This window comes from Aulonocara stuartgranti, assembly GCF_965226115.1.
Source record: "Aulonocara stuartgranti genome assembly, chromosome: 8".
Taxonomy (NCBI): Eukaryota; Metazoa; Chordata; class Actinopteri; order Cichliformes; family Cichlidae; genus Aulonocara; species Aulonocara stuartgranti.
In genome coordinates this window covers 18,658,115-18,794,301 of record NC_138959.1, presented here as the reverse complement: position 1 = coordinate 18,794,301, position 136,187 = coordinate 18,658,115, and the positions used below count along the sequence as shown (strand labels likewise).

Genomic DNA, 136,187 nt, shown 5'->3' with positions numbered 1-136,187 from the left:
ACAAACATTTATTATAGCTCTATTATGTAGGTAATGTAGGAGACGTGGACACAAATACACAGAGGGTTAACGAGGGAAGTGGGAGCACACGGGGAACACAGGCGACACTGATAATCATAACGAGACACGGCAGGAGTAACACAACACTGACGGGAGACTATCAAAGTAAAACAGGAAGCACACAGAGACGCAGACCAGATTGGAAGAGAACACAGACATAGCGGGCTGGGAAAACATGGAATAAAACACAAGGAGGAGAAACGAGGCATGGGGGCTGGCAGATACACAGAGGGGGCACACAGGGGGTAAAGTCACGAGGGGAAATCAAATAAGCAACATCTTAACAGAACAACCGAGGGACCCTAAAGCTGACATCAAACAACAACAATACAAGACACACAAAAAACCAGGTAGAAGTCCCAGGACCATGACATGCAGGTGGTTACATATGGTTAAAATGATTCAAATGCACTAAGTATGCATGTTTTTCATATCAATACAGTCCATAACTTGATTACTGTCTGTAGCCCACATGATTAAACACTTTAGTTACATAAAACATGTGAGGTTAGATTTTATCTACTGTATAGCCTGTATAGTAAATTAATATGTAGCCCAATAAGTATAAAATCCAGAAAGCTACACAACATGGGACGGTTCATTTACAAACACAGTTCTAACTTGAGTTTCACACAGTTTTTATTAGAAAACAATCAAATTGTTAAATGCTTCAAGTACACAAAATGTCAGAAATCTGCACCGTCATGAACAGAAATTTAAACCTAATTTTTCGTGATTTGTTGATTAACCCTCCGAGGTCTAAATCCCACGTTGTGCACATCAACATCACAGATTTGTACAAATAAAATTTATAACAAAGACATGTTAAATATTAAGCACTGGAAACAGCTTGTTGTTTTGTTGCCATAGCGTTTTGTTTTGTCTCCATTTAAAAGATATCAAAATCTGAGCAAACAACTTGATGTCAAAAGAATCTCTGCACATTCCGCAGTCTTTGCTGCTAAAGTGACATCACAGCATTTAAGCATGTTTGAATGAAAACATCAGCATATGAACACAAAACTGAAGAGACACTGCAACCGAATGAAAGCAGACCACTATTTAGTGACATTTGGACGTTTCCCTGAGGATTAACTGCTGTGTAATCTACCAAGAACTAAAGTAAGCTCAAATTTCAGTTTATAAACTCAAGATCATTTACTTAAATATATAAAGCCTGATTTCCCTGCTTGCCAGGACAGTATTTATGTACTTTACATTGTGCAAGACTAGACTATATTTTCCATCATAGAGAGGATGATGTGGATCTATTATTCAGGAAAACAAATGAAGACTTAACTATTTGTCAGCTGATGTAATATTTGACAAATGATACATAAATTAGAAAATGTTCTTAATCATATCTTAGAGTGACAGAAGCTCTTTTTAACACGATTATTTCTCAGATTATTTTGTTCATTTAGGAAAATAGAGAAGACGTAAGTTTTGTTCTCAAACAAACTATTAGAATTTCTGAGAAACTGAGCCTACGTGCACATGTACACGGCTATTTTTGAAAGCGCAGCTTTGTCTCTGCATTTGGGCCTTTCGTCCACACCTAAACAGCAGATTGAGTCACTGAAAGGTGAGATTTTTAAAAAGCACGTTTTTGTGTTCAGGTGTGGACGAGGAAAACGGACATTTACTCAGGCAATGTCAAAAGTGTGCGCCGCTGTTGAAGTCACGCTGTGGCCACGTTATTGTTTACATGAGATCAATTTCTACAATGGCAGATGTAGACAACATACTGTGTCTGTTAATCTTAGTATCTGCAGTTTTTACACGCTTACATCAGACGTGGATTCTACATTCAACACAGACGCTCTCCCAACCCAAATCCTGACGTCGGTTTGGAAGAAATGTAATTTAAAAAAATGACATTTATGTATGCTGTATGCATTTAGTCCATTCCAAAGTTGTGAGTCTGTCTTTAGTTATTAACATTTGAAACGATGAAGGCACGTGAAAGTAACACAAAATTAGCTGCTTTTCCAGAAAAAGACAAAAACTTCTCAGAAGTACGTAAGGTTTTATGAGGTTTTCCCACCCAGGCTTCTAGACTTCTGATTGGCCAACATTTCTACACGGTTAAGATTTGGCGTGTTCTTGACAGCGTTTCACTTTGTTTTTAGTGTTTAGATGTGGAAGGAGATATTTTTTCAAAACTGCACATGTGGACTGGATTTTTTTTTTTTTTAAACGAAAAAGGAAAATTGTCCGTTTTCAAACATAGCCGTGTACGTTTGGACGCAGCCTAAAGTCATCACAAAAAAAGCAAATTCTCTGAACATTCTGGGTTGAGGTTTAGTGATCATTGTTGTTTTGTGTTCCTTGTAGTCAAAATGAGTGCAAGTGGAGACGGACCACAAAATAACCAAAACGGTAAGCACATGTACTCAGTCTTGAAATTGATGAAAAACAGATTTTCAGCAGATAGTTATGGATGTTAATTAAAAGATTTAATGATCTTGCAGGCCAACAGGTTAACCCACGAATGTTGGCAAATGGAGATCAGGAACCTGCTAATGGCTTCCTGAACGATCTGTATCTCGCTCTCTGTGATTGTTGTTGCTTTCTACATGAGCTAATAGCTTCAGTACTGGCACAATATGACAATTACCTTTATGGGGACGAAGACGATGACGACGACGACGACGACGATGACGATGACGACGACGACGACGACGATGACGATGACGACGACAACGACGATGACGGCGACGACGATGACGGCGACAACGATGACGACGACGACGATGACGGCGGCGACGGCGACGGCAACGATGACGATGACGACGACGACGACGACGATGTTCAAAATATTCATGTGAGGGACAATAATGCCAATGGTGACAACGATGAACAGCACGGGGATGCTGTGGTTGTGATCATTTTCAATGTTGGTGGCATTGAAAATGAGGAGGCATTTGAAGGCCGCATGGATGGTCGCCAGTACATCCCAGAAGAGGACCCTCAGCCAGGTGTTTCCAGGAAGAGGTCTAGAGAGAGGGATGAAGAAGATTTAGGAGCAAACAAAAGAATGAGATGGAGCGATGATGACTCTGAAGTATTTGAAGATGCGCACGAAGAGCTTGAACACGAAACTGGAGGCTCGAGGAAGCGTTCCCGAGAGGATTTTGAGCAAGAAGAGGAATACTTGCCTGTGTGCAAACTTCAGAGGTGTTCAATTGAGTCGACCAGCAGCAATGAAGACTAAGACTACTTCGACGGGTTTTTTCAGTATCCTTTCAGTAATCTGATGGCCTACTCAGGTGATCCTGAATCCTCTATGCTGCAATAAGCTGGGCATACACTGTGCTGCGATTTTTCAGTCGCGTTATTCGGCTCCTGATCAAACTGTAGGATTGACTCGCAGGGGTGAGAAGTTTGATCAAGGCCAAACTCGGGACGATCCCCAAAACGATCGCACGACTGAAAAATCGGCTCAAAATGGGCCAAAAATCGCACAGTGTATGCCCAGCATTAGGCTGCCGGGGGATTCCCATGATGCACTGGGTGTTTCTTCTTCACCCACTATGTTTAATAGACCTCTGCACTGAATGGTACTTGTTATTAACCTCTGTCTCTGTTCCATGTCTTTATACTATTTTCCTTGCCCCTCCCCAACCGGTCGCAGCAGATGGCCGCCCCTCCCTGAGCCTGGTTCTGCTGGAGGTTTCTTCCTGTTAAAAGGGAGTTTTTCCTTCCCACTGTCGCCAAAGTGCTTGCTCATAGGGGGTCATATGATTGTTGGGGTTTTCTTTGTAAGTATATCTTACAATATAAAGCGCCTTCAGGTGACTGTTGCTGTCATTTGGCGCTCTTTAAATAAAATTGAATTGAAAATTAAATAGATGTCACTGTGATGATTTCTTCCCTGCGTAGAAAGCTTAGACCCAAATGCAGATTCAATGCACATGGTTAAACTATTTATGAGACTTTAGAGAGGGAATGGAGAACGTGGCTCGAGCTAGGAGTGTCAGCAGACAGCAGGAACCAGAGGAAAAGCTATCGAGAGACTGAACACCTGGCTCCTGATGGGAACAATCCAACGGGAATTCTGCAACAGAGGGAGAAGAAGTTGCTGGACGGGTAAGGGAGTTTGAGGGTAGGATGAGTACGTTGGCAGAGGAGACCTAAACACAGGGAAAACAAGGTTAAACACAGGGAAGGAGCACGCCAGAACTGGAGCAGAGGGGAAGCCTAGTTACCACTGGAGATGGCAGAACAAACTGGCGAGGAGTAGCAGGCAGCGCTGGTTTAAGAAGCCCTCCTGCTGATTGTTTGCAGATGAGGCCCAGGTGAGATGCTGGAAACTCCACCTCTGAAGTGTGGACACAGTATCCCCATTCCAAGTGGAAAAGCCCCTCAGACACTTCCATGGTGCATGACAAGAAGGATGAGAAAGCATTCATGGTCCATCCATCCCTCCGTCAGCGTAATGCCTAAAAGTTTATTCAGATGTAAATGTATTACATTTTTAAATAAAGATCATCAGTGTTTTTAATGACGCTGCAGTTCATTCATGTGTCTCTATTGGACAGTGTTGTAGAAGTTACAGAAGACAGGAATCAGTTCCAGCTTGGCCTGACATTTGATCACTAGTGATGTGTGATACCACTGATTTCCTTTCCGATCCCATACCACGTAAAATTCAGGGTGGTATCGACGATACTGCTCCGATACTTTGTACAAAAACTTTACTCTTTTATTGTATCTCAAATTATAGCGTCATAATCATTACAGGACATCAGATTACTTGTTCTTATCACTTAATAATGCAGAATTCATCATATAGAAATCAAAAACCTGAAGTTGTGCACTATGTGAACACCTTGCCTGCCTGCAGCACTAAAGGACTCCCTGAGAGACGTCTGTCTCACCCTAGCAGCACCCGTCCTTCTCCTCCTCTTCAGTTTGCCTCAACATAAGCTCGTCATATTCTGTGATATGATTTACTTTGAGGTGTTTGACAAGGTTAGTGGTGTTGCCACAACACCTCACTTTCTTGCCACATGTATCGCAAACCACGTCTGGGCTGTTTGTGGATGTAAAATACGTGCGCACATGACTCCAGTTACGCTCAGCCATTGTTGTGAGTGCGCACGCCACAGGCTGCCACACATTTATACAGCCGTATTTCACACATGACTATAAAAGGCGGAAGAGGGAGTAGTTCTTTCCAATGTAGACAATCTGAATGATAGTTTCTTTCCACTGTGTTCCTGTTAATGAAAAACTACAATTTACCCCAAAATGATTCAAATATCGATATTTTAATGTGGAAACCTTCTGTTTCCACATCTGGACTTTCTGTTGCTGCCCACGCGGGTGAAACTTTCTTTGAAGTGGCTCATTGAAGTTGTAATTGATAATCAATTCCCACACAATGAGAGAATCCAATCAATTTGTTTATCAGGGGAAAGGTGTGATTTCTTAGGACACTGGAGCCTAACATTAACTGGTTTAAAATTAGCTTATTTCCATAAGAAGAAAAACATACTGAGAAAGAGATCACCAAAATATACATGTACAAATGTGAAATAGTCATATGTAGTGTGAAAGAGCTATTTGACATCTTTAAATTCAAAGTAATGTATAAATCCACTTACATAAAACATGAAAAGGCGGCGCAGCGATGCCCATCTCAGCCAGTGTATGATGGTGGGGCAAGATGGCAGCTTCCACAACATGACGCCAGCTCCTATGTATTTTTAGTAGATAAATGATACGTTTATGTATCAATTTGTTGGAAGATGTAATTACACCTTAATTATGTAATTAGAAGCAAAAATGATTTTTTTTAATCAAATCACCTCAAAAAATTACTGTACTTACTTTCTAAATCATTCTTTACCTCTGAAAGGGGTGGCTGTGGCTCAGGAGGTGGAGCAGGTCATCTACTAATCAGATGGTTTTTGGGTCGATCCCTGGCTGCTCCAGACTGCATGCTAACTGTCCTTGGGCAAGACATTAACCCCAAGTCACTCTCTGATGCATTCATCAGAGTATGAATGTGTGTGAATGTTAGGTAGAAAGCACAGAAAAAGGGCTTCTATGAACAGGTGTGAATGAGGCAACCTGTATAGAGCGCTTTGAATGTTCAGGTAGAGTAGAAAAGCACTGTAAAAATTTCTCTGTGTTGATTTCTTTTGGACCTCAAACATTACTCACCTTGTTGCAGGTTTCTTTATTAATGCTGAAAACCCAGAATGGAAACTGACCTTACTGCTTCCTTCCTTTCCAAACTATTGCGGCTCCTCCAACCAACGGCCGCGGCAGGCTAAACATGAGGACACAGATGACGTGCAACAGTAAACACATGAGATACACCTCTGTACTATTTGCTACTTTTATTCCACATACAACTGTCCACTGTACAAATCGGCACACGGCCTCAAACCATTAAACAAATGCACAGACTGCACAAATAACTGCACCATTTACTATGCCAAATTTCAACATTGGCCTATTGCATAACTTAGTGCAGAAGTATACATAAACCAAAAGATGCATCAAAATGATTCAAGCTGCGCTCAAGCTGCAGTCAACAGAAGGTTTCGCCTCATGCTCACCCTACCTTTCTGCTCATTAACATCAGGTGCCGTGAACAGGTGAGTGCAACCACATTTATCACACCCATTAAATCCTTTTATCTCATTGTGTTTGAATAATTGTAATTCCTTCTACTGGGATCTCAGCCAGAAGTCCATCTTTCACCTCCAGCTCATTTAAATCTCAGCTGCCAGACTTATAACAAATTCAAAGAAATAAATCATCATTCTCCTCCTCACAACCTTTTGGGTATACGATACATGGGTACAAGCCTTGTTACAGATTTGGTCACTTTTTATGAACCAAGTCACTGCCTGCATTCTGCACATCAGACACTCTTAGCTGTCTGTGCAGCCTGGCTCAATGCAAAAAGAAAACAAACCGTTTCGTGTTTTAACTCTTTGAACTTTTCTTTTGTGTTTTTAACTAAGATTTTATTGTGTTCTTTAACACACTTTGTAACTGTTTTGAAAGTGCTAGGCAAATTAACTGTTAACTATTACTGTTATTATTGTTATTGACAGTCTGGAGCTTTGGCAGTATGGAAGGTGGATGCGAGAGGGAGACTTCATGGAAACCACCTTGTAAAACATGAATACAAGAAACCTTTAACTTGCTGCATCTTCAGACCGTCCACACCTGGAGAGTAAGCAGCCTTCGAAGTCCCATATCAAGTGGAAGAGTATGACATTTTTTTAATCAAATACTATTTTTTGTATTTTATTATAGTGATGTGGCAATGCTAGCTCGAGCATCTGTGAGAGGAGATGAGCGTGCGCTGGACAAGTTTAGCTGGAAGGGGGCACCTCTGAAGATGGGGCCACAGGAGGGACTTGGATTCTTTATCTGCACTGCAGATGGTAGGAGTTTGTGATTCCTGTTGGAGTTTGGAAAATTAAATAATTTGTTATTTTCAATGCATTTGACCATACTTTCTTTAAGACACAATTTGTTTTTTCATTGCCTTGTATAATTTTGTCTGAGGCCAGCAGTCTTCTGCAGTCACAGCCCTCAATGTATAAAGGCTGTTTATTTTATTTGTTTGTTCTGTAAATTGCATTGATGATACTTTGCTTTATTTTTGAACAGTTACGAAGAACAGTATGAGAAAAGTATTCATGGTTTTAGAAAGTCTGATTAATCCAGCAGACTTGTTGAAAATTATATCAAAAGTGTATTTTGCCTCTGTGAAGCAGTAATCCTGTGGGAGTCTCCAGAAAGGGGAAAATACAACAAGCTATAATGCTATTGATCCAGAATCCAGTCTGATCTTTAATAAATATGAACACTTTGTGGTTTGAGCTGTCAGATATTCCACTTATTTCATCTTTAATCCCATGTCTTATGCATATAGGTAAAGTCCATAGTGTGGATGAGTATTGTAAGACGAGTGTCCTTCTCAGTGTGGAGGGCTCCATCAAGAAACTTCTCTACATGCTACGTGCTACATAACTATGTTTTGTCTCTTGATGAGACTCTGGGATATGAGAGGGGAGAGATGATCAACTGTGTTTCATACTGTGCAGGCAAAGGCAAAAGTTTGCACAGAATTGTAAATGAAAAGAAGCTTTTTCTTTCCCATCACCATATTCCTGAATGTTTCCAAATGCATAGGTTAAAAAAAAAAAACTCGTTGCTTTTTTAAAAATTCTGCAACACTCAGAAATCCTAGCAGCTGGCACCACCAATGGACGCATAGCAATGTGGAGGATGGTGGTGCAGTCGGGTAGCAGTAGAGGTGACACTAAGCCCCAGTGGAAACTGCAGACACCAACAGAAATTGGAGGAAATGTCACTCAGCTACAGGTAATGTCTTGACCAGCATTAGTACATTACTTTCGTTTGGTTTAATTACACTTTTATTTTAACTGGAGATTGACAGTAACAACACTGTTTTTCTTTGAGCCAAAATTTCATTGAAGGAAATTTCAATGCAGCTTTGATGCTGGATGGAGACAGCAACGCATTTTAAAACCCTGACTTGGACTGTGGGAATCAAGTCTTTACAATACGCACACAAACACACACACACACACACACACACACACACACACACACACACACACACACACACACCAGCCTGACCAATAAGAGCCAAGAGTTGCAGTGATAGGCAGGCTGAACCAGCAAATAGCCAGAAACAACTGGTCAGTGCAGCACCGCCTCAGGTACCACATACAGATTTTAACTGGCTTCTGACTTTGTGTGGTGTGGAGTATGCTAGATTTTATATAAATATGGATGAGATTAGCTGGGGATGAACAAAATCTCCTTCAGCAACTATTAAATAGCCAGAAGGGGCCAGACAGTCAATATATTAATTCAGCGTTCCTACAGAACAGACCGTAAAGCATTCCCAAAAAGTCAAAACAATTATTTTAGCAGCTGATTTCTGTACTTAAAAAAACCCCAAACAAACATTTATTATAGCTCTATTATGTAGGTAATGTAGGAGACGTGGAGACAAATACACAGAGGGTTAACGAGGGAAGTGGGAGCACACGGGGAACACAGGCGACACTGATAATCATAACGAGACACGGCAGGAGTAACACAACACTGACGGGAGACTATCAAAGTAAAACAGGAAGCACACAGAGACGCAGACCAGATTGGAAGAGAACACAGACATAGCGGGCTGGGAAAACATGGAATAAAACACAAGGAGGAGAAACGAGGCATGGGGGCTGGCAGGTACACAGAGGGGGCACACAGGGGGTAAAGTCACGAGGGGAAATCAAATAAGCAACATCTTAACAGAACAACCGAGGGACCCTAAAGCTGACATCAAACAACAACAATACAAGACACACAAAAAACCAGGTAGAAGTCCCAGGACCATGACATGCAGGTGGTTACATATGGTTAAAATGATTCAAATGCACTAAGTATGCATGTTTTTCATATCAATATAGTCCATAACTTGATTACTGTCTGTAGCCCACATGATTAAACACTTTAGTTACATAAAACATGTGAGGTTAGATTTTATCTACTGTATAGCCTGTATAGTAAATTAATATGTAGCCCAATAAGTATAAAATCCAGAAAGCTACACAACATGGGGCGGTTCATTTACAAACACAGTTCTAACTTGAGTTTCACACAGTTTTTATTAGAAAACAATCAAATTGTTAAATGCTTCAAGTACACAAAATGTCAGAAATCTGCACCGTCATGAACAGAAATTTAAACCTAATTTTTCGTGATTTGTTGATTAACCCTCCGAGGTCTAAATCCCACGTTGTGCACATCAACATCACAGATTTGTACAAATAAAATTTATAACAAAGACATGTTAAATATTAAGCACTGGAAACAGCTTGTTGTTTTGTTGCCATAGCGTTTTGTTTTGTCTCCATTTAAAAGATATCAAAATCTGAGCAAACAACTTGATGTCAAAAGAATCTCTGCACATTCCGCAGTCTTTGCTGCTAAAGTGACATCACAGCATTTAAGCATGTTTGAATGAAAACATCAGCATATGAACACAAAACTGAAGAGACACTGCAACCGAATGAAAGCAGACCACTATTTAGTGACATTTGGACGTTTCCCTGAGGATTAACTGCTGTGTAATCTACCAAGAACTAAAGTAAGCTCAAATTTCAGTTTATAAACTCAAGATCATTTACTTAAATATATAAAGCCTGATTTCCCTGCTTGCCAGGACAGTATTTATGTACTTTACATTGTGCAAGACTAGACTATATTTTCCATCATAGAGAGGATGATGTGGATCTATTATTCAGGAAAACAAATGAAGACTTAACTATTTGTCAGCTGATGTAATATTTGACAAATGATACATAAATTAGAAAATGTTCTTAATCATATCTTAGAGTGACAGAAGCTCTTTTTAACACGATTATTTCTCAGATTATTTTGTTCATTTAGGAAAATAGAGAAGACGTAAGTTTTGTTCTCAAACAAACTATTAGAATTTCTGAGAAACTGAGCCTACGTGCACATGTACACGGCTATTTTTGAAAGCGCAGCTTTGTCTCTGCATTTGGGCCTTTCGTCCACACCTAAACAGCAGATTGAGTCACTGAAAGGTGAGATTTTTAAAAAGCACGTTTTTGTGTTTAGGTGTGGACGAGGAAAACGGACATTTACTCAGGCAATGTCAAAAGTGTGCGCCGCTGTTGAAGTCACGCTGTGGCCACGTTATTGTTTACATGAGATCAATTTCTACAATGGCAGATGTAGACAACATACTGTGTCTGTTAATCTTAGTATCTGCAGTTTTTACACGCTTACATCAGACGTGGATTCTACATTCAACACAGACGCTCTCCCAACCCAAATCCTGACGTCGGTTTGGAAGAAATGTAATTTAAAAAAATGACATTTATGTATGCTGTATGCATTTAGTCCATTCCAAAGTTGTGAGTCTGTCTTTAGTTATTAACATTTGAAACGATGAAGGCACGTGAAAGTGACACAAAATTAGCTGCTTTTCCAGAAAAAGACAAAAACTTCTCAGAAGTACGTAAGGTTTTATGAGGTTTTCCCACCCAGGCTTCTAGACTTCTGATTGGCCAACATTTCTACACGGTTAAGATTTGGCGTGTTCTTGACAGCGTTTCACTTTGTTTTTAGTGTTTAGATGTGGAAGGAGATATTTTTTCAAAACTGCACATGTGGACTGGATTTTTTTTTTTTTAAACGAAAAAGGAAAATTGTCCGTTTTCAAACATAGCCGTGTACGTTTGGACGCAGCCTAAAGTCATCACAAAAAAAGCAAATTCTCTGAACATTCTGGGTTGAGGTTTAGTGATCATTGTTGTTTTGTGTTCCTTGTAGTCAAAATGAGTGCAAGTGGAGACGGACCACAAAATAACCAAAACGGTAAGCACATGTACTCAGTCTTGAAACTGATGAAAAACAGATTTTCAGCAGATAGTTATGGATGTTAATTAAAAGATTTAATGATCTTGCAGGCCAACAGGTTAACCCACGAATGTTGGCAAATGGAGATCAGGAACCTGCTAATGGCTTCCTGAACAATCTGTATCGCGCTCTCCATGAATATTGTTGCTATCTAGATGAGCTAATAGCTTCAGTACTGGCACAATATGACAATTACCTTTACGGGGACGAAGACGATGACGATGACGATGACGACGATGACGACGACGACGATGACGACGACGACGACGACAACGACGATGACGACGACGACGACAACGACAACGACGATGACGACAACGATGACGACGACGACGATGACGACGACGACGATGACGACGACAACGACGATGACGGCGACGACGATGACGGCGACAACGATGACGACGACGACGATGACGGCGGCGACGGCGACGGCAACGATGACGATGACGACGACGACGACGACGACGACGATGTTCAAAATATTCATGTGAGGGACAATAATGCCAATGGTGACAACGATGAACAGCACGGGGATGCTGTGGTTGTGATCATTTTCAATGTTGGTGGCATTGAAAATGAGGAGGCATTTGAAGGCCGCATGGATGGTCGCCAGTACATCCCAGAAGAGGACCCTCAGCCAGGTGTTTCCAGGAAGAGGTCTAGAGAGAGGGATGAAGAAGATTTAGGAGCAAACAAAAGAATGAGATGGAGCGATGATGACTCTGAAGTATTTGAAGATGCGCACGAAGAGCTTGAACATGAAACTGGAGGCTCGAGGAAGCGTTCCCGAGAGGATTTTGAGCAAGAAGAGGAATACTTGCCTGTGTGCAAACTTCAGAGGTGTTCAATTGAGTCGACCAGCAGCAATGAAGACTAAGACTACTTCGACGGGTTTTTTCAGTATCCTTTCAGTAATCTGATGGCCTACTCAGGTGATCCTGAATCCTCTATGCTGCAATAAGCTGGGCATACACTGTGCTGCGATTTTTCAGTCGCGTTATTCGGCTCCTGATCAAACTGTAGGATTGACTCGCAGGGGTGAGAAGTTTGATCAAGGCCAAACTCGGGACGATCCCCAAAACGATCGCACGACTGAAAAATCGGCTCAAAATGGGCCAAAAATCGCACAGTGTATGCCCAGCATTAGGCTGCCGGGGGATTCCCATGATGCACTGGGTGTTTCTTCTTCACCCACTATGTTTAATAGACCTCTCTGCACTGAATGGTACTTGTTATTAACCTCTGTCTCTGTTCCATGTCTTTATACTATTTTCCTTGCCCCTCCCCAACCGGTCGCAGCAGATGGCCGCCCCTCCCTGAGCCTGGTTCTGCTGGAGGTTTCTTCCTGTTAAAAGGGAGTTTTTCCTTCCCACTGTCGCCAAAGTGCTTGCTCATAGGGGGTCATATGATTGTTGGGGTTTTCTTTGTAAGTATATCTTACAATATAAAGCGCCTTCAGGTGACTGTTGCTGTCATTTGGCGCTCTTTAAATAAAATTGAATTGAAAATTAAATAGATGTCACTGTGATGATTTCTTCCCTGCATAGAAAGCTTAGACCCAAATGCAGATTCAATGCACATGGTTAAACTATTTATGAGACTTTAGAGAGGGAATGGAGAACGTGGCTCGAGCTAGGAGTGTCAGCAGACAGCAGGAACCAGAGGAAAAGCTATCGAGAGACTGAACACCTGGCTCCTGATGGGAACAATCCAACGGGAATTCTGCAACAGAGGGAGAAGAAGTTGCTGGACGGGTAAGGGAGTTTGAGGGTAGGATGAGTATGTTGGCAGAGGAGACCTAAACACAGGGAAAACAAGGTTAAACACAGGGAAGGAGCACGCCAGAACTGGAGCAGAGGGGAAGCCTAGTTACCACTGGAGATGGCAGAACAAACTGGCGAGGAGTAGCAGGCAGCGCTGGTTTAAGAAGCCCTCCTGCTGATTGTTTGCAGATGAGGCCCAGGTGAGATGCTGGAAACTCCACCTCTGAAGTGTGGACACAGTATCCCCATTCCAAGTGGAAAAGCCCCTCAGACACTTCCATGGTGCATGACAAGAAGGATGAGAAAGCATTCATGGTCCATCCATCCCTCCGTCAGCGTAATGCCTAAAAGTTTATTCAGATGTAAATGTATTACATTTTTAAATAAAGATCATCAGTGTTTTTAATGACGCTGCAGTTCATTCATGTGTCTCTATTGGACAGTGTTGTAGAAGTTACAGAAGACAGGAATCAGTTCCAGCTTGGCCTGACATTTGATCACTAGTGATGTGTGATACCACTGATTTCCTTTCCGATCCCATACCAAGTAAAATTCAGGGTGGTATCGACGATACTGCTCCGATACTTTGTACAAAAACTTTACTCTTTTATTGTATCTCAAATTATAGCGTCATAATCATTACAGGACATCAGATTACTTGTTCTTATCACTTAATAATGCAGAATTCATCATATAGAAATCAAAAACCTGAAGTTGTGCACTATGTGAACACCTTGCCTGCCTGCAGCACTAAAGGACTCCCTGAGAGACGTCTGTCTCACCCTAGCAGCACCCGTCCTTCTCCTCCTCTTCAGTTTGCCTCAACATAAGCTCGTCATATTCTGTGATATGATTTACTTTGAGGTGTTTGACAAGGTTAGTGGTGTTGCCACAACACCTCACTTTCTTGCCACATGTATCGCAAACCACGTCAGGGCTGTTTGTGGATGTAAAATACGTGCGCACATGACTCCAGTTACGCTCAGCCATTGTTGTGAGTGCGCACGCCACAGGCTGCCACACATTTATACAGCCGTATTTCACACATGACTATAAAAGGCGGAAGAGGGAGTAGTTCTTTCCAATGTAGACAATCTGAATGATAGTTTCTTTCCACTGTGTTCCTGTTAATGAAAAACTACAATTTACCCCAAAATGATTCAAATATCGATATTTTAATGTGGAAACCTTCTGTTTCCACATCTGGACTTTCTGTTGCTGCCCACGCGGGTGAAACTTTCTTTGAAGTGGCTCATTGAAGTTGTAATTGATAATCAATTCCCACACAATGTGAGAATCCAATCAATTTGTTTATCAGGGGAAAGGTGTGATTTCTTAGGACACTGGAGCCTAACATTAACTGGTTTAAAATTAGCTTATTTCCATAAGAAGAAAAACATACTGAGAAAGAGATCACCAAAATATACATGTACAAATGTGAAATAGTCATATGTAGTGTGAAAGAGCTATTTGACATCTTTAAATTCAAAGTAATGTATAAATCCACTTACATAAAACATGAAAAGGCGGCGCAGCGATGCCCATCTCAGCCAGTGTATGATGGTGGGGCAAGATGGCAGCTTCCACAACATGACGCCAGCTCCTATGTATTTTTAGTAGATAAATGATACGTTTATGTATCAATTTGTTGGAAGATGTAATTACACCTTAATTATGTAATTAGAAGCAAAAATGATTTTTTTAAAAATCAAATCACCTCAAAAAATTACTGTACTTACTTTCTAAATCATTCTTTACCTCTGAAAGGGGTGGCTGTGGCTCAGGAGGTGGAGCAGGTCATCTACTAATCAGATGGTTTTTGGGTCGATCCCTGGCTGCTCCAGACTGCATGCTAACTGTCCTTGGGCAAGACATTAACCCCAAGTCACTCTCTGATGCATTCATCAGAGTATGAATGTGTGTGAATGTTAGGTAGAAAGCACAGAAAAAGGGCTTCTATGAACAGGTGTGAATGAGGCAACCTGTATAGAGCGCTTTGAATGTTCAGGTAGAGTAGAAAAGCACTGTAAAAATTTCTCTGTGTTGATTTCTTTTGGACCTCAAACATTACTCACCTTGTTGCAGGTTTCTTTATTAATGCTGAAAACCCAGAATGGAAACTGACCTTACTGCTTCCTTCCTTTCCAAACTATTGCGGCTCCTCCAACCAACGGCCGCGGCAGGCTAAACATGAGGACACAGATGACGTGCAACAGTAAACACATGAGATACACCTCTGTACTATTTGCTACTTTTATTCCACATACAACTGTCCACTGTACAAATCGGCACACGGCCTCAAACCATTAAACAAATGCACAGACTGCACAAATAACTGCACCATTTACTATGCCAAATTTCAACATTGGCCTATTGCATAACTTAGTGCAGAAGTATACATAAACCAAAAGATGCATCAAAATGATTCAAGCTGCGCTCAAGCTGCAGTCAACAGAAGGTTTCGCCTCATGCTCACCCTACCTTTCTGCTCATTAACATCAGGTGCCGTGAACAGGTGAGTGCAACCACATTTATCACACCCATTAAATCCTTTTATCTCATTGTGTTTGAATAATTGTAATTCCTTCTACTGGGATCTCAGCCAGAAGTCCATCTTTCACCTCCAGCTCATTTAAATCTCAGCTGCCAGACTTATAACAAATTCAAAGAAATAAATCATCATTCTCCTCCTCACAACCTTTTGGGTATACGATACATGGGTACAAGCCTTGTTACAGATTTGGTCACTTTTTATGAACCAAGTCACTGCCTGCATTCTGCACATCAGACACTCTTAGCTGTCCGTGCAGCCTGGCTCAATGCAAAAAGAAAACAAACCGTTTCATGTTTTAACTCTTTGAACTTTTCTTTTGAGTTTTTAACTAAGATTTTATTGTGTTCTTTAACACACTTTGTAACTGTTTTGAAAGTGCTAGGCAAATTAACTGTTAACTATTACTGTTATTATTGTTATTGACAGTCTGGAGCTTTGGCAGTATGGAAGGTGGATGCGAGAGGGAGACTTCATGGAAACCACCTTGTAAAACATGAATACAAGAAACCTTTAACTTGCTGCATCTTCAGACCGTCCACACCTGGAGAGTAAGCAGCCTTCGAAGTCCCATATCAAGTGGAAGAGTATGACATTTTTTTAATCAAATACTATTTTTTGTATTTTATTATAGTGATGTGGCAATGCTAGCTCGAGCATCTGTGAGAGGAGATGAGCGTGCGCTGGACAAGTTTAGCTGGAAGGGGGCACCTCTGAAGATGGGGCCACAGGAGGGACTTGGATTCTTTATCTGCACTGCAGATGGTAGGAGTTTGTGATTCCTGTTGGAGTTTGGAAAATTAAATCATTTGTTATTTTCAATGCATTTGACCATACTTTCTTTAAGACACAATTTGTTTTTTCATTGCCTTGTATAATTTTGTCTGAGGCCAGCAGTCTTCTGCAGTCACAGCCCTCAATGTATAAAGGCTGTTTATTTTATTTGTTTGTTCTGTAAATTGCATTGATGATACTTTGCTTTATTTTTGAACAGTTACGAAGAACAGTATGAGAAAAGTATTCATGGTTTTAGAAAGTCTGATTAATCCAGCAGACTTGTTGAAAATTATATCAAAAGTGTATTTTGCCTCTGTGAAGCAGTAATCCTGTGGGAGTCTCCAGAAAGGGGAAAATACAACAAGCTATAATGCTATTGATCCAGAATCCAGTCTGATCTTTAATAAATATGAACACTTTGTGGTTTGAGCTGTCAGATATTCCACTTATTTCATCTTTAATCCCATGTCTTATGCATATAGGTAAAGTCCATAGTGTGGATGAGTATTGTAAGACGAGTGTCCTTCTCAGTGTGGAGGGCTCCATCAAGAAACTTCTCTACATGCTACGTGCTACATAACTATGTTTTGTCTCTTGATGAGACTCTGGGATATGAGAGGGGAGAGATGATCAACTGTGTTTCATACTGTGCAGGCAAAGGCAAAAGTTTGCACAGAATTGTAAATGAAAAGAAGCTTTTTCTTTCCCATCACCATATTCCTGAATGTTTGCAAATGCATAGGTTAAAAAAAAAAACTCGTTGCTTTTTTAAAAATTCTGCAACACTCAGAAATCCTAGCAGCTGGCACCACCAATGGACGCATAGCAATGTGGAGGATGGTGGTGCAGTCGGGTAGCAGTAGAGGTGACACTAAGCCCCAGTGGAAACTGCAGACACCAACAGAAATTGGAGGAAATGTCACTCAGCTACAGGTAATGTCTTGACCAGCATTAGTGCATTACTTTCGTTTGGTTTAATTACACTTTTATTTTAACTGGAGATTGACAGTAACAACACTGTTTTTCTTTGAGCCAAAATTTCATTGAAGGAAATTTCAATGCAGCTTTGATGCTGGATGGAGACAGCAACGCATTTTAAAACCCTGACTTGGACTGTGGGAATCAAGTCTTTACAATACGCACACACACACACACACACACACACACACACACACACACACACACACACACACACACACACACACACACACACACACCAGCCTGACCAATAAGAGCCAAGAGTTGCAGTGATAGGCAGGCTGAACCAGCAAATAGCCAGAAACAACTGGTCAGTGCAGCACCGCCTCAGGTACCACATACAGATTTTAACTGGCTTCTGACTTTGTGTGGTGTGGAGTATGCTAGATTTTATATAAATATGGATGAGATTAGCTGGGGATGAACAAAATCTCCTTCAGCAACTATTAAATAGCCAGAAGGGGCCAGACAGTCAATATATTAATTCAGCGTTCCTACAGAACAGACCGTAAAGCATTCCCAAAAAGTCAAAACAATTATTTTAGCAGCTGATTTCTGTACTTAAAAAAACCCCAAACAAACATTTATTATAGCTCTATTATGTAGGTAATGTAGGAGACGTGGAGACAAATACACAGAGGGTTAACGAGGGAAGTGGGAGCACACGGGGAACACAGGCGACACTGATAATCATAACGAGACACGGCAGGAGTAACACAACACTGACGGGAGACTATCAAAGTAAAACAGGAAGCACACAGAGACGCAGACCAGATTGGAAGAGAACACAGACATAGCGGGCTGGGAAAACATGGAATAAAACACAAGGAGGAGAAACGAGGCATGGGGGCTGGCAGATACACAGAGGGGGCACACAGGGGGTAAAGTCACGAGGGGAAATCAAATAAGCAACATCTTAACAGAACAACCGAGGGACCCTAAAGCTGACATCAAACAACAACAATACAAGACACACAAAAAACCAGGTAGAAGTCCCAGGACCATGACATGCAGGTGGTTACATATGGTTAAAATGATTCAAATGCACTAAGTATGCATGTTTTTCATATCAATATAGTCCATAACTTGATTACTGTCTGTAGCTCACATGATTAAACACTTTAGTTACATAAAACATGTGAGTTTAGATTTTATCTACTGTATAGCCTGTATAGTAAATTAATATGTAGCCCAATAAGTATAAAATCCAGAAAGCTACACAACATGGGGCGGTTCATTTACAAACACAGTTCTAACTTGAGTTTCACACAGTTTTTATTAGAAAACAATCAAATTGTTAAATGCTTCAAGTACACAAAATGTCAGAAATCTGCACCGTCATGAACAGAAATTTAAACCTAATTTTTCGTGATTTGTTGATTAACCCTCCGAGGTCTAAATCCCACGTTGTGCACATCAACATCACAGATTTGTACAAATAAAATTTATAACAAAGACATGTTAAATATTAAGCACTGGAAACAGCTTGTTGTTTTGTTGCCATAGCGTTTTGTTTTGTCTCCATTTAAAAGATATCAAAATCTGAGCAAACAACTTGATGTCAAAAGAATCTCTGCACATTCCGCAGTCTTTGCTGCTAAAGTGACATCACAGCATTTAAACATGTTTGAATGAAAACATCAGCATATGAACACAAAACGGAAGAGACACTGCAACCGAATGAAAGCAGACCACTATTTAGTGACATTTGGACGTTTCCCTGAGGATTAACTGCTGTGTAATCTACCAAGAACTAAAGTAAGCTCAAATTTCAGTTTATAAACTCAAGATCATTTACTTAAATATATAAAGCCTGATTTCCCTGCTTGCCAGGACAGTATTTATGTACTTTACATTGTGCAAGACTAGACTATATTTTCCATCATAGAGAGGATGATGTGGATCTATTATTCAGGAAAACAAATGAAGACTTAACTATTTGTCAGCTGATGTAATATTTGACAAATGATACATAAATTAGAAAATGTTCTTAATCATATCTTAGAGTGACAGAAGCTCTTTTTAACACGATTATTTCTCAGATTATTTTGTTCATTTAGGAAAATAGAGAAGACGTAAGTTTTGTTCTCAAACAAACTATTAGAATTTCTGAGAAACTGAGCCTACGTGCACATGTACACGGCTATTTTTGAAAGCGCAGCTTTGTCTCTGCATTTGGGCCTTTCGTCCACACCTAAACAGCAGATTGAGTCACTGAAAGGTGAGATTTTTAAAAAGGACGTTTTTGTGTTTAGGTGTGGACGAGGAAAACGGACATTTACTCAGGCAATGTCAAAAGTGTGCGCCGCTGTTGAAGTCATGCTGTGGCCACGTTATTGTTTACATGAGATCAATTTCTACAATGGCAGATGTAGACAACATACTGTGTCTGTTAATCTTAGTATCTGCAGTTTTTACACGCTTACATCAGACGTGGATTCTACATTCAACACAGACGCTCTCCCAACCCAAATCCTGACGTCGGTTTGGAATAAATGTAATTTTAAAAAATGACATTTATGTATGCTGTATGCATTTAGTCCATTCCAAAGTTGTGAGTCTGTCTTTAGTTATTAACATTTGAAACGATGAAGGCACGTGAAAGTAACACAAAATTAGCTGCTTTTCCAGAAAAAGACAAAAACTTCTCAGAAGTACGTAAGGTTTTATGAGGTTTTCCCACCCAGGCTTCTAGACTTCTGATTGGCCAACATTTCTACACGGTTAAGATTTGGCGTGTTCTTGACAGCGTTTCACTTTGTTTTTAGTGTTTAGATGTGGAAGGAGATATTTTTTCAAAACTGCACATGTGGACTGGATTTTTTTTTTTTTTAAACGAAAAAGGAAAATTGTCCGTTTTCAAACATAGCCGTGTACGTTTGGACGCAGCCTAAAGTCATCACAAAAAAAGCAAATTCTCTGAACATTCTGGGTTGAGGTTTAGTGATCATTGTTGTTTTGTGTTCCTTGTAGTCAAAATGAGTGCAAGTGGAGACGGACCACAAAATAACCAAAACGGTAAGCACATGTACTCAGTCTTGAAACTGATGAAAAACAGATTTTCAGCAGATAGTTATGGATGTTAATTAAAAGATTTAATGATCTTGCAGGCCAACAGGTTAACCCACGAATGTTGGCAAATGGAGATCAGGAACCTGCTAATGGCTTCCTGAACGATCTGTATCTCGCTCTCTGTGATTGTTGTTGCTTTCTACATGAGCTAATAGCTTCAGTACTGGCACAATATGACAATTACCTTTATGGGGACGAAGACGATGACGACGACGACGACGACGATGACGACGACGACGACGACGATGACGACGACAACGACGATGACGGCGACGACGATGACGGCGACAACGATGACGACGACGACGATGACGGCGGCGACGGCGACGGCAACGATGACGATGACGACGACGACGACGACGACGACGACAACGATGTTCAAAATATTCATGTGAGGGACAATAATGCCAATGGTGACAACGATGAACAGCACGGGGATCACAATGATGTGGTTGTGATCATTTTCAATGTTGGTGGCATTGAAAATGAGGAGGCATTTGAAGGCCGCATGGATGGTCGCCAGTACATCCCAGAAGAGGACCCTCAGCCAGGTGTTTCCAGGAAGAGGTCTAGAGAGAGGGATGAAGAAGATTTAGGAGCAAACAAAAGAATGAGATGGAGCGATGATGACTCTGAAGTATTTGAAGATGCGCACGAAGAGCTTGAACACGAAACTGGAGGCTCGAGGAAGCGTTCCCGAGAGGATTTTGAGCAAGAAGAGGAATACTTGCCTGTGTGCAAACTTCAGAGGTGTTCAATTGAGTCGACCAGCAGCAATGAAGACTAAGACTACTTCGACGGGTTTTTTCAGTATCCTTTCAGTAATCTGATGGCCTACTCAGGTGATCCTGAATCCTCTATGCTGCAATAAGCTGGGCATACACTGTGCTGCGATTTTTCAGTCGCGTTATTCGGCTCCTGATCAAACTGTAGGATTGACTCGCAGGGGTGAGAAGTTTGATCAAGGCCAAACTCGGGACGATCCCCAAAACGATCGCACGACTGAAAAATCGGCTCAAAATGGGCCAAAAATCGCACAGTGTATGCCCAGCATTAGGCTGCCGGGGGATTCCCATGATGCACTGGGTGTTTCTTCTTCACCCACTATGTTTAATAGACCTCTGCACTGAATGGTACTTGTTATTAACCTCTGTCTCTGTTCCATGTCTTTATACTATTTTCCTTGCCCCTCCCCAACCGGTCGCAGCAGATGGCCGCCCCTCCCTGAGCCTGGTTCTGCTGGAGGTTTCTTCCTGTTAAAAGGGAGTTTTTCCTTCCCACTGTCGCCAAAGTGCTTGCTCATAGGGGGTCATATGATTGTTGGGGTTTTCTTTGTAAGTATATCTTACAATATAAAGCGCCTTCAGGTGACTGTTGCTGTCATTTGGCGCTCTTTAAATAAAATTGAATTGAAAATTAAATAGATGTCACTGTGATGATTTCTTCCCTGCGTAGAAAGCTTAGACCCAAATGCAGATTCAATGCACATGGTTAAACTATTTATAAGACTTTGTTTAAAGAGAGGGAATGGAGAACGTGGCTCGAGCTAGGAGTGTCAGCAGACAGCAGGAACCAGAGGAAAAGCTATCGAGAGACTGAACACCTGGCTCCTGATGGGAACAATCCAACGGGAATTCTGCAACAGAGGGAGAAGAAGTTGCTGGACGGGTAAGGGAGTTTGAGGGTAGGATGAGTATGTTGGCAGAGGAGACCTAAACACAGGGAAAACAAGGTTAAACACAGGGAAGGAGCACGCCAGAACTGGAGCAGAGGGGAAGCCTAGTTACCACTGGAGATGGCAGAACAAACTGGCGAGGAGTAGCAGGCAGCGCTGGTTTAAGAAGCCCTCCTGCTGATTGTTTGCAGATGAGGCCCAGGTGAGATGCTGGAAACTCCACCTCTGAAGTGTGGACACAGTATCCCCATTCCAAGTGGAAAAGCCCCTCAGACACTTCCATGGTGCATGACAAGGATGAGAAAGCATTCATGGTCCATCCATCCCTCCGTCAGCGTAATGCCTAAAAGTTTATTCAGATGTAAATGTATTACATTTTTAAATAAAGATCATCAGTGTTTTTAATGACGCTGCAGTTCATTCATGTGTCTCTATTGGACAGTGTTGTAGAAGTTACAGAAGACAGGAATCAGTTCCAGCTTGGCCTGACATTTGATCACTAGTGATGTGTGATACCACTGATTTCCTTTCCGATCCCATACCAAGTAAAATTCAGGGTGGTATCGACGATACTGCTCCGATACTTTGTACAAAAACTTTACTCTTTTATTGTATCTCAAATTATAGCGTCATAATCATTACAGGACATCAGATTACTTGTTCTTATCACTTAATAATGCAGAATTCATCATATAGAAATCAAAAACCTGAAGTTGTGCACTATGTGAACACCTTGCCTGCCTGCAGCACTAAAGGACTCCCTGAGAGACGTCTGTCTCACCCTAGCAGCACCCGTCCTTCTCCTCCTCTTCAGTTTGCCTCAACATAAGCTCGTCATATTCTGTGATATGATTTACTTTGAGGTGTTTGACAAGGTTAGTGGTGTTGCCACAACACCTCACTTTCTTGCCACATGTATCGCAAACCACGTCAGGGCTGTTTGTGGATGTAAAATACGTGCGCACATGACTCCAGTTACGCTCAGCCATTGTTGTGAGTGCGCACGCCACAGGCTGCCACACATTTATACAGCCGTATTTCACACATGACTATAAAAGGCGGAAGAGGGAGTAGTTCTTTCCAATGTAGACAATCTGAATGATAGTTTCTTTCCACTGTGTTCCTGTTAATGAAAAACTACAATTTACCCCAAAATGATTCAAATATCGATATTTTAATGTGGAAACCTTCTGTTTCCACATCTGGACTTTCTGTTGCTGCCCACGCGGGTGAAACTTTCTTTGAAGTGGCTCATTGAAGTTGTAATTGATAATCAATTCCCACACAATGAGAGAATCCAATCAATTTGTTTATCAGGGGAAAGGTGTGATTTCTTAGGACACTGGAGCCTAACATTAACTGGTTTAAAATTAGCTTATTTCCATAAGAAGAAAAACATACTGAGAAAGAGATCACCAAAATATACATGTACAAATGTGAAATAGTCATATGTAGTGTGAAAGAGCTATTTGACATCTTTAAATTCAAAGTAATGTATAAATCCACTTACATAAAACATGAAAAGGCGGCGCAGCGATGCCCATCTCAGCCAGTGTATGATGGTGGGGCAAGATGGCAGCTTCCACAACATGACGCCAGCTCCTATGTATTTTTAGTAGATAAATGATACGTTTATGTATCAATTTGTTGGAAGATGTAATTACACCTTAATTATGTAATTAGAAGCAAAAATGATTTTTTTTAATCAAATCACCTCAAAAAATTACTGTACTTACTTTCTAAATCATTCTTTACCTCTGAAAGGGGTGGCTGTGGCTCAGGAGGTGGAGCAGGTCATCTACTAATCAGATGGTTTTTGGATCGATCCCTGGCTGCTCCAGACTGCATGCTAACTGTCCTTGGGCAAGACATTAACCCCAAGTCACTCTCTGATGCATTCATCAGAGTATGAATGTGTGTGAATGTTAGGTAGAAAGCACAGAAAAAGGGCTTCTATGAACAGGTGTGAATGAGGCAACCTGTATAGAGCGCTTTGAATGTTCAGGTAGAGTAGAAAAGCACTGTAAAAATTTCTCTGTGTTGATTTCTTTTGGACCTCAAACATTACTCACCTTGTTGCAGGTTTCTTTATTAATGCTGAAAACCCAGAATGGAAACTGACCTTACTGCTTCCTTCCTTTCCAAACTATTGCGACTCCTCCAACCAACGGCCGCGGCAGGCTAAACATGAGGACACAGATGACGTGCAACAGTAAACACATGAGATACACCTCTGTACTATTTGCTACTTTTATTCCACATACAACTGTCCACTGTACAAATCGGCACACGGCCTCAAACCATTAAACAAATGCACAGACTGCACAAATAACTGCACCATTTACTATGCCAAATTTCAACATTGGCCTATTGCATAACTTAGTGCAGAAGTATACATAAACCAAAAGATGCATCAAAATGATTCAAGCTGCGCTCAAGCTGCAGTCAACAGAAGGTTTCGCCTCATGCTCACCCTACCTTTCTGCTCATTAACATCAGGTGCCGTGAACAGGTGAGTGCAACCACATTTATCACACCCATTAAATCCTTTTATCTCATTGTGTTTGAATAATTGTAATTCCTTCTACTGGGATCTCAGCCAGAAGTCCATCTTTCACCTCCAGCTCATTTAAATCTCAGCTGCCAGACTTATAACAAATTCAAAGAAATAAATCATCATTCTCCTCCTCACAACCTTTTGGGTATACGATACATGGGTACAAGCCTTGTTACAGATTTGGTCACTTTTTATGAACCAAGTCACTGCCTGCATTCTGCACATCAGACACTCTTAGCTGTCTGTGCAGCCTGGCTCAATGCAAAAAGAAAACAAACCGTTTCGTGTTTTAACTCTTTGAACTTTTCTTTTGTGTTTTTAACTAAGATTTTATTGTGTTCTTTAACACACTTTGTAACTGTTTTGAAAGTGCTAGGCAAATTAACTGTTAACTATTACTGTTATTATTGTTATTGACAGTCTGGAGCTTTGGCAGTATGGAAGGTGGATGCGAGAGGGAGACTTCATGGAAACCACCTTGTAAAACATGAATACAAGAAACCTTTAACTTGCTGCATCTTCAGACCGTCCACACCTGGAGAGTAAGCAGCCTTCGAAGTCCCATATCAAGTGGAAGAGTATGACATTTTTTTAATCAAATACTATTTTTTGTATTTTATTATAGTGATGTGGCAATGCTAGCTCGAGCATCTGTGAGAGGAGATGAGCGTGCGCTGGACAAGTTTAGCTGGAAGGGGGCACCTCTGAAGATGGGGCCACAGGAGGGACTTGGATTCTTTATCTGCACTGCAGATGGTAGGAGTTTGTGATTCCTGTTGGAGTTTGGAAAATTAAATCATTTGTTATTTTCAATGCATTTGACCATACTTTCTTTAAGACACAATTTGTTTTTTCATTGCCTTGTATAATTTTGTCTGAGGCCAGCAGTCTTCTGCAGTCACAGCCCTCAATGTATAAAGGCTGTTTATTTTATTTGTTTGTTCTGTAAATTGCATTGATGATACTTTGCTTTATTTTTGAACAGTTACGAAGAACAGTATGAGAAAAGTGTTCATGGTTTTAGAAAGTCTGATTAATCCAGCAGACTTGTTGAAAATTATATCAAAAGTGTATTTTGCCTCTGTGAAGCAGTAATGCTGTGGGAGTCTCCAGAAAGGGGAAAATACAACAAGCTATAATGCTATTGATCCAGAATCCAGTCTGATCTTTAATAAATATGAACACTTTGTGGTTTGAGCTGTCAGATATTCCACTTATTTCATCTTTAATCCCATGTCTTATGCATATAGGTAAAGTCCATAGTGTGGATGAGTATTGTAAGACGAGTGTCCTTCTCAGTGTGGAGGGCTCCATCAAGAAACTTCTCTACATGCTACGTGCTACATAACTATGTTTTGTCTCTTGATGAGACTCTGGGATATGAGAGGGGAGAGATGATCAACTGTGTTTCATACTGTGCAGGCAAAGGCAAAAGTTTGCACAGAATTGTAAATGAAAAGAAGCTTTTTCTTTCCCATCACCATATTCCTGAATGTTTGCAAATGCATAGGTTAAAAAAAAAAAAACTCATTGCTTTTTTAAAAATTCTGCAACACTCAGAAATCCTAGCAGCTGGCACCACCAATGGACGCATAGCAATGTGGAGGATGGTGGTGCAGTCGGGTAGCAGTAGAGGTGACACTAAGCCCCAGTGGAAACTGCAGACACCAACAGAAATTGGAGGAAATGTCACTCAGCTACAGGTAATGTCTTGACCAGCATTAGTACATTACTTTCGTTTGGTTTAATTACACTTTTATTTTAACTGGAGATTGACAGTAACAACACTGTTTTTCTTTGAGCCAAAATTTCATTGAAGGAAATTTCAATGCAGCTTTGATGCTGGATGGAGACAGCAACGCATTTTAAAACCCTGACTTGGACTGTGGGAATCAAGTCTTTACAATACGCACACACACACACACACACACACACACACACACACACACACACACACACACACACCAGCCTGACCAATAAGAGCCAAGAGTTGCAGTGATAGGCAGGCTGAACCAGCAAATAGCCAGAAACAACTGGTCAGTGCAGCACCGCCTCAGGTACCACATACAGATTTTAACTGGCTTCTGACTTTGTGTGGTGTGGAGTATGCTAGATTTTATATAAATATGGATGAGATTAGCTGGGGATGAACAAAATCTCCTTCAGCAACTATTAAATAGCCAGAAGGGGCCAGACAGTCAATATATTAATTCAGCGTTCCTACAGAACAGACCGTAAAGCATTCCCAAAAAGTCAAAACAATTATTTTAGCAGCTGATTTCTGTACTTAAAAAAACCCCAAACAAACATTTATTATAGCTCTATTATGTAGGTAATGTAGGAGACGTGGACACAAATACACAGAGGGTTAACGAGGGAAGTGGGAGCACACGGGGAACACAGGCGACACTGATAATCATAACGAGACACGGCAGGAGTAACACAACACTGACGGGAGACTATCAAAGTAAAACAGGAAGCACACAGAGACGCAGACCAGATTGGAAGAGAACACAGACATAGCGGGCTGGGAAAACATGGAATAAAACACAAGGAGGAGAAACGAGGCATGGGGGCTGGCAGATACACAGAGGGGGCACACAGGGGGTAAAGTCACGAGGGGAAATCAAATAAGCAACATCTTAACAGAACAACCGAGGGACCCTAAAGCTGACATCAAACAACAACAATACAAGACACACAAAAAACCAGGTAGAAGTCCCAGGACCATGACATGCAGGTGGTTACATATGGTTAAAATGATTCAAATGCACTAAGTATGCATGTTTTTCATATCAATATAGTCCATAACTTGATTACTGTCTGTAGCCCACATGATTAAACACTTTAGTTACATAAAACATGTGAGTTTAGATTTTATCTACTGTATAGCCTGTATAGTAAATTAATATGTAGCCCAATAAGTATAAAATCCAGAAAGCTACACAACATGGGACGGTTCATTTACAAACACAGTTCTAACTTGAGTTTCACACAGTTTTTATTAGAAAACAATCAAATTGTTAAATGCTTCAAGTACACAAAATGTCAGAAATCTGCACCGTCATGAACAGAAATTTAAACCTAATTTTTCGTGATTTGTTGATTAACCCTCCGAGGTCTAAATCCCACGTTGTGCACATCAACATCACAGATTTGTACAAATAAAATTTATAACAAAGACATGTTAAATATTAAGCACTGGAAACAGCTTGTTGTTTTGTTGCCATAGCGTTTTGTTTTGTCTCCATTTAAAAGATATCAAAATCTGAGCAAACAACTTGATGTCAAAAGAATCTCTGCACATTCCGCAGTCTTTGCTGCTAAAGTGACATCACAGCATTTAAGCATGTTTGAATGAAAACATCAGCATATGAACACAAAACTGAAGAGACACTGCAACCGAATGAAAGCAGACCACTATTTAGTGACATTTGGACGTTTCCCTGAGGATTAACTGCTGTGTAATCTACCAAGAACTAAAGTAAGCTCAAATTTCAGTTTATAAACTCAAGATCATTTACTTAAATATATAAAGCCTGATTTCCCTGCTTGCCAGGACAGTATTTATGTACTTTACATTGTGCAAGACTAGACTATATTTTCCATCATAGAGAGGATGATGTGGATCTATTATTCAGGAAAACAAATGAAGACTTAACTATTTGTCAGCTGATGTAATATTTGACAAATGATACATAAATTAGAAAATGTTCTTAATCATATCTTAGAGTGACAGAAGCTCTTTTTAACACGATTATTTCTCAGATTATTTTGTTCATTTAGGAAAATAGAGAAGACGTAAGTTTTGTTCTCAAACAAACTATTAGAATTTCTGAGAAACTGAGCCTACGTGCACATGTACACGGCTATTTTTGAAAGCGCAGCTTTGTCTCTGCATTTGGGCCTTTCGTCCACACCTAAACAGCAGATTGAGTCACTGAAAGGTGAGATTTTTAAAAAGGACGTTTTTGTGTTTAGGTGTGGACGAGGAAAACGGACATTTACTCAGGCAATGTCAAAAGTGTGCGCCGCTGTTGAAGTCATGCTGTGGCCACGTTATTGTTTACATGAGATCAATTTCTACAATGGCAGATGTAGACAACATACTGTGTCTGTTAATCTTAGTATCTGCAGTTTTTACACGCTTACATCAGACGTGGATTCTACATTCAACACAGACGCTCTCCCAACCCAAATCCTGACGTCGGTTTGGAATAAATGTAATTTTAAAAAATGACATTTATGTATGCTGTATGCATTTAGTCCATTCCAAAGTTGTGAGTCTGTCTTTAGTTATTAACATTTGAAACGATGAAGGCACGTGAAAGTAACACAAAATTAGCTGCTTTTCCAGAAAAAGACAAAAACTTCTCAGAAGTACGTAAGGTTTTATGAGGTTTTCCCACCCAGGCTTCTAGACTTCTGATTGGCCAACATTTCTACACGGTTAAGATTTGGCGTGTTCTTGACAGCGTTTCACTTTGTTTTTAGTGTTTAGATGTGGAAGGAGATATTTTTTCAAAACTGCACATGTGGACTGGATTTTTTTTTTTTTTAAACGAAAAAGGAAAATTGTCCGTTTTCAAACATAGCCGTGTACGTTTGGACGCAGCCTAAAGTCATCACAAAAAAAGCAAATTCTCTGAACATTCTGGGTTGAGGTTTAGTGATCATTGTTGTTTTGTGTTCCTTGTAGTCAAAATGAGTGCAAGTGGAGACGGACCACAAAATAACCAAAACGGTAAGCACATGTACTCAGTCTTGAAACTGATGAAAAACAGATTTTCAGCAGATAGTTATGGATGTTAATTAAAAGATTTAATGATCTTGCAGGCCAACAGGTTAACCCACGAATGTTGGCAAATGGAGATCAGGAACCTGCTAATGGCTTCCTGAACGATCTGTATCTCGCTCTCTGTGATTGTTGTTGCTTTCTACATGAGCTAATAGCTTCAGTACTGGCACAATATGACAATTACCTTTATGGGGACGAAGACGATGACGACGACGACGACGACGATGACGACGACGACGACGACGATGACGACGACAACGACGATGACGGCGACGACGATGACGGCGACAACGATGACGACGACGACGATGACGGCGGCGACGGCGACGGCAACGATGACGATGACGACGACGACGACGACGACGACGACAACGATGTTCAAAATATTCATGTGAGGGACAATAATGCCAATGGTGACAACGATGAACAGCACGGGGATCACAATGATGTGGTTGTGATCATTTTCAATGTTGGTGGCATTGAAAATGAGGAGGCATTTGAAGGCCGCATGGATGGTCGCCAGTACATCCCAGAAGAGGACCCTCAGCCAGGTGTTTCCAGGAAGAGGTCTAGAGAGAGGGATGAAGAAGATTTAGGAGCAAACAAAAGAATGAGATGGAGCGATGATGACTCTGAAGTATTTGAAGATGCGCACGAAGAGCTTGAACACGAAACTGGAGGCTCGAGGAAGCGTTCCCGAGAGGATTTTGAGCAAGAAGAGGAATACTTGCCTGTGTGCAAACTTCAGAGGTGTTCAATTGAGTCGACCAGCAGCAATGAAGACTAAGACTACTTCGACGGGTTTTTTCAGTATCCTTTCAGTAATCTGATGGCCTACTCAGGTGATCCTGAATCCTCTATGCTGCAATAAGCTGGGCATACACTGTGCTGCGATTTTTCAGTCGCGTTATTCGGCTCCTGATCAAACTGTAGGATTGACTCGCAGGGGTGAGAAGTTTGATCAAGGCCAAACTCGGGACGATCCCCAAAACGATCGCACGACTGAAAAATCGGCTCAAAATGGGCCAAAAATCGCACAGTGTATGCCCAGCATTAGGCTGCCGGGGGATTCCCATGATGCACTGGGTGTTTCTTCTTCACCCACTATGTTTAATAGACCTCTGCACTGAATGGTACTTGTTATTAACCTCTGTCTCTGTTCCATGTCTTTATACTATTTTCCTTGCCCCTCCCCAACCGGTCGCAGCAGATGGCCGCCCCTCCCTGAGCCTGGTTCTGCTGGAGGTTTCTTCCTGTTAAAAGGGAGTTTTTCCTTCCCACTGTCGCCAAAGTGCTTGCTCATAGGGGGTCATATGATTGTTGGGGTTTTCTTTGTAAGTATATCTTACAATATAAAGCGCCTTCAGGTGACTGTTGCTGTCATTTGGCGCTCTTTAAATAAAATTGAATTGAAAATTAAATAGATGTCACTGTGATGATTTCTTCCCTGCGTAGAAAGCTTAGACCCAAATGCAGATTCAATGCACATGGTTAAACTATTTATAAGACTTTGTTTAAAGAGAGGGAATGGAGAACGTGGCTCGAGCTAGGAGTGTCAGCAGACAGCAGGAACCAGAGGAAAAGCTATCGAGAGACTGAACACCTGGCTCCTGATGGGAACAATCCAACGGGAATTCTGCAACAGAGGGAGAAGAAGTTGCTGGACGGGTAAGGGAGTTTGAGGGTAGGATGAGTATGTTGGCAGAGGAGACCTAAACACAGGGAAAACAAGGTTAAACACAGGGAAGGAGCACGCCAGAACTGGAGCAGAGGGGAAGCCTAGTTACCACTGGAGATGGCAGAACAAACTGGCGAGGAGTAGCAGGCAGCGCTGGTTTAAGAAGCCCTCCTGCTGATTGTTTGCAGATGAGGCCCAGGTGAGATGCTGGAAACTCCACCTCTGAAGTGTGGACACAGTATCCCCATTCCAAGTGGAAAAGCCCCTCAGACACTTCCATGGTGCATGACAAGGATGAGAAAGCATTCATGGTCCATCCATCCCTCCGTCAGCGTAATGCCTAAAAGTTTATTCAGATGTAAATGTATTACATTTTTAAATAAAGATCATCAGTGTTTTTAATGACGCTGCAGTTCATTCATGTGTCTCTATTGGACAGTGTTGTAGAAGTTACAGAAGACAGGAATCAGTTCCAGCTTGGCCTGACATTTGATCACTAGTGATGTGTGATACCACTGATTTCCTTTCCGATCCCATACCAAGTAAAATTCAGGGTGGTATCGACGATACTGCTCCGATACTTTGTACAAAAACTTTACTCTTTTATTGTATCTCAAATTATAGCGTCATAATCATTACAGGACATCAGATTACTTGTTCTTATCACTTAATAATGCAGAATTCATCATATAGAAATCAAAAACCTGAAGTTGTGCACTATGTGAACACCTTGCCTGCCTGCAGCACTAAAGGACTCCCTGAGAGACGTCTGTCTCACCCTAGCAGCACCCGTCCTTCTCCTCCTCTTCAGTTTGCCTCAACATAAGCTCGTCATATTCTGTGATATGATTTACTTTGAGGTGTTTGACAAGGTTAGTGGTGTTGCCACAACACCTCACTTTCTTGCCACATGTATCGCAAACCACGTCAGGGCTGTTTGTGGATGTAAAATACGTGCGCACATGACTCCAGTTACGCTCAGCCATTGTTGTGAGTGCGCACGCCACAGGCTGCCACACATTTATACAGCCGTATTTCACACATGACTATAAAAGGCGGAAGAGGGAGTAGTTCTTTCCAATGTAGACAATCTGAATGATAGTTTCTTTCCACTGTGTTCCTGTTAATGAAAAACTACAATTTACCCCAAAATGATTCAAATATCGATATTTTAATGTGGAAACCTTCTGTTTCCACATCTGGACTTTCTGTTGCTGCCCACGCGGGTGAAACTTTCTTTGAAGTGGCTCATTGAAGTTGTAATTGATAATCAATTCCCACACAATGAGAGAATCCAATCAATTTGTTTATCAGGGGAAAGGTGTGATTTCTTAGGACACTGGAGCCTAACATTAACTGGTTTAAAATTAGCTTATTTCCATAAGAAGAAAAACATACTGAGAAAGAGATCACCAAAATATACATGTACAAATGTGAAATAGTCATATGTAGTGTGAAAGAGCTATTTGACATCTTTAAATTCAAAGTAATGTATAAATCCACTTACATAAAACATGAAAAGGCGGCGCAGCGATGCCCATCTCAGCCAGTGTATGATGGTGGGGCAAGATGGCAGCTTCCACAACATGACGCCAGCTCCTATGTATTTTTAGTAGATAAATGATACGTTTATGTATCAATTTGTTGGAAGATGTAATTACACCTTAATTATGTAATTAGAAGCAAAAATGATTTTTTTTAATCAAATCACCTCAAAAAATTACTGTACTTACTTTCTAAATCATTCTTTACCTCTGAAAGGGGTGGCTGTGGCTCAGGAGGTGGAGCAGGTCATCTACTAATCAGATGGTTTTTGGATCGATCCCTGGCTGCTCCAGACTGCATGCTAACTGTCCTTGGGCAAGACATTAACCCCAAGTCACTCTCTGATGCATTCATCAGAGTATGAATGTGTGTGAATGTTAGGTAGAAAGCACAGAAAAAGGGCTTCTATGAACAGGTGTGAATGAGGCAACCTGTATAGAGCGCTTTGAATGTTCAGGTAGAGTAGAAAAGCACTGTAAAAATTTCTCTGTGTTGATTTCTTTTGGACCTCAAACATTACTCACCTTGTTGCAGGTTTCTTTATTAATGCTGAAAACCCAGAATGGAAACTGACCTTACTGCTTCCTTCCTTTCCAAACTATTGCGACTCCTCCAACCAACGGCCGCGGCAGGCTAAACATGAGGACACAGATGACGTGCAACAGTAAACACATGAGATACACCTCTGTACTATTTGCTACTTTTATTCCACATACAACTGTCCACTGTACAAATCGGCACACGGCCTCAAACCATTAAACAAATGCACAGACTGCACAAATAACTGCACCATTTACTATGCCAAATTTCAACATTGGCCTATTGCATAACTTAGTGCAGAAGTATACATAAACCAAAAGATGCATCAAAATGATTCAAGCTGCGCTCAAGCTGCAGTCAACAGAAGGTTTCGCCTCATGCTCACCCTACCTTTCTGCTCATTAACATCAGGTGCCGTGAACAGGTGAGTGCAACCACATTTATCACACCCATTAAATCCTTTTATCTCATTGTGTTTGAATAATTGTAATTCCTTCTACTGGGATCTCAGCCAGAAGTCCATCTTTCACCTCCAGCTCATTTAAATCTCAGCTGCCAGACTTATAACAAATTCAAAGAAATAAATCATCATTCTCCTCCTCACAACCTTTTGGGTATACGATACATGGGTACAAGCCTTGTTACAGATTTGGTCACTTTTTATGAACCAAGTCACTGCCTGCATTCTGCACATCAGACACTCTTAGCTGTCTGTGCAGCCTGGCTCAATGCAAAAAGAAAACAAACCGTTTCGTGTTTTAACTCTTTGAACTTTTCTTTTGTGTTTTTAACTAAGATTTTATTGTGTTCTTTAACACACTTTGTAACTGTTTTGAAAGTGCTAGGCAAATTAACTGTTAACTATTACTGTTATTATTGTTATTGACAGTCTGGAGCTTTGGCAGTATGGAAGGTGGATGCGAGAGGGAGACTTCATGGAAACCACCTTGTAAAACATGAATACAAGAAACCTTTAACTTGCTGCATCTTCAGACCGTCCACACCTGGAGAGTAAGCAGCCTTCGAAGTCCCATATCAAGTGGAAGAGTATGACATTTTTTTAATCAAATACTATTTTTTGTATTTTATTATAGTGATGTGGCAATGCTAGCTCGAGCATCTGTGAGAGGAGATGAGCGTGCGCTGGACAAGTTTAGCTGGAAGGGGGCACCTCTGAAGATGGGGCCACAGGAGGGACTTGGATTCTTTATCTGCACTGCAGATGGTAGGAGTTTGTGATTCCTGTTGGAGTTTGGAAAATTAAATCATTTGTTATTTTCAATGCATTTGACCATACTTTCTTTAAGACACAATTTGTTTTTTCATTGCCTTGTATAATTTTGTCTGAGGCCAGCAGTCTTCTGCAGTCACAGCCCTCAATGTATAAAGGCTGTTTATTTTATTTGTTTGTTCTGTAAATTGCATTGATGATACTTTGCTTTATTTTTGAACAGTTACGAAGAACAGTATGAGAAAAGTGTTCATGGTTTTAGAAAGTCTGATTAATCCAGCAGACTTGTTGAAAATTATATCAAAAGTGTATTTTGCCTCTGTGAAGCAGTAATGCTGTGGGAGTCTCCAGAAAGGGGAAAATACAACAAGCTATAATGCTATTGATCCAGAATCCAGTCTGATCTTTAATAAATATGAACACTTTGTGGTTTGAGCTGTCAGATATTCCACTTATTTCATCTTTAATCCCATGTCTTATGCATATAGGTAAAGTCCATAGTGTGGATGAGTATTGTAAGACGAGTGTCCTTCTCAGTGTGGAGGGCTCCATCAAGAAACTTCTCTACATGCTACGTGCTACATAACTATGTTTTGTCTCTTGATGAGACTCTGGGATATGAGAGGGGAGAGATGATCAACTGTGTTTCATACTGTGCAGGCAAAGGCAAAAGTTTGCACAGAATTGTAAATGAAAAGAAGCTTTTTCTTTCCCATCACCATATTCCTGAATGTTTGCAAATGCATAGGTTAAAAAAAAAAAAACTCATTGCTTTTTTAAAAATTCTGCAACACTCAGAAATCCTAGCAGCTGGCACCACCAATGGACGCATAGCAATGTGGAGGATGGTGGTGCAGTCGGGTAGCAGTAGAGGTGACACTAAGCCCCAGTGGAAACTGCAGACACCAACAGAAATTGGAGGAAATGTCACTCAGCTACAGGTAATGTCTTGACCAGCATTAGTACATTACTTTCGTTTGGTTTAATTACACTTTTATTTTAACTGGAGATTGACAGTAACAACACTGTTTTTCTTTGAGCCAAAATTTCATTGAAGGAAATTTCAATGCAGCTTTGATGCTGGATGGAGACAGCAACGCATTTTAAAACCCTGACTTGGACTGTGGGAATCAAGTCTTTACAATACGCACACACACACACACACACACACACACACACACACACACACACACACACACACACCAGCCTGACCAATAAGAGCCAAGAGTTGCAGTGATAGGCAGGCTGAACCAGCAAATAGCCAGAAACAACTGGTCAGTGCAGCACCGCCTCAGGTACCACATACAGATTTTAACTGGCTTCTGACTTTGTGTGGTGTGGAGTATGCTAGATTTTATATAAATATGGATGAGATTAGCTGGGGATGAACAAAATCTCCTTCAGCAACTATTAAATAGCCAGAAGGGGCCAGACAGTCAATATATTAATTCAGCGTTCCTACAGAACAGACCGTAAAGCATTCCCAAAAAGTCAAAACAATTATTTTAGCAGCTGATTTCTGTACTTAAAAAAACCCCAAACAAACATTTATTATAGCTCTATTATGTAGGTAATGTAGGAGACGTGGACACAAATACACAGAGGGTTAACGAGGGAAGTGGGAGCACACGGGGAACACAGGCGACACTGATAATCATAACGAGACACGGCAGGAGTAACACAACACTGACGGGAGACTATCAAAGTAAAACAGGAAGCACACAGAGACGCAGACCAGATTGGAAGAGAACACAGACATAGCGGGCTGGGAAAACATGGAATAAAACACAAGGAGGAGAAACGAGGCATGGGGGCTGGCAGATACACAGAGGGGGCACACAGGGGGTAAAGTCACGAGGGGAAATCAAATAAGCAACATCTTAACAGAACAACCGAGGGACCCTAAAGCTGACATCAAACAACAACAATACAAGACACACAAAAAACCAGGTAGAAGTCCCAGGACCATGACATGCAGGTGGTTACATATGGTTAAAATGATTCAAATGCACTAAGTATGCATGTTTTTCATATCAATATAGTCCATAACTTGATTACTGTCTGTAGCCCACATGATTAAACACTTTAGTTACATAAAACATGTGAGTTTAGATTTTATCTACTGTATAGCCTGTATAGTAAATTAATATGTAGCCCAATAAGTATAAAATCCAGAAAGCTACACAACATGGGACGGTTCATTTACAAACACAGTTCTAACTTGAGTTTCACACAGTTTTTATTAGAAAACAATCAAATTGTTAAATGCTTCAAGTACACAAAATGTCAGAAATCTGCACCGTCATGAACAGAAATTTAAACCTAATTTTTCGTGATTTGTTGATTAACCCTCCGAGGTCTAAATCCCACGTTGTGCACATCAACATCACAGATTTGTACAAATAAAATTTATAACAAAGACATGTTAAATATTAAGCACTGGAAACAGCTTGTTGTTTTGTTGCCATAGCGTTTTGTTTTGTCTCCATTTAAAAGATATCAAAATCTGAGCAAACAACTTGATGTCAAAAGAATCTCTGCACATTCCGCAGTCTTTGCTGCTAAAGTGACATCACAGCATTTAAGCATGTTTGAATGAAAACATCAGCATATGAACACAAAACTGAAGAGACACTGCAACCGAATGAAAGCAGACCACTATTTAGTGACATTTGGACGTTTCCCTGAGGATTAACTGCTGTGTAATCTACCAAGAACTAAAGTAAGCTCAAATTTCAGTTTATAAACTCAAGATCATTTACTTAAATATATAAAGCCTGATTTCCCTGCTTGCCAGGACAGTATTTATGTACTTTACATTGTGCAAGACTAGACTATATTTTCCATCATAGAGAGGATGATGTGGATCTATTATTCAGGAAAACAAATGAAGACTTAACTATTTGTCAGCTGATGTAATATTTGACAAATGATACATAAATTAGAAAATGTTCTTAATCATATCTTAGAGTGACAGAAGCTCTTTTTAACACGATTATTTCTCAGATTATTTTGTTCATTTAGGAAAATAGAGAAGACGTAAGTTTTGTTCTCAAACAAACTATTAGAATTTCTGAGAAACTGAGCCTACGTGCACATGTACACGGCTATTTTTGAAAGCGCAGCTTTGTCTCTGCATTTGGGCCTTTCGTCCACACCTAAACAGCAGATTGAGTCACTGAAAGGTGAGATTTTTAAAAAGCACGTTTTTGTGTTCAGGTGTGGACGAGGAAAACGGACATTTACTCAGGCAATGTCAAAAGTGTGCGCCGCTGTTGAAGTCACGCTGTGGCCACGTTATTGTTTACATGAGATCAATTTCTACAATGGCAGATGTAGACAACATACTGTGTCTGTTAATCTTAGTATCTGCAGTTTTTACACGCTTACATCAGACGTGGATTCTACATTCAACACAGACGCTCTCCCAACCCAAATCCTGACGTCGGTTTGGAAGAAATGTAATTTAAAAAAATGACATTTATGTATGCTGTATGCATTTAGTCCATTCCAAAGTTGTGAGTCTGTCTTTAGTTATTAACATTTGAAACGATGAAGGCACGTGAAAGTGACACAAAATTAGCTGCTTTTCCAGAAAAAGACAAAAACTTCTCAGAAGTACGTAAGGTTTTATGAGGTTTTCCCACCCAGGCTTCTAGACTTCTGATTGGCCAACATTTCTACACGGTTAAGATTTGGCGTGTTCTTGACAGCGTTTCACTTTGTTTTTAGTGTTTAGATGTGGAAGGAGATATTTTTTCAAAACTGCACATGTGGACTGGATTTTTTTTTTTTTTAAACGAAAAAGGAAAATTGTCCGTTTTCAAACATAGCCGTGTACGTTTGGACGCAGCCTAAAGTCATCACAAAAAAAGCAAATTCTCTGAACATTCTGGGTTGAGGTTTAGTGATCATTGTTGTTTTGTGTTCCTTGTAGTCAAAATGAGTGCAAGTGGAGACGGACCACAAAATAACCAAAACGGTAAGCACATGTACTCAGTCTTGAAATTGATGAAAAACAGATTTTCAGCAGATAGTTATGGATGTTAATTAAAAGATTTAATGATCTTGCAGGCCAACAGGTTAACCCACGAATGTTGGCAAATGGAGATCAGGAACCTGCTAATGGCTTCCTGAACGATCTGTATCTCGCTCTCTGTGATTGTTGTTGCTTTCTACATGAGCTAATAGCTTCAGTACTGGCACAATATGACAATTACCTTTATGGGGACGAAGACGATGACGACGACGACGACGACGATGACGACGACGACGACGACGATGACGACGACAACGACGATGACGGCGACGACGATGACGGCGACAACGATGACGGCGACAACGATGACGACGACGACGATGACGGCGGCGACGGCGACGGCAACGATGACGATGACGACGACGACGACGACGACGACAACGATGTTCAAAATATTCATGTGAGGGACAATAATGCCAATGGTGACAACGATGAACAGCACGGGGATCACAATGATGTGGTTGTGATCATTTTCAATGTTGGTGGCATTGAAAATGAGGAGGCATTTGAAGGCCGCATGGATGGTCGCCAGTACATCCCAGAAGAGGACCCTCAGCCAGGTGTTTCCAGGAAGAGGTCTAGAGAGAGGGATGAAGAAGATTTAGGAGCAAACAAAAGAATGAGATGGAGCGATGATGACTCTGAAGTATTTGAAGATGCGCACGAAGAGCTTGAACACGAAACTGGAGGCTCGAGGAAGCGTTCCCGAGAGGATTTTGAGCAAGAAGAGGAATACTTGCCTGTGTGCAAACTTCAGAGGTGTTCAATTGAGTCGACCAGCAGCAATGAAGACTAAGACTACTTCGACGGGTTTTTTCAGTATCCTTTCAGTAATCTGATGGCCTACTCAGGTGATCCTGAATCCTCTATGCTGCAATAAGCTGGGCATACACTGTGCTGCGATTTTTCAGTCGCGTTATTCGGCTCCTGATCAAACTGTAGGATTGACTCGCAGGGGTGAGAAGTTTGATCAAGGCCAAACTCGGGACGATCTCCAAAACGATCGCACGACTGAAAAATCGGCTCAAAATGGGCCAAAAATCGCACAGTGTATGCCCAGCATTAGGCTGCCGGGGGATTCCCATGATGCACTGGGTGTTTCTTCTTCACCCACTATGTTTAATAGACCTCTCTGCACTGAATGGTACTTGTTATTAACCTCTGTCTCTGTTCCATGTCTTTATACTATTTTCCTTGCCCCTCCCCAACCGGTCGCAGCAGATGGCCGCCCCTCCCTGAGCCTGGTTCTGCTGGAGGTTTCTTCCTGTTAAAAGGGAGTTTTTCCTTCCCACTGTCGCCAAAGTGCTTGCTCATAGGGGGTCATATGATTGTTGGGGTTTTCTTTGTAAGTATATCTTACAATATAAAGCGCCTTCAGGTGACTGTTGCTGTCATTTGGCGCTCTTTAAATAAAATTGAATTGAAAATTAAATAGATGTCACTGTGATGATTTCTTCCCTGCATAGAAAGCTTAGACCCAAATGCAGATTCAATGCACATGGTTAAACTATTTATGAGACTTTAGAGAGGGAATGGAGAACGTGGCTTGAGCTAGGAGTGTCAGCAGACAGCAGGAACCAGAGGAAAAGCTATCGAGAGACTGAACACCTGGCTCCTGATGGGAACAATCCAACGGGAATTCTGCAACAGAGGGAGAAGAAGTTGCTGGACGGGTAAGGGAGTTTGAGGGTAGGATGAGTATGTTGGCAGAGGAGACCTAAACACAGGGAAAACAAGGTTAAACACAGGGAAGGAGCACGCCAGAACTGGAGCAGAGGGGAAGCCTAGTTACCACTGGAGATGGCAGAACAAACTGGCGAGGAGTAGCAGGCAGCGCTGGTTTAAGAAGCCCTCCTGCTGATTGTTTGCAGATGAGGCCCAGGTGAGATGCTGGAAACTCCACCTCTGAAGTGTGGACACAGTATCCCCATTCCAAGTGGAAAAGCCCCTCAGACACTTCCATGGTGCATGACAAGAAGGATGAGAAAGCATTCATGGTCCATCCATCCCTCCGTCAGCGTAATGCCTAAAAGTTTATTCAGATGTAAATGTATTACATTTTTAAATAAAGATCATCAGTGTTTTTAATGACGCTGCAGTTCATTCATGTGTCTCTATTGGACAGTGTTGTAGAAGTTACAGAAGACAGGAATCAGTTCCAGCTTGGCCTGACATTTGATCACTAGTGATGTGTGATACCACTGATTTCCTTTCCGATCCCATACCACGTAAAATTCAGGGTGGTATCGACGATACTGCTCCGATACTTTGTACAAAAACTTTACTCTTTTATTGTATCTCAAATTATAGCGTCATAATCATTACAGGACATCAGATTACTTGTTCTTATCACTTAATAATGCAGAATTCATCATATAGAAATCAAAAACCTGAAGTTGTGCACTATGTGAACACCTTGCCTGCCTGCAGCACTAAAGGACTCCCTGAGAGACGTCTGTCTCACCCTAGCAGCACCCGTCCTTCTCCTCCTCTTCAGTTTGCCTCAACATAAGCTCGTCATATTCTGTGATATGATTTACTTTGAGGTGTTTGACAAGGTTAGTGGTGTTGCCACAACACCTCACTTTCTTGCCACATGTATCGCAAACCACGTCTGGGCTGTTTGTGGATGTAAAATACGTGCGCACATGACTCCAGTTACGCTCAGCCATTGTTGTGAGTGCGCACGCCACAGGCTGCCACACATTTATACAGCCGTATTTCACACATGACTATAAAAGGCGGAAGAGGGAGTAGTTCTTTCCAATGTAGACAATCTGAATGATAGTTTCTTTCCACTGTGTTCCTGTTAATGAAAAACTACAATTTACCCCAAAATGATTCAAATATCGATATTTTAATGTGGAAACCTTCTGTTTCCACATCTGGACTTTCTGTTGCTGCCCACGCGGGTGAAACTTTCTTTGAAGTGGCTCATTGAAGTTGTAATTGATAATCAATTCCCACACAATGAGAGAATCCAATCAATTTGTTTATCAGGGGAAAGGTGTGATTTCTTAGGACACTGGAGCCTAACATTAGCTGGTTTAAAATTAGCTTATTTCCATAAGAAGAAAAACATACTGAGAAAGAGATCACCAAAATATACATGTACAAATGTGAAATAGTCATATGTAGTGTGAAAGAGCTATTTGACATCTTTAAATTCAAAGTAATGTATAAATCCACTTACATAAAACATGAAAAGGCGGCGCAGCGATGCCCATCTCAGCCAGTGTATGATGGTGGGGCAAGATGGCAGCTTCCACAACATGACGCCAGCTCCTATGTATTTTTAGTAGATAAATGATACGTTTATGTATCAATTTGTTGGAAGATGTAATTACACCTTAATTATGTAATTAGAAGCAAAAATGATTTTTTTTTTTAATCAAATCACCTCAAAAAATTACTGTACTTACTTTCTAAATCATTCTTTACCTCTGAAAGGGGTGGCTGTGGCTCAGGAGGTGGAGCAGGTCATCTACTAATCAGATGGTTTTTGGGTCGATCCCTGGCTGCTCCAGACTGCATGCTAACTGTCCTTGGGCAAGACATTAACCCCAAGTCACTCTCTGATGCATTCATCAGAGTATGAATGTGTGTGAATGTTAGGTAGAAAGCACAGAAAAAGGGCTTCTATGAACAGGTGTGAATGAGGCAACCTGTATAGAGCGCTTTGAATGTTCAGGTAGAGTAGAAAAGCACTGTAAAAATTTCTCTGTGTTGATTTCTTTTGGACCTCAAACATTACTCACCTTGTTGCAGGTTTCTTTATTAATGCTGAAAACCCAGAATGGAAACTGACCTTACTGCTTCCTTCCTTTCCAAACTATTGCGGCTCCTCCAACCAACGGCCGCGGCAGGCTAAACATGAGGACACAGATGACGTGCAACAGTAAACACATGAGATACACCTCTGTACTATTTGCTACTTTTATTCCACATACAACTGTCCACTGTACAAATCGGCACACGGCCTCAAACCATTAAACAAATGCACAGACTGCACAAATAACTGCACCATTTACTATGCCAAATTTCAACATTGGCCTATTGCATAACTTAGTGCAGAAGTATACATAAACCAAAAGATGCATCAAAATGATTCAAGCTGCGCTCAAGCTGCAGTCAACAGAAGGTTTCGCCTCATGCTCACCCTACCTTTCTGCTCATTAACATCAGGTGCCGTGAACAGGTGAGTGCAACCACATTTATCACACCCATTAAATCCTTTTATCTCATTGTGTTTGAATAATTGTAATTCCTTCTACTGGGATCTCAGCCAGAAGTCCATCTTTCACCTCCAGCTCATTTAAATCTCAGCTGCCAGACTTATAACAAATTCAAAGAAATAAATCATCATTCTCCTCCTCACAACCTTTTGGGTATACGATACATGCGTACAAGCCTTGTTACAGATTTGGTCACTTTTTATGAACCAAGTCACTGCCTGCATTCTGCACATCAGACACTCTTAGCTGTCTGTGCAGCCTGGCTCAATGCAAAAAGAAAACAAACCGTTTCGTGTTTTAACTCTTTGAACTTTTCTTTTGTGTTTTTAACTAAGATTTTATTGTGTTCTTTAACACACTTTGTAACTGTTTTGAAAGTGCTAGGCAAATTAACTGTTAACTATTACTGTTATTATTGTTATTGACAGTCTGGAGCTTTGGCAGTATGGAAGGTGGATGCGAGAGGGAGACTTCATGGAAACCACCTTGTAAAACATGAATACAAGAAACCTTTAACTTGCTGCATCTTCAGACCGTCCACACCTGGAGAGTAAGCAGCCTTCGAAGTCCCATATCAAGTGGAAGAGTATGACATTTTTTTAATCAAATACTATTTTTTGTATTTTATTATAGTGATGTGGCAATGCTAGCTCGAGCATCTGTGAGAGGAGATGAGCGTGCGCTGGACAAGTTTAGCTGGAAGGGGGCACCTCTGAAGATGGGGCCACAGGAGGGACTTGGATTCTTTATCTGCACTGCAGATGGTAGGAGTTTGTGATTCCTGTTGGAGTTTGGAAAATTAAATCATTTGTTATTTTCAATGCATTTGACCATACTTTCTTTAAGACACAATTTGTTTTTTCATTGCCTTGTATAATTTTGTCTGAGGCCAGCAGTCTTCTGCAGTCACAGCCCTCAATGTATAAAGGCTGTTTATTTTATTTGTTTGTTCTGTAAATTGCATTGATGATACTTTGCTTTATTTTTGAACAGTTACGAAGAACAGTATGAGAAAAGTATTCATGGTTTTAGAAAGTCTGATTAATCCAGCAGACTTGTTGAAAATTATATCAAAAGTGTATTTTGCCTCTGTGAAGCAGTAATCCTGTGGGAGTCTCCAGAAAGGGGAAAATACAACAAGCTATAATGCTATTGATCCAGAATCCAGTCTGATCTTTAATAAATATGAACACTTTGTGGTTTGAGCTGTCAGATATTCCACTTATTTCATCTTTAATCCCATGTCTTATGCATATAGGTAAAGTCCATAGTGTGGATGAGTATTGTAAGACGAGTGTCCTTCTCAGTGTGGAGGGCTCCATCAAGAAACTTCTCTACATGCTACGTGCTACATAACTATGTTTTGTCTCTTGATGAGACTCTGGGATATGAGAGGGGAGAGATGATCAACTGTGTTTCATACTGTGCAGGCAAAGGTAAAAGTTTGCACAGAATTGTAAATGAAAAGAAGCTTTTTCTTTCCCATCACCATATTCCTGAATGTTTGCAAATGCATAGGTTAAAAAAAAAAAACTCGTTGCTTTTTTAAAAATTCTGCAACACTCAGAAATCCTAGCAGCTGGCACCACCAATGGACGCATAGCAATGTGGAGGATGGTGGTGCAGTCGGGTAGCAGTAGACACTAAGCCCCAGTGGAAACTGCAGACACCAACAGAAATTGGAGGAAATGTCACTCAGCTACAGGTAATGTCTTGACCAGCATTAGTACATTACTTTCGTTTGGTTTAATTACACTTTTATTTTAACTGGAGATTGACAGTAACAACACTGTTTTTCTTTGAGCCAAAATTTCATTGAAGGAAATTTCAATGCAGCTTTGATGCTGGATGGAGACAGCAACGCATTTTAAAACCCTGACTTGGACTGTGGGAATCAAGTCTTTACAATACGCACACACACACACACACACACACACACACACACGCACACACACACACACACACACACACACACACACACACACACACACACCAGCCTGACCAATAAGAGCCAAGAGTTGCAGTGATAGGCAGGCTGAACCAGCAAATAGCCAGAAACAACTGGTCAGTGCAGCACCGCCTCAGGTACCACATACAGATTTTAACTGGCTTCTGACTTTGTGTGGTGTGGAGTATGCTAGATTTTATATAAATATGGATGAGATTAGCTGGGGATGAACAAAATCTCCTTCAGCAACTATTAAATAGCCAGAAGGGGCCAGACAGTCAATATATTAATTCAGCGTTCCTACAGAACAGACTGTAAAGCATTCCCAAAAAGTCAAAACAATTATTTTAGCAGCTGATTTCTGTACTTAAAAAAACCCCAAACAAACATTTATTATAGCTCTATTATGTAGGTAATGTAGGAGACGTGGACACAAATACACAGAGGGTTAACGAGGGAAGTGGGAGCACACGGGGAACACAGGCGACACTGATAATCATAACGAGACACGGCAGGAGTAACACAACACTGACGGGAGACTCAAAGTAAAACAGGAAGCACACAGAGACGCAGACCAGATTGGAAGAGAACACAGACATAGCGGGCTGGGAAAACATGGAATAAAACACAAGGAGGAGAAACGAGGCATGGGGGCTGGCAGATACACAGAGGGGGCACACAGGGGGTAAAGTCACGAGGGGAAATCAAATAAGCAACATCTTAACAGAACAACCGAGGGACCCTAAAGCTGACATCAAACAACAACAATACAAGACACACAAAAAACCAGGTAGAAGTCCCAGGACCATGACATGCAGGTGGTTACATATGGTTAAAATGATTCAAATGCACTAAGTATGCATGTTTTTCATATCAATATAGTCCATAACTTGATTACTGTCTGTAGCCCACATGATTAAACACTTTAGTTACATAAAACATGTGAGTTTAGATTTTATCTACTGTATAGCCTGTATAGTAAATTAATATGTAGCCCAATAAGTATAAAATCCAGAAAGCTACACAACATGGGACGGTTCATTTACAAACACAGTTCTAACTTGAGTTTCACACAGTTTTTATTAGAAAACAATCAAATTGTTAAATGCTTCAAGTACACAAAATGTCAGAAATCTGCACCGTCATGAACAGAAATTTAAACCTAATTTTTCGTGATTTGTTGATTAACCCTCCGAGGTCTAAATCCCACGTTGTGCACATCAACATCACAGATTTGTACAAATAAAATTTATAACAAAGACATGTTAAATATTAAGCACTGGAAACAGCTTGTTGTTTTGTTGCCATAGCGTTTTGTTTTGTCTCCATTTAAAAGATATCAAAATCTGAGCAAACAACTTGATGTCAAAAGAATCTCTGCACATTCCGCAGTCTTTGCTGCTAAAGTGACATCACAGCATTTAAGCATGTTTGAATGAAAACATCAGCATATGAACACAAAACTGAAGAGACACTGCAACCGAATGAAAGCAGACCACTATTTAGTGACATTTGGACGTTTCCCTGAGGATTAACTGCTGTGCAATCTACCAAGAACTAAAGTAAGCTCAAATTTCAGTTTATAAACTCAAGATCATTTACTTAAATATATAAAGCCTGATTTCCCTGCTTGCCAGGACAGTATTTATGTACTTTACATTGTGCAAGACTAGACTATATTTTCCATCATAGAGAGGATGATGTGGATCTATTATTCAGGAAAACAAATGAAGACTTAACTATTTGTCAGCTGATGTAATATTTGACAAATGATACATAAATTAGAAAATGTTCTTAATCATATCTTAGAGTGACAGAAGCTCTTTTTAACACGATTATTTCTCAGATTATTTTGTTCATTTAGGAAAATAGAGAAGACGTAAGTTTTGTTCTCAAACAAACTATTAGAATTTCTGAGAAACTGAGCCTACGTGCACATGTACACGGCTATTTTTGAAAGCGCAGCTTTGTCTCTGCATTTGGGCCTTTCGTCCACACCTAAACAGCAGATTGAGTCACTGAAAGGTGAGATTTTTAAAAAGCACGTTTTTGTGTTTAGGTGTGGACGAGGAAAACGGACATTTACTCAGGCAATGTCAAAAGTGTGCGCCGCTGTTGAAGTCACGCTGTGGCCACGTTATTGTTTACATGAGATCAATTTCTACAATGGCAGATGTAGACAACATACTGTGTCTGTTAATCTTAGTATCTGCAGTTTTTACACGCTTACATCAGACGTGGATTCTACATTCAACACAGACGCTCTCCCAACCCAAATCCTGACGTCGGTTTGGAAGAAATGTAATTTAAAAAAATGACATTTATGTATGCTGTATGCATTTAGTCCATTCCAAAGTTGTGAGTCTGTCTTTAGTTATTAACATTTGAAACGATGAAGGCACGTGAAAGTGACACAAAATTAGCTGCTTTTCCAGAAAAAGACAAAAACTTCTCAGAAGTACGTAAGGTTTTATGAGGTTTTCCCACCCAGGCTTCTAGACTTCTGATTGGCCAACATTTCTACACGGTTAAGATTTGGCGTGTTCTTGACAGCGTTTCACTTTGTTTTTAGTGTTTAGATGTGGAAGGAGATATTTTTTCAAAACTGCACATGTGGACTGGATTTTTTTTTTTTTAAACGAAAAAGGAAAATTGTCCGTTTTCAAACATAGCCGTGTACGTTTGGACGCAGCCTAAAGTCATCACAAAAAAAGCAAATTCTCTGAACATTCTGGGTTGAGGTTTAGTGATCATTGTTGTTTTGTGTTCCTTGTAGTCAAAATGAGTGCAAGTGGAGACGGACCACAAAATAACCAAAACGGTAAGCACATGTACTCAGTCTTGAAACTGATGAAAAACAGATTTTCAGCAGATAGTTATGGATGTTAATTAAAAGATTTAATGATCTTGCAGGCCAACAGGTTAACCCACGAATGTTGGCAAATGGAGATCAGGAACCTGCTAATGGCTTCCTGAACAATCTGTATCGCGCTCTCCATGAATATTGTTGCTATCTAGATGAGCTAATAGCTTCAGTACTGGCACAATATGACAATTACCTTTACGGGGACGAAGACGATGACGATGACGATGACGACGATGACGACGACGACGACGACGATGACGACGACGACGACGACAACGACGATGACGACGACGACGACAACGACGATGACGACAACGATGACGACGACGACGATGACGACGACGACGATGACGACGACAACGACGATGACGGCGACGACGATGACGGCGACAACGATGACGACGACGACGATGACGGCGGCGACGGCGACGGCAACGATGACGATGACGACGACGACGACGACGATGTTCAAAATATTCATGTGAGGGACAATAATGCCAATGGTGACAACGATGAACAGCACGGGGATGCTGTGGTTGTGATCATTTTCAATGTTGGTGGCATTGAAAATGAGGAGGCATTTGAAGGCCGCATGGATGGTCGCCAGTACATCCCAGAAGAGGACCCTCAGCCAGGTGTTTCCAGGAAGAGGTCTAGAGAGAGGGATGAAGAAGATTTAGGAGCAAACAAAAGAATGAGATGGAGCGATGATGACTCTGAAGTATTTGAAGATGCGCACGAAGAGCTTGAACATGAAACTGGAGGCTCGAGGAAGCGTTCCCGAGAGGATTTTGAGGAAGAAGAGCAATACTTGCCTGTGTGCAAACTTCAGAGGTGTTCAATTGAGTCGACCAGCAGCAATGAAGACTAAGACTACTTCGACGGGTTTTTTCAGTATCCTTTCAGTAATCTGATGGCCTACTCAGGTGATCCTGAATCCTCTATGCTGCAATAAGCTGGGCATACACTGTGCTGCGATTTTTCAGTCGCGTTATTCGGCTCCTGATCAAACTGTAGGATTGACTCGCAGGGGTGAGAAGTTTGATCAAGGCCAAACTCGGGACGATCCCCAAAACGATCGCACGACTGAAAAATCGGCTCAAAATGGGCCAAAAATCGCACAGTGTATGCCCAGCATTAGGCTGCCGGGGGATTCCCATGATGCACTGGGTGTTTCTTCTTCACCCACTATGTTTAATAGACCTCTCTGCACTGAATGGTACTTGTTATTAACCTCTGTCTCTGTTCCATGTCTTTATACTATTTTCCTTGCCCCTCCCCAACCGGTCGCAGCAGATGGCCGCCCCTCCCTGAGCCTGGTTCTGCTGGAGGTTTCTTCCTGTTAAAAGGGAGTTTTTCCTTCCCACTGTCGCCAAAGTGCTTGCTCATAGGGGGTCATATGATTGTTGGGGTTTTCTTTGTAAGTATATCTTACAATATAAAGCGCCTTCAGGTGACTGTTGCTGTCATTTGGCGCTCTTTAAATAAAATTGAATTGAAAATTAAATAGATGTCACTGTGATGATTTCTTCCCTGCATAGAAAGCTTAGACCCAAATGCAGATTCAATGCACATGGTTAAACTATTTATGAGACTTTAGAGAGGGAATGGAGAACGTGGCTCGAGCTAGGAGTGTCAGCAGACAGCAGGAACCAGAGGAAAAGCTATCGAGAGACTGAACACCTGGCTCCTGATGGGAACAATCCAACGGGAATTCTGCAACAGAGGGAGAAGAAGTTGCTGGACGGGTAAGGGAGTTTGAGGGTAGGATGAGTATGTTGGCAGAGGAGACCTAAACACAGGGAAAACAAGGTTAAACACAGGGAAGGAGCACGCCAGAACTGGAGCAGAGGGGAAGCCTAGTTACCACTGGAGATGGCAGAACAAACTGGCGAGGAGTAGCAGGCAGCGCTGGTTTAAGAAGCCCTCCTGCTGATTGTTTGCAGATGAGGCCCAGGTGAGATGCTGGAAACTCCACCTCTGAAGTGTGGACACAGTATCCCCATTCCAAGTGGAAAAGCCCCTCAGACACTTCCATGGTGCATGACAAGAAGGATGAGAAAGCATTCATGGTCCATCCATCCCTCCGTCAGCGTAATGCCTAAAAGTTTATTCAGATGTAAATGTATTACATTTTTAAATAAAGATCATCAGTGTTTTTAATGACGCTGCAGTTCATTCATGTGTCTCTATTGGACAGTGTTGTAGAAGTTACAGAAGACAGGAATCAGTTCCAGCTTGGCCTGACATTTGATCACTAGTGATGTGTGATACCACTGATTTCCTTTCCGATCCCATACCAAGTAAAATTCAGGGTGGTATCGACGATACTGCTCCGATACTTTGTACAAAAACTTTACTCTTTTATTGTATCTCAAATTATAGCGTCATAATCATTACAGGACATCAGATTACTTGTTCTTATCACTTAATAATGCAGAATTCATCATATAGAAATCAAAAACCTGAAGTTGTGCACTATGTGAACACCTTGCCTGCCTGCAGCACTAAAGGACTCCCTGAGAGACGTCTGTCTCACCCTAGCAGCACCCGTCCTTCTCCTCCTCTTCAGTTTGCCTCAACATAAGCTCGTCATATTCTGTGATATGATTTACTTTGAGGTGTTTGACAAGGTTAGTGGTGTTGCCACAACACCTCACTTTCTTGCCACATGTATCGCAAACCACGTCAGGGCTGTTTGTGGATGTAAAATACGTGCGCACATGACTCCAGTTACGCTCAGCCATTGTTGTGAGTGCGCACGCCACAGGCTGCCACACATTTATACAGCCGTATTTCACACATGACTATAAAAGGCGGAAGAGGGAGTAGTTCTTTCCAATGTAGACAATCTGAATGATAGTTTCTTTCCACTGTGTTCCTGTTAATGAAAAACTACAATTTACCCCAAAATGATTCAAATATCGATATTTTAATGTGGAAACCTTCTGTTTCCACATCTGGACTTTCTGTTGCTGCCCACGCGGGTGAAACTTTCTTTGAAGTGGCTCATTGAAGTTGTAATTGATAATCAATTCCCACACAATGTGAGAATCCAATCAATTTGTTTATCAGGGGAAAGGTGTGATTTCTTAGGACACTGGAGCCTAACATTAACTGGTTTAAAATTAGCTTATTTCCATAAGAAGAAAAACATACTGAGAAAGAGATCACCAAAATATACATGTACAAATGTGAAATAGTCATATGTAGTGTGAAAGAGCTATTTGACATCTTTAAATTCAAAGTAATGTATAAATCCACTTACATAAAACATGAAAAGGCGGCGCAGCGATGCCCATCTCAGCCAGTGTATGATGGTGGGGCAAGATGGCAGCTTCCACAACATGACGCCAGCTCCTATGTATTTTTAGTAGATAAATGATACGTTTATGTATCAATTTGTTGGAAGATGTAATTACACCTTAATTATGTAATTAGAAGCAAAAATGATTTTTTTAAAAATCAAATCACCTCAAAAAATTACTGTACTTACTTTCTAAATCATTCTTTACCTCTGAAAGGGGTGGCTGTGGCTCAGGAGGTGGAGCAGGTCATCTACTAATCAGATGGTTTTTGGGTCGATCCCTGGCTGCTCCAGAGTGCATGCTAACTGTCCTTGGGCAAGACATTAACCCCAAGTCACTCTCTGATGCATTCATCAGAGTATGAATGTGTGTGAATGTTAGGTAGAAAGCACAGAAAAAGGGCTTCTATGAACAGGTGTGAATGAGGCAACCTGTATAGAGCGCTTTGAATGTTCAGGTAGAGTAGAAAAGCACTGTAAAAATTTCTCTGTGTTGATTTCTTTTGGACCTCAAACATTACTCACCTTGTTGCAGGTTTCTTTATTAATGCTGAAAACCCAGAATGGAAACTGACCTTACTGCTTCCTTCCTTTCCAAACTATTGCGGCTCCTCCAACCAACGGCCGCGGCAGGCTAAACATGAGGACACAGATGACGTGCAACAGTAAACACATGAGATACACCTCTGTACTATTTGCTACTTTTATTCCACATACAACTGTCCACTGTACAAATCGGCACACGGCCTCAAACCATTAAACAAATGCACAGACTGCACAAATAACTGCACCATTTACTATGCCAAATTTCAACATTGGCCTATTGCATAACTTAGTGCAGAAGTATACATAAACCAAAAGATGCATCAAAATGATTCAAGCTGCGCTCAAGCTGCAGTCAACAGAAGGTTTCGCCTCATGCTCACCCTACCTTTCTGCTCATTAACATCAGGTGCCGTGAACAGTTGAGTGCAACCACATTTATCACACCCATTAAATCCTTTTATCTCATTGTGTTTGAATAATTGTAATTCCTTCTACTGGGATCTCAGCCAGAAGTCCATCTTTCACCTCCAGCTCATTTAAATCTCAGCTGCCAGACTTATAACAAATTCAAAGAAATAAATCATCATTCTCCTCCTCACAACCTTTTGGGTATACGATACATGGGTACAAGCCTTGTTACAGATTTGGTCACTTTTTATGAACCAAGTCACTGCCTGCATTCTGCACATCAGACACTCTTAGCTGTCCGTGCAGCCTGGCTCAATGCAAAAAGAAAACAAACCGTTTCATGTTTTAACTCTTTGAACTTTTCTTTTGAGTTTTTAACTAAGATTTTATTGTGTTCTTTAACACACTTTGTAACTGTTTTGAAAGTGCTAGGCAAATTAACTGTTAACTATTACTGTTATTATTGTTATTGACAGTCTGGAGCTTTGGCAGTATGGAAGGTGGATGCGAGAGGGAGACTTCATGGAAACCACCTTGTAAAACATGAATACAAGAAACCTTTAACTTGCTGCATCTTCAGACCGTCCACACCTGGAGAGTAAGCAGCCTTCGAAGTCCCATATCAAGTGGAAGAGTATGACATTTTTTTAATCAAATACTATTTTTTGTATTTTATTATAGTGATGTGGCAATGCTAGCTCGAGCATCTGTGAGAGGAGATGAGCGTGCGCTGGACAAGTTTAGCTGGAAGGGGGCACCTCTGAAGATGGGGCCACAGGAGGGACTTGGATTCTTTATCTGCACTGCAGATGGTAGGAGTTTGTGATTCCTGTTGGAGTTTGGAAAATTAAATCATTTGTTATTTTCAATGCATTTGACCATACTTTCTTTAAGACACAATTTGTTTTTTCATTGCCTTGTATAATTTTGTCTGAGGCCAGCAGTCTTCTGCAGTCACAGCCCTCAATGTATAAAGGCTGTTTATTTTATTTGTTTGTTCTGTAAATTGCATTGATGATACTTTGCTTTATTTTTGAACAGTTACGAAGAACAGTATGAGAAAAGTATTCATGGTTTTAGAAAGTCTGATTAATCCAGCAGACTTGTTGAAAATTATATCAAAAGTGTATTTTGCCTCTGTGAAGCAGTAATCCTGTGGGAGTCTCCAGAAAGGGGAAAATACAACAAGCTATAATGCTATTGATCCAGAATCCAGTCTGATCTTTAATAAATATGAACACTTTGTGGTTTGAGCTGTCAGATATTCCACTTATTTCATCTTTAATCCCATGTCTTATGCATATAGGTAAAGTCCATAGTGTGGATGAGTATTGTAAGACGAGTGTCCTTCTCAGTGTGGAGGGCTCCATCAAGAAACTTCTCTACATGCTACGTGCTACATAACTATGTTTTGTCTCTTGATGAGACTCTGGGATATGAGAGGGGAGAGATGATCAACTGTGTTTCATACTGTGCAGGCAAAGGCAAAAGTTTGCACAGAATTGTAAATGAAAAGAAGCTTTTTCTTTCCCATCACCATATTCCTGAATGTTTGCAAATGCATAGGTTAAAAAAAAAAACTCGTTGCTTTTTTAAAAATTCTGCAACACTCAGAAATCCTAGCAGCTGGCACCACCAATGGACGCATAGCAATGTGGAGGATGGTGGTGCAGTCGGGTAGCAGTAGAGGTGACACTAAGCCCCAGTGGAAACTGCAGACACCAACAGAAATTGGAGGAAATGTCACTCAGCTACAGGTAATGTCTTGACCAGCATTAGTGCATTACTTTCGTTTGGTTTAATTACACTTTTATTTTAACTGGAGATTGACAGTAACAACACTGTTTTTCTTTGAGCCAAAATTTCATTGAAGGAAATTTCAATGCAGCTTTGATGCTGGATGGAGACAGCAACGCATTTTAAAACCCTGACTTGGACTGTGGGAATCAAGTCTTTACAATACGCACACAAACACACACACACACACACACACACACACACACACACACACACACACACACACACACCAGCCTGACCAATAAGAGCCAAGAGTTGCAGTGATAGGCAGGCTGAACCAGCAAATAGCCAGAAACAACTGGTCAGTGCAGCACCGCCTCAGGTACCACATACAGATTTTAACTGGCTTCTGACTTTGTGTGGTGTGGAGTATGCTAGATTTTATATAAATATGGATGAGATTAGCTGGGGATGAACAAAATCTCCTTCAGCAACTATTAAATAGCCAGAAGGGGCCAGACAGTCAATATATTAATTCAGCGTTCCTACAGAACAGACCGTAAAGCATTCCCAAAAAGTCAAAACAATTATTTTAGCAGCTGATTTCTGTACTTAAAAAAACCCCAAACAAACATTTATTATAGCTCTATTATGTAGGTAATGTAGGAGACGTGGACACAAATACACAGAGGGTTAACGAGGGAAGTGGGAGCACACGGGGAACACAGGCGACACTGATAATCATAACGAGACACGGCAGGAGTAACACAACACTGACGGGAGACTATCAAAGTAAAACAGGAAGCACACAGAGACGCAGACCAGATTGGAAGAGAACACAGACATAGCGGGCTGGGAAAACATGGAATAAAACACAAGGAGGAGAAACGAGGCATGGGGGCTGGCAGATACACAGAGGGGGCACACAGGGGGTAAAGTCACGAGGGGAAATCAAATAAGCAACATCTTAACAGAACAACCGAGGGACCCTAAAGCTGACATCAAACAACAACAATACAAGACACACAAAAAACCAGGTAGAAGTCCCAGGACCATGACATGCAGGTGGTTACATATGGTTAAAATGATTCAAATGCACTAAGTATGCATGTTTTTCATATCAATATAGTCCATAACTTGATTACTGTCTGTAGCTCACATGATTAAACACTTTAGTTACATAAAACATGTGAGTTTAGATTTTATCTACTGTATAGCCTGTATAGTAAATTAATATGTAGCCCAATAAGTATAAAATCCAGAAAGCTACACAACATGGGGCGGTTCATTTACAAACACAGTTCTAACTTGAGTTTCACACAGTTTTTATTAGAAAACAATCAAATTGTTAAATGCTTCAAGTACACAAAATGTCAGAAATCTGCACCGTCATGAACAGAAATTTAAACCTAATTTTTCGTGATTTGTTGATTAACCCTCCGAGGTCTAAATCCCACGTTGTGCACATCAACATCACAGATTTGTACAAATAAAATTTATAACAAAGACATGTTAAATATTAAGCACTGGAAACAGCTTGTTGTTTTGTTGCCATAGCGTTTTGTTTTGTCTCCATTTAAAAGATATCAAAATCTGAGCAAACAACTTGATGTCAAAAGAATCTCTGCACATTCCGCAGTCTTTGCTGCTAAAGTGACATCACAGCATTTAAGCATGTTTGAATGAAAACATCAGCATATGAACACAAAACTGAAGAGACACTGCAACCGAATGAAAGCAGACCACTATTTAGTGACATTTGGACGTTTCCCTGAGGATTAACTGCTGTGTAATCTACCAAGAACTAAAGTAAGCTCAAATTTCAGTTTATAAACTCAAGATCATTTACTTAAATATATAAAGCCTGATTTCCCTGCTTGCCAGGACAGTATTTATGTACTTTACATTGTGCAAGACTAGACTATATTTTCCATCATAGAGAGGATGATGTGGATCTATTATTCAGGAAAACAAATGAAGACTTAACTATTTGTCAGCTGATGTAATATTTGACAAATGATACATAAATTAGAAAATGTTCTTAATCATATCTTAGAGTGACAGAAGCTCTTTTTAACACGATTATTTCTCAGATTATTTTGTTCATTTAGGAAAATAGAGAAGACGTAAGTTTTGTTCTCAAACAAACTATTAGAATTTCTGAGAAACTGAGCCTACGTGCACATGTACACGGCTATTTTTGAAAGCGCAGCTTTGTCTCTGCATTTGGGCCTTTCGTCCACACCTAAACAGCAGATTGAGTCACTGAAAGGTGAGATTTTTAAAAAGGACGTTTTTGTGTTTAGGTGTGGACGAGGAAAACGGACATTTACTCAGGCAATGTCAAAAGTGTGCGCCGCTGTTGAAGTCATGCTGTGGCCACGTTATTGTTTACATGAGATCAATTTCTACAATGGCAGATGTAGACAACATACTGTGTCTGTTAATCTTAGTATCTGCAGTTTTTACACGCTTACATCAGACGTGGATTCTACATTCAACACAGACGCTCTCCCAACCCAAATCCTGACGTCGGTTTGGAATAAATGTAATTTTAAAAAATGACATTTATGTATGCTGTATGCATTTAGTCCATTCCAAAGTTGTGAGTCTGTCTTTAGTTATTAACATTTGAAACGATGAAGGCACGTGAAAGTAACACAAAATTAGCTGCTTTTCCAGAAAAAGACAAAAACTTCTCAGAAGTACGTAAGGTTTTATGAGGTTTTCCCACCCAGGCTTCTAGACTTCTGATTGGCCAACATTTCTACACGGTTAAGATTTGGCGTGTTCTTGACAGCGTTTCACTTTGTTTTTAGTGTTTAGATGTGGAAGGAGATATTTTTTCAAAACTGCACATGTGGACTGGATTTTTTTTTTTTTTAAACGAAAAAGGAAAATTGTCCGTTTTCAAACATAGCCGTGTACGTTTGGACGCAGCCTAAAGTCATCACAAAAAAAGCAAATTCTCTGAACATTCTGGGTTGAGGTTTAGTGATCATTGTTGTTTTGTGTTCCTTGTAGTCAAAATGAGTGCAAGTGGAGACGGACCACAAAATAACCAAAACGGTAAGCACATGTACTCAGTCTTGAAATTGATGAAAAACAGATTTTCAGCAGATAGTTATGGATGTTAATTAAAAGATTTAATGATCTTGCAGGCCAACAGGTTAACCCACGAATGTTGGCAAATGGAGATCAGGAACCTGCTAATGGCTTCCTGAACGATCTGTATCTCGCTCTCTGTGATTGTTGTTGCTTTCTACATGAGCTAATAGCTTCAGTACTGGCACAATATGACAATTACCTTTATGGGGACGAAGACGATGACGACGACGACGACGACGATGACGACGACGACGACGACGATGACGACGACAACGACGATGACGGCGACGACGATGACGGCGACAACGATGACGACGACGACGATGACGGCGGCGACGGCGACGGCAACGATGACGATGACGACGACGACGACGACGACAACGATGTTCAAAATATTCATGTGAGGGACAATAATGCCAATGGTGACAACGATGAACAGCACGGGGATCACAATGATGTGGTTGTGATCATTTTCAATGTTGGTGGCATTGAAAATGAGGAGGCATTTGAAGGCCGCATGGATGGTCGCCAGTACATCCCAGAAGAGGACCCTCAGCCAGGTGTTTCCAGGAAGAGGTCTAGAGAGAGGGATGAAGAAGATTTAGGAGCAAACAAAAGAATGAGATGGAGCGATGATGACTCTGAAGTATTTGAAGATGCGCACGAAGAGCTTGAACACGAAACTGGAGGCTCGAGGAAGCGTTCCCGAGAGGATTTTGAGCAAGAAGAGGAATACTTGCCTGTGTGCAAACTTCAGAGGTGTTCAATTGAGTCGACCAGCAGCAATGAAGACTAAGACTACTTCGACGGGTTTTTTCAGTATCCTTTCAGTAATCTGATGGCCTACTCAGGTGATCCTGAATCCTCTATGCTGCAATAAGCTGGGCATACACTGTGCTGCGATTTTTCAGTCGCGTTATTCGGCTCCTGATCAAACTGTAGGATTGACTCGCAGGGGTGAGAAGTTTGATCAAGGCCAAACTCGGGACGATCCCCAAAACGATCGCACGACTGAAAAATCGGCTCAAAATGGGCCAAAAATCGCACAGTGTATGCCCAGCATTAGGCTGCCGGGGGATTCCCATGATGCACTGGGTGTTTCTTCTTCACCCACTATGTTTAATAGACCTCTGCACTGAATGGTACTTGTTATTAACCTCTGTCTCTGTTCCATGTCTTTATACTATTTTCCTTGCCCCTCCCCAACCGGTCGCAGCAGATGGCCGCCCCTCCCTGAGCCTGGTTCTGCTGGAGGTTTCTTCCTGTTAAAAGGGAGTTTTTCCTTCCCACTGTCGCCAAAGTGCTTGCTCATAGGGGGTCATATGATTGTTGGGGTTTTCTTTGTAAGTATATCTTACAATATAAAGCGCCTTCAGGTGACTGTTGCTGTCATTTGGCGCTCTTTAAATAAAATTGAATTGAAAATTAAATAGATGTCACTGTGATGATTTCTTCCCTGCGTAGAAAGCTTAGACCCAAATGCAGATTCAATGCACATGGTTAAACTATTTATGAGACTTTAGAGAGGGAATGGAGAACGTGGCTCGAGCTAGGAGTGTCAGCAGACAGCAGGAACCAGAGGAAAAGCTATCGAGAGACTGAACACCTGGCTCCTGATGGGAACAATCCAACGGGAATTCTGCAACAGAGGGAGAAGAAGTTGCTGGACGGGTAAGGGAGTTTGAGGGTAGGATGAGTACGTTGGCAGAGGAGACCTAAACACAGGGAAAACAAGGTTAAACACAGGGAAGGAGCACGCCAGAACTGGAGCAGAGGGGAAGCCTAGTTACCACTGGAGATGGCAGAACAAACTGGCGAGGAGTAGCAGGCAGCGCTGGTTTAAGAAGCCCTCCTGCTGATTGTTTGCAGATGAGGCCCAGGTGAGATGCTGGAAACTCCACCTCTGAAGTGTGGACACAGTATCCCCATTCCAAGTGGAAAAGCCCCTCAGACACTTCCATGGTGCATGACAAGAAGGATGAGAAAGCATTCATGGTCCATCCATCCCTCCGTCAGCGTAATGCCTAAAAGTTTATTCAGATGTAAATGTATTACATTTTTAAATAAAGATCATCAGTGTTTTTAATGACGCTGCAGTTCATTCATGTGTCTCTATTGGACAGTGTTGTAGAAGTTACAGAAGACAGGAATCAGTTCCAGCTTGGCCTGACATTTGATCACTAGTGATGTGTGATACCACTGATTTCCTTTCCGATCCCATACCACGTAAAATTCAGGGTGGTATCGACGATACTGCTCCGATACTTTGTACAAAAACTTTACTCTTTTATTGTATCTCAAATTATAGCGTCATAATCATTACAGGACATCAGATTACTTGTTCTTATCACTTAATAATGCAGAATTCATCATATAGAAATCAAAAACCTGAAGTTGTGCACTATGTGAACACCTTGCCTGCCTGCAGCACTAAAGGACTCCCTGAGAGACGTCTGTCTCACCCTAGCAGCACCCGTCCTTCTCCTCCTCTTCAGTTTGCCTCAACATAAGCTCGTCATATTCTGTGATATGATTTACTTTGAGGTGTTTGACAAGGTTAGTGGTGTTGCCACAACACCTCACTTTCTTGCCACATGTATCGCAAACCACGTCTGGGCTGTTTGTGGATGTAAAATACGTGCGCACATGACTCCAGTTACGCTCAGCCATTGTTGTGAGTGCGCACGCCACAGGCTGCCACACATTTATACAGCCGTATTTCACACATGACTATAAAAGGCGGAAGAGGGAGTAGTTCTTTCCAATGTAGACAATCTGAATGATAGTTTCTTTCCACTGTGTTCCTGTTAATGAAAAACTACAATTTACCCCAAAATGATTCAAATATCGATATTTTAATGTGGAAACCTTCTGTTTCCACATCTGGACTTTCTGTTGCTGCCCACGCGGGTGAAACTTTCTTTGAAGTGGCTCATTGAAGTTGTAATTGATAATCAATTCCCACACAATGAGAGAATCCAATCAATTTGTTTATCAGGGGAAAGGTGTGATTTCTTAGGACACTGGAGCCTAACATTAACTGGTTTAAAATTAGCTTATTTCCATAAGAAGAAAAACATACTGAGAAAGAGATCACCAAAATATACATGTACAAATGTGAAATAGTCATATGTAGTGTGAAAGAGCTATTTGACATCTTTAAATTCAAAGTAATGTATAAATCCACTTACATAAAACATGAAAAGGCGGCGCAGCGATGCCCATCTCAGCCAGTGTATGATGGTGGGGCAAGATGGCAGCTTCCACAACATGACGCCAGCTCCTATGTATTTTTAGTAGATAAATGATACGTTTATGTATCAATTTGTTGGAAGATGTAATTACACCTTAATTATGTAATTAGAAGCAAAAATGATTTTTTTTAATCAAATCACCTCAAAAAATTACTGTACTTACTTTCTAAATCATTCTTTACCTCTGAAAGGGGTGGCTGTGGCTCAGGAGGTGGAGCAGGTCATCTACTAATCAGATGGTTTTTGGGTCGATCCCTGGCTGCTCCAGACTGCATGCTAACTGTCCTTGGGCAAGACATTAACCCCAAGTCACTCTCTGATGCATTCATCAGAGTATGAATGTGTGTGAATGTTAGGTAGAAAGCACAGAAAAAGGGCTTCTATGAACAGGTGTGAATGAGGCAACCTGTATAGAGCGCTTTGAATGTTCAGGTAGAGTAGAAAAGCACTGTAAAAATTTCTCTGTGTTGATTTCTTTTGGACCTCAAACATTACTCACCTTGTTGCAGGTTTCTTTATTAATGCTGAAAACCCAGAATGGAAACTGACCTTACTGCTTCCTTCCTTTCCAAACTATTGCGGCTCCTCCAACCAACGGCCGCGGCAGGCTAAACATGAGGACACAGATGACGTGCAACAGTAAACACATGAGATACACCTCTGTACTATTTGCTACTTTTATTCCACATACAACTGTCCACTGTACAAATCGGCACACGGCCTCAAACCATTAAACAAATGCACAGACTGCACAAATAACTGCACCATTTACTATGCCAAATTTCAACATTGGCCTATTGCATAACTTAGTGCAGAAGTATACATAAACCAAAAGATGCATCAAAATGATTCAAGCTGCGCTCAAGCTGCAGTCAACAGAAGGTTTCGCCTCATGCTCACCCTACCTTTCTGCTCATTAACATCAGGTGCCGTGAACAGGTGAGTGCAACCACATTTATCACACCCATTAAATCCTTTTATCTCATTGTGTTTGAATAATTGTAATTCCTTCTACTGGGATCTCAGCCAGAAGTCCATCTTTCACCTCCAGCTCATTTAAATCTCAGCTGCCAGACTTATAACAAATTCAAAGAAATAAATCATCATTCTCCTCCTCACAACCTTTTGGGTATACGATACATGGGTACAAGCCTTGTTACAGATTTGGTCACTTTTTATGAACCAAGTCACTGCCTGCATTCTGCACATCAGACACTCTTAGCTGTCTGTGCAGCCTGGCTCAATGCAAAAAGAAAACAAACCGTTTCGTGTTTTAACTCTTTGAACTTTTCTTTTGTGTTTTTAACTAAGATTTTATTGTGTTCTTTAACACACTTTGTAACTGTTTTGAAAGTGCTAGGCAAATTAACTGTTAACTATTACTGTTATTATTGTTATTGACAGTCTGGAGCTTTGGCAGTATGGAAGGTGGATGCGAGAGGGAGACTTCATGGAAACCACCTTGTAAAACATGAATACAAGAAACCTTTAACTTGCTGCATCTTCAGACCGTCCACACCTGGAGAGTAAGCAGCCTTCGAAGTCCCATATCAAGTGGAAGAGTATGACATTTTTTTAATCAAATACTATTTTTTGTATTTTATTATAGTGATGTGGCAATGCTAGCTCGAGCATCTGTGAGAGGAGATGAGCGTGCGCTGGACAAGTTTAGCTGGAAGGGGGCACCTCTGAAGATGGGGCCACAGGAGGGACTTGGATTCTTTATCTGCACTGCAGATGGTAGGAGTTTGTGATTCCTGTTGGAGTTTGGAAAATTAAATAATTTGTTATTTTCAATGCATTTGACCATACTTTCTTTAAGACACAATTTGTTTTTTCATTGCCTTGTATAATTTTGTCTGAGGCCAGCAGTCTTCTGCAGTCACAGCCCTCAATGTATAAAGGCTGTTTATTTTATTTGTTTGTTCTGTAAATTGCATTGATGATACTTTGCTTTATTTTTGAACAGTTACGAAGAACAGTATGAGAAAAGTATTCATGGTTTTAGAAAGTCTGATTAATCCAGCAGACTTGTTGAAAATTATATCAAAAGTGTATTTTGCCTCTGTGAAGCAGTAATCCTGTGGGAGTCTCCAGAAAGGGGAAAATACAACAAGCTATAATGCTATTGATCCAGAATCCAGTCTGATCTTTAATAAATATGAACACTTTGTGGTTTGAGCTGTCAGATATTCCACTTATTTCATCTTTAATCCCATGTCTTATGCATATAGGTAAAGTCCATAGTGTGGATGAGTATTGTAAGACGAGTGTCCTTCTCAGTGTGGAGGGCTCCATCAAGAAACTTCTCTACATGCTACGTGCTACATAACTATGTTTTGTCTCTTGATGAGACTCTGGGATATGAGAGGGGAGAGATGATCAACTGTGTTTCATACTGTGCAGGCAAAGGCAAAAGTTTGCACAGAATTGTAAATGAAAAGAAGCTTTTTCTTTCCCATCACCATATTCCTGAATGTTTCCAAATGCATAGGTTAAAAAAAAAAAACTCGTTGCTTTTTTAAAAATTCTGCAACACTCAGAAATCCTAGCAGCTGGCACCACCAATGGACGCATAGCAATGTGGAGGATGGTGGTGCAGTCGGGTAGCAGTAGAGGTGACACTAAGCCCCAGTGGAAACTGCAGACACCAACAGAAATTGGAGGAAATGTCACTCAGCTACAGGTAATGTCTTGACCAGCATTAGTACATTACTTTCGTTTGGTTTAATTACACTTTTATTTTAACTGGAGATTGACAGTAACAACACTGTTTTTCTTTGAGCCAAAATTTCATTGAAGGAAATTTCAATGCAGCTTTGATGCTGGATGGAGACAGCAACGCATTTTAAAACCCTGACTTGGACTGTGGGAATCAAGTCTTTACAATACGCACACAAACACACACACACACACACACACACACACACACACACACACACACACACACACACACCAGCCTGACCAATAAGAGCCAAGAGTTGCAGTGATAGGCAGGCTGAACCAGCAAATAGCCAGAAACAACTGGTCAGTGCAGCACCGCCTCAGGTACCACATACAGATTTTAACTGGCTTCTGACTTTGTGTGGTGTGGAGTATGCTAGATTTTATATAAATATGGATGAGATTAGCTGGGGATGAACAAAATCTCCTTCAGCAACTATTAAATAGCCAGAAGGGGCCAGACAGTCAATATATTAATTCAGCGTTCCTACAGAACAGACCGTAAAGCATTCCCAAAAAGTCAAAACAATTATTTTAGCAGCTGATTTCTGTACTTAAAAAAACCCCAAACAAACATTTATTATAGCTCTATTATGTAGGTAATGTAGGAGACGTGGACACAAATACACAGAGGGTTAACGAGGGAAGTGGGAGCACACGGGGAACACAGGCGACACTGATAATCATAACGAGACACGGCAGGAGTAACACAACACTGACGGGAGACTATCAAAGTAAAACAGGAAGCACACAGAGACGCAGACCAGATTGGAAGAGAACACAGACATAGCGGGCTGGGAAAACATGGAATAAAACACAAGGAGGAGAAACGAGGCATGGGGGCTGGCAGATACACAGAGGGGGCACACAGGGGGTAAAGTCACGAGGGGAAATCAAATAAGCAACATCTTAACAGAACAACCGAGGGACCCTAAAGCTGACATCAAACAACAACAATACAAGACACACAAAAAACCAGGTAGAAGTCCCAGGACCATGACATGCAGGTGGTTACATATGGTTAAAATGATTCAAATGCACTAAGTATGCATGTTTTTCATATCAATATAGTCCATAACTTGATTACTGTCTGTAGCTCACATGATTAAACACTTTAGTTACATAAAACATGTGAGTTTAGATTTTATCTACTGTATAGCCTGTATAGTAAATTAATATGTAGCCCAATAAGTATAAAATCCAGAAAGCTACACAACATGGGGCGGTTCATTTACAAACACAGTTCTAACTTGAGTTTCACACAGTTTTTATTAGAAAACAATCAAATTGTTAAATGCTTCAAGTACACAAAATGTCAGAAATCTGCACCGTCATGAACAGAAATTTAAACCTAATTTTTCGTGATTTGTTGATTAACCCTCCGAGGTCTAAATCCCACGTTGTGCACATCAACATCACAGATTTGTACAAATAAAATTTATAACAAAGACATGTTAAATATTAAGCACTGGAAACAGCTTGTTGTTTTGTTGCCATAGCGTTTTGTTTTGTCTCCATTTAAAAGATATCAAAATCTGAGCAAACAACTTGATGTCAAAAGAATCTCTGCACATTCCGCAGTCTTTGCTGCTAAAGTGACATCACAGCATTTAAGCATGTTTGAATGAAAACATCAGCATATGAACACAAAACTGAAGAGACACTGCAACCGAATGAAAGCAGACCACTATTTAGTGACATTTGGACGTTTCCCTGAGGATTAACTGCTGTGTAATCTACCAAGAACTAAAGTAAGCTCAAATTTCAGTTTATAAACTCAAGATCATTTACTTAAATATATAAAGCCTGATTTCCCTGCTTGCCAGGACAGTATTTATGTACTTTACATTGTGCAAGACTAGACTATATTTTCCATCATAGAGAGGATGATGTGGATCTATTATTCAGGAAAACAAATGAAGACTTAACTATTTGTCAGCTGATGTAATATTTGACAAATGATACATAAATTAGAAAATGTTCTTAATCATATCTTAGAGTGACAGAAGCTCTTTTTAACACGATTATTTCTCAGATTATTTTGTTCATTTAGGAAAATAGAGAAGACGTAAGTTTTGTTCTCAAACAAACTATTAGAATTTCTGAGAAACTGAGCCTACGTGCACATGTACACGGCTATTTTTGAAAGCGCAGCTTTGTCTCTGCATTTGGGCCTTTCGTCCACACCTAAACAGCAGATTGAGTCACTGAAAGGTGAGATTTTTAAAAAGGACGTTTTTGTGTTTAGGTGTGGACGAGGAAAACGGACATTTACTCAGGCAATGTCAAAAGTGTGCGCCGCTGTTGAAGTCACGCTGTGGCCACGTTATTGTTTACATGAGATCAATTTCTACAATGGCAGATGTAGACAACATACTGTGTCTGTTAATCTTAGTATCTGCAGTTTTTACACGCTTACATCAGACGTGGATTCTACATTCAACACAGACGCTCTCCCAACCCAAATCCTGACGTCGGTTTGGAATAAATGTAATTTTAAAAAATGACATTTATGTATGCTGTATGCATTTAGTCCATTCCAAAGTTGTGAGTCTGTCTTTAGTTATTAACATTTGAAACGATGAAGGCACGTGAAAGTAACACAAAATTAGCTGCTTTTCCAGAAAAAGACAAAAACTTCTCAGAAGTACGTAAGGTTTTATGAGGTTTTCCCACCCAGGCTTCTAGACTTCTGATTGGCCAACATTTCTACACGGTTAAGATTTGGCGTGTTCTTGACAGCGTTTCACTTTGTTTTTAGTGTTTAGATGTGGAAGGAGATATTTTTTCAAAACTGCACATGTGGACTGGATTTTTTTTTTTTTAAACGAAAAAGGAAAATTGTCCGTTTTCAAACATAGCCGTGTACGTTTGGACGCAGCCTAAAGTCATCACAAAAAAAGCAAATTCTCTGAACATTCTGGGTTGAGGTTTAGTGATCATTGTTGTTTTGTGTTCCTTGTAGTCAAAATGAGTGCAAGTGGAGACGGACCACAAAATAACCAAAACGGTAAGCACATGTACTCAGTCTTGAAATTGATGAAAAACAGATTTTCAGCAGATAGTTATGGATGTTAATTAAAAGATTTAATGATCTTGCAGGCCAACAGGTTAACCCACGAATGTTGGCAAATGGAGATCAGGAACCTGCTAATGGCTTCCTGAACGATCTGTATCTCGCTCTCTGTGATTGTTGTTGCTTTCTACATGAGCTAATAGCTTCAGTACTGGCACAATATGACAATTACCTTTATGGGGACGAAGACGATGACGACGACGACGACGACGATGACGACGACGACGACGACGATGACGACGACAACGACGATGACGGCGACGACGATGACGGCGACAACGATGACGACGACGACGATGACGGCGGCGACGGCGACGGCAACGATGACGATGACGACGACGACGACGACGACAACGATGTTCAAAATATTCATGTGAGGGACAATAATGCCAATGGTGACAACGATGAACAGCACGGGGATCACAATGATGTGGTTGTGATCATTTTCAATGTTGGTGGCATTGAAAATGAGGAGGCATTTGAAGGCCGCATGGATGGTCGCCAGTACATCCCAGAAGAGGACCCTCAGCCAGGTGTTTCCAGGAAGAGGTCTAGAGAGAGGGATGAAGAAGATTTAGGAGCAAACAAAAGAATGAGATGGAGCGATGATGACTCTGAAGTATTTGAAGATGCGCACGAAGAGCTTGAACACGAAACTGGAGGCTCGAGGAAGCGTTCCCGAGAGGATTTTGAGCAAGAAGAGGAATACTTGCCTGTGTGCAAACTTCAGAGGTGTTCAATTGAGTCGACCAGCAGCAATGAAGACTAAGACTACTTCGACGGGTTTTTTCAGTATCCTTTCAGTAATCTGATGGCCTACTCAGGTGATCCTGAATCCTCTATGCTGCAATAAGCTGGGCATACACTGTGCTGCGATTTTTCAGTCGCGTTATTCGGCTCCTGATCAAACTGTAGGATTGACTCGCAGGGGTGAGAAGTTTGATCAAGGCCAAACTCGGGACGATCCCCAAAACGATCGCACGACTGAAAAATCGGCTCAAAATGGGCCAAAAATCGCACAGTGTATGCCCAGCATTAGGCTGCCGGGGGATTCCCATGATGCACTGGGTGTTTCTTCTTCACCCACTATGTTTAATAGACCTCTGCACTGAATGGTACTTGTTATTAACCTCTGTCTCTGTTCCATGTCTTTATACTATTTTCCTTGCCCCTCCCCAACCGGTCGCAGCAGATGGCCGCCCCTCCCTGAGCCTGGTTCTGCTGGAGGTTTCTTCCTGTTAAAAGGGAGTTTTTCCTTCCCACTGTCGCCAAAGTGCTTGCTCATAGGGGGTCATATGATTGTTGGGGTTTTCTTTGTAAGTATATCTTACAATATAAAGCGCCTTCAGGTGACTGTTGCTGTCATTTGGCGCTCTTTAAATAAAATTGAATTGAAAATTAAATAGATGTCACTGTGATGATTTCTTCCCTGCGTAGAAAGCTTAGACCCAAATGCAGATTCAATGCACATGGTTAAACTATTTATGAGACTTTAGAGAGGGAATGGAGAACGTGGCTCGAGCTAGGAGTGTCAGCAGACAGCAGGAACCAGAGGAAAAGCTATCGAGAGACTGAACACCTGGCTCCTGATGGGAACAATCCAACGGGAATTCTGCAACAGAGGGAGAAGAAGTTGCTGGACGGGTAAGGGAGTTTGAGGGTAGGATGAGTATGTTGGCAGAGGAGACCTAAACACAGGGAAAACAAGGTTAAACACAGGGAAGGAGCACGCCAGAACTGGAGCAGAGGGGAAGCCTAGTTACCACTGGAGATGGCAGAACAAACTGGCGAGGAGTAGCAGGCAGCGCTGGTTTAAGAAGCCCTCCTGCTGATTGTTTGCAGATGAGGCCCAGGTGAGATGCTGGAAACTCCACCTCTGAAGTGTGGACACAGTATCCCCATTCCAAGTGGAAAAGCCCCTCAGACACTTCCATGGTGCATGACAAGGATGAGAAAGCATTCATGGTCCATCCATCCCTCCGTCAGCGTAATGCCTAAAAGTTTATTCAGATGTAAATGTATTACATTTTTAAATAAAGATCATCAGTGTTTTTAATGACGCTGCAGTTCATTCATGTGTCTCTATTGGACAGTGTTGTAGAAGTTACAGAAGACAGGAATCAGTTCCAGCTTGGCCTGACATTTGATCACTAGTGATGTGTGATACCACTGATTTCCTTTCCGATCCCATACCAAGTAAAATTCAGGGTGGTATCGACGATACTGCTCCGATACTTTGTACAAAAACTTTACTCTTTTATTGTATCTCAAATTATAGCGTCATAATCATTACAGGACATCAGATTACTTGTTCTTATCACTTAATAATGCAGAATTCATCATATAGAAATCAAAAACCTGAAGTTGTGCACTATGTGAACACCTTGCCTGCCTGCAGCACTAAAGGACTCCCTGAGAGACGTCTGTCTCACCCTAGCAGCACCCGTCCTTCTCCTCCTCTTCAGTTTGCCTCAACATAAGCTCGTCATATTCTGTGATATGATTTACTTTGAGGTGTTTGACAAGGTTAGTGGTGTTGCCACAACACCTCACTTTCTTGCCACATGTATCGCAAACCACGTCAGGGCTGTTTGTGGATGTAAAATACGTGCGCACATGACTCCAGTTACGCTCAGCCATTGTTGTGAGTGCGCACGCCACAGGCTGCCACACATTTATACAGCCGTATTTCACACATGACTATAAAAGGCGGAAGAGGGAGTAGTTCTTTCCAATGTAGACAATCTGAATGATAGTTTCTTTCCACTGTGTTCCTGTTAATGAAAAACTACAATTTACCCCAAAATGATTCAAATATCGATATTTTAATGTGGAAACCTTCTGTTTCCACATCTGGACTTTCTGTTGCTGCCCACGCGGGTGAAACTTTCTTTGAAGTGGCTCATTGAAGTTGTAATTGATAATCAATTCCCACACAATGTGAGAATCCAATCAATTTGTTTATCAGGGGAAAGGTGTGATTTCTTAGGACACTGGAGCCTAACATTAACTGGTTTAAAATTAGCTTATTTCCATAAGAAGAAAAACATACTGAGAAAGAGATCACCAAAATATACATGTACAAATGTGAAATAGTCATATGTAGTGTGAAAGAGCTATTTGACATCTTTAAATTCAAAGTAATGTATAAATCCACTTACATAAAACATGAAAAGGCGGCGCAGCGATGCCCATCTCAGCCAGTGTATGATGGTGGGGCAAGATGGCAGCTTCCACAACATGACGCCAGCTCCTATGTATTTTTAGTAGATAAATGATACGTTTATGTATCAATTTGTTGGAAGATGTAATTACACCTTAATTATGTAATTAGAAGCAAAAATGATTTTTTTTAATCAAATCACCTCAAAAAATTACTGTACTTACTTTCTAAATCATTCTTTACCTCTGAAAGGGGTGGCTGTGGCTCAGGAGGTGGAGCAGGTCATCTACTAATCAGATGGTTTTTGGATCGATCCCTGGCTGCTCCAGACTGCATGCTAACTGTCCTTGGGCAAGACATTAACCCCAAGTCACTCTCTGATGCATTCATCAGAGTATGAATGTGTGTGAATGTTAGGTAGAAAGCACAGAAAAAGGGCTTCTATGAACAGGTGTGAATGAGGCAACCTGTATAGAGCGCTTTGAATGTTCAGGTAGAGTAGAAAAGCACTGTAAAAATTTCTCTGTGTTGATTTCTTTTGGACCTCAAACATTACTCACCTTGTTGCAGGTTTCTTTATTAATGCTGAAAACCCAGAATGGAAACTGACCTTACTGCTTCCTTCCTTTCCAAACTATTGCGGCTCCTCCAACCAACGGCCGCGGCAGGCTAAACATGAGGACACAGATGACGTGCAACAGTAAACACATGAGATACACCTCTGTACTATTTGCTACTTTTATTCCACATACAACTGTCCACTGTACAAATCGGCACACGGCCTCAAACCATTAAACAAATGCACAGACTGCACAAATAACTGCACCATTTACTATGCCAAATTTCAACATTGGCCTATTGCATAACTTAGTGCAGAAGTATACATAAACCAAAAGATGCATCAAAATGATTCAAGCTGCGCTCAAGCTGCAGTCAACAGAAGGTTTCGCCTCATGCTCACCCTACCTTTCTGCTCATTAACATCAGGTGCCGTGAACAGGTGAGTGCAACCACATTTATCACACCCATTAAATCCTTTTATCTCATTGTGTTTGAATAATTGTAATTCCTTCTACTGGGATCTCAGCCAGAAGTCCATCTTTCACCTCCAGCTCATTTAAATCTCAGCTGCCAGACTTATAACAAATTCAAAGAAATAAATCATCATTCTCCTCCTCACAACCTTTTGGGTATACGATACATGGGTACAAGCCTTGTTACAGATTTGGTCACTTTTTATGAACCAAGTCACTGCCTGCATTCTGCACATCAGACACTCTTAGCTGTCTGTGCAGCCTGGCTCAATGCAAAAAGAAAACAAACCGTTTCGTGTTTTAACTCTTTGAACTTTTCTTTTGTGTTTTTAACTAAGATTTTATTGTGTTCTTTAACACACTTTGTAACTGTTTTGAAAGTGCTAGGCAAATTAACTGTTAACTATTACTGTTATTATTGTTATTGACAGTCTGGAGCTTTGGCAGTATGGAAGGTGGATGCGAGAGGGAGACTTCATGGAAACCACCTTGTAAAACATGAATACAAGAAACCTTTAACTTGCTGCATCTTCAGACCGTCCACACCTGGAGAGTAAGCAGCCTTCGAAGTCCCATATCAAGTGGAAGAGTATGACATTTTTTTAATCAAATACTATTTTTTGTATTTTATTATAGTGATGTGGCAATGCTAGCTCGAGCATCTGTGAGAGGAGATGAGCGTGCGCTGGACAAGTTTAGCTGGAAGGGGGCACCTCTGAAGATGGGGCCACAGGAGGGACTTGGATTCTTTATCTGCACTGCAGATGGTAGGAGTTTGTGATTCCTGTTGGAGTTTGGAAAATTAAATCATTTGTTATTTTCAATGCATTTGACCATACTTTCTTTAAGACACAATTTGTTTTTTCATTGCCTTGTATAATTTTGTCTGAGGCCAGCAGTCTTCTGCAGTCACAGCCCTCAATGTATAAAGGCTGTTTATTTTATTTGTTTGTTCTGTAAATTGCATTGATGATACTTTGCTTTATTTTTGAACAGTTACGAAGAACAGTATGAGAAAAGTGTTCATGGTTTTAGAAAGTCTGATTAATCCAGCAGACTTGTTGAAAATTATATCAAAAGTGTATTTTGCCTCTGTGAAGCAGTAATGCTGTGGGAGTCTCCAGAAAGGGGAAAATACAACAAGCTATAATGCTATTGATCCAGAATCCAGTCTGATCTTTAATAAATATGAACACTTTGTGGTTTGAGCTGTCAGATATTCCACTTATTTCATCTTTAATCCCATGTCTTATGCATATAGGTAAAGTCCATAGTGTGGATGAGTATTGTAAGACGAGTGTCCTTCTCAGTGTGGAGGGCTCCATCAAGAAACTTCTCTACATGCTACGTGCTACATAACTATGTTTTGTCTCTTGATGAGACTCTGGGATATGAGAGGGGAGAGATGATCAACTGTGTTTCATACTGTGCAGGCAAAGGCAAAAGTTTGCACAGAATTGTAAATGAAAAGAAGCTTTTTCTTTCCCATCACCATATTCCTGAATGTTTGCAAATGCATAGGTTAAAAAAAAAAAAACTCATTGCTTTTTTAAAAATTCTGCAACACTCAGAAATCCTAGCAGCTGGCACCACCAATGGACGCATAGCAATGTGGAGGATGGTGGTGCAGTCGGGTAGCAGTAGAGGTGACACTAAGCCCCAGTGGAAACTGCAGACACCAACAGAAATTGGAGGAAATGTCACTCAGCTACAGGTAATGTCTTGACCAGCATTAGTACATTACTTTCGTTTGGTTTAATTACACTTTTATTTTAACTGGAGATTGACAGTAACAACACTGTTTTTCTTTGAGCCAAAATTTCATTGAAGGAAATTTCAATGCAGCTTTGATGCTGGATGGAGACAGCAACGCATTTTAAAACCCTGACTTGGACTGTGGGAATCAAGTCTTTACAATACGCACACACACACACACACACACACACACACACACACACACACACACACCAGCCTGACCAATAAGAGCCAAGAGTTGCAGTGATAGGCAGGCTGAACCAGCAAATAGCCAGAAACAACTGGTCAGTGCAGCACCGCCTCAGGTACCACATACAGATTTTAACTGGCTTCTGACTTTGTGTGGTGTGGAGTATGCTAGATTTTATATAAATATGGATGAGATTAGCTGGGGATGAACAAAATCTCCTTCAGCAACTATTAAATAGCCAGAAGGGGCCAGACAGTCAATATATTAATTCAGCGTTCCTACAGAACAGACCGTAAAGCATTCCCAAAAAGTCAAAACAATAATTTTAGCAGCTGATTTCTGTACTTAAAAAAACCCCAAACAAACATTTATTATAGCTCTATTATGTAGGTAATGTAGGAGACGTGGACACAAATACACAGAGGGTTAACGAGGGAAGTGGGAGCACACGGGGAACACAGGCGACACTGATAATCATAACGAGACACGGCAGGAGTAACACAACACTGACGGGAGACTATCAAAGTAAAACAGGAAGCACACAGAGACGCAGACCAGATTGGAAGAGAACACAGACATAGCGGGCTGGGAAAACATGGAATAAAACACAAGGAGGAGAAACGAGGCATGGGGGCTGGCAGATACACAGAGGGGGCACACAGGGGGTAAAGTCACGAGGGGAAATCAAATAAGCAACATCTTAACAGAACAACCGAGGGACCCTAAAGCTGACATCAAACAACAACAATACAAGACACACAAAAAACCAGGTAGAAGTCCCAGGACCATGACATGCAGGTGGTTACATATGGTTAAAATGATTCAAATGCACTAAGTATGCATGTTTTTCATATCAATATAGTCCATAACTTGATTACTGTCTGTAGCCCACATGATTAAACACTTTAGTTACATAAAACATGTGAGTTTAGATTTTATCTACTGTATAGCCTGTATAGTAAATTAATATGTAGCCCAATAAGTATAAAATCCAGAAAGCTACACAACATGGGGCGGTTCATTTACAAACACAGTTCTAACTTGAGTTTCACACAGTTTTTATTAGAAAACAATCAAATTGTTAAATGCTTCAAGTACACAAAATGTCAGAAATCTGCACCGTCATGAACAGAAATTTAAACCTAATTTTTCGTGATTTGTTGATTAACCCTCCGAGGTCTAAATCCCACGTTGTGCACATCAACATCACAGATTTGTACAAATAAAATTTATAACAAAGACATGTTAAATATTAAGCACTGGAAACAGCTTGTTGTTTTGTTGCCATAGCGTTTTGTTTTGTCTCCATTTAAAAGATATCAAAATCTGAGCAAACAACTTGATGTCAAAAGAATCTCTGCACATTCCGCAGTCTTTGCTGCTAAAGTGACATCACAGCATTTAAGCATGTTTGAATGAAAACATCAGCATATGAACACAAAACTGAAGAGACACTGCAACCGAATGAAAGCAGACCACTATTTAGTGACATTTGGACGTTTCCCTGAGGATTAACTGCTGTGTAATCTACCAAGAACTAAAGTAAGCTCAAATTTCAGTTTATAAACTCAAGATCATTTACTTAAATATATAAAGCCTGATTTCCCTGCTTGCCAGGACAGTATTTATGTACTTTACATTGTGCAAGACTAGACTATATTTTCCATCATAGAGAGGATGATGTGGATCTATTATTCAGGAAAACAAATGAAGACTTAACTATTTGTCAGCTGATGTAATATTTGACAAATGATACATAAATTAGAAAATGTTCTTAATCATATCTTAGAGTGACAGAAGCTCTTTTTAACACGATTATTTCTCAGATTATTTTGTTCATTTAGGAAAATAGAGAAGACGTAAGTTTTGTTCTCAAACAAACTATTAGAATTTCTGAGAAACTGAGCCTACGTGCACATGTACACGGCTATTTTTGAAAGCGCAGCTTTGTCTCTGCATTTGGGCCTTTCGTCCACACCTAAACAGCAGATTGAGTCACTGAAAGGTGAGATTTTTAAAAAGCACGTTTTTGTGTTCAGGTGTGGACGAGGAAAACGGACATTTACTCAGGCAATGTCAAAAGTGTGCGCCGCTGTTGAAGTCACGCTGTGGCCACGTTATTGTTTACATGAGATCAATTTCTACAATGGCAGATGTAGACAACATACTGTGTCTGTTAATCTTAGTATCTGCAGTTTTTACACGCTTACATCAGACGTGGATTCTACATTCAACACAGACGCTCTCCCAACCCAAATCCTGACGTCGGTTTGGAAGAAATGTAATTTAAAAAAATGACATTTATGTATGCTGTATGCATTTAGTCCATTCCAAAGTTGTGAGTCTGTCTTTAGTTATTAACATTTGAAACGATGAAGGCACGTGAAAGTGACACAAAATTAGCTGCTTTTCCAGAAAAAGACAAAAACTTCTCAGAAGTACGTAAGGTTTTATGAGGTTTTCCCACCCAGGCTTCTAGACTTCTGATTGGCCAACATTTCTACACGGTTAAGATTTGGCGTGTTCTTGACAGCGTTTCACTTTGTTTTTAGTGTTTAGATGTGGAAGGAGATATTTTTTCAAAACTGCACATGTGGACTGGATTTTTTTTTTTTTAAACGAAAAAGGAAAATTGTCCGTTTTCAAACATAGCCGTGTACGTTTGGACGCAGCCTAAAGTCATCACAAAAAAAGCAAATTCTCTGAACATTCTGGGTTGAGGTTTAGTGATCATTGTTGTTTTGTGTTCCTTGTAGTCAAAATGAGTGCAAGTGGAGACGGACCACAAAATAACCAAAACGGTAAGCACATGTACTCAGTCTTGAAATTGATGAAAAACAGATTTTCAGCAGATAGTTATGGATGTTAATTAAAAGATTTAATGATCTTGCAGGCCAACAGGTTAACCCACGAATGTTGGCAAATGGAGATCAGGAACCTGCTAATGGCTTCCTGAACGATCTGTATCTCGCTCTCTGTGATTGTTGTTGCTTTCTACATGAGCTAATAGCTTCAGTACTGGCACAATATGACAATTACCTTTATGGGGACGAAGACGATGACGACGACGACGACGACGATGACGACGACGACGACGACGATGACGACGACAACGACGATGACGGCGACGACGATGACGGCGACAACGATGACGGCGACAACGATGACGACGACGACGATGACGACGACGACGATGACGGCGGCGACGGCGATGGCAACGATGACGATGACAACGACGACGACGACGACGACGACAACGATGTTCAAAATATTCATGTGAGGGACAATAATGCCAATGGTGACAACGATGAACAGCACGGGGATCACAATGATGTGGTTGTGATCATTTTCAATGTTGGTGGCATTGAAAATGAGGAGGCATTTGAAGGCCGCATGGATGGTCGCCAGTACATCCCAGAAGAGGACCCTCAGCCAGGTGTTTCCAGGAAGAGGTCTAGAGAGAGGGATGAAGAAGATTTAGGAGCAAACAAAAGAATGAGATGGAGCGATGATGACTCTGAAGTATTTGAAGATGCGCACGAAGAGCTTGAACACGAAACTGGAGGCTCGAGGAAGCGTTCCCGAGAGGATTTTGAGCAAGAAGAGGAATACTTGCCTGTGTGCAAACTTCAGAGGTGTTCAATTGAGTCGACCAGCAGCAATGAAGACTAAGACTACTTCGACGGGTTTTTTCAGTATCCTTTCAGTAATCTGATGGCCTACTCAGGTGATCCTGAATCCTCTATGCTGCAATAAGCTGGGCATACACTGTGCTGCGATTTTTCAGTCGCGTTATTCGGCTCCTGATCAAACTGTAGGATTGACTCGCAGGGGTGAGAAGTTTGATCAAGGCCAAACTCGGGACGATCCCCAAAACGATCGCACGACTGAAAAATCGGCTCAAAATGGGCCAAAAATCGCACAGTGTATGCCCAGCATTAGGCTGCCGGGGGATTCCCATGATGCACTGGGTGTTTCTTCTTCACCCACTATGTTTAATAGACCTCTCTGCACTGAATGGTACTTGTTATTAACCTCTGTCTCTGTTCCATGTCTTTATACTATTTTCCTTGCCCCTCCCCAACCGGTCGCAGCAGATGGCCGCCCCTCCCTGAGCCTGGTTCTGCTGGAGGTTTCTTCCTGTTAAAAGGGAGTTTTTCCTTCCCACTGTCGCCAAAGTGCTTGCTCATAGGGGGTCATATGATTGTTGGGGTTTTCTTTGTAAGTATATCTTACAATATAAAGCGCCTTCAGGTGACTGTTGCTGTCATTTGGCGCTCTTTAAATAAAATTGAATTGAAAATTAAATAGATGTCACTGTGATGATTTCTTCCCTGCATAGAAAGCTTAGACCCAAATGCAGATTCAATGCACATGGTTAAACTATTTATGAGACTTTAGAGAGGGAATGGAGAACGTGGCTCGAGCTAGGAGTGTCAGCAGACAGCAGGAACCAGAGGAAAAGCTATCGAGAGACTGAACACCTGGCTCCTGATGGGAACAATCCAACGGGAATTCTGCAACAGAGGGAGAAGAAGTTGCTGGACGGGTAAGGGAGTTTGAGGGTAGGATGAGTACGTTGGCAGAGGAGACCTAAACACAGGGAAAACAAGGTTAAACACAGGGAAGGAGCACGCCAGAACTGGAGCAGAGGGGAAGCCTAGTTACCACTGGAGATGGCAGAACAAACTGGCGAGGAGTAGCAGGCAGCGCTGGTTTAAGAAGCCCTCCTGCTGATTGTTTGCAGATGAGGCCCAGGTGAGATGCTGGAAACTCCACCTCTGAAGTGTGGACACAGTATCCCCATTCCAAGTGGAAAAGCCCCTCAGACACTTCCATGGTGCATGACAAGAAGGATGAGAAAGCATTCATGGTCCATCCATCCGTCCGTCAGCGTAATGCCTAAAAGTTTATTCAGATGTAAATGTATTACATTTTTAAATAAAGATCATCAGTGTTTTTAATGACGCTGCATTTCATTCATGTGTCTCTATTGGACAGTGTTGTAGAAGTTACAGAAGACAGGAATCAGTTCCAGCTTGGCCTGACATTTGATCACTAGTGATGTGTGATACCACTGATTTCCTTTCCGATCCCATACCAAGTAAAATTCAGGGTGGTATCGACGATACTGCTCCGATACTTTGTACAAAAACTTTACTCTTTTATTGTATCTCAAATTATAGCGTCATAATCATTACAGGACATCAGATTACTTGTTCTTATCACTTAATAATGCAGAATTCATCATATAGAAATCAAAAACCTGAAGTTGTGCACTATGTGAACACCTTGCCTGCCTGCAGCACTAAAGGACTCCCTGAGAGACGTCTGTCTCACCCTAGCAGCACCCGTCCTTCTCCTCCTCTTCAGTTTGCCTCAACATAAGCTCGTCATATTCTGTGATATGATTTACTTTGAGGTGTTTGACAAGGTTAGTGGTGTTGCCACAACACCTCACTTTCTTGCCACATGTATCGCAAACCACGTCTGGGCTGTTTGTGGATGTAAAACATGACTCCAGTTACGCTCAGCCATTGTTGTGAGTGCGCACGCCACAGGCTGCCACACATTTATACAGCCGTATTTCACACATGACTATAAAAGGCGGAAGAGGGAGTAGTTCTTTCCAATGTAGACAATCTGAATGATAGTTTCTTTCCACTGTGTTCCTGTTAATGAAAAACTACAATTTACCCCAAAATGATTCAAATATCGATATTTTAATGTGGAAACCTTCTGTTTCCACATCTGGACTTTCTGTTGCTGCCCACGCGGGTGAAACTTTCTTTGAAGTGGCTCATTGAAGTTGTAATTGATAATCAATTCCCACACAATGAGAGAATCCAATCAATTTGTTTATCAGGGGAAAGGTGTGATTTCTTAGGACACTGGAGCCTAACATTAGCTGGTTTAAAATTAGCTTATTTCCATAAGAAGAAAAACATACTGAGAAAGAGATCACCAAAATATACATGTACAAATGTGAAATAGTCATATGTAGTGTGAAAGAGCTATTTGACATCTTTAAATTCAAAGTAATGTATAAATCCACTTACATAAAACATGAAAAGGCGGCGCAGCGATGCCCATCTCAGCCAGTGTATGATGGTGGGGCAAGATGGCAGCTTCCACAACATGACGCCAGCTCCTATGTATTTTTAGTAGATAAATGATACGTTTATGTATCAATTTGTTGGAAGATGTAATTACACCTTAATTATGTAATTAGAAGCAAAAATGATTTTTTTTAATCAAATCACCTCAAAAAATTACTGTACTTACTTTCTAAATCATTCTTTACCTCTGAAAGGGGTGGCTGTGGCTCAGGAGGTGGAGCAGGTCATCTACTAATCAGATGGTTTTTGGGTCGATCCCTGGCTGCTCCAGACTGCATGCTAACTGTCCTTGGGCAAGACATTAACCCCAAGTCACTCTCTGATGCATTCATCAGAGTATGAATGTGTGTGAATGTTAGGTAGAAAGCACAGAAAAAGGGCTTCTATGAACAGGTGTGAATGAGGCAACCTGTATAGAGCGCTTTGAATGTTCAGGTAGAGTAGAAAAGCACTGTAAAAATTTCTCTGTGTTGATTTCTTTTGGACCTCAAACATTACTCACCTTGTTGCAGGTTTCTTTATTAATGCTGAAAACCCAGAATGGAAACTGACCTTACTGCTTCCTTCCTTTCCAAACTATTGCGGCTCCTCCAACCAACGGCCGCGGCAGGCTAAACATGAGGACACAGATGACGTGCAACAGTAAACACATGAGATACACCTCTGTACTATTTGCTACTTTTATTCCACATACAACTGTCCACTGTACAAATCGGCACACGGGCTCAAACCATTAAACAAATGCACAGACTGCACAAATAACTGCAACATTTACTATGCCAAATTTCAACATTGGCCTATTGCATAACTTAGTGCAGAAGTATACATAAACCAAAAGATGCATCAAAATGATTCAAGCTGCGCTCAAGCTGCAGTCAACAGAAGGTTTCGCCTCATGCTCACCCTACCTTTCTGCTCATTAACATCAGGTGCCGTGAACAGGTGAGTGCAACCACATTTATCACACCCATTAAATCCTTTTATCTCATTGTGTTTGAATAATTGTAATTCCTTCTACTGGGATCTCAGCCAGAAGTCCATCTTTCACCTCCAGCTCATTTAAATCTCAGCTGCCAGACTTATAACAAATTCAAAGAAATAAATCATCATTCTCCTCCTCACAACCTTTTGGGTATACGATACATGGGTACAAGCCTTGTTACAGATTTGGTCACTTTTTATGAACCAAGTCACTGCCTGCATTCTGCACATCAGACACTCTTAGCTGTCCGTGCAGCCTGGCTCAATGCAAAAAGAAAACAAACCGTTTCGTGTTTTAACTCTTTGAACTTTTCTTTTGTGTTTTTAACTAAGATTTTATTGTGTTCTTTAACACACTTTGTAACTGTTTTGAAAGTGCTAGGCAAATTAACTGTTAACTATTACTGTTATTATTGTTATTGACAGTCTGGAGCTTTGGCAGTATGGAAGGTGGATGCGAGAGGGAGACTTCATGGAAACCACCTTGTAAAACATGAATACAAGAAACCTTTAACTTGCTGCATCTTCAGACCGTCCACACCTGGAGAGTAAGCAGCCTTCGAAGTCCCATATCAAGTGGAAGAGTATGACATTTTTTTAATCAAATACTATTTTTTGTATTTTATTATAGTGATGTGGCAATGCTAGCTCGAGCATCTGTGAGAGGAGATGAGCGTGCGCTGGACAAGTTTAGCTGGAAGGGGGCACCTCTGAAGATGGGGCCACAGGAGGGACTTGGATTCTTTATCTGCACTGCAGATGGTAGGAGTTTGTGATTCCTGTTGGAGTTTGGAAAATTAAATCATTTGTTATTTTCAATGCATTTGACCATACTTTCTTTAAGACACAATTTGTTTTTTCATTGCCTTGTATAATTTTGTCTGAGGCCAGCAGTCTTCTGCAGTCACAGCCCTCAATGTATAAAGGCTGTTTATTTTATTTGTTTGTTCTGTAAATTGCATTGATGATACTTTGCTTTATTTTTGAACAGTTACGAAGAACAGTATGAGAAAAGTATTCATGGTTTTAGAAAGTCTGATTAATCCAGCAGACTTGTTGAAAATTATATCAAAAGTGTATTTTGCCTCTGTGAAGCAGTAATCCTGTGGGAGTCTCCAGAAAGGGGAAAATACAACAAGCTATAATGCTATTGATCCAGAATCCAGTCTGATCTTTAATAAATATGAACACTTTGTGGTTTGAGCTGTCAGATATTCCACTTATTTCATCTTTAATCCCATGTCTTATGCATATAGGTAAAGTCCATAGTGTGGATGAGTATTGTAAGACGAGTGTCCTTCTCAGTGTGGAGGGCTCCATCAAGAAACTTCTCTACATGCTACGTGCTACATAACTATGTTTTGTCTCTTGATGAGACTCTGGGATATGAGAGGGGAGAGATGATCAACTGTGTTTCATACTGTGCAGGCAAAGGCAAAAGTTTGCACAGAATTGTAAATGAAAAGAAGCTTTTTCTTTCCCATCACCATATTCCTGAATGTTTGCAAATGCATAGGTTAAAAAAAAAAAAACTCGTTGCTTTTTTAAAAATTCTGCAACACTCAGAAATCCTAGCAGCTGGCACCACCAATGGACGCATAGCAATGTGGAGGATGGTGGTGCAGTCGGGTAGCAGTAGAGGTGACACTAAGCCCCAGTGGAAACTGCAGACACCAACAGAAATTGGAGGAAATGTCACTCAGCTACAGGTAATGTCTTGACCAGCATTAGTACATTACTTTCGTTTGGTTTAATTACACTTTTATTTTAACTGGAGATTGACAGTAACAACACTGTTTTTCTTTGAGCCAAAATTTCATTGAAGGAAATTTCAATGCAGCTTTGATGCTGGATGGAGACAGCAACGCATTTTAAAACCCTGACTTGGACTGTGGGAATCAAGTCTTTACAATACGCACACACACACACACACACACACACACACACACACACACACACACACACACACACACACACACACACACACACACACACACCAGCCTGACCAATAAGAGCCAAGAGTTGCAGTGATAGGCAGGCTGAACCAGCAAATAGCCAGAAACAACTGGTCAGTGCAGCACCGCCTCAGGTACCACATACAGATTTTAACTGGCTTCTGACTTTGTGTGGTGTGGAGTATGCTAGATTTTATATAAATATGGATGAGATTAGCTGGGGATGAACAAAATCTCCTTCAGCAACTATTAAATAGCCAGAAGGGGCCAGACAGTCAATATATTAATTCAGCGTTCCTACAGAACAGACCGTAAAGCATTCCCAAAAAGTCAAAACAATTATTTTAGCAGCTGATTTCTGTACTTAAAAAAACCCCAAACAAACATTTATTATAGCTCTATTATGTAGGTAATGTAGGAGACGTGGACACAAATACACAGAGGGTTAACGAGGGAAGTGGGAGCACACGGGGAACACAGGCGACACTGATAATCATAACGAGACACGGCAGGAGTAACACAACACTGACGGGAGACTATCAAAGTAAAACAGGAAGCACACAGAGACGCAGACCAGATTGGAAGAGAACACAGACATAGCGGGCTGGGAAAACATGGAATAAAACACAAGGAGGAGAAACGAGGCATGGGGGCTGGCAGATACACAGAGGGGGCACACAGGGGGTAAAGTCACGAGGGGAAATCAAATAAGCAACATCTTAACAGAACAACCGAGGGACCCTAAAGCTGACATCAAACAACAACAATACAAGACACACAAAAAACCAGGTAGAAGTCCCAGGACCATGACATGCAGGTGGTTACATATGGTTAAAATGATTCAAATGCACTAAGTATGCATGTTTTTCATATCAATACAGTCCATAACTTGATTACTGTCTGTAGCCCACATGATTAAACACTTTAGTTACATAAAACATGTGAGTTTAGATTTTATCTACTGTATAGCCTGTATAGTAAATTAATATGTAGCCCAATAAGTATAAAATCCAGAAAGCTACACAACATGGGGCGGTTCATTTACAAACACAGTTCTAACTTGAGTTTCACACAGTTTTTATTAGAAAACAATCAAATTGTTAAATGCTTCAAGTACACAAAATGTCAGAAATCTGCACCGTCATGAACAGAAATTTAAACCTAATTTTTCGTGATTTGTTGATTAACCCTCCGAGGTCTAAATCCCACGTTGTGCACATCAACATCACAGATTTGTACAAATAAAATTTATAACAAAGACAGGTTAAATATTAAGCACTGGAAACAGCTTGTTGTTTTGTTGCCATAGCGTTTTGTTTTGTCTCCATTTAAAAGATATCAAAATCTGAGCAAACAACTTGATGTCAAAAGAATCTCTGCACATTCCGCAGTCTTTGCTGCTAAAGTGACATCACAGCATTTAAGCATGTTTGAATGAAAACATCAGCATATGAACACAAAACGGAAGAGACACTGCAACCGAATGAAAGCAGACCACTATTTAGTGACATTTGGACGTTTCCCTGAGGATTAACTGCTGTGTAATCTACCAAGAACTAAAGTAAGCTCAAATTTCAGTTTATAAACTCAAGATCATTTACTTAAATATATAAAGCCTGATTTCCCTGCTTGCCAGGACAGTATTTATGTACTTTACATTGTGCAAGACTAGACTATATTTTCCATCATAGAGAGGATGATGTGGATCTATTATTCAGGAAAACAAATGAAGACTTAACTATTTGTCAGCTGATGTAATATTTGACAAATGATACATAAATTAGAAAATGTTCTTAATCATATCTTAGAGTGACAGAAGCTCTTTTTAACACGATTATTTCTCAGATTATTTTGTTCATTTAGGAAAATAGAGAAGACGTAAGTTTTGTTCTCAAACAAACTATTAGAATTTCTGAGAAACTGAGCCTACGTGCACATGTACACGGCTATTTTTGAAAGCGCAGCTTTGTCTCTGCATTTGGGCCTTTCGTCCACACCTAAACAGCAGATTGAGTCACTGAAAGGTGAGATTTTTAAAAAGCACGTTTTTGTGTTTAGGTGTGGACGAGGAAAACGGACATTTACTCAGGCAATGTCAAAAGTGTGCGCCGCTGTTGAAGTCACGCTGTGGCCACGTTATTGTTTACATGAGATCAATTTCTACAATGGCAGATGTAGACAACATACTGTGTCTGTTAATCTTAGTATCTGCAGTTTTTACACGCTTACATCAGACGTGGATTCTACATTCAACACAGACGCTCTCCCAACCCAAATCCTGATGTCGGTTTGGAAGAAATGTAATTTAAAAAAATGACATTTATGTATGCTGTATGCATTTAGTCCATTCCAAAGTTGTGAGTCTGTCTTTAGTTATTAACATTTGAAACGATGAAGGCACGTGAAAGTGACACAAAATTAGCTGCTTTTCCAGAAAAAGACAAAAACTTCTCAGAAGTACGTAAGGTTTTATGAGGTTTTCCCACCCAGGCTTCTAGACTTCTGATTGGCCAACATTTCTACACGGTTAAGATTTGGCGTGTTCTTGACAGCGTTTCACTTTGTTTTTAGTGTTTAGATGTGGAAGGAGATATTTTTTCAAAACTGCACATGTGGACTGGATTTTTATTTTTTTTTAAACGAAAAAGGAAAATTGTCCGTTTTCAAACATAGCCGTGTACGTTTGGACGCAGCCTAAAGTCATCACAAAAAAAGCAAATTCTCTGAACATTCTGGGTTGAGGTTTAGTGATCATTGTTGTTTTGTGTTCCTTGTAGTCAAAATGAGTGCAAGTGGAGACGGACCACAAAATAACCAAAACGGTAAGCACATGTACTCAGTCTTGAAATTGATGAAAAACAGATTTTCAGCAGATAGTTATGGATGTTAATTAAAAGATTTAATGATCTTGCAGGCCAACAGGTTAACCCACGAATGTTGGCAAATGGAGATCAGGAACCTGCTAATGGCTTCCTGAACGATCTGTATCTCGCTCTCTGTGATTGTTGTTGCTTTCTACATGAGCTAATAGCTTCAGTACTGGCACAATATGACAATTACCTTTATGGGGACGAAGACGATGACGACGACGACGACGACGATGACGACGACGACGACGACGACGACGATGACGACGACAACGACGATGACGGCGACGACGATGACGGCGACAACGATGACGACGACGACGATGACGGCGGCGACGGCGACGGCAACGATGACGATGACGACGACGACGACGACGACGACGACGACGACGACAACGATGTTCAAAATATTCATGTGAGGGACAATAATGCCAATGGTGACAACGATGAACAGCACGGGGATCACAATGATGTGGTTGTGATCATTTTCAATGTTGGTGGCATTGAAAATGAGGAGGCATTTGAAGGCCGCATGGATGGTCGCCAGTACATCCCAGAAGAGGACCCTCAGCCAGGTGTTTCCAGGAAGAGGTCTAGAGAGAGGGATGAAGAAGATTTAGGAGCAAACAAAAGAATGAGATGGAGCGATGATGACTCTGAAGTATTTGAAGATGCGCACGAAGAGCTTGAACACGAAACTGGAGGCTCGAGGAAGCGTTCCCGAGAGGATTTTGAGCAAGAAGAGGAATACTTGCCTGTGTGCAAACTTCAGAGGTGTTCAATTGAGTCGACCAGCAGCAATGAAGACTAAGACTACTTCGACGGGTTTTTTCAGTATCCTTTCAGTAATCTGATGGCCTACTCAGGTGATCCTGAATCCTCTATGCTGCAATAAGCTGGGCATACACTGTGCTGCGATTTTTCAGTCGCGTTATTCGGCTCCTGATCAAACTGTAGGATTGACTCGCAGGGGTGAGAAGTTTGATCAAGGCCAAACTCGGGACGATCCCCAAAACGATCGCACGACTGAAAAATCGGCTCAAAATGGGCCAAAAATCGCACAGTGTATGCCCAGCATTAGGCTGCCGGGGGATTCCCATGATGCACTGGGTGTTTCTTCTTCACCCTCTATGTTTAATAGACCTCTCTGCACTGAATGGTACTTGTTATTAACCTCTGTCTCTGTTCCATGTCTTTATACTATTTTCCTTGCCCCTCCCCAACCGGTCGCAGCAGATGGCCGCCCCTCCCTGAGCCTGGTTCTGCTGGAGGTTTCTTCCTGTTAAAAGGGAGTTTTTCCTTCCCACTGTCGCCAAAGTGCTTGCTCATAGGGGGTCATATGATTGTTGGGGTTTTCTTTGTAAGTATATCTTACAATATAAAGCGCCTTCAGGTGACTGTTGCTGTCATTTGGCGCTCTTTAAATAAAATTGAATTGAAAATTAAATAGATGTCACTGTGATGATTTCTTCCCTGCATAGAAAGCTTAGACCCAAATGCAGATTCAATGCACATGGTTAAACTATTTATGAGACTTTAGAGAGGGAATGGAGAACGTGGCTCGAGCTAGGAGTGTCAGCAGACAGCAGGAACCAGAGGAAAAGCTATCGAGAGACTGAACACCTGGCTCCTGATGGGAACAATCCAACGGGAATTCTGCAACAGAGGGAGAAGAAGTTGCTGGACGGGTAAGGGAGTTTGAGGGTAGGATGAGTATGTTGGCAGAGGAGACCTAAACACAGGGAAAACAAGGTTAAACACAGGGAAGGAGCACGCCAGAACTGGAGCAGAGGGGAAGCCTAGTTACCACTGGAGATGGCAGAACAAACTGGCGAGGAGTAGCAGGCAGCGCTGGTTTAAGAAGCCCTCCTGCTGATTGTTTGCAGATGAGGCCCAGGTGAGATGCTGGAAACTCCACCTCTGAAGTGTGGACACAGTATCCCCATTCCAAGTGGAAAAGCCCCTCAGACACTTCCATGGTGCATGACAAGAAGGATGAGAAAGCATTCATGGTCCATCCATCCCTCCGTCAGCGTAATGCCTAAAAGTTTATTCAGATGTAAATGTATTACATTTTTAAATAAAGATCATCAGTGTTTTTAATGACGCTGCAGTTCATTCATGTGTCTCTATTGGACAGTGTTGTAGAAGTTACAGAAGACAGGAATCAGTTCCAGCTTGGCCTGACATTTGATCACTAGTGATGTGTGATACCACTGATTTCCTTTCCGATCCCATACCAAGTAAAATTCAGGGTGGTATCGACGATACTGCTCCGATACTTTGTACAAAAACTTTACTCTTTTATTGTATCTCAAATTATAGCGTCATAATCATTACAGGACATCAGATTACTTGTTCTTATCACTTAATAATGCAGAATTCATCATATAGAAATCAAAAACCTGAAGTTGTGCACTATGTGAACACCTTGCCTGCCTGCAGCACTAAAGGACTCCCTGAGAGACGTCTGTCTCACCCTAGCAGCACCCGTCCTTCTCCTCCTCTTCAGTTTGCCTCAACATAAGCTCGTCATATTCTGTGATATGATTTACTTTGAGGTGTTTGACAAGGTTAGTGGTGTTGCCACAACACCTCACTTTCTTGCCACATGTATCGCAAACCACGTCTGGGCTGTTTGTGGATGTAAAATACGTGCGCACATGACTCCAGTTACGCTCAGCCATTGTTGTGAGTGCGCACGCCACAGGCTGCCACACATTTATACAGCCGTATTTCACACATGACTATAAAAGGCGGAAGAGGGAGTAGTTCTTTCCAATGTAGACAATCTGAATGATAGTTTCTTTCCACTGTGTTCCTGTTAATGAAAAACTACAATTTACCCCAAAATGATTCAAATATCGATATTTTAATGTGGAAACCTTCTGTTTCCACATCTGGACTTTCTGTTGCTGCCCACGCGGGTGAAACTTTCTTTGAAGTGGCTCATTGAAGTTGTAATTGATAATCAATTCCCACACAATGAGAGAATCCAATCAATTTGTTTATCAGGGGAAAGGTGTGATTTCTTAGGACACTGGAGCCTAACATTAACTGGTTTAAAATTAGCTTATTTCCATAAGAAGAAAAACATACTGAGAAAGAGATCACCAAAATATACATGTACAAATGTGAAATAGTCATATGTAGTGTGAAAGAGCTATTTGACATCTTTAAATTCAAAGTAATGTATAAATCCACTTACATAAAACATGAAAAGGCGGCGCAGCGATGCCCATCTCAGCCAGTGTATGATGGTGGGGCAAGATGGCAGCTTCCACAACATGACGCCAGCTCCTATGTATTTTTAGTAGATAAATGATACGTTTATGTATCAATTTGTTGGAAGATGTAATTACACCTTAATTATGTAATTAGAAGCAAAAATGATTTTTTTTAATCAAATCACCTCAAAAAATTACTGTACTTACTTTCTAAATCATTCTTTACCTCTGAAAGGGGTGGCTGTGGCTCAGGAGGTGGAGCAGGTCATCTACTAATCAGATGGTTTTTGGATCGATCCCTGGCTGCTCCAGACTGCATGCTAACTGTCCTTGGGCAAGACATTAACCCCAAGTCACTCTCTGATGCATTCATCAGAGTATGAATGTGTGTGAATGTTAGGTAGAAAGCACAGAAAAAGGGCTTCTATGAACAGGTGTGAATGAGGCAACCTGTATAGAGCGCTTTGAATGTTCAGGTAGAGTAGAAAAGCACTGTAAAAATTTCTCTGTGTTGATTTCTTTTGGACCTCAAACATTACTCACCTTGTTGCAGGTTTCTTTATTAATGCTGAAAACCCAGAATGGAAACTGACCTTACTGCTTCCTTCCTTTCCAAACTATTGCGGCTCCTCCAACCAACGGCCGCGGCAGGCTAAACATGAGGACACAGATGACGTGCAACAGTAAACACATGAGATACACCTCTGTACTATTTGCTACTTTTATTCCACATACAACTGTCCACTGTACAAATCGGCACACGGCCTCAAACCATTAAACAAATGCACAGACTGCACAAATAACTGCACCATTTACTATGCCAAATTTCAACATTGGCCTATTGCATAACTTAGTGCAGAAGTATACATAAACCAAAAGATGCATCAAAATGATTCAAGCTGCGCTCAAGCTGCAGTCAACAGAAGGTTTCGCCTCATGCTCACCCTACCTTTCTGCTCATTAACATCAGGTGCCGTGAACAGGTGAGTGCAACCACATTTATCACACCCATTAAATCCTTTTATCTCATTGTGTTTGAATAATTGTAATTCCTTCTACTGGGATCTCAGCCAGAAGTCCATCTTTCACCTCCAGCTCATTTAAATCTCAGCTGCCAGACTTATAACAAATTCAAAGAAATAAATCATCATTCTCCTCCTCACAACCTTTTGGGTATACGATACATGGGTACAAGCCTTGTTACAGATTTGGTCACTTTTTATGAACCAAGTCACTGCCTGCATTCTGCACATCAGACACTCTTAGCTGTCTGTGCAGCCTGGCTCAATGCAAAAAGAAAACAAACCGTTTCGTGTTTTAACTCTTTGAACTTTTCTTTTGTGTTTTTAACTAAGATTTTATTGTGTTCTTTAACACACTTTGTAACTGTTTTGAAAGTGCTAGGCAAATTAACTGTTAACTATTACTGTTATTATTGTTATTGACAGTCTGGAGCTTTGGCAGTATGGAAGGTGGATGCGAGAGGGAGACTTCATGGAAACCACCTTGTAAAACATGAATACAAGAAACCTTTAACTTGCTGCATCTTCAGACCGTCCACACCTGGAGAGTAAGCAGCCTTCGAAGTCCCATATCAAGTGGAAGAGTATGACATTTTTTTAATCAAATACTATTTTTTGTATTTTATTATAGTGATGTGGCAATGCTAGCTCGAGCATCTGTGAGAGGAGATGAGCGTGCGCTGGACAAGTTTAGCTGGAAGGGGGCACCTCTGAAGATGGGGCCACAGGAGGGACTTGGATTCTTTATCTGCACTGCAGATGGTAGGAGTTTGTGATTCCTGTTGGAGTTTGGAAAATTAAATCATTTGTTATTTCCAATGCATTTGACCATACTTTCTTTAAGACACAATTTGTTTTTTCATTGCCTTGTATAATTTTGTCTGAGGCCAGCAGTCTTCTGCAGTCACAGCCCTCAATGTATAAAGGCTGTTTATTTTATTTGTTTGTTCTGTAAATTGCATTGATGATACTTTGCTTTATTTTTGAACAGTTACGAAGAACAGTATGAGAAAAGTATTCATGGTTTTAGAAAGTCTGATTAATCCAGCAGACTTGTTGAAAATTATATCAAAAGTGTATTTTGCCTCTGTGAAGCAGTAATCCTGTGGGAGTCTCCAGAAAGGGGAAAATACAACAAGCTATAATGCTATTGATCCAGAATCCAGTCTGATCTTTAATAAATATGAACACTTTGTGGTTTGAGCTGTCAGATATTCCACTTATTTCATCTTTAATCCCATGTCTTATGCATATAGGTAAAGTCCATAGTGTGGATGAGTATTGTAAGACGAGTGTCCTTCTCAGTGTGGAGGGCTCCATCAAGAAACTTCTCTACATGCTACGTGCTACATAACTATGTTTTGTCTCTTGATGAGACTCTGGGATATGAGAGGGGAGAGATGATCAACTGTGTTTCATACTGTGCAGGCAAAGGCAAAAGTTTGCACAGAATTGTAAATGAAAAGAAGCTTTTTCTTTCCCATCACCATATTCCTGAATGTTTGCAAATGCATAGGTTAAAAAAAAAAAAACTCGTTGCTTTTTTAAAAATTCTGCAACACTCAGAAATCCTAGCAGCTGGCACCACCAATGGACGCATAGCAATGTGGAGGATGGTGGTGCAGTCGGGTAGCAGTAGAGGTGACACTAAGCCCCAGTGGAAACTGCAGACACCAACAGAAATTGGAGGAAATGTCACTCAGCTACAGGTAATGTCTTGACCAGCATTAGTACATTACTTTCGTTTGGTTTAATTACACTTTTATTTTAACTGGAGATTGACAGTAACAACACTGTTTTTCTTTGAGCCAAAATTTCATTGAAGGAAATTTCAATGCAGCTTTGATGCTGGATGGAGACAGCAACGCATTTTAAAACCCTGACTTGGACTGTGGGAATAAAGTCTTTACAATACGCACACACACACACACACACACACACACACACACACACACACACACACACACACACACACACACACACACCAGCCTGACCAATAAGAGCCAAGAGTTGCAGTGATAGGCAGGCTGAACCAGCAAATAGCCAGAAACAACTGGTCAGTGCAGCACCGCCTCAGGTACCACATACAGATTTTAACTGGCTTCTGACTTTGTGTGGTGTGGAGTATGCTAGATTTTATATAAATATGGATGAGATTAGCTGGGGATGAACAAAATCTCCTTCAGCAACTATTAAATAGCCAGAAGGGGCCAGACAGTCAATATATTAATTCAGCGTTCCTACAGAACAGACCGTAAAGCATTCCCAAAAAGTCAAAACAATAATTTTAGCAGCTGATTTCTGTACTTAAAAAAACCCCAAACAAACATTTATTATAGCTCTATTATGTAGGTAATGTAGGAGACGTGGACACAAATACACAGAGGGTTAACGAGGGAAGTGGGAGCACACGGGGAACACAGGCGACACTGATAATCATAACGAGACACGGCAGGAGTAACACAACACTGACGGGAGACTCAAAGTAAAACAGGAAGCACACAGAGACGCAGACCAGATTGGAAGAGAACACAGACGGGCTGGGAAAACATGGAATAAAACACAAGGAGGAGAAACGAGGCATGGGGGCTGGCAGGTACACAGAGGGGGCACACAGGGGGTAAAGTCACGAGGGGAAATCAAATAAGCAACATCTTAACAGAACAACCGAGGGACCCTAAAGCTGACATCAAACAACAACAATACAAGACACACAAAAAACCAGGTAGAAGTCCCAGGACCATGACATGCAGGTGGTTACATATGGTTAAAATGATTCAAATGCACTAAGTATGCATGTTTTTCATATCAATACAGTCCATAACTTGATTACTGTCTGTAGCCCACATGATTAAACACTTTAGTTACATAAAACATGTGAGTTTAGATTTTATCTACTGTATAGCCTGTATAGTAAATTAATATGTAGCCCAATAAGTATAAAATCCAGAAAGCTACACAACATGGGGCGGTTCATTTACAAACACAGTTCTAACTTGAGTTTCACACAGTTTTTATTAGAAAACAATCAAATTGTTAAATGCTTCAAGTACACAAAATGTCAGAAATCTGCACCGTCATGAACAGAAATTTAAACCTAATTTTTCGTGATTTGTTGATTAACCCTCCGAGGTCTAAATCCCACGTTGTGCACATCAACATCACAGATTTGTACAAATAAAATTTATAACAAAGACATGTTAAATATTAAGCACTGGAAACAGCTTGTTGTTTTGTTGCCATAGCGTTTTGTTTTGTCTCCATTTAAAAGATATCAAAATCTGAGCAAACAACTTGATGTCAAAAGAATCTCTGCACATTCCGCAGTCTTTGCTGCTAAAGTGACATCACAGCATTTAAGCATGTTTGAATGAAAACATCAGCATATGAACACAAAACTGAAGAGACACTGCAACCGAATGAAAGCAGACCACTATTTAGTGACATTTGGACGTTTCCCTGAGGATTAACTGCTGTGTAATCTACCAAGAACTAAAGTAAGCTCAAATTTCAGTTTATAAACTCAAGATCATTTACTTAAATATATAAAGCCTGATTTCCCTGCTTGCCAGGACAGTATTTATGTACTTTACATTGTGCAAGACTAGACTATATTTTCCATCATAGAGAGGATGATGTGGATCTATTATTCAGGAAAACAAATGAAGACTTAACTATTTGTCAGCTGATGTAATATTTGACAAATGATACATAAATTAGAAAATGTTCTTAATCATATCTTAGAGTGACAGAAGCTCTTTTTAACACGATTATTTCTCAGATTATTTTGTTCATTTAGGAAAATAGAGAAGACGTAAGTTTTGTTCTCAAACAAACTATTAGAATTTCTGAGAAACTGAGCCTACGTGCACATGTACACGGCTATTTTTGAAAGCGCAGCTTTGTCTCTGCATTTGGGCCTTTCGTCCACACCTAAACAGCAGATTGAGTCACTGAAAGGTGAGATTTTTAAAAAGGACGTTTTTGTGTTCAGGTGTGGACGAGGAAAACGGACATTTACTCAGGCAATGTCAAAAGTGTGCGCCGCTGTTGAAGTCACGCTGTGGCCACGTTATTGTTTACATGAGATCAATTTCTACAATGGCAGATGTAGACAACATACTGTGTCTGTTAATCTTAGTATCTGCAGTTTTTACACGCTTACATCAGACGTGGATTCTACATTCAACACAGACGCTCTCCCAACCCAAATCCTGACGTCGGTTTGGAATAAATGTCATTTTAAAAAATGACATTTATGTATGCTGTATGCATTTAGTCCATTCCAAAGTTGTGAGTCTGTCTTTAGTTATTAACATTTGAAACGATGAAGGCACGTGAAAGTAACACAAAATTAGCTGCTTTTCCAGAAAAAGACAAAAACTTCTCAGAAGTACGTAAGGTTTTATGAGGTTTTCCCACCCAGGCTTCTAGACTTCTGATTGGCCAACATTTCTACACGGTTAAGATTTGGCGTGTTCTTGACAGCGTTTCACTTTGTTTTTAGTGTTTAGATGTGGAAGGAGATATTTTTTCAAAACTGCACATGTGGACTGGATTTTTTTTTTTTTTAAACGAAAAAGGAAAATTGTCCGTTTTCAAACATAGCCGTGTACGTTTGGACGCAGCCTAAAGTCATCACAAAAAAAGCAAATTCTCTGAACATTCTGGGTTGAGGTTTAGTGATCATTGTTGTTTTGTGTTCCTTGTAGTCAAAATGAGTGCAAGTGGAGACGGACCACAAAATAACCAAAACGGTAAGCACATGTACTCAGTCTTGAAATTGATGAAAAACAGATTTTCAGCAGATAGTTATGGATGTTAATTAAAAGATTTAATGATCTTGCAGGCCAACAGGTTAACCCACGAATGTTGGCAAATGGAGATCAGGAACCTGCTAATGGCTTCCTGAACGATCTGTATCTCGCTCTCTGTGATTGTTGTTGCTTTCTACATGAGCTAATAGCTTCAGTACTGGCACAATATGACAATTACCTTTACGGGGACGAAGACGATGACGACGACGACGATGACGACGACGACGATGACGACGACAACGACAACGACGATGACGACAACGACGATGACGACGACGACGACGACGACGACGACAACGACAACGACGATGACGACAACGACGATGACGACAACGATGACGCCGATGACGGCGGCGACGGCGACGGCAACGATGACGATGACGACGACGATGTTGGTGGCATTGAAAATGAGGAGGCATTTGAAGGCCGCATGGATGTTCGCCAGTACATCCCAGAAGAGGACCCTCAGCCAGGTGTTTCCAGGAAGAGGTCTAGAGAGAGGGATGAAGAAGATTTAGGAGCAAACAAAAGAATGAGATGGAGCGATGATGACTCTGAAGTATTTGAAGATGCGCACGAAGAGCTTGAACACGAAACTGGAGGCTCGAGGAAGCGTTCCCGAGAGGATTTTGAGCAAGAAGAGGAATACTTGCCTGTGTGCAAACTTCAGAGGTGTTCAATTGAGTCGACCAGCAGCAATGAAGACTAAGACTACTTCGACGGGTTTTTTCAGTATCCTTTCAGTAATCTGATGGCCTACTCAGGTGATCCTGAATCCTCTATGCTGCAATAAGCTGGGCATACACTGTGCTGCGATTTTTCAGTCGCGTTATTCGGCTCCTGATCAAACTGTAGGATTGACTCGCAGGGGTGAGAAGTTTGATCAAGGCCAAACTCGGGACGATCCCCAAAACGATCGCACGACTGAAAAATCGGCTCAAAATGGGCCAAAAATCGCACAGTGTATGCCCAGCATTAGGCTGCCGGGGGATTCCCATGATGCACTGGGTGTTTCTTCTTCACCCACTATGTTTAATAGACCTCTGCACTGAATGGTACTTGTTATTAACCTCTGTCTCTGTTCCATGTCTTTATACTATTTTCCTTGCCCCTCCCCAACCGGTCGCAGCAGATGGCCGCCCCTCCCTGAGCCTGGTTCTGCTGGAGGTTTCTTCCTGTTAAAAGGGAGTTTTTCCTTCCCACTGTCGCCAAAGTGCTTGCTCATAGGGGGTCATATGATTGTTGGGGTTTTCTTTGTAAGTATATCTTACAATATAAAGCGCCTTCAGGTGACTGTTGCTGTCATTTGGCGCTCTTTAAATAAAATTGAATTGAAAATTAAATAGATGTCACTGTGATGATTTCTTCCCTGCGTAGAAAGCTTAGACCCAAATGCAGATTCAATGCACATGGTTAAACTATTTATGAGACTTTAGAGAGGGAATGGAGAACGTGGCTCGAGCTAGGAGTGTCAGCAGACAGCAGGAACCAGAGGAAAAGCTATCGAGAGACTGAACACCTGGCTCCTGATGGGAACAATCCAACGGGAATTCTGCAACAGAGGGAGAAGAAGTTGCTGGACGGGTAAGGGAGTTTGAGGGTAGGATGAGTATGTTGGCAGAGGAGACCTAAACACAGGGAAAACAAGGTTAAACACAGGGAAGGAGCACGCCAGAACTGGAGCAGAGGGGAAGCCTAGTTACCACTGGAGATGGCAGAACAAACTGGCGAGGAGTAGCAGGCAGCGCTGGTTTAAGAAGCCCTCCTGCTGATTGTTTGCAGATGAGGCCCAGGTGAGATGCTGGAAACTCCACCTCTGAAGTGTGGACACAGTATCCCCATTCCAAGTGGAAAAGCCCCTCAGACACTTCCATGGTGCATGACAAGAAGGATGAGAAAGCATTCATGGTCCATCCATCCCTCCGTCAGCGTAATGCCTAAAAGTTTATTCAGATGTAAATGTATTACATTTTTAAATAAAGATCATCAGTGTTTTTAATGACGCTGCAGTTCATTCATGTGTCTCTATTGGACAGTGTTGTAGAAGTTACAGAAGACAGGAATCAGTTCCAGCTTGGCCTGACATTTGATCACTAGTGATGTGTGATACCACTGATTTCCTTTCCGATCCCATACCAAGTAAAATTCAGGGTGGTATCGACGATACTGCTCCGATACTTTGTACAAAAACTTTACTCTTTTATTGTATCTCAAATTATAGCGTCATAATCATTACAGGACATCAGATTACTTGTTCTTATCACTTAATAATGCAGAATTCATCATATAGAAATCAAAAACCTGAAGTTGTGCACTATGTGAACACCTTGCCTGCCTGCAGCACTAAAGGACTCCCTGAGAGACGTCTGTCTCACCCTAGCAGCACCCGTCCTTCTCCTCCTCTTCAGTTTGCCTCAACATAAGCTCGTCATATTCTGTGATATGATTTACTTTGAGGTGTTTGACAAGGTTAGTGGTGTTGCCACAACACCTCACTTTCTTGCCACATGTATCGCAAACCACGTCTGGGCTGTTTGTGGATGTAAAATACGTGCGCACATGACTCCAGTTACGCTCAGCCATTGTTGTGAGTGCGCACGCCACAGGCTGCCACACATTTATACAGCCGTATTTCACACATGACTATAAAAGGCGGAAGAGGGAGTAGTTCTTTCCAATGTAGACAATCTGAATGATAGTTTCTTTCCACTGTGTTCCTGTTAATGAAAAACTACAATTTACCCCAAAATGATTCAAATATCGATATTTTAATGTGGAAACCTTCTGTTTCCACATCTGGACTTTCTGTTGCTGCCCACGCGGGTGAAACTTTCTTTGAAGTGGCTCATTGAAGTTGTAATTGATAATCAATTCCCACACAATGAGAGAATCCAATCAATTTGTTTATCAGGGGAAAGGTGTGATTTCTTAGGACACTGGAGCCTAACATTAGCTGGTTTAAAATTAGCTTATTTCCATAAGAAGAAAAACATACTGAGAAAGAGATCACCAAAATATACATGTACAAATGTGAAATAGTCATATGTAGTGTGAAAGAGCTATTTGACATCTTTAAATTCAAAGTAATGTATAAATCCACTTACATAAAACATGAAAAGGCGGCGCAGCGATGCCCATCTCAGCCAGTGTATGATGGTGGGGCAAGATGGCAGCTTCCACAACATGACGCCAGCTCCTATGTATTTTTAGTAGATAAATGATACGTTTATGTATCAATTTGTTGGAAGATGTAATTACACCTTAATTATGTAATTAGAAGCAAAAATGATTTTTTTTAATCAAATCACCTCAAAAAATTACTGTACTTACTTTCTAAATCATTCTTTACCTCTGAAAGGGGTGGCTGTGGCTCAGGAGGTGGAGCAGGTCATCTACTAATCAGATGGTTTTTGGGTCGATCCCTGGCTGCTCCAGACTGCATGCTAACTGTCCTTGGGCAAGACATTAACCCCAAGTCACTCTCTGATGCATTCATCAGAGTATGAATGTGTGTGAATGTTAGGTAGAAAGCACAGAAAAAGGGCTTCTATGAACAGGTGTGAATGAGGCAACCTGTATAGAGCGCTTTGAATGTTCAGGTAGAGTAGAAAAGCACTGTAAAAATTTCTCTGTGTTGATTTCTTTTGGACCTCAAACATTACTCACCTTGTTGCAGGTTTCTTTATTAATGCTGAAAACCCAGAATGGAAACTGACCTTACTGCTTCCTTCCTTTCCAAACTATTGCGGCTCCTCCAACCAACGGCCGCGGCAGGCTAAACATGAGGACACAGATGACGTGCAACAGTAAACACATGAGATACACCTCTGTACTATTTGCTACTTTTATTCCACATACAACTGTCCACTGTACAAATCGGCACACGGCCTCAAACCATTAAACAAATGCACAGACTGCACAAATAACTGCACCATTTACTATGCCAAATTTCAACATTGGCCTATTGCATAACTTAGTGCAGAAGTATACATAAACCAAAAGATGCATCAAAATGATTCAAGCTGCGCTCAAGCTGCAGTCAACAGAAGGTTTCGCCTCATGCTCACCCTACCTTTCTGCTCATTAACATCAGGTGCCGTGAACAGGTGAGTGCAACCACATTTATCACACCCATTAAATCCTTTTATCTCATTGTGTTTGAATAATTGTAATTCCTTCTACTGGGATCTCAGCCAGAAGTCCATCTTTCACCTCCAGCTCATTTAAATCTCAGCTGCCAGACTTATAACAAATTCAAAGAAATAAATCATCATTCTCCTCCTCACAACCTTTTGGGTATACGATACATGGGTACAAGCCTTGTTACAGATTTGGTCACTTTTTATGAACCAAGTCACTGCCTGCATTCTGCACATCAGACACTCTTAGCTGTCCGTGCAGCCTGGCTCAATGCAAAAAGAAAACAAACCGTTTCGTGTTTTAACTCTTTGAACTTTTCTTTTGTGTTTTTAACTAAGATTTTATTGTGTTCTTTAACACACTTTGTAACTGTTTTGAAAGTGCTAGGCAAATTAACTGTTAACTATTACTGTTATTATTGTTATTGACAGTCTGGAGCTTTGGCAGTATGGAAGGTGGATGCGAGAGGGAGACTTCATGGAAACCACCTTGTAAAACATGAATACAAGAAACCTTTAACTTGCTGCATCTTCAGACCGTCCACACCTGGAGAGTAAGCAGCCTTCGAAGTCCCATATCAAGTGGAAGAGTATGACATTTTTTTAATCAAATACTATTTTTTGTATTTTATTATAGTGATGTGGCAATGCTAGCTCGAGCATCTGTGAGAGGAGATGAGCGTGCGCTGGACAAGTTTAGCTGGAAGGGGGCACCTCTGAAGATGGGGCCACAGGAGGGACTTGGATTCTTTATCTGCACTGCAGATGGTAGGAGTTTGTGATTCCTGTTGGAGTTTGGAAAATTAAATCATTTGTTATTTCCAATGCATTTGACCATACTTTCTTTAAGACACAATTTGTTTTTTCATTGCCTTGTATAATTTTGTCTGAGGCCAGCAGTCTTCTGCAGTCACAGCCCTCAATGTATAAAGGCTGTTTATTTTATTTGTTTGTTCTGTAAATTGCATTGATGATACTTTGCTTTATTTTTGAACAGTTACGAAGAACAGTATGAGAAAAGTATTCATGGTTTTAGAAAGTCTGATTAATCCAGCAGACTTGTTGAAAATTATATCAAAAGTGTATTTTGCCTCTGTGAAGCAGTAATCCTGTGGGAGTCTCCAGAAAGGGGAAAATACAACAAGCTATAATGCTATTGATCCAGAATCCAGTCTGATCTTTAATAAATATGAACACTTTGTGGTTTGAGCTGTCAGATATTCCACTTATTTCATCTTTAATCCCATGTCTTATGCATATAGGTAAAGTCCATAGTGTGGATGAGTATTGTAAGACGAGTGTCCTTCTCAGTGTGGAGGGCTCCATCAAGAAACTTCTCTACATGCTACGTGCTACATAACTATGTTTTGTCTCTTGATGAGACTCTGGGATATGAGAGGGGAGAGATGATCAACTGTGTTTCATACTGTGCAGGCAAAGGCAAAAGTTTGCACAGAATTGTAAATGAAAAGAAGCTTTTTCTTTCCCATCACCATATTCCTGAATGTTTCCAAATGCATAGGTTAAAAAAAAAAAACTCGTTGCTTTTTTAAAAATTCTGCAACACTCAGAAATCCTAGCAGCTGGCACCACCAATGGACGCATAGCAATGTGGAGGATGGTGGTGCAGTCGGGTAGCAGTAGAGGTGACACTAAGCCCCAGTGGAAACTGCAGACACCAACAGAAATTGGAGGAAATGTCACTCAGCTACAGGTAATGTCTTGACCAGCATTAGTACATTACTTTCGTTTGGTTTAATTACACTTTTATTTTAACTGGAGATTGACAGTAACAACACTGTTTTTCTTTGAGCCAAAATTTCATTGAAGGAAATTTCAATGCAGCTTTGATGCTGGATGGAGACAGCAACGCATTTTAAAACCCTGACTTGGACTGTGGGAATCAAGTCTTTACAATACGCACACACACACACACACACACACACACACACACACACACACACACACACACACACACCAGCCTGACCAATAAGAGCCAAGAGTTGCAGTGATAGGCAGGCTGAACCAGCAAATAGCCAGAAACAACTGGTCAGTGCAGCACCGCCTCAGGTACCACATACAGATTTTAACTGGCTTCTGACTTTGTGTGGTGTGGAGTATGCTAGATTTTATATAAATATGGATGAGATTAGCTGGGGATGAACAAAATCTCCTTCAGCAACTATTAAATAGCCAGAAGGGGCCAGACAGTCAATATATTAATTCAGCGTTCCTACAGAACAGACCGTAAAGCATTCCCAAAAAGTCAAAACAATTATTTTAGCAGCTGATTTCTGTACTTAAAAAAACCCCAAACAAACATTTATTATAGCTCTATTATGTAGGTAATGTAGGAGACGTGGACACAAATACACAGAGGGTTAACGAGGGAAGTGGGAGCACACGGGGAACACAGGCGACACTGATAATCATAACGAGACACGGCAGGAGTAACACAACACTGACGGGAGACTATCAAAGTAAAACAGGAAGCACACAGAGACGCAGACCAGATTGGAAGAGAACACAGACGGGCTGGGAAAACATGGAATAAAACACAAGGAGGAGAAACGAGGCATGGGGGCTGGCAGGTACACAGAGGGGGCACACAGGGGGTAAAGTCACGAGGGGAAATCAAATAAGCAACATCTTAACAGAACAACCGAGGGACCCTAAAGCTGACATCAAACAACAACAATACAAGACACACAAAAAACCAGGTAGAAGTCCCAGGACCATGACATGCAGGTGGTTACATATGGTTAAAATGATTCAAATGCACTAAGTATGCATGTTTTTCATATCAATATAGTCCATAACTTGATTACTGTCTGTAGCCCACATGATTAAACACTTTAGTTACATAAAACATGTGAGGTTAGATTTTATCTACTGTATAGCCTGTATAGTAAATTAATATGTAGCCCAATAAGTATAAAATCCAGAAAGCTACACAACATGGGGCGGTTCATTTACAAACACAGTTCTAACTTGAGTTTCACACAGTTTTTATTAGAAAACAATCAAATTGTTAAATGCTTCAAGTACACAAAATGTCAGAAATCTGCACCGTCATGAACAGAAATTTAAACCTAATTTTTCGTGATTTGTTGATTAACCCTCCGAGGTCTAAATCCCACGTTGTGCACATCAACATCACAGATTTGTACAAATAAAATTTATAACAAAGACATGTTAAATATTAAGCACTGGAAACAGCTTGTTGTTTTGTTGCCATAGCGTTTTGTTTTGTCTCCATTTAAAAGATATCAAAATCTGAGCAAACAACTTGATGTCAAAAGAATCTCTGCACATTCCGCAGTCTTTGCTGCTAAAGTGACATCACAGCATTTAAGCATGTTTGAATGAAAACATCAGCATATGAACACAAAACTGAAGAGACACTGCAACCGAATGAAAGCAGACCACTATTTAGTGACATTTGGACGTTTCCCTGAGGATTAACTGCTGTGTAATCTACCAAGAACTAAAGTAAGCTCAAATTTCAGTTTATAAACTCAAGATCATTTACTTAAATATATAAAGCCTGATTTCCCTGCTTGCCAGGACAGTATTTATGTACTTTACATTGTGCAAGACTAGACTATATTTTCCATCATAGAGAGGATGATGTGGATCTATTATTCAGGAAAACAAATGAAGACTTAACTATTTGTCAGCTGATGTAATATTTGACAAATGATACATAAATTAGAAAATGTTCTTAATCATATCTTAGAGTGACAGAAGCTCTTTTTAACACGATTATTTCTCAGATTATTTTGTTCATTTAGGAAAATAGAGAAGACGTAAGTTTTGTTCTCAAACAAACTATTAGAATTTCTGAGAAACTGAGCCTACGTGCACATGTACACGGCTATTTTTGAAAGCGCAGCTTTGTCTCTGCATTTGGGCCTTTCGTCCACACCTAAACAGCAGATTGAGTCACTGAAAGGTGAGATTTTTAAAAAGCACGTTTTTGTGTTTAGGTGTGGACGAGGAAAACGGACATTTACTCAGGCAATGTCAAAAGTGTGCGCCGCTGTTGAAGTCACGCTGTGGCCACGTTATTGTTTACGTGAGATCAATTTCTACAATGGCAGATGTAGACAACATACTGTGTCTGTTAATCTTAGTATCTGCAGTTTTTACACGCTTACATCAGACGTGGATTCTACATTCAACACAGACGCTCTCCCAACCCAAATCCTGACGTCGGTTTGGAATAAATGTAATTTTAAAAAATGACATTTATGTATGCTGTATGCATTTAGTCCATTCCAAAGTTGTGAGTCTGTCTTTAGTTATTAACATTTGAAACGATGAAGGCACGTGAAAGTAACACAAAATTAGCTGCTTTTCCAGAAAAAGACAAAAACTTCTCAGAAGTACGTAAGGTTTTATGAGGTTTTCCCACCCAGGCTTCTAGACTTCTGATTGGCCAACATTTCTACATGGTTAAGATTTGGCGTGTTCTTGACAGCGTTTCACTTTGTTTTTAGTGTTTAGATGTGGAAGGAGATATTTTTTCAAAACTGCACATGTGGACTGGATTATTTTTTTTTAAACGAAAAAGGAAAATTGTCCGTTTTCAAACATAGCCGTGTACGTTTGGACGCAGCCTAAAGTCATCACAAAAAAAGCAAATTCTCTGAACATTCTGGGTTGAGGTTTAGTGATCATTGTTGTTTTGTGTTCCTTGTAGTCAAAATGAGTGCAAGTGGAGACGGACCACAAAATAACCAAAACGGTAAGCACATGTACTCAGTCTTGAAATTGATGAAAAACAGATTTTCAGCAGATAGTTATGGATGTTAATTAAAAGATTTAATGATCTTGCAGGCCAACAGGTTAACCCACGAATGTTGGCAAATGGAGATCAGGAACCTGCTAATGGCTTCCTGAACGATCTGTATCTCGCTCTCTGTGATTGTTGTTGCTTTCTACATGAGCTAATAGCTTCAGTACTGGCACAATATGACAATTACCTTTATGGGGACGAAGACGATGACGACGACGACGACGACGATGACGACGACGACGACGACGATGACGACGACAACGACGATGACGGCGACGACGATGACGGCGACAACGATGACGACGACGACGATGACGGCGGCGACGGCGACGGCAACGATGACGATGACGACGACGACGACGACGATGTTCAAAATATTCATGTGAGGGACAATAATGCCAATGGTGACAACGATGAACAGCACGGGGATCACAATGATGTGGTTGTGATCATTTTCAATGTTGGTGGCATTGAAAATGAGGAGGCATTTGAAGGCCGCATGGATGTTCGCCAGTACATCCCAGAAGAGGACCCTCAGCCAGGTGTTTCCAGGAAGAGGTCTAGAGAGAGGGATGAAGAAGATTTAGGAGCAAACAAAAGAATGAGATGGAGCGATGATGACTCTGAAGTATTTGAAGATGCGCACGAAGAGCTTGAACACGAAACTGGAGGCTCGAGGAAGCGTTCCCGAGAGGATTTTGAGCAAGAAGAGGAATACTTGCCTGTGTGCAAACTTCAGAGGTGTTCAATTGAGTCGACCAGCAGCAATGAAGACTAAGACTACTTCGACGGGTTTTTTCAGTATCCTTTCAGTAATCTGATGGCCTACTCAGGTGATCCTGAATCCTCTATGCTGCAATAAGCTGGGCATACACTGTGCTGCGATTTTTCAGTCGCGTTATTCGGCTCCTGATCAAACTGTAGGATTGACTCGCAGGGGTGAGAAGTTTGATCAAGGCCAAACTCGGGACGATCCCCAAAACGATCGCACGACTGAAAAATCGGCTCAAAATGGGCCAAAAATCGCACAGTGTATGCCCAGCATTAGGCTGCCGGGGGATTCCCATGATGCACTGGGTGTTTCTTCTTCACCCACTATGTTTAATAGACCTCTGCACTGAATGGTACTTGTTATTAACCTCTGTCTCTGTTCCATGTCTTTATACTATTTTCCTTGCCCCTCCCCAACCGGTCGCAGCAGATGGCCGCCCCTCCCTGAGCCTGGTTCTGCTGGAGGTTTCTTCCTGTTAAAAGGGAGTTTTTCCTTCCCACTGTCGCCAAAGTGCTTGCTCATAGGGGGTCATATGATTGTTGGGGTTTTCTTTGTAAGTATATCTTACAATATAAAGCGCCTTCAGGTGACTGTTGCTGTCATTTGGCGCTCTTTAAATAAAATTGAATTGAAAATTAAATAGATGTCACTGTGATGATTTCTTCCCTGCGTAGAAAGCTTAGACCCAAATGCAGATTCAATGCACATGGTTAAACTATTTATGAGACTTTAGAGAGGGAATGGAGAACGTGGCTCGAGCTAGGAGTGTCAGCAGACAGCAGGAACCAGAGGAAAAGCTATCGAGAGACTGAACACCTGGCTCCTGATGGGAACAATCCAACGGGAATTCTGCAACAGAGGGAGAAGAAGTTGCTGGACGGGTAAGGGAGTTTGAGGGTAGGATGAGTATGTTGGCAGAGGAGACCTAAACACAGGGAAAACAAGGTTAAACACAGGGAAGGAGCACGCCAGAACTGGAGCAGAGGGGAAGCCTAGTTACCACTGGAGATGGCAGAACAAACTGGCGAGGAGTAGCAGGCAGCGCTGGTTTAAGAAGCCCTCCTGCTGATTGTTTGCAGATGAGGCCCAGGTGAGATGCTGGAAACTCCACCTCTGAAGTGTGGACACAGTATCCCCATTCCAAGTGGAAAAGCCCCTCAGACACTTCCATGGTGCATGACAAGAAGGATGAGAAAGCATTCATGGTCCATCCATCCCTCCGTCAGCGTAATGCCTAAAAGTTTATTCAGATGTAAATGTATTACATTTTTAAATAAAGATCATCAGTGTTTTTAATGACGCTGCAGTTCATTCATGTGTCTCTATTGGACAGTGTTGTAGAAGTTACAGAAGACAGGAATCAGTTCCAGCTTGGCCTGACATTTGATCACTAGTGATGTGTGATACCACTGATTTCCTTTCCGATCCCATACCAAGTAAAATTCAGGGTGGTATCGACGATACTGCTCCGATACTTTGTACAAAAACTTTACTCTTTTATTGTATCTCAAATTATAGCGTCATAATCATTACAGGACATCAGATTACTTGTTCTTATCACTTAATAATGCAGAATTCATCATATAGAAATCAAAAACCTGAAGTTGTGCACTATGTGAACACCTTGCCTGCCTGCAGCACTAAAGGACTCCCTGAGAGACGTCTGTCTCACCCTAGCAGCACCCGTCCTTCTCCTCCTCTTCAGTTTGCCTCAACATAAGCTCGTCATATTCTGTGATATGATTTACTTTGAGGTGTTTGACAAGGTTAGTGGTGTTGCCACAACACCTCACTTTCTTGCCACATGTATCGCAAACCACGTCTGGGCTGTTTGTGGATGTAAAATACGTGCGCACATGACTCCAGTTACGCTCAGCCATTGTTGTGAGTGCGCACGCCACAGGCTGCCACACATTTATACAGCCGTATTTCACACATGACTATAAAAGGCGGAAGAGGGAGTAGTTCTTTCCAATGTAGACAATCTGAATGATAGTTTCTTTCCACTGTGTTCCTGTTAATGAAAAACTACAATTTACCCCAAAATGATTCAAATATCGATATTTTAATGTGGAAACCTTCTGTTTCCACATCTGGACTTTCTGTTGCTGCCCACGCGGGTGAAACTTTCTTTGAAGTGGCTCATTGAAGTTGTAATTGATAATCAATTCCCACACAATGAGAGAATCCAATCAATTTGTTTATCAGGGGAAAGGTGTGATTTCTTAGGACACTGGAGCCTAACATTAACTGGTTTAAAATTAGCTTATTTCCATAAGAAGAAAAACATACTGAGAAAGAGATCACCAAAATATACATGTACAAATGTGAAATAGTCATATGTAGTGTGAAAGAGCTATTTGACATCTTTAAATTCAAAGTAATGTATAAATCCACTTACATAAAACATGAAAAGGCGGCGCAGCGATGCCCATCTCAGCCAGTGTATGATGGTGGGGCAAGATGGCAGCTTCCACAACATGACGCCAGCTCCTATGTATTTTTAGTAGATAAATGATACGTTTATGTATCAATTTGTTGGAAGATGTAATTACACCTTAATTATGTAATTAGAAGCAAAAATGATTTTTTTTAATCAAATCACCTCAAAAAATTACTGTACTTACTTTCTAAATCATTCTTTACCTCTGAAAGGGGTGGCTGTGGCTCAGGAGGTGGAGCAGGTCATCTACTAATCAGATGGTTTTTGGATCGATCCCTGGCTGCTCCAGACTGCATGCTAACTGTCCTTGGGCAAGACATTAACCCCAAGTCACTCTCTGATGCATTCATCAGAGTATGAATGTGTGTGAATGTTAGGTAGAAAGCACAGAAAAAGGGCTTCTATGAACAGGTGTGAATGAGGCAACCTGTATAGAGCGCTTTGAATGTTCAGGTAGAGTAGAAAAGCACTGTAAAAATTTCTCTGTGTTGATTTCTTTTGGACCTCAAACATTACTCACCTTGTTGCAGGTTTCTTTATTAATGCTGAAAACCCAGAATGGAAACTGACCTTACTGCTTCCTTCCTTTCCAAACTATTGCGGCTCCTCCAACCAACGGCCGCGGCAGGCTAAACATGAGGACACAGATGACGTGCAACAGTAAACACATGAGATACACCTCTGTACTATTTGCTACTTTTATTCCACATACAACTGTCCACTGTACAAATCGGCACACGGCCTCAAACCATTAAACAAATGCACAGACTGCACAAATAACTGCACCATTTACTATGCCAAATTTCAACATTGGCCTATTGCATAACTTAGTGCAGAAGTATACATAAACCAAAAGATGCATCAAAATGATTCAAGCTGCGCTCAAGCTGCAGTCAACAGAAGGTTTCGCCTCATGCTCACCCTACCTTTCTGCTCATTAACATCAGGTGCCGTGAACAGGTGAGTGCAACCACATTTATCACACCCATTAAATCCTTTTATCTCATTGTGTTTGAATAATTGTAATTCCTTCTACTGGGATCTCAGCCAGAAGTCCATCTTTCACCTCCAGCTCATTTAAATCTCAGCTGCCAGACTTATAACAAATTCAAAGAAATAAATCATCATTCTCCTCCTCACAACCTTTTGGGTATACGATACATGGGTACAAGCCTTGTTACAGATTTGGTCACTTTTTATGAACCAAGTCACTGCCTGCATTCTGCACATCAGACACTCTTAGCTGTCTGTGCAGCCTGGCTCAATGCAAAAAGAAAACAAACCGTTTCGTGTTTTAACTCTTTGAACTTTTCTTTTGTGTTTTTAACTAAGATTTTATTGTGTTCTTTAACACACTTTGTAACTGTTTTGAAAGTGCTAGGCAAATTAACTGTTAACTATTACTGTTATTATTGTTATTGACAGTCTGGAGCTTTGGCAGTATGGAAGGTGGATGCGAGAGGGAGACTTCATGGAAACCACCTTGTAAAACATGAATACAAGAAACCTTTAACTTGCTGCATCTTCAGACCGTCCACACCTGGAGAGTAAGCAGCCTTCGAAGTCCCATATCAAGTGGAAGAGTATGACATTTTTTTAATCAAATACTATTTTTTGTATTTTATTATAGTGATGTGGCAATGCTAGCTCGAGCATCTGTGAGAGGAGATGAGCGTGCGCTGGACAAGTTTAGCTGGAAGGGGGCACCTCTGAAGATGGGGCCACAGGAGGGACTTGGATTCTTTATCTGCACTGCAGATGGTAGGAGTTTGTGATTCCTGTTGGAGTTTGGAAAATTAAATCATTTGTTATTTTCAATGCATTTGACCATACTTTCTTTAAGACACAATTTGTTTTTTCATTGCCTTGTATAATTTTGTCTGAGGCCAGCAGTCTTCTGCAGTCACAGCCCTCAATGTATAAAGGCTGTTTATTTTATTTGTTTGTTCTGTAAATTGCATTGATGATACTTTGCTTTATTTTTGAACAGTTACGAAGAACAGTATGAGAAAAGTATTCATGGTTTTAGAAAGTCTGATTAATCCAGCAGACTTGTTGAAAATTATATCAAAAGTGTATTTTGCCTCTGTGAAGCAGTAATCCTGTGGGAGTCTCCAGAAAGGGGAAAATACAACAAGCTATAATGCTATTGATCCAGAATCCAGTCTGATCTTTAATAAATATGAACACTTTGTGGTTTGAGCTGTCAGATATTCCACTTATTTCATCTTTAATCCCATGTCTTATGCATATAGGTAAAGTCCATAGTGTGGATGAGTATTGTAAGACGAGTGTCCTTCTCAGTGTGGAGGGCTCCATCAAGAAACTTCTCTACATGCTACGTGCTACATAACTATGTTTTGTCTCTTGATGAGACTCTGGGATATGAGAGGGGAGAGATGATCAACTGTGTTTCATACTGTGCAGGCAAAGGCAAAAGTTTGCACAGAATTGTAAATGAAAAGAAGCTTTTTCTTTCCCATCACCATATTCCTGAATGTTTGCAAATGCATAGGTTAAAAAAAAAAAACTCGTTGCTTTTTTAAAAATTCTGCAACACTCAGAAATCCTAGCAGCTGGCACCACCAATGGACGCATAGCAATGTGGAGGATGGTGGTGCAGTCGGGTAGCAGTAGAGGTGACACTAAGCCCCAGTGGAAACTGCAGACACCAACAGAAATTGGAGGAAATGTCACTCAGCTACAGGTAATGTCTTGACCAGCATTAGTACATTACTTTCGTTTGGTTTAATTACACTTTTATTTTAACTGGAGATTGACAGTAACAACACTGTTTTTCTTTGAGCCAAAATTTCATTGAAGGAAATTTCAATGCAGCTTTGATGCTGGATGGAGACAGCAACGCATTTTAAAACCCTGACTTGGACTGTGGGAATCAAGTCTTTACAATACGCACACACACACACACACACACACACACACACACACACACACACACACACACACACACACCAGCCTGACCAATAAGAGCCAAGAGTTGCAGTGATAGGCAGGCTGAACCAGCAAATAGCCAGAAACAACTGGTCAGTGCAGCACCGCCTCAGGTACCACATACAGATTTTAACTGGCTTCTGACTTTGTGTGGTGTGGAGTATGCTAGATTTTATATAAATATGGATGAGATTAGCTGGGGATGAACAAAATCTCCTTCAGCAACTATTAAATAGCCAGAAGGGGCCAGACAGTCAATATATTAATTCAGCGTTCCTACAGAACAGACCGTAAAGCATTCCCAAAAAGTCAAAACAATTATTTTAGCAGCTGATTTCTGTACTTAAAAAAAACCCCAAACAAACATTTATTATAGCTCTATTATGTAGGTAATGTAGGAGACGTGGACACAAATACACAGAGGGTTAACGAGGGAAGTGGGAGCACACGGGGAACACAGGCGACACTGATAATCATAACGAGACACGGCAGGAGTAACACAACACTGACGGGAGACTATCAAAGTAAAACAGGAAGCACACAGAGACGCAGACCAGATTGGAAGAGAACACAGACATAGCGGGCTGGGAAAACATGGAATAAAACACAAGGAGGAGAAACGAGGCATGGGGGCTGGCAGATACACAGAGGGGGCACACAGGGGGTAAAGTCACGAGGGGAAATCAAATAAGCAACATCTTAACAGAACAACCGAGGGACCCTAAAGCTGACATCAAACAACAACAATACAAGACACACAAAAAACCAGGTAGAAGTCCCAGGACCATGACATGCAGGTGGTTACATATGGTTAAAATGATTCAAATGCACTAAGTATGCATGTTTTTCATATCAATATAGTCCATAACTTGATTACTGTCTGTAGCCCACATGATTAAACACTTTAGTTACATAAAACATGTGAGGTTAGATTTTATCTACTGTATAGCCTGTATAGTAAATTAATATGTAGCCCAATAAGTATAAAATCCAGAAAGCTACACAACATGGGGCGGTTCATTTACAAACACAGTTCTAACTTGAGTTTCACACAGTTTTTATTAGAAAACAATCAAATTGTTAAATGCTTCAAGTACACAAAATGTCAGAAATCTGCACCGTCATGAACAGAAATTTAAACCTAATTTTTCGTGATTTGTTGATTAACCCTCCGAGGTCTAAATCCCACGTTGTGCACATCAACATCACAGATTTGTACAAATAAAATTTATAACAAAGACATGTTAAATATTAAGCACTGGAAACAGCTTGTTGTTTTGTTGCCATAGCGTTTTGTTTTGTCTCCATTTAAAAGATATCAAAATCTGAGCAAACAACTTGATGTCAAAAGAATCTCTGCACATTCCGCAGTCTTTGCTGCTAAAGTGACATCACAGCATTTAAGCATGTTTGAATGAAAACATCAGCATATGAACACAAAACTGAAGAGACACTGCAACCGAATGAAAGCAGACCACTATTTAGTGACATTTGGACGTTTCCCTGAGGATTAACTGCTGTGTAATCTACCAAGAACTAAAGTAAGCTCAAATTTCAGTTTATAAACTCAAGATCATTTACTTAAATATATAAAGCCTGATTTCCCTGCTTGCCAGGACAGTATTTATGTACTTTACATTGTGCAAGACTAGACTATATTTTCCATCATAGAGAGGATGATGTGGATCTATTATTCAGGAAAACAAATGAAGACTTAACTATTTGTCAGCTGATGTAATATTTGACAAATGATACATAAATTAGAAAATGTTCTTAATCATATCTTAGAGTGACAGAAGCTCTTTTTAACACGATTATTTCTCAGATTATTTTGTTCATTTAGGAAAATAGAGAAGACGTAAGTTTTGTTCTCAAACAAACTATTAGAATTTCTGAGAAACTGAGCCTACGTGCACATGTACACGGCTATTTTTGAAAGCGCAGCTTTGTCTCTGCATTTGGGCCTTTCGTCCACACCTAAACAGCAGATTGAGTCACTGAAAGGTGAGATTTTTAAAAAGCACGTTTTTGTGTTCAGGTGTGGACGAGGAAAACGGACATTTACTCAGGCAATGTCAAAAGTGTGCGCCGCTGTTGAAGTCACGCTGTGGCCACGTTATTGTTTACATGAGATCAATTTCTACAATGGCAGATGTAGACAACATACTGTGTCTGTTAATCTTAGTATCTGCAGTTTTTACACGCTTACATCAGACGTGGATTCTACATTCAACACAGACGCTCTCCCAACCCAAATCCTGACGTCGGTTTGGAAGAAATGTAATTTAAAAAAATGACATTTATGTATGCTGTATGCATTTAGTCCATTCCAAAGTTGTGAGTCTGTCTTTAGTTATTAACATTTGAAACGATGAAGGCACGTGAAAGTAACACAAAATTAGCTGCTTTTCCAGAAAAAGACAAAAACTTCTCAGAAGTACGTAAGGTTTTATGAGGTTTTCCCACCCAGGCTTCTAGACTTCTGATTGGCCAACATTTCTACACGGTTAAGATTTGGCGTGTTCTTGACAGCGTTTCACTTTGTTTTTAGTGTTTAGATGTGGAAGGAGATATTTTTTCAAAACTGCACATGTGGACTGGATTTTTTTTTTTTAAACGAAAAAGGAAAAACGTCCGTTTTCAAACATAGCCGTGTACGTTTGGACGCAGCCTAAAGTCATCACAAAAAAAGCAAATTCTCTGAACATTCTGGGTTGAGGTTTAGTGATCATTGTTGTTTTGTGTTCCTTGTAGTCAAAATGAGTGCAAGTGGAGACGGACCACAAAATAACCAAAACGGTAAGCACATGTACTCAGTCTTGAAATTGATGAAAAACAGATTTTCAGCAGATAGTTATGGATGTTAATTAAAAGATTTAATGATCTTGCAGGCCAACAGGTTAACCCACGAATGTTGGCAAATGGAGATCAGGAACCTGCTAATGGCTTCCTGAACGATCTGTATCTCGCTCTCTGTGATTGTTGTTGCTTTCTACATGAGCTAATAGCTTCAGTACTGGCACAATATGACAATTACCTTTATGGGGACGAAGACGATGACGACGACGACGACGACGATGACGACGACGACGACGATGACGACGACAACGACGATGACGGCGACGACGATGACGGCGACAACGATGACGACGACGACGATGACGGCGGCGACGGCGACGGCAACGATGACGATGACGACGACGACGACGACGACGACGACGACAACGATGTTCAAAATATTCATGTGAGGGACAATAATGCCAATGGTGACAACGATGAACAGCACGGGGATCACAATGATGTGGTTGTGATCATTTTCAATGTTGGTGGCATTGAAAATGAGGAGGCATTTGAAGGCCGCATGGATGGTCGCCAGTACATCCCAGAAGAGGACCCTCAGCCAGGTGTTTCCAGGAAGAGGTCTAGAGAGAGGGATGAAGAAGATTTAGGAGCAAACAAAAGAATGAGATGGAGCGATGATGACTCTGAAGTATTTGAAGATGCGCACGAAGAGCTTGAACACGAAACTGGAGGCTCGAGGAAGCGTTCCCGAGAGGATTTTGAGCAAGAAGAGGAATACTTGCCTGTGTGCAAACTTCAGAGGTGTTCAATTGAGTCGACCAGCAGCAATGAAGACTAAGACTACTTCGACGGGTTTTTTCAGTATCCTTTCAGTAATCTGATGGCCTACTCAGGTGATCCTGAATCCTCTATGCTGCAATAAGCTGGGCATACACTGTGCTGCGATTTTTCAGTCGCGTTATTCGGCTCCTGATCAAACTGTAGGATTGACTCGCAGGGGTGAGAAGTTTGATCAAGGCCAAACTCGGGACGATCCCCAAAACGATCGCACGACTGAAAAATCGGCTCAAAATGGGCCAAAAATCGCACAGTGTATGCCCAGCATTAGGCTGCCGGGGGATTCCCATGATGCACTGGGTGTTTCTTCTTCACCCACTATGTTTAATAGACCTCTCTGCACTGAATGGTACTTGTTATTAACCTCTGTCTCTGTTCCATGTCTTTATACTATTTTCCTTGCCCCTCCCCAACCGGTCGCAGCAGATGGCCGCCCCTCCCTGAGCCTGGTTCTGCTGGAGGTTTCTTCCTGTTAAAAGGGAGTTTTTCCTTCCCACTGTCGCCAAAGTGCTTGCTCATAGGGGGTCATATGATTGTTGGGGTTTTCTTTGTAAGTATATCTTACAATATAAAGCGCCTTCAGGTGACTGTTGCTGTCATTTGGCGCTCTTTAAATAAAATTGAATTGAAAATTAAATAGATGTCACTGTGATGATTTCTTCCCTGCATAGAAAGCTTAGACCCAAATGCAGATTCAATGCACATGGTTAAACTATTTATGAGACTTTAGAGAGGGAATGGAGAACGTGGCTCGAGCTAGGAGTGTCAGCAGACAGCAGGAACCAGAGGAAAAGCTATCGAGAGACTGAACACCTGGCTCCTGATGGGAACAATCCAACGGGAATTCTGCAACAGAGGGAGAAGAAGTTGCTGGACGGGTAAGGGAGTTTGAGGGTAGGATGAGTACGTTGGCAGAGGAGACCTAAACACAGGGAAAACAAGGTTAAACACAGGGAAGGAGCACGCCAGAACTGGAGCAGAGGGGAAGCCTAGTTACCACTGGAGATGGCAGAACAAACTGGCGAGGAGTAGCAGGCAGCGCTGGTTTAAGAAGCCCTCCTGCTGATTGTTTGCAGATGAGGCCCAGGTGAGATGCTGGAAACTCCACCTCTGAAGTGTGGACACAGTATCCCCATTCCAAGTGGAAAAGCCCCTCAGACACTTCCATGGTGCATGACAAGAAGGATGAGAAAGCATTCATGGTCCATCCATCCCTCCGTCAGCGTAATGCCTAAAAGTTTATTCAGATGTAAATGTATTACATTTTTAAATAAAGATCATCAGTGTTTTTAATGACGCTGCAGTTCATTCATGTGTCTCTATTGGACAGTGTTGTAGAAGTTACAGAAGACAGGAATCAGTTCCAGCTTGGCCTGACATTTGATCACTAGTGATGTGTGATACCACTGATTTCCTTTCCGATCCCATACCAAGTAAAATTCAGGGTGGTATCGACGATACTGCTCCGATACTTTGTACAAAAACTTTACTCTTTTATTGTATCTCAAATTATAGCGTCATAATCATTACAGGACATCAGATTACTTGTTCTTATCACTTAATAATGCAGAATTCATCATATAGAAATCAAAAACCTGAAGTTGTGCACTATGTGAACACCTTGCCTGCCTGCAGCACTAAAGGACTCCCTGAGAGACGTCTGTCTCACCCTAGCAGCACCCGTCCTTCTCCTCCTCTTCAGTTTGCCTCAACATAAGCTCGTCATATTCTGTGATATGATTTACTTTGAGGTGTTTGACAAGGTTAGTGGTGTTGCCACAACACCTCACTTTCTTGCCACATGTATCGCAAACCACGTCTGGGCTGTTTGTGGATGTAAAATACGTGCGCACATGACTCCAGTTACGCTCAGCCATTGTTGTGAGTGCGCACGCCACAGGCTGCCACACATTTATACAGCCGTATTTCACACATGACTATAAAAGGCGGAAGAGGGAGTAGTTCTTTCCAATGTAGACAATCTGAATGATAGTTTCTTTCCACTGTGTTCCTGTTAATGAAAAACTACAATTTACCCCAAAATGATTCAAATATCGATATTTTAATGTGGAAACCTTCTGTTTCCACATCTGGACTTTCTGTTGCTGCCCACGCGGGTGAAACTTTCTTTGAAGTGGCTCATTGAAGTTGTAATTGATAATCAATTCCCACACAATGAGAGAATCCAATCAATTTGTTTATCAGGGGAAAGGTGTGATTTCTTAGGACACTGGAGCCTAACATTAACTGGTTTAAAATTAGCTTATTTCCATAAGAAGAAAAACATACTGAGAAAGAGATCACCAAAATATACATGTACAAATGTGAAATAGTCATATGTAGTGTGAAAGAGCTATTTGACATCTTTAAATTCAAAGTAATGTATAAATCCACTTACATAAAACATGAAAAGGCGGCGCAGCGATGCCCATCTCAGCCAGTGTATGATGGTGGGGCAAGATGGCAGCTTCCACAACATGACGCCAGCTCCTATGTATTTTTAGTAGATAAATGATACGTTTATGTATCAATTTGTTGGAAGATGTAATTACACCTTAATTATGTAATTAGAAGCAAAAATGATTTTTTTAAATCAAATCACCTCAAAAAATTACTGTACTTACTTTCTAAATCATTCTTTACCTCTGAAAGGGGTGGCTGTGGCTCAGGAGGTGGAGCAGGTCATCTACTAATCAGATGGTTTTTGGATCGATCCCTGGCTGCTCCAGACTGCATGCTAACTGTCCTTGGGCAAGACATTAACCCCAAGTCACTCTCTGATGCATTCATCAGAGTATGAATGTGTGTGAATGTTAGGTAGAAAGCACAGAAAAAGGGCTTCTATGAACAGGTGTGAATGAGGCAACCTGTATAGAGCGCTTTGAATGTTCAGGTAGAGTAGAAGAGCACTGTAAAAATTTCTCTGTGTTGATTTCTTTTGGACCTCAAACATTACTCACCTTGTTGCAGGTTTCTTTATTAATGCTGAAAACCCAGAATGGAAACTGACCTTACTGCTTCCTTCCTTTCCAAACTATTGCGGCTCCTCCAACCAACGGCCGCGGCAGGCTAAACATGAGGACACAGATGACGTGCAACAGTAAACACATGAGATACACCTCTGTACTATTTGCTACTTTTATTCCACATACAACTGTCCACTGTACAAATCGGCACACGGGCTCAAACCATTAAACAAATGCACAGACTGCACAAATAACTGCACCATTTACTATGCCAAATTTCAACATTGGCCTATTGCATAACTTAGTGCAGAAGTATACATAAACCAAAAGATGCATCAAAATGATTCAAGCTGCGCTCAAGCTGCAGTCAACAGAAGGTTTCGCCTCATGCTCACCCTACCTTTCTGCTCATTAACATCAGGTGCCGTGAACAGGTGAGTGCAACCACATTTATCACACCCATTAAATCCTTTTATCTCATTGTGTTTGAATAATTGTAATTCCTTCTACTGGGATCTCAGCCAGAAGTCCATCTTTCACCTCCAGCTCATTTAAATCTCAGCTGCCAGACTTATAACAAATTCAAAGAAATAAATCATCATTCTCCTCCTCACAACCTTTTGGGTATACGATACATGGGTACAAGCCTTGTTACAGATTTGGTCACTTTTTATGAACCAAGTCACTGCCTGCATTCTGCACATCAGACACTCTTAGCTGTCCGTGCAGCCTGGCTCAATGCAAAAAGAAAACAAACCGTTTCGTGTTTTAACTCTTTGAACTTTTCTTTTGTGTTTTTAACTAAGATTTTATTGTGTTCTTTAACACACTTTGTAACTGTTTTGAAAGTGCTAGGCAAATTAACTGTTAACTATTACTGTTATTATTGTTATTGACAGTCTGGAGCTTTGGCAGTATGGAAGGTGGATGCGAGAGGGAGACTTCATGGAAACCACCTTGTAAAACATGAATACAAGAAACCTTTAACTTGCTGCATCTTCAGACCGTCCACACCTGGAGAGTAAGCAGCCTTCGAAGTCCCATATCAAGTGGAAGAGTATGACATTTTTTTAATCAAATACTATTTTTTGTATTTTATTATAGTGATGTGGCAATGCTAGCTCGAGCATCTGTGAGAGGAGATGAGCGTGCGCTGGACAAGTTTAGCTGGAAGGGGGCACCTCTGAAGATGGGGCCACAGGAGGGACTTGGATTCTTTATCTGCACTGCAGATGGTAGGAGTTTGTGATTCCTGTTGGAGTTTGGAAAATTAAATCATTTGTTATTTTCAATGCATTTGACCATACTTTCTTTAAGACACAATTTGTTTTTTCATTGCCTTGTATAATTTTGTCTGAGGCCAGCAGTCTTCTGCAGTCACAGCCCTCAATGTATAAAGGCTGTTTATTTTATTTGTTTGTTCTGTAAATTGCATTGATGATACTTTGCTTTATTTTTGAACAGTTACGAAGAACAGTATGAGAAAAGTATTCATGGTTTTAGAAAGTCTGATTAATCCAGCAGACTTGTTGAAAATTATATCAAAAGTGTATTTTGCCTCTGTGAAGCAGTAATCCTGTGGGAGTCTCCAGAAAGGGGAAAATACAACAAGCTATAATGCTATTGATCCAGAATCCAGTCTGATCTTTAATAAATATGAACACTTTGTGGTTTGAGCTGTCAGATATTCCACTTATTTCATCTTTAATCCCATGTCTTATGCATATAGGTAAAGTCCATAGTGTGGATGAGTATTGTAAGACGAGTGTCCTTCTCAGTGTGGAGGGCTCCATCAAGAAACTTCTCTACATGCTACGTGCTACATAACTATGTTTTGTCTCTTGATGAGACTCTGGGATATGAGAGGGGAGAGATGATCAACTGTGTTTCATACTGTGCAGGCAAAGGCAAAAGTTTGCACAGAATTGTAAATGAAAAGAAGCTTTTTCTTTCCCATCACCATATTCCTGAATGTTTGCAAATGCATAGGTTAAAAAAAAAAAACTCGTTGCTTTTTTAAAAATTCTGCAACACTCAGAAATCCTAGCAGCTGGCACCACCAATGGACGCATAGCAATGTGGAGGATGGTGGTGCAGTCGGGTAGCAGTAGAGGTGACACTAAGCCCCAGTGGAAACTGCAGACACCAACAGAAATTGGAGGAAATGTCACTCAGCTACAGGTAATGTCTTGACCAGCATTAGTACATTACTTTCGTTTGGTTTAATTACACTTTTATTTTAACTGGAGATTGACAGTAACAACACTGTTTTTCTTTGAGCCAAAATTTCATTGAAGGAAATTTCAATGCAGCTTTGATGCTGGATGGAGACAGCAACGCATTTTAAAACCCTGACTTGGACTGTGGGAATCAAGTCTTTACAATACGCACACACACACACACACACACACACACACACACACACACACACACACACACCAGCCTGACCAATAAGAGCCAAGAGTTGCAGTGATAGGCAGGCTGAACCAGCAAATAGCCAGAAACAACTGGTCAGTGCAGCACCGCCTCAGGTACCACATACAGATTTTAACTGGCTTCTGACTTTGTGTGGTGTGGAGTATGCTAGATTTTATATAAATATGGATGAGATTAGCTGGGGATGAACAAAATCTCCTTCAGCAACTATTAAATAGCCAGAAGGGGCCAGACAGTCAATATATTAATTCAGCGTTCCTACAGAACAGACCGTAAAGCATTCCCAAAAAGTCAAAACAATTATTTTAGCAGCTGATTTCTGTACTTAAAAAAAACCCCAAACAAACATTTATTATAGCTCTATTATGTAGGTAATGTAGGAGACGTGGACACAAATACACAGAGGGTTAACGAGGGAAGTGGGAGCACACGGGGAACACAGGCGACACTGATAATCATAACGAGACACGGCAGGAGTAACACAACACTGACGGGAGACTATCAAAGTAAAACAGGAAGCACACAGAGACGCAGACCAGATTGGAAGAGAACACAGACATAGCGGGCTGGGAAAACATGGAATAAAACACAAGGAGGAGAAATGAGGCATGGGGGCTGGCAGATACACAGAGGGGGCACACAGGGGGTAAAGTCACGAGGGGAAATCAAATAAGCAACATCTTAACAGAACAACCGAGGGACCCTAAAGCTGACATCAAACAACAACAATACAAGACACACAAAAAACCAGGTAGAAGTCCCAGGACCATGACATGCAGGTGGTTACATATGGTTAAAATGATTCAAATGCACTAAGTATGCATGTTTTTCATATCAATATAGTCCATAACTTGATTACTGTCTGTAGCCCACATGATTAAACACTTTAGTTACATAAAACATGTGAGGTTAGATTTTATCTACTGTATAGCCTGTATAGTAAATTAATATGTAGCCCAATAAGTATAAAATCCAGAAAGCTACACAACATGGGGCGGTTCATTTACAAACACAGTTCTAACTTGAGTTTCACACAGTTTTTATTAGAAAACAATCAAATTGTTAAATGCTTCAAGTACACAAAATGTCAGAAATCTGCACCGTCATGAACAGAAATTTAAACCTAATTTTTCGTGATTTGTTGATTAACCCTCCGAGGTCTAAATCCCACGTTGTGCACATCAACATCACAGATTTGTACAAATAAAATTTATAACAAAGACATGTTAAATATTAAGCACTGGAAACAGCTTGTTGTTTTGTTGCCATAGCGTTTTGTTTTGTCTCCATTTAAAAGATATCAAAATCTGAGCAAACAACTTGATGTCAAAAGAATCTCTGCACATTCCGCAGTCTTTGCTGCTAAAGTGACATCACAGCATTTAAGCATGTTTGAATGAAAACATCAGCATATGAACACAAAACTGAAGAGACACTGCAACCGAATGAAAGCAGACCACTATTTAGTGACATTTGGACGTTTCCCTGAGGATTAACTGCTGTGTAATCTACCAAGAACTAAAGTAAGCTCAAATTTCAGTTTATAAACTCAAGATCATTTACTTAAATATATAAAGCCTGATTTCCCTGCTTGCCAGGACAGTATTTATGTACTTTACATTGTGCAAGACTAGACTATATTTTCCATCATAGAGAGGATGATGTGGATCTATTATTCAGGAAAACAAATGAAGACTTAACTATTTGTCAGCTGATGTAATATTTGACAAATGATACATAAATTAGAAAATGTTCTTAATCATATCTTAGAGTGACAGAAGCTCTTTTTAACACGATTATTTCTCAGATTATTTTGTTCATTTAGGAAAATAGAGAAGACGTAAGTTTTGTTCTCAAACAAACTATTAGAATTTCTGAGAAACTGAGCCTACGTGCACATGTACACGGCTATTTTTGAAAGCGCAGCTTTGTCTCTGCATTTGGGCCTTTCGTCCACACCTAAACAGCAGATTGAGTCACTGAAAGGTGAGATTTTTAAAAAGCACGTTTTTGTGTTCAGGTGTGGACGAGGAAAACGGACATTTACTCAGGCAATGTCAAAAGTGTGCGCCGCTGTTGAAGTCACGCTGTGGCCACGTTATTGTTTACATGAGATCAATTTCTACAATGGCAGATGTAGACAACATACTGTGTCTGTTAATCTTAGTATCTGCAGTTTTTACACGCTTACATCAGACGTGGATTCTACATTCAACACAGACGCTCTCCCAACCCAAATCCTGACGTCGGTTTGGAAGAAATGTAATTTAAAAAAATGACATTTATGTATGCTGTATGCATTTAGTCCATTCCAAAGTTGTGAGTCTGTCTTTAGTTATTAACATTTGAAACGATGAAGGCACGTGAAAGTAACACAAAATTAGCTGCTTTTCCAGAAAAAGACAAAAACTTCTCAGAAGTACGTAAGGTTTTATGAGGTTTTCCCACCCAGGCTTCTAGACTTCTGATTGGCCAACATTTCTACACGGTTAAGATTTGGCGTGTTCTTGACAGCGTTTCACTTTGTTTTTAGTGTTTAGATGTGGAAGGAGATATTTTTTCAAAACTGCACATGTGGACTGGATTTTTTTTTTTTAAACGAAAAAGGAAAAACGTCCGTTTTCAAACATAGCCGTGTACGTTTGGACGCAGCCTAAAGTCATCACAAAAAAAGCAAATTCTCTGAACATTCTGGGTTGAGGTTTAGTGATCATTGTTGTTTTGTGTTCCTTGTAGTCAAAATGAGTGCAAGTGGAGACGGACCACAAAATAACCAAAACGGTAAGCACATGTACTCAGTCTTGAAATTGATGAAAAACAGATTTTCAGCAGATAGTTATGGATGTTAATTAAAAGATTTAATGATCTTGCAGGCCAACAGGTTAACCCACGAATGTTGGCAAATGGAGATCAGGAACCTGCTAATGGCTTCCTGAACAGACTGTATCGCGCTCTCCATGAATATTGTTGCTATCTAGATGAGCTAATAGCTTCAGTACTGGCACAATATGACAATTACCTTTACGGGGACGAAGACGATGACGACGACGACGATGACGACGACGACGATGACGACGACGACGACGACGACGACGACGACGACAACGACAACGACGGTGACGACGACGACGATGATGACGACAATGACGGCGGCGACGGCGACGATGGCGACGGCGACGACGATGTTCAAAATATTCATGTGAGGGACAATAATGCCAATGGTGACAACGATGAACAGCACGGGGATCACAATGATGTGGTTGTGATCATTTTCAATGTTGGTGGCATTGAAAATGAGGAGGCATTTGAAGGCCGCATGGATGGTCGCCAGTACATCCCAGAAGAGGACCCTCAGCCAGGTGTTTCCAGGAAGAGGTCTAGAGAGATGGCTGAAGAAGATTTAGGAGCAAACAAAAGAATGAGATGGAGCGATGATGACTCTGAAGTATTTGAAGATGCGCACGAAGAGCTTGATCATGAAACTGGAGGCTCGAGGAAGCGTTCCCGAGAGGATTTTGAGCAAGAAGAGGAATACTTGCCTGTGTGCAAACTTCAGAGGTGTTCAATTGAGTCGACCAGCAGCAATGAAGACTAAGACTACTTCGACGGGTTTTTTCAGTATCCTTTCAGTAATCTGATGGCCTACTCAGGTGATCCTGAATCCTCTATGCTGCAATAAGCTGGGCATACACTGTGCTGCGATTTTTCAGTCGCGTTATTCGGCTCCTGATCAAACTGTAGGATTGACTCGCAGGGGTGAGAAGTTTGATCAAGGCCAAACTCGGGACGATCCCCAAAACGATCGCACGACTGAAAAATCGGCTCAAAATGGGCCAAAAATCGCACAGTGTATGCCCAGCATTAGGCTGCCGGGGGATTCCCATGATGCACTGGGTGTTTCTTCTTCACCCACTATGTTTAATAGACCTCTCTGCACTGAATGGTACTTGTTATTAACCTCTGTCTCTGTTCCATGTCTTTATACTATTTTCCTTGCCCCTCCCCAACCGGTCGCAGCAGATGGCCGCCCCTCCCTGAGCCTGGTTCTGCTGGAGGTTTCTTCCTGTTAAAAGGGAGTTTTTCCTTCCCACTGTCGCCAAAGTGCTTGCTCATAGGGGGTCATATGATTGTTGGGGTTTTCTTTGTAAGTATATCTTACAATATAAAGCGCCTTCAGGTGACTGTTGCTGTCATTTGGCGCTCTTTAAATAAAATTGAATTGAAAATTAAATAGATGTCACTGTGATGATTTCTTCCCTGCATAGAAAGCTTAGACCCAAATGCAGATTCAATGCACATGGTTAAACTATTTATGAGACTTTAGAGAGGGAATGGAGAACGTGGCTCGAGCTAGGAGTGTCAGCAGACAGCAGGAACCAGAGGAAAAGCTATCGAGAGACTGAACACCTGGCTCCTGATGGGAACAATCCAACGGGAATTCTGCAACAGAGGGAGAAGAAGTTGCTGGACGGGTAAGGGAGTTTGAGGGTAGGATGAGTATGTTGGCAGAGGAGACCTAAACACAGGGAAAACAAGGTTAAACACAGGGAAGGAGCACGCCAGAACTGGAGCAGAGGGGAAGCCTAGTTACCACTGGAGATGGCAGAACAAACTGGCGAGGAGTAGCAGGCAGCGCTGGTTTAAGAAGCCCTCCTGCTGATTGTTTGCAGATGAGGCCCAGGTGAGATGCTGGAAACTCCACCTCTGAAGTGTGGACACAGTATCCCCATTCCAAGTGGAAAAGCCCCTCAGACACTTCCATGGTGCATGACAAGAAGGATGAGAAAGCATTCATGGTCCATCCATCCCTCCGTCAGCGTAATGCCTAAAAGTTTATTCAGATGTAAATGTATTACATTTTTAAATAAAGATCATCAGTGTTTTTAATGACGCTGCATTTCATTCATGTGTCTCTATTGGACAGTGTTGTAGAAGTTACAGAAGACAGGAATCAGTTCCAGCTTGGCCTGACATTTGATCACTAGTGATGTGTGATACCACTGATTTCCTTTCCGATCCCATACCAAGTAAAATTCAGGGTGGTATCGACGATACTGCTCCGATACTTTGTACAAAAACTTTACTCTTTTATTGTATCTCAAATTATAGCGTCATAATCATTACAGGACATCAGATTACTTGTTCTTATCACTTAATAATGCAGAATTCATCATATAGAAATCAAAAACCTGAAGTTGTGCACTATATGAACACCTTGCCTGCCTGCAGCACTAAAGGACTCCCTGAGAGACGTCTGTCTCACCCTAGCAGCATCCGTCCTTCTCCTCCTCTTCAGTTTGCCTCAACATAAGCTCGTCATATTCTGTGATATGATTTACTTTGAGGTGTTTGACAAGGTTAGTGGTGTTGCCACAACACCTCACTTTCTTGCCACATGTATCGCAAACCACGTCTGGGCTGTTTGTGGATGTAAAATACGTGCGCACATGACTCCAGTTACGCTCAGCCATTGTTGTGAGTGCGCACGCCACAGGCTGCCACACATTTATACAGCCGTATTTCACACATGACTATAAAAGGCGGAAGAGGGAGTAGTTCTTTCCAATGTAGACAATCTGAATGATATGTCTGTGAAGGTTCTCAGTCTTCCAGGTCATCGTAGTCAAAGGAGCTTGCAAAGAAAAGCGTCTGGACTTCTTTAAGTTGCTTGAAGACGTTTCACCTCTCATCCGAGAAGCTTCTTCAGTTCTAAGGTCAAATGGTGGAGGACACTGGAGCCTAACATTAACTGGTTTAAAATTAGCTTATTTCCATAAGAAGAAAAACATACTGAGAAAGAGATCACCAAAATATACATGTACAAATGTGAAATAGTCATATGTAGTGTGAAAGAGCTATTTGACATCTTTAAATTCAAAGTAATGTATAAATCCACTTACATAAAACATGAAAAGGCGGCGCAGCGATGCCCATCTCAGCCAGTGTATGATGGTGGGGCAAGATGGCAGCTTCCACAACATGACGCCAGCTCCTATGTATTTTTAGTAGATAAATGATACGTTTATGTATCAATTTGTTGGAAGATGTAATTACACCTTAATTATGTAATTAGAAGCAAAAATGATTTTTTTTTAATCAAATCACCTCAAAAAATTACTGTACTTACTTTCTAAATCATTCTTTACCTCTGAAAGGGGTGGCTGTGGCTCAGGAGGTGGAGCAGGTCATCTACTAATCAGATGGTTTTTGGGTCGATCCCTGGCTGCTCCAGACTGCATGCTAACTGTCCTTGGGCAAGACATTAACCCCAAGTCACTCTCTGATGCATTCATCAGAGTATGAATGTGTGTGAATGTTAGGTAGAAAGCACAGAAAAAGGGCTTCTATGAACAGGTGTGAATGAGGCAACCTGTATAGAGCGCTTTGAATGTTCAGGTAGAGTAGAAAAGCACTGTAAAAATTTCTCTGTGTTGATTTCTTTTGGACCTCAAACATTACTCACCTTGTTGCAGGTTTCTTTATTAATGCTGAAAACCCAGTGTAGCATCCAGTCGAACTGAGAAGGCCAGAACTGATGGTTGTTGAATGACCTTTATTATTCCTTGCCGTGTATCAGACAACGAACCAACGTAAGAGCTAGACAAACAAATAAAACAATTACCATATTATTCATGTAACAGCATCTTAACCGCTCATTACGCTGGTCTAACCGTTTTCTATTAAACTATATAAAACATATTATGCATTTCAGATTGCTCAAATTAAATCACATACATTACAAACCTTGTTCCCCTGTCGACTGTAGCTAGAACCATTCGTTTTTGTACAATTTAACTATATTCTTCTCTCCCTTTTCTCCGTTAGCATTAGTTTTCCGTTTTCTTCCATCTCTTTTGCACATCAAGTTGTTTACCGTTACATCATTCACTTCCGGTCACACAGGAAGTTACCACAATAAAAGTACAAATTTTATATTACGTGAATATGCGCTAGCTTTACATATCCGCCTTTACACTCCCACCAAATTATTTGCTGTTACAAACAAAATAAAACACAAATAATTTCTAAACAGGTAACTTAACCCTGGTGGTCTAGTGGTTAGGATTCGGCGCTCTCACCGCCGCGGCCCGGGTTCGATTCCCGGTCAGGGAACCAAGAATCTGTAACACACCCCAAGCAAGAGGGCGGCTGACAGATTATGTCTGGTTCTGAAAAAAACAGATAAATTATGAGATGGACGACAGGTAGTGTGTTTCCTCTCTCGCTTCTGCCAGATCTTTATTTAAACACATTCATGTGTTCACAACAGGTTGCAAAAACTTCATAACATCTCTGTCTCACATTCCCAAAGCCCAAAATCAGAATAAACTAAAATAGTATAATAATAGTATAAACAAAAATCTAAACAGTCATCTCTGTTGTTTGTTACTAAGAGCTATAAATCACACTTTTTTTCACACATCGTTTGATAAAGCAAACATTCCAGTATTGTACCATATACTAATGGCGTATCTGTGTAGTGGAAATCTCCACATCAACATTGCAGAGCGATCAGAATTATTATAGGTTATTACACTAACTTTAGACAATAACAGTGACAACATATCAAACTGTCTCTGCGAACACATTAACTCAAATATACAGGAGCCGTGGTGTACTTTTGTTACAAGAGGGTGCCTTAAGTTTAGAAAACAACAAAGCTAACAGCTACTCTAGGATGTGGCGAGCTAAGCTAGCTCCTACTCTCGATCGTAACACATTTCAATGAGCAAAACAGACGAATACAGATCCCAGCAAAACAAACTGCTGGTCAGGTTTTACCCTTATTTGGCATGCAAATTATGTGGACCACATGTGTGGCCTTATTACTTACTAACCTGAAAAAAACAGATAAATTATGAGATGGACGACAGGTAGTGTGTTTCCTCTCTCGCTTCTGCCAGATCTGAAGACGAGCAGTAGCGTCACACTAAACCATCTCACTGGGGCGGAAGTGCCCCCTTGTGGCGTAACTAGGGATCACACCACATGTTGGATCTCCAACAAAAATCACAAGATTAAGGCCCTTCCTTAACAAAACTACACCTAAAAGCTTAAATCACATAATGTGACCACACATTACAGTGTGTCACACGCTCCCTGACAAAATAAGAATGGCTCCTGGCATTCAAACCTCAATTTTTCTCAAAAACATTGACACATACACTTATTCAATATAACAAAGGTGTGTATATGTAAGGTGTGTAAGCATATGAAAGGTGAGGTGTAAAGCATGTGGGTGTTGGAATATGATAAGGAACTGTCCATGGTGGCATGTAGGGTGAGGAGAGCGTTGCAACTGTAGGATGAGGCTGGTACGATGGTTCACCCAGTGTTTGGTATGTCAGCATCTGCCTTGATTTCCTCTCCCTAGTCGACCTTCTCATGTCGCTAGTAGAACATCGTGGAGGGGTGCGTGCAGACAGTTCGTCCTCATTTGGAATTGACAGTTCATCATCTGCACTTTCTGATGGAACTGGGTCATGTAGTGAAAGCGCCTCTGGAAAGTTGTCTCCTAGACTGACTTGATCTTGGCTGACTGGCCGGCCAATACAGCTTTCTTCCCTGATGGGTACCTTCGCATGACTGTTTTCTTCACCGGAGGCTGGGTGGGGCTGTTCTGCAGTAGATATCCTATGGTAAGTCTTTCCTTTGATGGGCTCTCTTTCTTTTACAGGAAGCCTCAACCAGAATTTTCCAGTACTCTCTTCAGAGTCTGAGTCACTTGTTTCAGTCTGTTGCCTCCTCCTGCCTCTGTCCCCTGGCAGGTTGTTTGATTTTGTTTGTCTCTTTGGTGTAGGTTCAGGAATGTGCTGTGGGGCCTCAACTGGTAAGTCATTCACAAGTAGTAACAAGTTACGGTGAAGCACTCTAGTCTTATCCTTATCTCCTGCTTCTCGGTAGACGACATACACGGGGTTGTCAGCTACTTGTGCTTTGACTACGTAGATACTCTTTTCCCAGTATGACTTGAGTTTTCCAGGCCCACCTCTTTCACCAAGATTTCTAACGAGGACCCTGTCCCCAGGATGCAAGACGACACCCCTGAGTTTTTTGTCATAGTAGGATTTGCCTCGTGCGCTGGACAGTTTACTATTGTCACTGGCTATCTTGTACGCCTCAGTCATCTTTTCTGCCCACTTTTCAGCATAATGTTTGTGAGACACAGTTTTTTTCTCCCCAACCAGGCCAAACAACAAGTCTATTGGGAGACGGGGGTGATGCCCATACAACAGAAAGTAAGGGGAATACCCTGTTGACTCATGCCGCGTACAATTGTAAGCGTGCACTGTTTGCTGAAGGTGATCTTTCCAGCATTGCTTTTCTTTGTCGCCGAGTGTCCTAAGCATCTGCAAGAGAGTCCGATTAAATCTCTCGGCGGGATTACATTGGGGGTGATACGGTGTGGTCCTTGAGTGTCCAATTCCAGCTTTCTCTCTTAAAGTCCGAAAGAGCTCGTTTTCAAACTCACGACCCTGATCGTGATGCAGCCTGCCGGGATATCCAAAACGCTGGATGAAATCACCAAAGATGCGCTCAGCTGCTGTCTTGCCTGACTTATTTTTGGTCGGGTATGCTTGAGCAAACCTTGTAAAATGATCTACTACGACCAGGATATATTCATATCCACCTCGGCTGGGCTCTAGGTGCAGGTAATCTATGCATACAAGATCCAAAGGTGAGTTTGAAGTGATTGTGCCCATTGGGGCACGGACATGTCCAACCGGTTTTTTTTGTTTTATGCAGGGACACTTCCTTGTGACATAGTTTTCAACTTCCTGTTTCATAAATGGCCAGTAGAACCTCTCTCTAGCTAGGGCCAGTACTCGGTCAGTACCAATGTGTCCCATGTCGTCATGGAGGTATTTTAGTACCTTGGCCTTGTAAACTGCTGGGAGAACAAGTTGCTGTCTTTCAGTAGTACGTCGATACAAAAGTCCATTGTCAAGGCACAGTTTGCTCCATTCATGAAGCAATCTCCTTGCAGCTTTACCTACTGTTTGTCGTATCTCGTTTGTCATTACAGCATTTGTCTCTTTTAGCCGAATGATTTCTCCCACTGCTGGGTCTTCCCTTTGAGCCTTCACCAACTCCTCACTGCTTATGGTTGGAAGTGAAGTTGGGGGGTCTTGGTTCGTGTTAGCAGTAAGAGCCAGGATGGCGACCCAAGCTACATCCTGTTCCTGGGCTGCTTTGGCCCCACCCCATGTGGTTTGCACAACTTCATGAGAGAGCCCCTCAGTACATGCTGTCACGTACTTCTCAATGTCAAGGGGCATGCGGGACAACGTGTCAGCATCTATATTTACCTTTCCTGGTCTGTATTTTATCTCAAACCGGAAATCTGACAACTCCCCAACCCAGCGATGCCCAACAGCATTAAGCTTAGCAGTGCTCATTATGTAAGTCAGAGGGTTGTTGTCAGTATAGATGGTGAAGTGTGGGGCATAATAGAGGTAGTCTCTAAACTTTTCACACACCGCCCATTTAAGCGCCAGAAATTCTAATTTCCCACTGTGCAGGCAATAGTTTTTCTCGGCTGGAGACAGCGTTCTGGAGCCATACCCAATAACCCTTAGCTTACCATCTTGCTGCTGATAGAGTACAGCGCCAAGGCCTTGCTCTGAGGCATCTGTGTGTAGCAAGAAAGGTAAGTGGAAGTCTGGGTAGGCCAGGACTGGAGGGTGGGTGAGCATGTCAATGAGTTGCTCCAGTGCCCCCTGGTGTTCACCAGTCCACACCACAGGAGTATTGGAAGACAGCTGACTGCCTTTGGTTTTCCTCTGGTGAGGTGGTGCTCGTGACATGTCAGACTTGGCTTGGAGAAGCTCATACACAGGCTTTGCGATACGTGAGAAGTCCTGAATATAGCTACGGTAGTAGCTGAGGAAGCCCAGGAGCCGCCTCACATCGCCAACAGTCTGCGGTGTTTTGGCCCTGAGTGACTGCACAGCCTCTAGATCCTTTGGGTCAATTTGCACACCCTCTGCTGATACAAGGCGACCCAAATATCTTACTTGTCTGCAAAAGAGTTCACACTTTTCAGGCCTTAGCTTCACACCGTGATGCTGAAGTGCTTTCAAAACTTTGCGGACGCCCTCAACATGCTCCTCAAAGGTTTTGGCATAGCAGAGGATGTCATCTAGGTAGGGAATGCAACATTCATCCCTAAATGCATCCAGCATCTCCTCCATACTCCTCTGAAAGGCTGCAGGCGCATTGGAGAGGCCGAAGGGTATTCTGACCCACTCATACAACCCCCAGGGAGTTACAAAGGCTGTGAGATGCCTTGAGCCCTCTGCCATAAATCCCTGGTGGTACGCCTTTCCTTGGTCAAGAATACTGAACCAGCAGTGGCCCCCCAGCGTATCGATCAGATCTTGGATACGGGGCAGTGGGTGCCTATCAGGTATGGTTTTCTGGTTTAGTAACCGGTAGTCGATGCACAGGCGTAATGTGCCATCCTTTTTGCGGACACATACAACAGGGGCAGCATAAGGAGATTTTGATTTGATTATCCAGCCCTTTGCTAGAAGGTCCTGGATATACTCCTTTACTTCGTTGAATAATGGCTTTGGAACTGAGCTGTAGGCTTTTTGCACAGGGATGTCATCTTTAAGATTTAGTGACAGCTCCAGGCTTGTAATACAGCCTATATCATTAGCATCCTTTGCAAAAGCAGCTGACTCCTCAAACAGCATTTTCTTTACAACTCCCTGCTGCTCCTCTGTGAGGTGATGTACATCAACGGGTGGATGCCACAATAGAGTGGAACAACTTGCAGTAGGTGGTGCAGTGGTAGGACTCTGAATCTCCAGGTCTCTGTTTGGGAGTGAGTCAGTCTCAACAATTTTCTTGATAGGCTGGATACTGCCAATCAAAGCTTTTCGAGGTAGAATAATGTCGTGTTTTGTCTGGTTTCCTAAAGGCAAATTTACATGTGGAGTTCTGCCCATCTGAACTTCTAAGAGGCCCTCACCCACATCTAGCTGTTGTAACTGTGGGCAATTTTCCTCAGGTTCGAACAGCACTAGTGGGTCGCCAGAGTCAAACTGTGGTGGTACTTTACATTTTACCCAGGTTACGCTACCAGCTGGGATGACTTTGTCTTTCGGACCTGTTCTCAGGCGCCCCTGAGCAGAAACAGGTTTTTTTGTCTGCACAAAATGGACAATAGTCTTTGCTGTGTCATCTGGGATGGACATTGCCCCACCTAGGAGGCGACTTAAAGTGGAAGCTAGCCTTTCTGGTTTTCCCTGAATCACTACTTCAACCACATTGAATCCCAAAAGTGGCATTTCTAAGGGCAACGAGCTCACCAGGAAGGGTACACTGACTGATAAATCTGGGTCCTCATTTCCTGGTAAGTTCAGGGTTATGATCACCCAGCCATCAAAGGGGATTAGCCCTCCATTGACCGCATACACTTCCAGTGTCTTTTTATCCTCCATGAGCTCAATTAGCTCAGTCAGGGGGCGAACGTCAAGATCAGGTAAGTACTTGTCTCTCCAATGGCGGTCTATTATGCTGACTTGGGCCCCAGTGTCCAAGAGAGCATTGACTGCGAGGCCATTGAGAATACACTTAGTCAAAGCTTTCCTACCTAAGTGTATTCTCAATGGCCTCGCAGTCAATGCTCTCTTGGACACTGGGGCCCAAGTCAGCATAATAGACCGCCATTGGAGAGACAAGTACTTACCTGATCTTGACGTTCGCCCCCTGACTGAGCTAATTGAGCTCATGGAGGATAAAAAGACACTGGAAGTGTATGCGGTCAATGGAGGGCTAATCCCCTTTGATGGCTGGGTGATCATAACCCTGAACTTACCAGGAAATGAGGACCCAGATTTATCAGTCAGTGTACCCTTCCTGGTGAGCTCGTTGCCCTTAGAAATGCCACTTTTGGGATTCAATGTGGTTGAAGTAGTGATTCAGGGAAAACCAGAAAGGCTAGCTTCCACTTTAAGTCGCCTCCTAGGTGGGGCAATGTCCATCCCAGATGACACAGCAAAGACTATTGTCCATTTTGTGCAGACAAAAAAACCTGTTTCTGCTCAGGGGCGCCTGAGAACAGGTCCGAAAGACAAAGTCATCCCAGCTGGTAGCGTAACCTGGGTAAAATGTAAAGTACCACCACAGTTTGACTCTGGCGACCCACTAGTGCTGTTCGAACCTGAGGAAAATTGCCCACAGTTACAACAGCTAGATGTGGGTGAGGGCCTCTTAGAAGTTCAGATGGGCAGAACTCCACATGTAAATTTGCCTTTAGGAAACCAGACAAAACACGACATTATTCTACCTCGAAAAGCTTTGATTGGCAGTATCCAGCCTATCAAGAAAATTGTTGAGACTGACTCACTCCCAAACAGAGACCTGGAGATTCAGAGTCCTACCACTGCACCACCTACTGCAAGTTGTTCCACTCTATTGTGGCATCCACCCGTTGATGTACATCACCTCACAGAGGAGCAGCAGGGAGTTGTAAAGAAAATGCTGTTTGAGGAGTCAGCTGCTTTTGCAAAGGATGCTAATGATATAGGCTGTATTACAAGCCTGGAGCTGTCACTAAATCTTAAAGATGACATCCCTGTGCAAAAAGCCTACAGCTCAGTTCCAAAGCCATTATTCAACGAAGTAAAGGAGTATATCCAGGACCTTCTAGCAAAGGGCTGGATAATCAAATCAAAATCTCCTTATGCTGCCCCTGTTGTATGTGTCCGCAAAAAGGATGGCACATTACGCCTGTGCATCGACTACCGGTTACTAAACCAGAAAACCATACCTGATAGGCACCCACTGCCCCGTATCCAAGATCTGATCGATACGCTGGGGGGCCACTGCTGGTTCAGTATTCTTGACCAAGGAAAGGCGTACCACCAGGGATTTATGGCAGAGGGCTCAAGGCATCTCACAGCCTTTGTAACTCCCTGGGGGTTGTATGAGTGGGTCAGAATACCCTTCGGCCTCTCCAATGCGCCTGCAGCCTTTCAGAGGAGTATGGAGGAGATGCTGGATGCATTTAGGGATGAATGTTGCATTCCCTACCTAGATGACATCCTCTGCTATGCCAAAACCTTTGAGGAGCATGTTGAGGGCGTCCGCAAAGTTTTGAAAGCACTTCAGCATCACGGTGTGAAGCTAAGGCCTGAAAAGTGTGAACTCTTTTGCAGACAAGTAAGATATTTGGGTCGCCTTGTATCAGCAGAGGGTGTGCAAATTGACCCAAAGGATCTAGAGGCTGTGCAGTCACTCAGGGCCAAAACACCGCAGACTGTTGGCGATGTGAGGCGGCTCCTGGGCTTCCTCAGCTACTACCGTAGCTATATTCAGGACTTCTCACGTATCGCAAAGCCTGTGTATGAGCTTCTCCAAGCCAAGTCTGACATGTCACGAGCACCACCTCACCAGAGGAAAACCAAAGGCAGTCAGCTGTCTTCCAATACTCCTGTGGTGTGGACTGGTGAACACCAGGGGGCACTGGAGCAACTCATTGACATGCTCACCCACCCTCCAGTCCTGGCCTACCCAGACTTCCACTTACCTTTCTTGCTACACACAGATGCCTCAGAGCAAGGCCTTGGCGCTGTACTCTATCAGCAGCAAGATGGTAAGCTAAGGGTTATTGGGTATGGCTCCAGAACGCTGTCTCCAGCCGAGAAAAACTATTGCCTGCACAGTGGGAAATTAGAATTTCTGGCGCTTAAATGGGCGGTGTGTGAAAAGTTTAGAGACTACCTCTATTATGCCCCACACTTCACCATCTATACTGACAACAACCCTCTGACTTACATAATGAGCACTGCTAAGCTTAATGCTGTTGGGCATCGCTGGGTTGGGGAGTTGTCAGATTTCCGGTTTGAGATAAAATACAGACCAGGAAAGGTAAATATAGATGCTGACACGTTGTCCCGCATGCCCCTTGACATTGAGAAGTACGTGACAGCATGTACTGAGGGGCTCTCTCATGAAGTTGTGCAAACCACATGGGGTGGGGCCAAAGCAGCCCAGGAACAGGATGTAGCTTGGGTCGCCATCCTGGCTCTTACTGCTAACACGAACCAAGACCCCCCAACTTCACTTCCAACCATAAGCAGTGAGGAGTTGGTGAAGGCTCAAAGGGAAGACCCAGCAGTGGGAGAAATCATTCGGCTAAAAGAGACAAATGCTGTAATGACAAACGAGATACGACAAACAGTAGGTAAAGCTGCAAGGAGATTGCTTCATGAATGGAGCAAACTGTGCCTTGACAATGGACTTTTGTATCGACGTACTACTGAAAGACAGCAACTTGTTCTCCCAGCAGTTTACAAGGCCAAGGTACTAAAATACCTCCATGACGACATGGGACACATTGGTACTGACCGAGTACTGGCCCTAGCTAGAGAGAGGTTCTACTGGCCATTTATGAAACAGGAAGTTGAAAACTATGTCACAAGGAAGTGTCCCTGCATAAAACAAAAAAAACCGGTTGGACATGTCCGTGCCCCAATGGGCACAATCACTTCAAACTCACCTTTGGATCTTGTATGCATAGATTACCTGCACCTAGAGCCCAGCCGAGGTGGATATGAATATATCCTGGTCGTAGTAGATCATTTTACAAGGTTTGCTCAAGCATACCCGACCAAAAATAAGTCAGGCAAGACAGCAGCTGAGCGCATCTTTGGTGATTTCATCCAGCGTTTTGGATATCCCGGCAGGCTGCATCACGATCAGGGTCGTGAGTTTGAAAACGAGCTCTTTCGGACTTTAAGAGAGAAAGCTGGAATTGGACACTCAAGGACCACACCGTATCACCCCCAATGTAATCCCGCCGAGAGATTTAATCGGACTCTCTTGCAGATGCTTAGGACACTCGGCGACAAAGAAAAGCAATGCTGGAAAGATCACCTTCAGCAAACAGTGCACGCTTACAATTGTACGCGGCATGAGTCAACAGGGTATTCCCCTTACTTTCTGTTGTATGGGCATCACCCCCGTCTCCCAATAGACTTGTTGTTTGGCCTGGTTGGGGAGAAAAAAACTGTGTCTCACAAACATTATGCTGAAAAGTGGGCAGAAAAGATGACTGAGGCGTACAAGATAGCCAGTGACAATAGTAAACTGTCCAGCGCACGAGGCAAATCCTACTATGACAAAAAACTCAGGGGTGTCGTCTTGCATCCTGGGGACAGGGTCCTCGTTAGAAATCTTGGTGAAAGAGGTGGGCCTGGAAAACTCAAGTCATACTGGGAAAAGAGTATCTACGTAGTCAAAGCACAAGTAGCTGACAACCCCGTGTATGTCGTCTACCGAGAAGCAGGAGATAAGGATAAGACTAGAGTGCTTCACCGTAACTTGTTACTACTTGTGAATGACTTACCAGTTGAGGCCCCACAGCACATTCCTGAACCTACACCAAAGAGACAAACAAAATCAAACAACCTGCCAGGGGACAGAGGCAGGAGGAGGCAACAGACTGAAACAAGTGACTCAGACTCTGAAGAGAGTACTGGAAAATTCTGGTTGAGGCTTCCTGTAAAAGAAAGAGAGCCCATCAAAGGAAAGACTTACCATAGGATATCTACTGCAGAACAGCCCCACCCAGCCTCCGGTGAAGAAAACAGTCATGCGAAGGTACCCATCAGGGAAGAAAGCTGTATTGGCCGGCCAGTCAGCCAAGATCAAGTCAGTCTAGGAGACAACTTTCCAGAGGCGCTTTCACTACATGACCCAGTTCCATCAGAAAGTGCAGATGATGAACTGTCAATTCCAAATGAGGACGAACTGTCTGCACGCACCCCTCCACGATGTTCTACTAGCGACATGAGAAGGTCGACTAGGGAGAGGAAATCAAGGCAGATGCTGACATACCAAACACTGGGTGAACCATCGTACCAGCCTCATCCTACAGTTGCAACGCTCTCCTCACCCTACATGCCACCATGGACAGTTCCTTATCATATTCCAACACCCACATGCTTTACACCTCACCTTTCATATGCTTACACACCTTACATATACACACCTTTGTTATATTGAATAAGTGTATGTGTCAATGTTTTTGAGAAAAATTGAGGTTTGAATGCCAGGAGCCATTCTTATTTTGTCAGGGAGCGTGTGACACACTGTAATGTGTGGTCACATTATGTGATTTAAGCTTTTAGGTGTAGTTTTGTTAAGGAAGGGCCTTAATCTTGTGATTTTTGTTGGAGATCCAACATGTGGTGTGATCCCTAGTTACGCCACAAGGGGGCACTTCCGCCCCAGTGAGATGGTTTAGTGTGACGCTACTGCTCGTCTTCAGATCTGGCAGAAGCGAGAGAGGAAACACACTACCTGTCGTCCATCTCATAATTTATCTGTTTTTTTCAGGTTAGTAAGTAATAAGGCCACACATGTGGTCCACATAATTTGCATGCCAAATAAGGGTAAAACCTGACCAGCAGTTTGTTTTGCTGGGATCTGTATTCGTCTGTTTTGCTCATTGAAATGTGTTACGATCGAGAGTAGGAGCTAGCTTAGCTCGCCACATCCTAGAGTAGCTGTTAGCTTTGTTGTTTTCTAAACTTAAGGCACCCTCTTGTAACAAAAGTACACCACGGCTCCTGTATATTTGAGTTAATGTGTTCGCAGAGACAGTTTGATATGTTGTCACTGTTATTGTCTAAAGTTAGTGTAATAACCTATAATAATTCTGATCGCTCTGCAATGTTGATGTGGAGATTTCCACTACACAGATACGCCATTAGTATATGGTACAATACTGGAATGTTTGCTTTATCAAACGATGTGTGAAAAAAAGTGTGATTTATAGCTCTTAGTAACAAACAACAGAGATGACTGTTTAGATTTTTGTTTATACTATTATTATACTATTTTAGTTTATTCTGATTTTGGGCTTTGGGAATGTGAGACAGAGATGTTATGAAGTTTTTGCAACCTGTTGTGAACACATGAATGTGTTTAAATAAAGATCTGGCAGAAGCGAGAGAGGAAACACACTACCTGTCGTCCATCTCATAATTTATCTGTTTTTTTCAGAACCAGACATAATCTGTCAGCCGCCCTCTTGCTTGGGGTGTGTTACAACGTGATCCCGGACGAGCCCCCAAGAATCTGTAACACACCCCAAGCAAGAGGGCGGCTGACAGATTATGTCTGGTTCTGAAAAAAACAGATAAATTATGAGATGGACGACAGGTAGTGTGTTTCCTCTCTCGCTTCTGCCAGATCTTTATTTAAACACATTCATGTGTTCACAACAGGTTGCAAAAACTTCATAACATCTCTGTCTCACATTCCCAAAGCCCAAAATCAGAATAAACTAAAATAGTATAATAATAGTATAAACAAAAATCTAAACAGTCATCTCTGTTGTTTGTTACTAAGAGCTATAAATCACACTTTTTTTCACACATCGTTTGATAAAGCAAACATTCCAGTATTGTACCATATACTAATGGCGTATCTGTGTAGTGGAAATCTCCACATCAACATTGCAGAGCGATCAGAATTATTATAGGTTATTACACTAACTTTAGACAATAACAGTGACAACATATCAAACTGTCTCTGCGAACACATTAACTCAAATATACAGGAGCCGTGGTGTACTTTTGTTACAAGAGGGTGCCTTAAGTTTAGAAAACAACAAAGCTAACAGCTACTCTAGGATGTGGCGAGCTAAGCTAGCTCCTACTCTCGATCGTAACACATTTCAATGAGCAAAACAGACGAATACAGATCCCAGCAAAACAAACTGCTGGTCAGGTTTTACCCTTATTTGGCATGCAAATTATGTGGACCACATGTGTGGCCTTATTACTTACTAACCTGAAAAAAACAGATAAATTATGAGATGGACGACAGGTAGTGTGTTTCCTCTCTCGCTTCTGCCAGATCTGAAGACGAGCAGTAGCGTCACACTAAACCATCTCACTGGGGCGGAAGTGCCCCCTTGTGGCGTAACTAGGGATCACACCACATGTTGGATCTCCAA

General features: G+C 41.3%; 12 protein-coding genes and 19 long non-coding RNA genes across 137 annotated transcripts in view; 18 read left to right on the top strand and 13 right to left on the bottom strand.

The window, feature by feature from the left end:
• The window catches only part of LOC309713024 (uncharacterized protein), a 4,211-nt gene extending 300 nt beyond the window's left edge, over positions 1 to 3,911 (top strand). The window contains exons 1-3 of one of the 7 annotated variants that reach the window (XM_082544352.1): positions 1 to 410; positions 2,398 to 2,442; positions 2,535 to 3,911. The exon at positions 1 to 410 is cut by the window's left edge and continues 300 nt beyond it. In XM_082544352.1, coding sequence (XP_082400478.1) covers positions 2,403 to 2,442; positions 2,535 to 3,277 — 783 coding nt within the window. In that variant the 5' untranslated portion in view covers positions 1 to 410; positions 2,398 to 2,402 and the 3' untranslated portion in view covers positions 3,278 to 3,911. Of the gene's footprint in view, positions 439 to 560; positions 2,443 to 2,534 lie in introns of those variants that run through there. The other 6 variants (XM_082544348.1, XM_082544351.1, XM_082544347.1 and 3 more) reach the window with 6 other exon arrangements.
• Positions 3,912 to 3,949: 38 nt separating this feature from the next.
• On the bottom strand, positions 3,950 to 6,345 carry LOC309713026. Of its 5 annotated transcripts, none has more exons than XR_014278464.1 (4): positions 6,285 to 6,345; positions 5,918 to 6,020; positions 5,673 to 5,764; positions 3,950 to 4,505 (listed from the first exon to the last, which is right to left on the bottom strand). It is a non-coding gene; the product is annotated as an uncharacterized lncRNA (long non-coding RNA). The 5 variants fall into 5 exon arrangements; XR_014278465.1 differs by having other exon boundaries at positions 5,899 to 6,020; positions 6,235 to 6,324; XR_014278466.1 differs by having other exon boundaries at positions 6,235 to 6,324.
• Positions 6,346 to 7,170: 825 nt separating this feature from the next.
• On the top strand, positions 7,171 to 11,796 carry LOC309713027. The gene is made up of 5 exons (XR_014278469.1): positions 7,171 to 7,261; positions 7,345 to 7,475; positions 7,970 to 8,421; positions 11,425 to 11,469; positions 11,562 to 11,796. It is a non-coding gene; the product is annotated as an uncharacterized lncRNA (long non-coding RNA).
• A 4,448-nt stretch (positions 11,797 to 16,244) lies between these two features.
• On the top strand, positions 16,245 to 22,076 carry LOC309713023 (uncharacterized protein). 5 transcript variants are annotated; one of them, XM_082544342.1, is made up of 5 exons: positions 16,245 to 16,379; positions 16,463 to 16,593; positions 17,088 to 17,538; positions 20,557 to 20,601; positions 20,694 to 22,076. In XM_082544342.1, exons 4-5 carry the CDS (start codon positions 20,562 to 20,564, stop codon positions 21,440 to 21,442), a joined length of 789 nt encoding a protein of 262 aa, XP_082400468.1. In that variant the 5' UTR covers positions 16,245 to 16,379; positions 16,463 to 16,593; positions 17,088 to 17,538; positions 20,557 to 20,561; the 3' UTR covers positions 21,443 to 22,076. The 5 variants fall into 5 exon arrangements, with proteins under 5 accessions (XP_082400468.1, XP_082400469.1, XP_082400471.1 ...); XM_082544343.1 differs by lacking the exons at positions 16,245 to 16,379; positions 16,463 to 16,593; positions 17,088 to 17,538 and adding exons at positions 18,217 to 18,597; positions 19,116 to 19,341; XM_082544345.1 differs by lacking the exons at positions 16,245 to 16,379; positions 16,463 to 16,593; positions 17,088 to 17,538 and adding an exon at positions 18,217 to 18,569.
• A 563-nt stretch (positions 22,077 to 22,639) lies between these two features.
• LOC309713022 lies at positions 22,640 to 24,161 on the bottom strand. The gene is made up of 3 exons (XR_014278462.1): positions 24,086 to 24,161; positions 23,841 to 23,932; positions 22,640 to 22,673 (listed from the first exon to the last, which is right to left on the bottom strand). It is a non-coding gene; the product is annotated as an uncharacterized lncRNA (long non-coding RNA).
• A 334-nt stretch (positions 24,162 to 24,495) lies between these two features.
• LOC309713020 lies at positions 24,496 to 26,384 on the top strand. Its single transcript, XR_014278460.1, has 3 exons — positions 24,496 to 25,429; positions 25,513 to 25,643; positions 26,138 to 26,384. It is a non-coding gene; the product is annotated as an uncharacterized lncRNA (long non-coding RNA).
• Positions 26,385 to 26,451: 67 nt separating this feature from the next.
• LOC309713018 (uncharacterized protein) lies at positions 26,452 to 31,106 on the top strand. Of its 8 annotated transcripts, none has more exons than XM_082544338.1 (3): positions 26,452 to 26,590; positions 29,587 to 29,631; positions 29,724 to 31,106. In XM_082544338.1, the coding sequence occupies exons 2-3, from the start codon at positions 29,592 to 29,594 to the stop codon at positions 30,470 to 30,472; spliced, it is 789 nt and encodes a 262-aa protein (XP_082400464.1). In that variant the 5' UTR covers positions 26,452 to 26,590; positions 29,587 to 29,591; the 3' UTR covers positions 30,473 to 31,106. The 8 variants fall into 8 exon arrangements, with proteins under 8 accessions (XP_082400464.1, XP_082400465.1, XP_082400463.1 ...); XM_082544339.1 differs by lacking the exon at positions 26,452 to 26,590 and adding an exon at positions 26,637 to 27,599; XM_082544337.1 differs by lacking the exon at positions 26,452 to 26,590 and adding an exon at positions 26,637 to 27,627.
• A 563-nt stretch (positions 31,107 to 31,669) lies between these two features.
• LOC309713021 lies at positions 31,670 to 33,191 on the bottom strand. Its single transcript, XR_014278461.1, has 3 exons — positions 33,116 to 33,191; positions 32,871 to 32,962; positions 31,670 to 31,703 (listed from the first exon to the last, which is right to left on the bottom strand). It is a non-coding gene; the product is annotated as an uncharacterized lncRNA (long non-coding RNA).
• A 334-nt stretch (positions 33,192 to 33,525) lies between these two features.
• LOC309713017 lies at positions 33,526 to 35,414 on the top strand. Its single transcript, XR_014278459.1, has 3 exons — positions 33,526 to 34,459; positions 34,543 to 34,673; positions 35,168 to 35,414. It is a non-coding gene; the product is annotated as an uncharacterized lncRNA (long non-coding RNA).
• Positions 35,415 to 35,481: 67 nt separating this feature from the next.
• On the top strand, positions 35,482 to 39,703 carry LOC309712618 (uncharacterized protein). Of its 8 annotated transcripts, none has more exons than XM_082543548.1 (3): positions 35,482 to 35,620; positions 38,617 to 38,661; positions 38,754 to 39,703. In XM_082543548.1, the coding sequence occupies exons 2-3, from the start codon at positions 38,622 to 38,624 to the stop codon at positions 39,512 to 39,514; spliced, it is 801 nt and encodes a 266-aa protein (XP_082399674.1). In that variant the 5' UTR covers positions 35,482 to 35,620; positions 38,617 to 38,621; the 3' UTR covers positions 39,515 to 39,703. The 8 variants fall into 8 exon arrangements, with proteins under 8 accessions (XP_082399674.1, XP_082399675.1, XP_082399670.1 ...); XM_082543549.1 differs by lacking the exon at positions 35,482 to 35,620 and adding an exon at positions 35,667 to 36,629; XM_082543544.1 differs by lacking the exon at positions 35,482 to 35,620 and adding an exon at positions 35,667 to 36,629 and having other exon boundaries at positions 37,176 to 38,661.
• Positions 39,704 to 40,272: 569 nt separating this feature from the next.
• Positions 40,273 to 43,100, bottom strand: LOC309712617. 6 transcript variants are annotated; one of them, XR_014278335.1, is made up of 4 exons: positions 42,477 to 43,100; positions 42,160 to 42,293; positions 41,912 to 42,003; positions 40,273 to 40,744 (listed from the first exon to the last, which is right to left on the bottom strand). It is a non-coding gene; the product is annotated as an uncharacterized lncRNA (long non-coding RNA). The 6 variants fall into 6 exon arrangements; XR_014278336.1 differs by having other exon boundaries at positions 42,141 to 42,262; XR_014278337.1 differs by having other exon boundaries at positions 42,160 to 42,262.
• Positions 43,101 to 43,138: 38 nt separating this feature from the next.
• Positions 43,139 to 49,274, top strand: LOC309712615 (uncharacterized protein). 6 transcript variants are annotated; one of them, XM_082543536.1, is made up of 6 exons: positions 43,139 to 43,503; positions 43,587 to 43,717; positions 44,212 to 44,389; positions 44,521 to 44,658; positions 47,678 to 47,722; positions 47,815 to 49,274. In XM_082543536.1, exons 5-6 carry the CDS (start codon positions 47,683 to 47,685, stop codon positions 48,636 to 48,638), a joined length of 864 nt encoding a protein of 287 aa, XP_082399662.1. In that variant the 5' UTR covers positions 43,139 to 43,503; positions 43,587 to 43,717; positions 44,212 to 44,389; positions 44,521 to 44,658; positions 47,678 to 47,682; the 3' UTR covers positions 48,639 to 49,274. The 6 variants fall into 6 exon arrangements, with proteins under 6 accessions (XP_082399662.1, XP_082399666.1, XP_082399667.1 ...); XM_082543540.1 differs by lacking the exons at positions 43,139 to 43,503; positions 43,587 to 43,717; positions 44,212 to 44,389; positions 44,521 to 44,658 and adding exons at positions 45,457 to 45,691; positions 46,238 to 46,463; XM_082543541.1 differs by lacking the exons at positions 43,139 to 43,503; positions 43,587 to 43,717; positions 44,212 to 44,389; positions 44,521 to 44,658 and adding an exon at positions 45,457 to 45,691.
• An 88-nt stretch (positions 49,275 to 49,362) lies between these two features.
• On the bottom strand, positions 49,363 to 52,004 carry LOC309712616. Of its 3 annotated transcripts, none has more exons than XR_014278332.1 (3): positions 51,600 to 52,004; positions 51,036 to 51,127; positions 49,363 to 49,868 (listed from the first exon to the last, which is right to left on the bottom strand). It is a non-coding gene; the product is annotated as an uncharacterized lncRNA (long non-coding RNA). The 3 variants fall into 3 exon arrangements; XR_014278333.1 differs by lacking the exon at positions 51,600 to 52,004 and adding an exon at positions 51,264 to 51,382; XR_014278334.1 differs by lacking the exon at positions 51,600 to 52,004 and adding an exon at positions 51,283 to 51,382.
• Positions 52,005 to 52,073: 69 nt separating this feature from the next.
• Positions 52,074 to 58,303, top strand: LOC309712336 (uncharacterized protein). Of its 8 annotated transcripts, XM_082543056.1 has the most exons (5): positions 52,074 to 52,626; positions 52,710 to 52,840; positions 53,335 to 53,785; positions 56,790 to 56,834; positions 56,927 to 58,303. In XM_082543056.1, exons 4-5 carry the CDS (start codon positions 56,795 to 56,797, stop codon positions 57,667 to 57,669), a joined length of 783 nt encoding a protein of 260 aa, XP_082399182.1. In that variant the 5' UTR covers positions 52,074 to 52,626; positions 52,710 to 52,840; positions 53,335 to 53,785; positions 56,790 to 56,794; the 3' UTR covers positions 57,670 to 58,303. The 8 variants fall into 8 exon arrangements, with proteins under 8 accessions (XP_082399182.1, XP_082399186.1, XP_082399181.1 ...); XM_082543060.1 differs by lacking the exons at positions 52,074 to 52,626; positions 52,710 to 52,840; positions 53,335 to 53,785 and adding an exon at positions 54,040 to 54,802; XM_082543055.1 differs by lacking the exons at positions 52,074 to 52,626; positions 52,710 to 52,840; positions 53,335 to 53,785 and adding an exon at positions 54,041 to 54,802 and having other exon boundaries at positions 55,349 to 56,834.
• A 38-nt stretch (positions 58,304 to 58,341) lies between these two features.
• LOC309712332 lies at positions 58,342 to 61,648 on the bottom strand. Of its 6 annotated transcripts, none has more exons than XR_014278241.1 (4): positions 60,627 to 61,648; positions 60,310 to 60,443; positions 60,065 to 60,156; positions 58,342 to 58,897 (listed from the first exon to the last, which is right to left on the bottom strand). It is a non-coding gene; the product is annotated as an uncharacterized lncRNA (long non-coding RNA). The 6 variants fall into 6 exon arrangements; XR_014278242.1 differs by having other exon boundaries at positions 60,291 to 60,412; XR_014278243.1 differs by having other exon boundaries at positions 60,310 to 60,412.
• Positions 61,649 to 62,622: 974 nt separating this feature from the next.
• On the top strand, positions 62,623 to 67,330 carry LOC309712331 (uncharacterized protein). Of its 8 annotated transcripts, none has more exons than XM_082543048.1 (3): positions 62,623 to 62,813; positions 65,817 to 65,861; positions 65,954 to 67,330. In XM_082543048.1, exons 2-3 carry the CDS (start codon positions 65,822 to 65,824, stop codon positions 66,694 to 66,696), a joined length of 783 nt encoding a protein of 260 aa, XP_082399174.1. In that variant the 5' UTR covers positions 62,623 to 62,813; positions 65,817 to 65,821; the 3' UTR covers positions 66,697 to 67,330. The 8 variants fall into 8 exon arrangements, with proteins under 8 accessions (XP_082399174.1, XP_082399178.1, XP_082399173.1 ...); XM_082543052.1 differs by lacking the exon at positions 62,623 to 62,813 and adding an exon at positions 63,069 to 63,830; XM_082543047.1 differs by lacking the exon at positions 62,623 to 62,813 and adding an exon at positions 63,069 to 63,830 and having other exon boundaries at positions 64,377 to 65,861.
• Positions 67,331 to 67,887: 557 nt separating this feature from the next.
• LOC309712335 lies at positions 67,888 to 69,740 on the bottom strand. Of its 3 annotated transcripts, XR_014278260.1 has the most exons (4): positions 69,651 to 69,740; positions 69,334 to 69,436; positions 69,089 to 69,180; positions 67,888 to 67,921 (listed from the first exon to the last, which is right to left on the bottom strand). It is a non-coding gene; the product is annotated as an uncharacterized lncRNA (long non-coding RNA). The 3 variants fall into 3 exon arrangements; XR_014278261.1 differs by lacking the exon at positions 67,888 to 67,921 and having other exon boundaries at positions 68,534 to 69,180; positions 69,315 to 69,436; XR_014278262.1 differs by lacking the exon at positions 67,888 to 67,921 and having other exon boundaries at positions 68,534 to 69,180.
• Positions 69,741 to 70,309: 569 nt separating this feature from the next.
• LOC309712334 lies at positions 70,310 to 71,632 on the top strand. Its single transcript, XR_014278259.1, has 3 exons — positions 70,310 to 70,677; positions 70,761 to 70,891; positions 71,386 to 71,632. It is a non-coding gene; the product is annotated as an uncharacterized lncRNA (long non-coding RNA).
• Positions 71,633 to 75,299: 3,667 nt separating this feature from the next.
• LOC309712842 lies at positions 75,300 to 78,896 on the bottom strand. 8 transcript variants are annotated; one of them, XR_014278408.1, is made up of 4 exons: positions 78,691 to 78,896; positions 78,374 to 78,507; positions 78,129 to 78,220; positions 75,300 to 76,971 (listed from the first exon to the last, which is right to left on the bottom strand). It is a non-coding gene; the product is annotated as an uncharacterized lncRNA (long non-coding RNA). The 8 variants fall into 8 exon arrangements; XR_014278409.1 differs by having other exon boundaries at positions 78,355 to 78,476; XR_014278410.1 differs by having other exon boundaries at positions 78,741 to 78,896.
• A 77-nt stretch (positions 78,897 to 78,973) lies between these two features.
• Positions 78,974 to 80,680, top strand: LOC309712845. Its single transcript, XR_014278421.1, has 3 exons — positions 78,974 to 79,717; positions 79,801 to 79,931; positions 80,426 to 80,680. It is a non-coding gene; the product is annotated as an uncharacterized lncRNA (long non-coding RNA).
• Positions 80,681 to 80,715: 35 nt separating this feature from the next.
• Positions 80,716 to 85,438, top strand: LOC309712840 (uncharacterized protein). 7 transcript variants are annotated; one of them, XM_082543987.1, is made up of 4 exons: positions 80,924 to 81,913; positions 82,460 to 82,685; positions 83,902 to 83,946; positions 84,039 to 85,438. In XM_082543987.1, the coding sequence occupies exons 3-4, from the start codon at positions 83,907 to 83,909 to the stop codon at positions 84,800 to 84,802; spliced, it is 804 nt and encodes a 267-aa protein (XP_082400113.1). In that variant the 5' UTR covers positions 80,924 to 81,913; positions 82,460 to 82,685; positions 83,902 to 83,906; the 3' UTR covers positions 84,803 to 85,438. The 7 variants fall into 7 exon arrangements, with proteins under 7 accessions (XP_082400114.1, XP_082400113.1, XP_082400111.1 ...); XM_082543985.1 differs by having other exon boundaries at positions 80,924 to 81,941; XM_082543988.1 differs by lacking the exons at positions 80,924 to 81,913; positions 82,460 to 82,685 and adding an exon at positions 80,716 to 80,878.
• An 88-nt stretch (positions 85,439 to 85,526) lies between these two features.
• Positions 85,527 to 88,268, bottom strand: LOC309712843. 4 transcript variants are annotated; one of them, XR_014278416.1, is made up of 4 exons: positions 87,762 to 88,268; positions 87,445 to 87,547; positions 87,200 to 87,291; positions 85,527 to 86,032 (listed from the first exon to the last, which is right to left on the bottom strand). It is a non-coding gene; the product is annotated as an uncharacterized lncRNA (long non-coding RNA). The 4 variants fall into 4 exon arrangements; XR_014278418.1 differs by having other exon boundaries at positions 87,812 to 88,268; XR_014278419.1 differs by having other exon boundaries at positions 87,426 to 87,547; positions 87,762 to 87,959.
• A 143-nt stretch (positions 88,269 to 88,411) lies between these two features.
• Positions 88,412 to 89,751, top strand: LOC309712844. Its single transcript, XR_014278420.1, has 3 exons — positions 88,412 to 88,788; positions 88,872 to 89,002; positions 89,497 to 89,751. It is a non-coding gene; the product is annotated as an uncharacterized lncRNA (long non-coding RNA).
• A 1,114-nt stretch (positions 89,752 to 90,865) lies between these two features.
• Positions 90,866 to 94,400, top strand: LOC309712841 (uncharacterized protein). The gene is made up of 3 exons (XM_082543991.1): positions 90,866 to 90,965; positions 92,953 to 92,997; positions 93,090 to 94,400. The coding sequence occupies exons 2-3, from the start codon at positions 92,958 to 92,960 to the stop codon at positions 93,764 to 93,766; spliced, it is 717 nt and encodes a 238-aa protein (XP_082400117.1). The 5' UTR covers positions 90,866 to 90,965; positions 92,953 to 92,957; the 3' UTR covers positions 93,767 to 94,400.
• A 38-nt stretch (positions 94,401 to 94,438) lies between these two features.
• On the bottom strand, positions 94,439 to 97,745 carry LOC309712836. Of its 6 annotated transcripts, none has more exons than XR_014278394.1 (4): positions 96,724 to 97,745; positions 96,407 to 96,540; positions 96,162 to 96,253; positions 94,439 to 94,994 (listed from the first exon to the last, which is right to left on the bottom strand). It is a non-coding gene; the product is annotated as an uncharacterized lncRNA (long non-coding RNA). The 6 variants fall into 6 exon arrangements; XR_014278395.1 differs by having other exon boundaries at positions 96,388 to 96,509; XR_014278396.1 differs by having other exon boundaries at positions 96,407 to 96,509.
• A 2,059-nt stretch (positions 97,746 to 99,804) lies between these two features.
• Positions 99,805 to 103,409, top strand: LOC309712834 (uncharacterized protein). Its single transcript, XM_082543981.1, has 3 exons — positions 99,805 to 99,916; positions 101,902 to 101,946; positions 102,039 to 103,409. Exons 2-3 carry the CDS (start codon positions 101,907 to 101,909, stop codon positions 102,773 to 102,775), a joined length of 777 nt encoding a protein of 258 aa, XP_082400107.1. The 5' UTR covers positions 99,805 to 99,916; positions 101,902 to 101,906; the 3' UTR covers positions 102,776 to 103,409.
• A 38-nt stretch (positions 103,410 to 103,447) lies between these two features.
• On the bottom strand, positions 103,448 to 106,493 carry LOC309712837. 4 transcript variants are annotated; one of them, XR_014278400.1, is made up of 4 exons: positions 105,733 to 106,493; positions 105,416 to 105,518; positions 105,171 to 105,262; positions 103,448 to 104,003 (listed from the first exon to the last, which is right to left on the bottom strand). It is a non-coding gene; the product is annotated as an uncharacterized lncRNA (long non-coding RNA). The 4 variants fall into 4 exon arrangements; XR_014278402.1 differs by having other exon boundaries at positions 105,783 to 106,493; XR_014278403.1 differs by having other exon boundaries at positions 105,397 to 105,518; positions 105,733 to 105,930.
• Positions 106,494 to 106,628: 135 nt separating this feature from the next.
• Positions 106,629 to 112,440, top strand: LOC309712831 (uncharacterized protein). Of its 7 annotated transcripts, XM_082543965.1 has the most exons (5): positions 106,629 to 106,759; positions 106,843 to 106,973; positions 107,468 to 107,919; positions 110,919 to 110,963; positions 111,056 to 112,440. In XM_082543965.1, exons 4-5 carry the CDS (start codon positions 110,924 to 110,926, stop codon positions 111,802 to 111,804), a joined length of 789 nt encoding a protein of 262 aa, XP_082400091.1. In that variant the 5' UTR covers positions 106,629 to 106,759; positions 106,843 to 106,973; positions 107,468 to 107,919; positions 110,919 to 110,923; the 3' UTR covers positions 111,805 to 112,440. The 7 variants fall into 7 exon arrangements, with proteins under 7 accessions (XP_082400091.1, XP_082400095.1, XP_082400096.1 ...); XM_082543969.1 differs by lacking the exons at positions 106,629 to 106,759; positions 106,843 to 106,973 and having other exon boundaries at positions 107,005 to 107,919; XM_082543970.1 differs by lacking the exons at positions 106,629 to 106,759; positions 106,843 to 106,973; positions 107,468 to 107,919 and adding an exon at positions 108,528 to 108,933.
• Positions 112,441 to 112,531: 91 nt separating this feature from the next.
• LOC309712839 lies at positions 112,532 to 115,460 on the bottom strand. 4 transcript variants are annotated; one of them, XR_014278404.1, is made up of 4 exons: positions 114,764 to 115,460; positions 114,447 to 114,549; positions 114,202 to 114,293; positions 112,532 to 113,034 (listed from the first exon to the last, which is right to left on the bottom strand). It is a non-coding gene; the product is annotated as an uncharacterized lncRNA (long non-coding RNA). The 4 variants fall into 4 exon arrangements; XR_014278406.1 differs by having other exon boundaries at positions 114,814 to 115,460; XR_014278407.1 differs by having other exon boundaries at positions 114,428 to 114,549; positions 114,764 to 114,885.
• Positions 115,461 to 115,647: 187 nt separating this feature from the next.
• Positions 115,648 to 121,436, top strand: LOC309712832 (uncharacterized protein). 9 transcript variants are annotated; one of them, XM_082543974.1, is made up of 5 exons: positions 115,648 to 115,790; positions 115,874 to 116,004; positions 116,499 to 116,950; positions 119,942 to 119,986; positions 120,079 to 121,436. In XM_082543974.1, exons 4-5 carry the CDS (start codon positions 119,947 to 119,949, stop codon positions 120,798 to 120,800), a joined length of 762 nt encoding a protein of 253 aa, XP_082400100.1. In that variant the 5' UTR covers positions 115,648 to 115,790; positions 115,874 to 116,004; positions 116,499 to 116,950; positions 119,942 to 119,946; the 3' UTR covers positions 120,801 to 121,436. The 9 variants fall into 9 exon arrangements, with proteins under 9 accessions (XP_082400100.1, XP_082400104.1, XP_082400105.1 ...); XM_082543978.1 differs by lacking the exons at positions 115,648 to 115,790; positions 115,874 to 116,004 and having other exon boundaries at positions 116,029 to 116,950; XM_082543979.1 differs by lacking the exons at positions 115,648 to 115,790; positions 115,874 to 116,004; positions 116,499 to 116,950 and adding an exon at positions 116,988 to 117,956.
• Positions 121,437 to 121,524: 88 nt separating this feature from the next.
• Positions 121,525 to 124,170, bottom strand: LOC309712835. Of its 5 annotated transcripts, XR_014278393.1 has the most exons (6): positions 123,941 to 124,153; positions 123,669 to 123,802; positions 123,352 to 123,454; positions 123,106 to 123,197; positions 121,797 to 122,030; positions 121,525 to 121,721 (listed from the first exon to the last, which is right to left on the bottom strand). It is a non-coding gene; the product is annotated as an uncharacterized lncRNA (long non-coding RNA). The 5 variants fall into 5 exon arrangements; XR_014278389.1 differs by having other exon boundaries at positions 121,525 to 122,030; positions 123,333 to 123,454; positions 123,941 to 124,170; XR_014278390.1 differs by having other exon boundaries at positions 121,525 to 122,030; positions 123,941 to 124,170.
• Positions 124,171 to 136,187: the final 12,017 nt, after the last annotated feature.

Coding starts and splice junctions, on each gene's coding strand:
- LOC309713023 (XM_082544342.1), top strand. CDS start 20,562: ATGAGTGCAAGTGGAGACGGACCACAAAATAACCAAAACG. Junction 20,602..20,693: donor ACCACAAAATAACCAAAACG/GTAAGCACATGT, acceptor ATGATCTTGCAG/GCCAACAGGTTAACCCACGA.
- LOC309713018 (XM_082544338.1), top strand. CDS start 29,592: ATGAGTGCAAGTGGAGACGGACCACAAAATAACCAAAACG. Junction 29,632..29,723: donor ACCACAAAATAACCAAAACG/GTAAGCACATGT, acceptor ATGATCTTGCAG/GCCAACAGGTTAACCCACGA.
- LOC309712618 (XM_082543548.1), top strand. CDS start 38,622: ATGAGTGCAAGTGGAGACGGACCACAAAATAACCAAAACG. Junction 38,662..38,753: donor ACCACAAAATAACCAAAACG/GTAAGCACATGT, acceptor ATGATCTTGCAG/GCCAACAGGTTAACCCACGA.
- LOC309712615 (XM_082543536.1), top strand. CDS start 47,683: ATGAGTGCAAGTGGAGACGGACCACAAAATAACCAAAACG. Junction 47,723..47,814: donor ACCACAAAATAACCAAAACG/GTAAGCACATGT, acceptor ATGATCTTGCAG/GCCAACAGGTTAACCCACGA.
- LOC309712336 (XM_082543056.1), top strand. CDS start 56,795: ATGAGTGCAAGTGGAGACGGACCACAAAATAACCAAAACG. Junction 56,835..56,926: donor ACCACAAAATAACCAAAACG/GTAAGCACATGT, acceptor ATGATCTTGCAG/GCCAACAGGTTAACCCACGA.
- LOC309712331 (XM_082543048.1), top strand. CDS start 65,822: ATGAGTGCAAGTGGAGACGGACCACAAAATAACCAAAACG. Junction 65,862..65,953: donor ACCACAAAATAACCAAAACG/GTAAGCACATGT, acceptor ATGATCTTGCAG/GCCAACAGGTTAACCCACGA.
- LOC309712840 (XM_082543988.1), top strand. CDS start 83,907: ATGAGTGCAAGTGGAGACGGACCACAAAATAACCAAAACG. Junction 83,947..84,038: donor ACCACAAAATAACCAAAACG/GTAAGCACATGT, acceptor ATGATCTTGCAG/GCCAACAGGTTAACCCACGA.
- LOC309712841 (XM_082543991.1), top strand. CDS start 92,958: ATGAGTGCAAGTGGAGACGGACCACAAAATAACCAAAACG. Junction 92,998..93,089: donor ACCACAAAATAACCAAAACG/GTAAGCACATGT, acceptor ATGATCTTGCAG/GCCAACAGGTTAACCCACGA.
- LOC309712834 (XM_082543981.1), top strand. CDS start 101,907: ATGAGTGCAAGTGGAGACGGACCACAAAATAACCAAAACG. Junction 101,947..102,038: donor ACCACAAAATAACCAAAACG/GTAAGCACATGT, acceptor ATGATCTTGCAG/GCCAACAGGTTAACCCACGA.
- LOC309712831 (XM_082543965.1), top strand. CDS start 110,924: ATGAGTGCAAGTGGAGACGGACCACAAAATAACCAAAACG. Junction 110,964..111,055: donor ACCACAAAATAACCAAAACG/GTAAGCACATGT, acceptor ATGATCTTGCAG/GCCAACAGGTTAACCCACGA.
- LOC309712832 (XM_082543974.1), top strand. CDS start 119,947: ATGAGTGCAAGTGGAGACGGACCACAAAATAACCAAAACG. Junction 119,987..120,078: donor ACCACAAAATAACCAAAACG/GTAAGCACATGT, acceptor ATGATCTTGCAG/GCCAACAGGTTAACCCACGA.